Raw genomic sequence first — 144,179 nt, 5'->3', positions numbered from 1 at the left:
TGGACATTTTAGTACTTTCTACTGACTTATTTTTATTAACTGTCTTAAATTTACACAAAATAATCGAAATGCGTTTACACTGAAATCAATTAAATTTTCATAAAATACATTACTTAAGATTTCAATATAGGAGGAAACAAAAATGTTCGACGCGTTATCGGACTAAATTTGTACACAGGTTCTTTATTTTTATAAAAAAATTTAAGTTGCTCAAAAAGTTTAAATTAGCTCAACCTCAATTGTATATAACCTTCGGTTCGAAGGTTCTTAAAAATCATTATTTTTTTTTGAACACAGGATAAACAAATTCCGAACTGAAAGTTGGATTTGTTGTATTTAATTGGCAAGACCAAAGTATGGAGTTTATTAACACAGGATATTGAAAGAAAAATCCGTCAGGCATTTTATAAAGAATTTCCTCAATTATAAGCCATTGTATAGTTAACAAAACTAACAAGCTTTAGATTTTGACCATGAGAGGATCGCGAGATAATAAACATTTAGTAAAAATTTCCTAATATTTATTAGAATAATCACAAGCATTGAATATATATTTAATGTGTATATAACTTTAAGCTTATATTTTCTATCATAGAGAAACATAGAACGGAAACTAGAAAAAAACTCATACAAAAAAATTACTCAAATCACACATACGAGTGTTGGTTTTGTTTTCACATAGTTTTTTTTTACTAATACATTCTCACCACTTACGTTTGTGACAACTGAGTTAGACCTTTGACAGGAGAGTTTCCGCTCTATGTATATTCTCTATGTTTTCTATTAAAGTGAAAATATCTTTCAACTGTCAGTTCTCTCAATATATTTCATTTCGATATATCCTCATGCGATTACCTTAAATACACTAGTAACCCTCTTTCTGATATAAATTGGCATAGATTGACATTATAAAAATTGGATAATTACACGGTGCTACAGTGAAACAAAAATTGGAAAACGGCCTAGCGTGGGTTATAAGTCTTGCTGGGTACTAGGGTATTCGAATTATTCGATTTTTCACTTGTTCGAATAAAACGAATAATTCGAATAAGAGATTTTAACTTGTTCGAATAATTCGATCACACGTTTAAAATTAATCGAATTATTCGAATAATTTGAAGAAAGTAAAGAATGAAGTTTTGATGTCGGTTTTTTAATATTTTATTTTTAAAGAATAACAAAAAATAACGTTAAAGTTAACAATTCAAGTATTATTAATGTTAAAAAACATTCGTTTTCCGTTTTGGAGCTATGCTTTAAAAAGTTTGAGCTAGTTGGACATGATCCTGAATTCAAATACAATATATTAAGAACTTTTTCATGACGTTCATTAATTCGGGTTTTAAATTGAGTATCTAGTTCTTTAGTAAATTAATTATTCACTATTTCTAAATTATTTATAACAAATTGTATTTTACCCTCAAGCTCTATCAACCTTGCCGAATCATTTTGCTTAATCAAGTGGTCTTATGGAATTAAACAAAAAAGGGAATCTGTCCAAAGTTTGATATCATTGTCAGTGAACGTGGCTAATTTTAAATCAGGCATTGCATGATTGACGCATTTACAAATACGCAAAACGCTAATTACCATGTTAGACAAAGATATTTAACGATGTTCAAAATCATGTATAAGACGAACTCCATGCTTTTCTTGCAACAAAACGTTAGTTTGCAATATTTGTGTTTATCATTCGATTTATTAAATATTTTGCAACACTTACATACGCGGTTAATAACATCACTTATATAAATATATTTTAAGATCATGGCCTTCATCTATTTCAATGTAATCATTATAAATGTTATCCTCAATATCACTTTCGACGACCGTTTCAAAATTACATTCTCAATCTCATTCAACTCCACTTTAATCTCAGTTAAAATTTTGATTATTAATTGCAATTCTTCTAATATTTCGCCAGCTAAATAACAAATATTTTATTCCGTACCTTTTATTTTCATTGGTTCAAGTCCTAAGTTCAAAATTTTGAAAGATTTTTTTTTAGAATTTTAACTTCTTGCAGTAATATTTATATATTTATAGAAGGAGCTATCGGAACACTCATCTACAGTGATCGAAAGTCCCTTTGTCTTTAGTTATTTGTCGAATTTCAGAAACAATACAATTTTTGTGAGTCATTATTACTTATTTAAATTTGAAATTGTGAAAAATTTTAAGCATTTTATTCGTTTATTCGATTATTCTACATAAAATTGTTCGAATTATTGGTTATTCGAAAATGGCTATTTTTAAATTATTCGTAAGAAATTATTCGATTAATCGAACGATCATTAGTCGAATGAATACCCTACAAATTGTGTCAACAATTTTCAGAAAAACCCTAAAATTCAGAAATTATTCTGAAAAAAAAAACAATTTCAGTGATGTTAGTCAACATATCGACCTGAAAGCTTATACAAATTTATACCAATGTATAATGAAAATTTACAGCCTAACTACAAAAGCCTTACAGTCGATTTTAAGTCCATAAAGTTGACTATAATTTTAAATTTCGTACCATAAAACAAATTTCAAATATGGTTTAAAATATTTGGGGTATTCACATGGTCTACTATTTGGTCATATTGTCATAATGTCCTAATATATTATAATAGTTGTTGTTGTGTTTTAAACAAAAATAAGTATTATTTTATGTCAAAACAATATACATATTTCTAATGTCTTATTAGTTTAGAACTTTTTTGTTTGAACCACAGCAAGAGTTTGTTTAAACTATCATAATATATTAGGATATTATGACAATATGACCAAATAGTAGAGCGTATGAACATTTATAATTTTTTTATTATTTCAAGAAAAAAACTATTGGTTTTGAACTTTATGAACATTTTGTTTTTTTAATTTTCTTTTTCTTTATTTACAATCATTGAAAAATATTTTCAATTATTTGAATGTTTTAAAGATTTTTGCCAAAAAAAAAAAAAGTTCTATTTTAAAATAAAGTCGACTTTAACAAAAATTAACTTTAAAATTTCTTTCATAGTTAGTTTTTAACAAAACATGGTTTTAATTTTTCAAATCGCATGAAAATTGTAAAAGTTATTCAACTTTTCATTAACACCTTTTCTAAAATTTTCTCTTCCAGCGCATATGAATAAAACAAACAAAAAAAATATTTGTACAGATTTTAATTTACAAGGTAAATTTCTTGGAACTTTGTTCGAAAAAGTTTAATAACTTTTGCAAATATATGTAAATATATTTTAACTCTGTGCAAATTTTAAAGATTACGAAAAAAATAGAAAAAAAACGAACAATTTAAAAATTACCATTTTCGAATAACTAATAATTTGAACAATTTTATGTAGAATAATCGAATAAAACGAAAAAATGTTCATATATATTTAAATTTATTAAATTGCTTAAAATTGTTTATAATTTCAAATTTAAAGAAGTAATAATGACTCACAAAAATTGTATTGTTTCTGAAATTCGACAAATAACTAAAGCCAAAGGGACTTTCGAGCACTTTCGAGATGAGTGTTCCGATAGCTCCTTCTATAAATATATAAATATTACTGCAAGAAGTTACAATTCTAAAAACAAATCTTTCAAAATTTTTAACTTTGGACTTGAACCAATGAAAATAAAAGATACGGAATAAAATATTTGTTATTTAGCTGGCGAAATATTAGAAGAATCGCAATTAATAATCAAAATATTAACTTAGATTAAAGTGGAGTTGAATGTGATGGAGAATGTGTTTTTGAAACGGTCGTCGAAAGTGATATTGAGGATGACATTTATAATGATTATATTGAAATATATGTATATAAGTGATGTTATTAACCGCGTACGTAAGTGTTGCAAAATATTTAATAAATCGAATGATAAACACAAATATTGCAAACTAACGTTTTGTTGCAAGAGTTCGTTATACATAGTTGAACATCTTTGTCTAACATGGTAATAAACTTTTTGCCTATTTGTAAATGCGTCAATCATGCACTGCCTGACTTCAAATTAGCCACGTTCACTGACAATGATATCAAACTTTGTACGAATTCCCTTTATTGTGTAATTCCCCAAGACCAGTTTATTAAACAAAGATTCGGCAACGTTGATAGAGCTTGCGGGTATAATACAATTTGTTATAAATAATTTAGAAAAAGTGAATAATTCATTTAAAAAAGAATTAGTTACTCATTTTAAAACCCGAGTTAATGAACAACATAAAAAATCTACATCAAAACTTCATTCTTTACTTTTTTAAAAAATTTAAATAAAAAAGTTAAAATCTCTTATCTCTTATTGAATGTTTCGCACAAGAGAAAAATCAAATAATTGGATAACTAATATAAGTATATATACATTAACCAGTGTTTTTTGTTTTGTTAACCATTGCCAATAATATATGTATAGTTATGTTATTATTAATCTCCAAAATATTAAAAGTGTTAAAGTATCTACAGTTAATATTTGTTTGTTTGACGTGTCTCCACTTTCTATATAGAAAATCATGAAAAAGATTTACGCTAACAGTTGTCAACTTTATTCTGCGGTTTGGTTGTGCCTCTCGCTTAAATATGCAGTCAATAATTCCGCGATATTCGCATATGATTAACTGAACCAACATATTGAATAGACATCGTAACAAAATCTCTATCCAATATTACTGATAATTTTCAGTTTGCAAAGTTTAGTTCACAAACTGCTTAAAATTGAAAATGCAGTGATTTTTCTGAAAATGTTTGCATTTGAGATTTATAACACGTGTCCACAATTTTATTGTGAAAGCTGTAAAAATATTACGATGAGTTGATGTTATAGAGCACTAGCTGCAATATTATGAATGTTCCTGCAAAAAATTGGCATTTTTAAAACTTTCGGTTTTTTATCAATGTTTAACTCCTTGCAGTTGGGTGGTTAGTTTACTAACCACATTTTCTATAGTCTTTAAATATGCCATAGTTTTTATTGTTCATCGAATTCAGTATTACTTTGATATTTCGGTTGTTTGGTCAGAAAATTTAGTCAAAAATATTCGATTTCAAAAAAATTTATACGAAACAAAAATGTTTATCATAGTTATTTTTAATGTCAACCATTTTATTCATTATTACCTGAGTTATGATTGTGCATATATATTTTTTAATTACACGATTGCGCGTCAATTTTCTGACACAAAATGTGAAAAATTTTAATTATTTAAAAAAATAGCTTCATGACTTTACCGCTCTGCTCTTAGGTGAACTTAGGTTTAATCTAACGTCTTTTCTAAACATATTGATCAACATGTTGTCTAAGCAATAGTTTAAAACAAATTTATTTAAATTCGCTAATTTCTAAATTATTTTCAGGAGTAAGTAATTCATTGATGTAAAACCATTTTGAAATTTTAACCTTATAAAAACGAATTTCGAAATTCTGGCGAACTTTAGAATTTGTATGACCATGGAATGGATGTATATCAAATATTATCGAATTTGGAAGAGTCTCTAGACTTTTTTATTAATTTTACTACATTTATTTTCTTCATACCAAAGGTACCATCCTAATGTATACATTCATTGGTAAACTTCCTCAATAGAAAAGTTACTAATGATTTAATTATATAAACTGGAAATGATTTGTAAAGATGAAATAAACAATATTCTAATATACATATATACTTTTAAATTATAGGGTTTTTTTAAATTTATTAATTTGGATTAAATAATATAATTTAAATAGTTTGGTTTGTAATTTGTAATTAAAATTCATAGAAATTTCTTTATTAGATGGAATTTAAAACATATAAGAATATTCGTTTTTAATTGAATGATATTAATTAGAAAAGTTTAAAAAACTGTGTGCAGCAAATGACATTACATACATAATGAAAATATTAATTGCTATTTACTTAAACTATTTATTAACAAGTAAAAATTAAATGCATAGAAAATATTTTAATATATTTTCTACGCATTTAAGTACATTAGTGGTTGATATAAATTATTTTAGTTCAAACTGAAACCTTTAATATGAAACCTGGTTACTAGAATGCACAACAGACTTTTCCTTAAAATTACTACGTGATTCTTTACAGTTCTTAATCTATATATACAGACGGAAAACGTTGAACAATCGATTACATTATAACAAAAAAGAAGAAAGTCTCTTAATTAAAAAATTCGAATAGAAAAAGTAGATGTTTTAGTTAATTATACCCTGCACCATCATAGTGGGGAGGGTATTATGTGTTTGTGCAGATGTTTGTAACGCCCAAAAATATTAGTCTAACACCCACCTTAAAGTATACCGATCGACTTAGAATCAGTCCGTCCGTCCGTCCGTTTGGTCGGCTGGCTGGCTGGCTGTCCATGTAAACCTTGTGCGCAGAGTACAGGTCGCAATTTTGAAGATATTTCGATCAAATTTGGTACATATTAGTTATTGAAACTGGCTGAAATCGGTCCATTATTTCACCTAGCCCCCATACAAATGTCCTTCCGAAATTGGACTTTATCGGTCATAAATGTTTAATTTACATATGTATCTGCACAAATTCCGCTTCAAATAAGTTTTATATATATAAAATTCATGTCACCAAATTTTGTTACGATCAGTCCATAATTAGTCATAGCTCCCATATAGACCCGCTTCCGAAAATCACTTTAATGTGCATAAATCGCTTAAAAATGTTGGTATACTCACAAAATTCAACATAGTAAACTTTCATATAGACACAAATCACACGAACTAATTTCATGGTGATCGGTCCATAATTGGCCATAGCCCCCATATAAGGCCCACTTCCGAAAATCACTCAAAAATACAAATTATTGAAATTTTAAAAGAAAAATCTTTTTACTCTTTTACTTAGTGTAGGGTATTATATGGTAGGGCTTGACCGACCATACTTTCTTACTTGTTTTTTATTGTAAAAGTTTTATAAAATTACATTAAAATAGGATAAAAAGTCGTCAAAAATTAAATAAAATTCGAAAGCGTTTCAAAACAAAAGTTAAAAATTTATTAAAATCCCGCAATTTTAAGTCTAACACCTAATAAAAGTTTATAAATTTTCGTTTTGTATTATTTTTGACTACTTTTTGTAAGAATATCATAACACCCCTTGGCGTATGATTGATATTTTTAATACCTATATAATTCAATATTACTCATACTCATGCATTTATTTATAGACTAAATTCAACTAGAGTACAATTTTTTTTTTATCTTTACCAAACAAACAAATTCTATTTGCGATTTTATTATTTATTATTTTGTTTTATACACAAATTTTGTAGTTTAAAATACAAACATGTCCACAAATAAAAATGTTTATTTGGTTTAACTAATGGTATCACACAAATTGAAAAGAATCAATATAAAATTGATTTAATAACCACATTTAAGCCGTTGAAGGCTTAAATATTTATTTCGCAAAATGAAACCATACCAACAAAAGCACTGAAATTGCATAAACAATTTAAAGTTTTTAATGAATTTAGCAAAGCGTAATGTGCAAATAATAAAAAAGAAAACCAAAAATTTACTTTAAATTGAATTTAATATTTTACTATGAAATATGTATTTCCATGGTGTTTATCAGTGTTAAGCGTAAATTTATGATATAAAAGTATCTCAAGCTATTTTTATGTTTAAGTTAATATTCATATTAAAATATGACATAATGAATGTTGACTTTTGAAATAAGTTTGTAATCAACAGTAATATTCATGGAATGTTAAGATATTTAGCTAGAATGAAAAGTTTAATTTAATTTAAATTGAAAAACTTTAGTATATTTAACAGACTTCTGCTTTATGGATTTTTTTTTAAATTTATATTGAATCACTAGAAATTGCTACGGATATCTGTTTATATAGAACCATGAAATATATTGTAATTCTACTAAGAATATATTTTGGGGTATTCGAATGTTTAGGGGTTAAACAAGGCAAAACCCATAACTTTTTAACTAATGCTTAAGGCAGAATTAGTTTTTACGTTCTGTTACGTTCCGAATCAGATGTTTCGCTTTTGTACATGAAGAACATGTATAAGTAGTTAGTTTTTCTGCGCTGTTCCGTTCTGTTCCGGACGACCTGTTAAAAACAAAAATTGTCTACGTAATTGTAAGTGGCAGCGACTTTTCAAATAAAGAAAAAAATTATTTGTTATTGATTTTGTGAAATTTAATAGAAATTTGGAAAAAACGAGCCGTCTGGTCGAAAATAGCAAAGGAAATGGAAATGCCAGGTAAGTTAATGTGTTTTTAAAGATGAGTTATGTGTTAAAAGAAAATAAAAATTATATATTTTGTCACAGAACAACTAACTGCCATAAGTAAAATCCAGAACGGAACAGAACGCAACAGCAACGGAAAGTAAAGACTAATGAAGCCTTTATACAAACAGCATTTAAAAATTTATTCATCCATTTATAAAAAGAACAGACATATGTTTTCTACGTTTTTACAAAAGCTGAAGAAACAAAACCGCAACCACAATTTGATTATTTTCCTGATTTTTCTGAAATTGTTTGAATTATTTGATATTATTGTTCGACTTTAGGTTTCTAATTAGATGTGACATCGAAATAATATGGTAAATCTAATTATTAAATAAAAAACCTGAGTTGAAATTCAACTATGTTGAGTCATCCGGCGGACCCTTTCTCACGTTCCCGTACTAAAAACCTTTAAATCTCAATATAAACTAAACTATTGGTCGGATCGCCTTTAAGTTTTTTTAAACGAATCTAGATAAGTTCTTGGAACACTTGTGGAGGTCGGGTATAATTCCCATGGACCATCATGGTGCTAGTGAGTTGAGATCTAGTAAAAAATATATTGTTTAATTACTACGATAAGTCAGTTTTTAACATTTTAAATTTGGGTATTCTGAAATATGACGCTACCAACTACTGCTTAATTTTTTTTAACCGAATTCTAGAAAACTTATTCAAGCTAATCGTTTATTTTGTATTAACAAAGTTTTCTTATTTGTTCGATATATTATGTATTTTTGGTTTTCGATAGCAAATATCTTTTAAATTTTTTTAGCTATCATTTTAAGAAAAACTAATTCAATTACAGCCAAAATTTAAATAATAAATATTGAATAATAGAGTCAACTCAACATTTTTCAATATACAGTTATATCCGTCTGCAACTTTCATTGTAACGTATTAAAAAAGTTTTTTACTTCTAGTGTAAGGAGTCTGTAAAACATATATAAATTTTGATCAAAATAACGTGCTTTGATAAAGAGAAAATAAATTAGAATGGTAATCGATAGTACTGGAATTATAACAAGATTATAGCCATGAAGATTTTTAAACAAGAATCTGCACAGGCTGCATCTATTACAACAAGGAGAGACTATTCGTTATGATGAAACACTAAATTTAATAATATTAACATTAAATTAAATTTAATAATATTCGACTAATGAAAACTTTATTACCGTACTAGCTGTCCCGGAAAACTTTGTTCTGCCATAGCTCACACAATGTTTGAAGAATCCCGCTATAATAGTACTCCAGATATGCAATAATAAATTTTTACTTTGTATGGGAGGTGCCATGCCCAGCCCATTGTGCCTATATAAGTCAATTATGAATCTAAACCATTCAGGGACCCACTCAAACACACACAACAAATTTCATCGAAATCGGCCCAACCGTTAAGGAGGAGTTCAGTTACTAACACACGTACAGAAGAATTATATATATTCTGGGAAAAAACGTAATACACTCAACAATTTTCCTATGAACTGGACACAAATTGATACAAGTATTGTGAGAAAATTTGTTGTTTATTCACATACAGTGGTGGCCAGGTAATTAAGACAACAATTGTTTGCTAAATTCCATGTGATTGTCAATTATTTTTTGAAATATTTCCACAAAAATGTATGCATGAGGACTGTTTTAACACACAAGTGTGTTCTATTCAACTGTGTGAATTCATACATATTCAGCACGAACACATAAGATTTTTCTACAACTTGACCAAAATTTTTTTTTTTAAATAAACATATTTTCTCACATTTATATCATTATATTTTTATTATTATAAAATATTCGGACCAAATTTCATATTCTTATTTCCATTAGTTTCGGTCCTACCATGTTATTAACAGCGGATGTTCGCTGAAGTGGGTCAATGTATTTCCACATATCTTTGCCCATATATGTTGTACCGATTTTTCCAAACATTTTTGAGAATCTAGAAATATTAATAATAAATTTCAAACCCTTAGGTCCTTTTGTTTTGACTCTATCGCACTTGAAAATCAGTTGATGAAAAAAATTCAAGTATTTGTCTTAAATAGCTGGCCACCACTGTATGTATATAAATCGAATAATTTAAAATTTATGAAATTATATAGTAGATAGACATAATTATAGAATTTGTTGAACACAGTTTTAATAAGTATATTATCTTAAATTAAATTAAATAAGGAGTAACATATTTCACCCAATTACTTAAAAAAAATGTAGAACATTTTTAAAAATTATACTAAAATCGATGTGAAAATTAATAATTATAAAATTTTAAATTTCTTTTAACAAAATGATAAACAAATTTTCATTAATTTCGTTTAAATTGTCATAAATTTAACCCAGCTGTTAGGTTTGAACAATTTTTGTCAATTTTGTTTATGTTTTATTTAAATTTGCAATGGCTTATGGCATCAACTAATAATAAAATAATCAATTTGAATGTTTTTAGTTAGTTTTTAGCTATATGGGGTAGAATCGAACAAAAAAAAAATAAAACAAAAATTTAAAAAATATAAGCAATTTGGTCGAGGCAATATATTTTATTCTTTATATGAGAAATAGAAAAAACAATTATGGCTTAGTGTTATTTTCGCATCAAAATGAACACTATTCGATTCGATTTGCATACAAATCTATTGCATATAATGCATTTGCGTCATATTTGGACTTACATCAACTGCAAATTCCCCATTTTCTAGAGCTGAAATTCTTATATCACCTCTTGTAGATTGTACACTATTTGATGACGATTCTCTGCGAGTTGTTAAGTTTTCCCTAATTAATTAGCCAATTAAAAAACATAAGGTAGACATATTATATCAGCTTATAAGGAATTTTGTCTACTTTTCAAAAATATATATAACTTTTTACAACTAAAAAAATCATGGAATACTTTTTTGAAAAATATGACAAAAAAATTTTTTTGGAGTTTTTGCAAAGATACAAATATTTTAATTTGAAATAAAATTTTTATTATTGAATATTTTTTAACAAAATTTAACAGTAATTTGGATTTAAAATGAACAAATGAACACCAATTTTTAAATTTGTAATCAGGAATCCAGCAATTCCCAAAAAAGTGTTGAAAAATCCCAGAAGTCTTTATACTTTTATGCATCATTTAATCCGGATTGGTTCATTTGGAAACAAGGAGTGTCGATTGGAAGACATGATACTTAGTTTTTCGTTATCAGTTTCTTGGATGTACCAAACTGAGCTGCTTGAAGAGTAGCATCCCAAACCTATCATGAATGAGAATTCGCAAAGGTGACTTATTAAATTTCGTTGCTTTGGCTGGTATCATCTATACCAAATTTTAAATGCGATACAAGAAGAGAAGTAGTAAATTAAATTTCACATTCGATTAAATTCACTTAGTAACTTTTCCATAAATATAGCGAATATCTGTATAATATTTTACTATGTAAAAATGTAACATACGATGATTTCGCGCAAGAGTTAGGAGTTAGATTCCACCAGAATACTAGTGAAAATATTATTAGAATATGAGAAATGAAACCATGTATTTTAAGAGCTGAAAAGCATACATTTTTATATAAAAGATTATTTTTAATTTCAAACTAAATTTGGGTCCCTAATAATATAATTTTTGAACATATATTATATATTTTATTAGCAATAATATAAAATCTTTAGAAATGAAAGAAAACCCCATTAAACTACAAGTCACTAACAGATTATTAATTAAGTAACAATTTATTTCAATAAGCTTGTAGAATTTGTCAACGGCTCGTGTTCTCGCATTGAAAAACAACAAAGCAACCCCAAAACAGCAACAATAACCGAAAAAAGGCCCATTTCTTTAATGAACAAATACTTTAAATAACGTGAACGAACAGTGACAAAGCTAATGTAATATTTAAAATAATTTTTTCTTGTCATACTCAAAGCCAAAAACAAAAAAAAAACATAAAAAACAAAACGTAAAATAAGGAATTTACAAAATCTCAGCCATAGAAAAAAATGTGTTTGACAAAAACACCATGTTTAACATGGTTAAAAAAAAGAATCAGGGAACGTTAAGGAATACAGACATACAAAATGACTCACATTCACATCAAATGTAAAATAATGAGTGAGTGAATGAATGACTGACTGAACCAGTGAAAGTAAATGAGTTGGAGGGCTGGGGAATGAATGAATGAATGGCGCTAGAAAATAAAATGTAACAGAAAAATAAGACAGCTGGGAAAAAGAGTATGCAGGAACTGTGATTTTACCTTCGTCATTGTCATGATAATTAATTTAAAATGTACTACTCCAACCGCTTCTTTTATTGTTGTTGATGTTTTTTGTTGTTCTTTCATTTCAAATATTTTACAAAATATAACAACAACAACAAAAATCATAAGAGGGTTTAGGGTTTAAAAAAACAAAAAGAAACCCAACAAAAAGAAGTACCTACAGACATACAAACACACATGCGATTTATTTTAATAAACTAACTCTTAAGATACACTTTCAGAAGTGTGTCTGCAAGTTTTTAAGTTGTTATTATGTATGTGTTGAAAGCAGGGGCAGACTAAAAAGTATTTAAAAAAGAAAATAATAAAACAAGAATTTTGGTTCACAATTTCACCAAAGCGTCTAGTTTATGAGGTTTTCATCAATGACATCTTTATAGGAAATCAATTACTTTCTTGGGAGGCGCGATAAATCTAAGTCGCTGGGTCTACCAATTCATTGTAATTTAAGTTCTTGGAATTTGCTACGGATACTACTAACAAACATTTATTCTGGTATAGTTTCTTGGTGTTAAATGGTTTTTATAAAACGTCACCTCCATGAACGTGTTGACAGATTGCAGATTAAAATCCACACAGTTTTTACTGCTTATATGTACCTGATTGATGTGTTGTAATTAGAGTTTTTCATGGGAATTCCGAAAAATTGTGCGAGAATTCCCGGGAATTTTTTCCTTAGTTTTATATTATGTTTTTTGAACTTGATTTTCTGTAAAATAAGATTAAAGCTCCAAAAAAAATGCAAAAGATTCATACCAGAAAAAATTTTTACCCAAGTAGTCCAATAACAAGTTAATTATTCAAATTTTTCCAAAAACTCGTGAATGTTTACTGCTGTCACAGAATTCTATTCCAATCGATATTTTAGTATTTTGCTTTTTCAGAAAGATTGTTATGTTTTGAGGTGGATGAGTGAAAGAACTTAGTTTACTTCTAAGCCAAGATTAACAATTAGGATGTTTAATAGACGACTTAACAATGTTGGAATAAAACCAATAATATTGTTGGGTTTTCTTCCAGTTTTAATTAACCTCTTTACTTAAATTTTGATTTAATAAGCAAAACAATAGCAATTCAAAATTAAAAAAACAAAATATTTATTTTTTGCGAATTAACATTCTTAATTGGAATCCAACGAAGGTAGAACAAGATCTAATGGAAATTGAATCCATTCCGATACAAATGACAAGTGGTGACAAGTTTGTATACAACCAAAATTAGAAATCGAGTCAGTTTATCTCTTTATATTTAATTATTATTGGATTTTTTAATTTGTATCCAATTACACTTTGAAACCAAAATTTTTTTTTAGATTTTTAACGAAGTCTACATTCTTAAAATTGGATAATTTTGGATAATTTCAAGTAGAACCTCAGTTATGGACTAAAATGTGAGACAACCACTAAAAATGTGGATATCTTTCAATATCTTTTGCTATTTTTGAAAATAAATTTTGAACACATTGCATAATAAGAATCGGTCCATTATTTCTACCAGCCCCCATAAAAATTCATTTCCGGAAATTTGCTCTCTCGGACATAAGTGCTTATAGAACAGCAGTATCCATACAAAATATATCAAAAATAGGTTCCATGTAAAAAGAAATCACAACGCGATATTTTTTATGGATCGGCCAATATTTGACCTATAGCTCCCATATAAAGTCCACTTCGGAAAATCACATTAATACTCATAAATCTCTTATAAATATCGTTACCAGTTTAAAATTCGACATAATTAATCACGCCCTACAAGAAGATCTACCCATAATTGGTCATAACTACTTTTGAAAAACACGCTAACCTACATAAATATCGATTCGAAACAAAAATTTACACAGATCAGATGTATGTAGGCAAAAATCAAAATACAGGATTTTGTGAATATCGGCCATAGTGGATTCGCAAAATCGCAAAATTTCTTTCTCTTGTCCAACTTTAACAGTACCGGTATACTAATGATTCTAATTTTCCCTAGTTTCAATATATTTTCCGAAAAATTATTTTCATTTGAACATCGGATATTGAACCGAAAAATTGTCGTTGGCTAAAAGATTTCTCAAAAAACATATTTTTCATTTTCTAAAGATTTCCCTTTTTTATAATCCATCGTATGTTTAGTAATATATACAAACTTTTAGGACCATAAGAGGATCTCGACATAATGAATATCTCGTACTATGTTAGGCTGTAATCGAAAAACTTTAATATCCAGTAAACGAATTTATAGAAAAAAAATAAACTCAAAACTAAAGTGTGAACTTTGAACATTTAAAAAACTAAACTAAGGAGAATTTGTAACTTCTGGAGAATTTCGAATTTTGCGTGGTCATGCAAAATATGTATATAATGATACTGTTACGTTTTAACCTTTTTAAAACGTTGGTTTATTTCCTTTTAATAAACCGGATACTTTTGATTGCAAATAAAAGCCGTTTAGTAGTTTGAAAATTGTAACAACTCTTTATTTATTTGAAATGTACAACAACAGAATTAAATAGTCACTCAATGTTTTTTTATACACGTTTATAAATTAGCAGAAATACGGACACACTTTATAATGTACACGAATTCACTTAAAAAATACAGCAGACTTTAAGGCACTCAGTTGATTATTATTCGAAAAGCTTCTCTGATGAACTCACTAACGACTTCAACCTCTGCCACTATTTATAACACTGCCATCTGCACTCTAGATTGTTCTTTAACTGTCAAAGTTCGTATTTTCGAAGCCTAAAACATACGCCATCTCTGGTGATTTTTCTACAATGTTCTTTAACTGTCAAAGCTAGCAAACATTCAGCGTTGTCATACTTACGATCAATGATCAACTCAAAGCTTTTATTTGATGTTAATAATGTCCACAGATATGTTACAATAGCACTATGCAACTTTAAATTAGCTGTTAAAATCGTTATGTTTGAATCCAAGTACAATTTCGAAACAATACTAAATATCAACGTAATCGGAAGAGGCTACACACGGAGCGAAACTTAGTTGTGGTAAACATAATTTAAGATAAACATATTATGATTAGATTTATGATTGTAGTCAAAACATATTATGATAATTTTTAGTAGCATTAAATCAATAAGTGAATGAATGAAAATTTTTTGAGCAAAATCATCATAATGAAAAATGTAAAAATTTTCGCATTTGGAGTTCAGAAAACCCACGTGAGATTATGGAAAAACTAGTGCAACCATGTTTTGTAACTGTGTCTTCGAAAATCGGTATCGTGAAATGATAACAGAGGTGTTACTTCCTAAATTGGAAGATTGTGAAATTAATTACACATTTCTTGGTAGAATGAGAATTACCTCTTTACATCGTGTGATTTAACACCACTGTATTTCTTTTTAATGGGTTATTTGAAGTCAAAGGTGTATGCAAAAAAGCCCACAACCACATGTAAATTTATGTAGGAAATTCTGCCACATTAAATCAAAATGGTCATTGAAAATTTCGGAGAAATAATAGGCCAGCAATATGTATATTACAGTTCAATGAAAAATCTAAAACTGTGTTTTTTACATAATTAAAATTTTGCGTAAAATTGGGACACCTTTTACATGAGTGGTGTTGGGATTTTGAAATGGCTTAGAAGTTGGACCTATTGTTTGCGATATTTGCAATTTTATTGAAATAAAAAAAAGCGTGCTTCATTCAATTGTTGTCTCAAAAGAGAGTTGAAAAGAAAATAGGAAAAACTAATGTTTAGAAGATAGTATAGACGATTAAAAGTGTTTTAGATAAGAAGGAAAGAAAAGCAGAAGCTTCAATCAGTCGACTGTTTAATGGTCACCCAATGGTGCGACATACAATATCCCTTACTGATATTCTGTTATACAAGTATTTAACCCAGTTTGCTTCACTTTGTATATAGAAGTAAAATTTGGGATCCTTAATATATTTTGCATTCCAAATAATTGAATATAGAGAGAACCTTCAGCTCGATCTCCCCTTTTAGAGCTGTCTGTATAAAAGGAATGGCCCAATAAGCATGTTATTTTCTTTAGAATTTTATCGCAAATATATGGGATATTTAAAAAAAAATTCGACCCTGAGTAGGCCCGTCATATACAAAATACCAAAAAAATGTAGAAAAATTTAAAAAAATAAACCTAAATATCTCACGAACTAAAAGAGATAAACTACAGACATATCTATAACCTCAAGGAAAATCTATATTTAAAATTTCAGCTCATTCGGATCATAAATGGATTTTTGTCGATTTTTGAGAGACTTTGAGGGGCCTCCAACTGATCCCCATTCTTCCTACGGAGCTTAACAGCTATAAATCAACTCGAAATCAACGCAGCCGAGTAAATAATACAGCACAACATAGGATTGTGGACTTGATCAGTATGATCAGTATTTTAACAAAAAAGTAAAAACTAAAATTTTTAAAGTACAAAGTGAGTTCAGAATGCATTGATATGTTCACAAGAGTTGTTCAGCTTTACCATAGCTACAACTTTACTAAATATTGTTAGTGAAAAATTAGGAATCCCTGGAAGTTATTCTAAAATAGTAAAAAAAAATGTTTGTTCCTAATTTTTTCAATAAAAGGACTCGAAAAAGGTATTTTTGGCAAAAAATTTTACGAAATTAGTTTGGTAGGCTCTTAAAAAAGTAACCACTTAAAATCGGTACGGATTAAAACGAGAATAACTTTTAAATGAAACAACGTACGTTAACATTTTATACATGAAATTAAAGGTAATTTATTAAGCTTTTAAAAAAAATATAACTGTAGGTTTATGTGTCTTTATTGCGAATAAATTTTCAGTCTTTTCTTTTTATGCCTCCCATTAATTGCTGCACAACTTTTCTTCCGCCTTCTACCGTTATTCCAGCATATTTATTTCACTTTGTTCTCATCAACATCTGGTTATTTACTGTACCTGAACTCTTTTTCACGTTTAACAACTGCCCAATATATCTCGATTGGACGAAGATTTGGGCAATTTTTTTAATTGATGTGTTTTGCTATAACATCAATATTATTCTCATTATTCCACTTCATAGTTGTATTTGAGTAATGACAACTTGGCTAAAACTTTGTATCAGATGTGTGATGTCTTATAAATGACAGCAATCGCTTTTCTGAAAATTCTTAATGATATATATGCCGAAAATCAGATTTTGGCTATCTTTTAACACGACAAAATTTGATTTTCTAGATATTTGTGCACAATTTTATCTCTAGCTTATTTTTCCATTGTGTCTACACTTTTTAAAACTAAACATAATGACTTGTTTAGTTTTGTTGTTAAAAACATAAGTAAATATTTTTCAGAATCTTTGGGGGCCCATAAAAAAATTGGTCACCAAAATCGGTAAACTGAGTATAGGATTTTACTACCCTTCGGTGGTAGAATCGAACTTATACTGTCAAGAGCGTGCGTTTTTTGTATTGTTGCACTGTGTTAAATATAAAGCCAGCATTACGATTACAAATTTAGCAAGAATTGTTGACAATAAAGTGACTGGACAATGAATTTGGAACCTTGTACACAACAGTAATTTTACTTGTCTACTAAAAGTGGCAGTAATACAGCGAGCTGCAGTGAGCTCTCAAATGAGCTCTCTTGTTTTTATTTTCACATGTACGCAAGCACACACATTGTATAAAAACAGTCAGTCTCGCATGAGCATTGATAGAAGCAGGTTGTGTTACGCTTTAATGTTTGTTTATTTCATTATTTCAGCTATTTGTTTTTGTTTTTGCCAGAGAATAATTCTCAACTCATACAACTACAATATCTAAAAACTGTAGTGGTGTGAGTTTGCATTTCGCTGCAGTAATACCAAAACTGACTCAATCCAGTGATCCATTCTCAGCAAGAACACCCAAGGTCACTACAAAAGTCGCCGCCAAAATTTTTAATAACAATATAAATTCTATTTTTTATTTATCATAAAAAAAGGCCAATGAATTAAAGTTTAATGTTAGAAATTTTGTTAAAAATTTACTTGGCACCAATTGCTGTTCATGTTGATTTTTTTTTGCTAAATTTAACAGATAATTTGTATGGTTTTGCATTAGTTTTGATGCTGTGTCTGGGAATAACAAAATTGAAGTGTAAACTGTTCTAAATTGATAGTCTGGTCACGTTATTTTCAACCATTCTTGATAAATTTGCTTAAGTTGTATTCGTATTGCAGGCTTTCTTTCTAATAAAATGAAGATCTCTAAAACTTTATATGAAGGGGACCTGACACTTTAACATGATAGCCTCAGAACTAAACAAAACGAACTAGCTCTGTTTTGGATGTCTGATCAATTCTAGTTCGGGTACCCTTAAATTGTACTTTTTGATTTTAGGGTCTTTTAGCGTCTATAATGTTCTCCGTTAACTGATCAAAAACAACCAATCTATCCTAATGGTAAAATACAGTAAAAATAAAAATAATAAAGCAACTTATCAGTTTGAATACATATTAAACAATACTGATTAGTTAAAAATAAATTTAACACTATCACCTCATAGAATTTAAAAGTAATTCACAATACCCCGCCGTACATGTGAGTTTCAATAAACAAATGCAAAGATAGTCAGTGGTGGTTGAGTTGAAAATCAACTCAATTTAAATCAAGTCAACACTACTACTTTTCATAAAACAAAAACTGAGTGAAAAAACTTTTTGACTTTTCCATTTATGTATGTGAGTGAGTGTGCAATGTACATACAAGTCTGTTTGATTGTATATGTAGGTTTTGTTGACCTCACCCAATATAAAAACACCACTTGAATGAACTTTACAAAATTCAACATCATTCTTTTTTCACACCCATACTCTGGCTGACTTTTAGCTTTACTCTCCTTTACTGCACACTTGTCTTGTATGAATATGGAACTAGACACACACACATGCAGGAAAATATTCTCATATAAAAAGATTTTCAAAAATTGTTTTTTGTTTTCATTTTCATGATTCGTTTAGGTACTAGAAGTCAGTTGGAAAGCAAGTGTCAAATTCAGATTCCAATATATCCATTCATATATAGACTCAGTCGCCTGTAACCCACATGAGATATTGACAATGTGAAAATGTACGTGAATTTTGGCAAAAGTTAAAAAAAACACAGTTTTCGTATGTAACAATGGCACCAAATATTGTAATTCGCACATAGTACGTAAGTATGTCGGTATGTGAACTCTCTGTGTCATTCATGCTTTGACTCGTGTATTGTGTGACTGTCTACAGTTGAAAATTCTGGTCATAGAAATATTTATATTTTGTACCCACATCATACAACATAGTCAAAAAGTGTTTGTTGGAAAAACCTGGTGTTGCTTAATTTAATTTATTTTAAAGAAGAATGGGATATTATTTAAGAGAATGCCAAAATAAAATTTGGGCTTCCAACTGATTTGGTTTTAAATAATGTGCTGCTACTGAACATTAATGCCGGATGGGTGAAAAAATACACAAAAATAGTACTGTTTCAGAAAAATTCTAACTACGGCCAGGTGAGAACTATCGTAAATCAACAGTAAAAAAAAGGCTTCACTAAGCACTATATAGATTTGATGCATCATGGTCACAAAATGGTAAAATTTTTGAATTCTATGGATAGATTTTTTTTTCATAACGTCTCATTTTGCTTCCGTAAGACTGTGCCAAATCATATCATTCTTATTCTTTTTTTTTGTGGTACACTTTTAAGTATGTTATTGTCCACCAATATTGATGAAACATATAGATTTTAAAAGGTTCTTATCTCTTCTAATCGAGTTTAAATTTATCATTTAAATAAAAAAAGAAACTCAAAAAAAAATCGTGTTATATAATTCGAACACAAAATATCGTGAAACTTTAACTTTTTTTGAGCTTTGATTGATAGTCTCGGTTTTAACGCCAACAGTAATCAGCTAGCATAGCTGTGTTCCAATGACCTTTAAATCATTTTTAAAGCTTCTTTACATGGTGGAACCAGGATGTAAATATGAGCAGGGTGACAGGAGACACAGATTGGAAAAAATACAAATGAGAATGACAAAATAAATTTTCAATGACATTCTGAAACCCAACTTTTCATAAGCTTTAAACATGTCGTTAACTAGCTGTTCTACATTTTCGGCTCTGTTGTTTTCTAAAAACCTGCTTTCAGTGATAACTAGGGAACAAGTTTGTTATTAGTAAGCTTTTTATCAAAATGTGGGTCTTTCATCAATGTGAGTATTTATGGTAGCACAAATATTCCTTCTTTGAGTTTATCATCACTTAACTTGGAAAATACAGCTTAAATATAAATAGAATGAACAAAATTGTTCTTCAAAACAAGTTTTATGTGGAGTGATGGTAAAATGACTTATTTAGGATTTACCAATGGTATATGTTTCATATTCGATTTTCCGTAAACAAACGCTGACATTTCTGGACATGCCTTTGGTGCATTTAAGCAGTTGCCACGACCAATTAGTTCAGTATTCATATTGGATTTTCAATTAAATTTAAACCAATATGTCAACGTTATCGAATAGGAACGATTACTAAACAAAACAAAATAACAAAAAAAGTACAATACATCGAAAACAGTAACTGTTTCTTTTAACCCTAAAGCAGTGGTGCTCAAACACATACCATCAAAGCGTTGGTTGTGTTGGTAAAACAGCGGAGAATAAAAACAACAACAACACCACAACTGATTTCATTTTGTTCTCTGAGATGAAAACAAAGCAACAAACACATGATCATTATAAGACAACACACAAATAAGCTTATAGTGTATGTGTATCAAAGTAACGTCAGCAGAATTTGCTTGCCCTATCACGCGTGCTAGGGAATTGTGATATTGAGCGACACTGCCCTAAAGTGAGGCTAGTAAAATAATAATTGACATGAACCTAGAAAACTAGACGTGATGGATACCACATTTGTATGGGGGCTAGGTGAAATAATGGACCGATTTCAGCCAGTTTCAATAGGCTCGGTCCTTGAGCCGAAAAACTTATATGTACCAAATTTTATCGAAATATCTTCAAAATTGTGACCTGTAAGGTTTACATGGACAGCCAGTCAGACGGTCGGACGGACGGACGACGTTTAATCGAAGTGATTCCGAGTCGATCGGCATATTTTAAGGTAGGTGTTAGACTAATATTTTTGGTCTTCACAAACATCTGCACAAACGCATAATACAATCCCCACTATGGTGGTGTAGGGTATAATGATCTGCAGGAAAAATAGAACTACATAAATGCCAAAATTATATGTCTTCAAAAATTTACTAAATTAACTAAACTGGAAAAAAACTTAACTTTTAAATGACATTAGAAGTTCTCACTTTAATATACGAAATATTGTATGTAGTTATTACATTTAAGAACATTGACATTAAGTAGGAAGCTTTAACACTTAACGCAAAGCAACCTATTTTTTAAATCTCCCTCCATGTGTTCTTAAATTTCTCATAAAAAAATCTATTCATAATAAATTTAATAAATTTTGATTCTGATTTTGAATTTTAATGTTACACGAAATATATTTTCAATAAAATATGGATTGACTTTGTAGAACAATGAAAAATATTTGAAGGACGATGCAAATTTATGTAGTTAGATCATTAAATTAATTAAAATCGAAAATACTATTTATTTTATACATTTCAGTATATAATTAAACAATGAACAATTTTACCTAACGTATCAAAAATTGCTATACAATGCAATAAAATATTATTTTCATAATTCTTGTTATGTTAGTGTATTCATGATTGAATTTCCTGAATTTTATTTGTTAAATGTATGAGCAAATGCAGCATGTGTATTTATCCTCGTATTTTATTTCATTTCATATTTTGTTCCTTGCGGCACTTTTTATTTAGTCTGTTTATTAAAATATTGTATTCTATACATAAATACTGTGTTTTTTTTATTTCGTTCTGGTTCTTTTCGTATTTTTACTGGTTTATTAAGTTTTTGTTATTGAAATTAAAAATAAACTTTGTTGGCTCGTACTCTTTACAACTAAATGCGGTTACGATGATGCTTCATTCAAATCCATACAAATTGTAGCCAAAAAATATTTCAGTTTTATTAACAACGGCAACAATAACGATAATAATAACAAATAAAAGAAACGTCCATTAGCCTTTCAGCATTTTATGATGAATTCGTTGTGGAACTCATGTATAGAACAGCAGCCGCAACAAAGGGGCTTTTTACGTAAAAAGGTGTTAGCCAAAAAAAATATTTATTAAAACAAAAAAAAAAATAAAATAATTTATTTGTTCCCTTCATTTAGATTGTAAAGGGTCTTCCGAACATTGACTCTTGATAGGCTCTCATTTATTCAGTCTGTTTTGCAAAGACACCGTGGACGGATATAGCTTTCAAAATAGATGTTCGGGCAACATTCCGCGAGCTTCGACCACTTTATGGTGATGCCCATTTCTAGATGCAATGGTACGTAGTATTTGGGATGATACCAATCCATATGAGATCCTATAGCGTTCAATATATCACGGATTGGTGTGGATTTTTGAGTGGCGGCGTCATCGGTCCATATTTCTTTGAGTACAATATTGGCTAGGCCATAAGACGATGATCTCAAAATCTTTTTGTCCTGACTAGGATGATATAGACACAATGACATGAGGTTTCAACAGGACGGCGATGTGTGTATGGAAGTTCATGATACATTCAGTCATAGAAAAATAGACATTTCGGTGCGCGCCACCCAGCGAAGCTTCGGCGGATGATGTTATATTGATTACTCAATGTCATAGATATGCCTTGCGAACGAATAAAAAATTTTTATTCGTTAACACTTTATTTTGTATAGTTTCGATTGAGTTTGTTGTAGTGCATGGATTCATTCACGACTGATGTGTATACAAATTTCAAGATAACAAACACAATGTTACAAAAGTGTATGATACAAAACTGAATTATACACAAGTGAATGATACAAGAGGTTTATCAATTAACCATTATGTTTTGTCTGAGTTCAGATAGTACTGAAACACATATAATTTTTCTCGATCACTTCGTTGTAGCGAAATAAAACATGATATGGCCGAAACAAATGTAACTAAAAATACGATATTTGGTCTGAATATTTATACCCTACACCACCATAGTGGGGAGGGTATTATGCGTTTGTGCAGATGTTTGTAACGCCCAAAAATATTAGTCTACAACCCACCTTAAAGTATACCGATCGACTTAGAATCACTTTCTGAGTCGATTAAGCGATGTCCGTCCGTCCGTCCGTCCGTCTGGTTGGCTGGCTGGCTGTCCATGTAAACCTTGTGCGCAGAGTACAGGTCGCAATTTTGAAGATACTTCGATCAAATTTGGTACATGTTATTTTTTCGGCTCAATTGAAACTGGCTGAAATCGGTCCACTATTTCACCTAGCCCCCATACAAATGTCCTCCCGAAATTGGACTTTATCGGTCATAAATGTTTAATTTATCTATTTATCTACACAAATTTCGCTCCAAATAAGTTTTATATATACAAAATTCATGTCACCAAATTTTGTTATGATCGGTCCATAATTAGTCATAGCTCCCATATAGACCCGCTTCCGAAAATCACTCTATCGTGCATAAATCGCTTAAAAATGTTGGTATACACACAAAATTCAACATAGTTAAATTTAATATAGACATAAATCACACGACCTAATTTCATGGTGATCGGTCCATAATTGGTCATAGCCCCCATATAACCCTACTTCCGAAAATCACTCAAAAATATAAATAATTGAAATTTTAAAAGAAAATTTTTTTTTTGCGCTTTTACTTAGTGTAGGGTATTATATGGTCGGGCTTGACCGACCATACTTTCTTACTTGTTTCTAATAACACTGTGCATCAAATTTCGGGTCATTAAATCTCTCCCGAATGAGACCAACGGGAAGTGATAGTAGAACATCAGTAGACCAAAACCCCCAAAGGGTTTTAAAAAGTTAGCTCGTATTTTAAAGTTATGCGCCTTTAAAGTTCAGCTTTTTTGAGTAAAAATTGTTCATATATATTTAATTTTTAAAATTTAATTTGTATTTTTTTTGCATAGTTTATATAAAAATTAACTACATTATATAGTTCGAGGTCTTTTCTGCTCTGGTGGATGCTCTGTAGAACCAGAATTTGAAGTAGACAAATTTTGTAGTTCACTTCCTGTGTTTTCTTCTCCTTCATCATCGTAATGCAAGTTCTTGCTCCACCAACACATTTCCGCTAATACAGCATCGGGAGACTGTTTTCCTCGATATCTGCAAAATTTGTGTTAAAATGTATTGGGAAAACAAAAATATATGTATATTAAAAATTACCTCATTTCAAATGGCATTGCAATTTGGTGGTACTGTTCACCTTGTTCATCTGATTCGGTCGCTAGTTGCTGACCGAAGTAGTCTAGATGATGATGTAGGTAATGAATTTTGAGCGACATATTAACGCCTATTTTAGAAAAAGCATTCATCATTGCGTTAACAGATCTCTGATAGCTGTCAGACCTATTTTTACCCAACAACCCGCCAATAACCTCTTTGATTGATTGCCAAGCAATCAAGTTTTTATTTAAAATATTATCAAATTCCTGATTTCTGACTAGCTTCCGAATGTCTGGACCATTCACAACACCTAAAGGAAGAAAAGTTATAAAAAAATATATATTTTAATCAAGAAAAATATACTTATTTTAAATGTTTTACCTTCTTTTGATTTACTTTCAGTGAGTTGGGGGGAAATTTTTGCTAAAGTAGTGTAAACTTCATCCCTCTTAACCACAGTTTTCAGAAAACTTTTTACTATACCGAGTTTTATATGTAATGGTGGTAATAAAATTTTGTCTTGAGGTACCAGGGGATCTTCAATGACGTTGGCATTCGCATGTTTGCTTAATTCCCTACACTTGCATTCATGATTTGCATATTGATCACCCTTATATCTGGAGTCCCAGTCACATAGAAAGCACATGTATTTAATGTATCCAGATTGCAATCCCCGAAGAATTGCTACCACCTTCAAGTCACAGCATATTTTCCATTGATGTTTATTGTAGTCTACTTCTTGAAGAATAGTTTTTAATGAGTCATACGTCTCTTTCGTTTCTACACTATAGGCAATTGGTACCGATGGTTTTGAGTTTGTTTGATGGAGCAACACTGCTTTTAAACTGGTTTTGGAGCTATCAATAAAAAGTCTCCACTCAGCCGCATTGTAACCAATGTCCATTTGGCTCATAACCTAACCTAACCTTTGAGTATTGAGTACTCAAACAATATGGCAAATACTCGATACACGATACCAACTACTCAATACTTTTACAGCAATATTCAGCAATTCTCCAAAAATTGGTAATTGCGTATCTAAGTACCAAAAACTATAAAAATAAAAAAATAAATCTGCAAAAAGTGTTAAAATTAATGAATTTTAAGTATATTAGGACTAGAACATTCAACTAAAATTACTTTATATAAATATTGACTTACTTCAATAGATTATTCATAAAATATGTATGAAAAATTTTTACTCAAAAAAGCTGAACTTTAAAGGCGAATAACTTTAAAATACGAGCTAACTTTTAAAAACCCTTTGGGGGTTTTGGTATACTAATTATCTACTTTCATTTCCCGTTGGTCTCATTCGGGAAAGATTTTCTTGTTGCACAGTGTAATTTTTTGTACATTTGAAATAAAATATCTTCTGAGTAAACTAGCCTTTCTAACAATTGTTATATTATTTCAGTTGTTATACCATCATATTTAGGGGGAGGGTATTTAAAATTCGTCACGTCCGAATATAGTACTCTTACTTGTTTTAACAAAATATGAAAAAAATATTTTACTTGATCACGATCAACTTCGAGTGCAAATATTTTCCTACCAATTTTCAAAGAGTAGCTTCTGTTTGAAAGATAACACATATACACGATGAAGGTAACTTGGTCAGATGAGACAAAAATCAACCGTGTTGGGTCTGATGGGCGCCAATGGACATGGGTTGATTAAAGAATTGGAGTCCTAGAGCGAAATATTACAAGCACAATGAAATTTGGAGGTGGATCTTTGATGACGTGGGGCTGTTTTCGTCGAAACCAGTTGGGTGTACTACGCCAAATTACTGGCAGAATGTATGCCAGAGATTAAATTACAATCCCTGAAGACTCATACCTGCCAAGTTTGGATATATTTGGTTTCATGCAAGACAACGACCCGAAGCACACTGCCGGAATTACTAAAAAGTAGTTTGAAGAAAATGGGATTAAACTTTTAGATTGGCCACCCCACTCTCCGGATTTAAATCCGATTGCACACCTTTGGTCAATATTGAGAAGGAAAATATTGGCTACAAAAAGATCCCAGCGAAAACCATCAATGAACTTTGGGTGCGTTCTATCTAGGCGTGGGTAAATATTATCTCACAGGTGCTAATATATCTTGTAAATAGTATGCAAAAACGAATAAAACCTGTTAAAACTGCAAGAGGAGGGCACACGAAATATTAATAGCCAAAAACGTAAGGATTTTCATCAAGGGTCATAATTGTTCACAGCTAATATGTGAAACCTTTTTAAATTTAAAAAGTGAATGTAATACTTTTTGTTAGTTTTATCTTTTTTTTATTAAAGCATAATGTAAAGATTAAAATCAATTTAAAAAATTTCAATAAAAACAACGAAGAAGTTGTTTTGTGAACAATTATGTCCCTAAGTGTATCTTTTAAATTCTTCTGGTTTTGATTGTTTTCAGAGTATCGTTATTTCCCTACATTTCCTAATAAAAAAGGTACTAAACTACATACTGTAATTTACAAGCACATTTAGAGAGGTTCTACTGAACATCGATGAGCTATCGTGGATTTTAAATTTATTTAAAACAAAAATATAACACAATTCATTAATTGTTTCTCAAAAATTTCGTTTTGTTAAAATAAATTTAATATCTCCTTATCGACAAACAAAATGATGTTATGCTCATTTTTGAAATTCATTTGCAATTACAAATAGTTAAGAATGCAGAAATAAATATCTTCAAATGATTATAAAAATAAATACAAAATGATTTCATGACAACATTTTTTCTTTTCCTTTGGCCACAAAAAGGTTCTTTCTGATAAATTATAAAGTTTAAAAATGCATATTTCGAAAAAAACTAAAAAAAGACAAACTCAAATAGTATAAAAATGCATAACTAGCAAAATTACGAAAAAACATAAATAATGCTTAAACTTATGCTTATAAGTATTCTGATCTTCTTATTTTTTGCTCTGCACTTGAACATTTCTTTGGCGAAAGTTTGTGTACGTATGTAAGTACGTGTGTATTAGGGTGGCCCTTATTTTGCACTTTGTCGATTTCCTGGTGATTAATTATAATTATTAATAACAATTATTATATGTAACTGTGTTTAAATATATTTGTAATTCATACCTTGAAATTATGAAATAAAATGATTCCTAAATGTGGGATTATACTTTGGTTTTTAATTTTAAACTATTTTCAGTAGAAATATTGAAAATTAAGAAATATAAAACAAAATGTTTATATGTATTTAAAAAACAGTGAACAACATCATTAGATTCTGGCGATTCATTCAATTGATGTAAAAATATCTTTAGACTTCTTTAAACGTATTTTTTTGTATAAAGTATCAATATTTAGTTGATTTTTATTTATTATATTTCATTTAGCTTTAGTTTGATTTAGAATTTGGTTTGCTGAAACGTTTCATACTCCATTTGATTTTTCTGAATTCGAATCTGAATTGTATCTTATTCGTCTAAAATTAAGTGGAACAGGAATGTAGACAATTTGCAACAATATGCATTAAAGGGTTAAAGTATAACAATAATTGCATCAGATGATGTAGCGGGCTGCCTTTCACAGGCTAGGCAAGGAAATCTTTTAATATAAATTGACAAAAACTCATTTGAAAATATTGATATTTTCCTGACGATTGAACTTCAAATGACTGTTGATTAATTTAATTAAAAAAAAAAACAAGTAAGAGAGCTATATTCGGCTGTGCCGAATCTTATATATCCTTCACCAAATTATACCTAAAAATATTTTTTTTTTAAATATTTTTATTTAAACAAAATCAAAATTTTTTTTTTCCAAATTGTTTTTTAATTTTTTTTAAAAAAAGTTTTTTCAAATTTTTTTTAAATTTTTTTGGAAAATGAATTTATGACAAATAAAAAATGTTTAATGAAAAAAAATTCGGGTTAAAAAATATTTTTTTCCGATTTTGAGCCATTGTATGTCCAACTTACTATGATCTTATATACGTCGTTGCAAAGGTCTTTGAAATATCTATCATTAGATATCCATATTGTCTATATTAATGACTTAGTAATCCAGATATAGGTCAAAAATCGAGGTTGTCCTAGTTTTTTCCTTATATCTTAGCCATTTGTGGACCGATTTTCTCGATTTTAAATAGCGACCGAGCCGGAAGAATTACGGAGATATTGATTTCAACACACAGACGGACAGACGGACATGGCTATATCGATTCCGCATCTATAACGATGCAGAATATATATACTTTATGGGGTCGCAAATGAAAAATGTGGAAATTACAAATGGAATGACAAACTTATATATACCCTTGCCACTCATGGCGAAGGGTATAAAAACTCATTCTGAATCATGTGTGCCTAATTTTTAATGTTTAGGTTATTATTACAAAATATTCAAAAAGTACAATTGCAATAAATAAATAGTACCATAAATTATCCTATTTCGTGTTTCTAGGTCCATCGTTATAAAATATTCAAAATGTACTATTAGTTGGAAAAAAGTACCTGTAGTCCCTTTTTTAGATTCTAACTCAGTCATGATAATGTGTGTCCAATTTCCAGCTTATAGGTCATTATTATAGAAATTTCAAAAATACCATTTGAAGAACGAAAAAGTTGTTTACCTCAATATAATTAAGCCCTCTAAGGCGAGAGATTTATTTTTTATTTAGAAACATATCAGCCTACTATTAAGTATAAAAAGTACCATTAGAAGAAAAATTAAAACTTTTCCTTACTTGGACACATGAACCTACATGGGATCAACTGATTTAACAATATAGTTCCTATATTATCAACTTAATATTTAATAAATTATCACAAAACCGAAAAAAACCGAAACCGATCGGTTTTCAATTTTTTAAAACCGAAATAGAAATAGATAATTCATTAAACTTCTAGAAGATAACACTGGGTATATTATAGAAGCTATTAAAAAAGTGGCCACTTAAAATCGGTGCGGATTAAACGTGAATAACTTTTAAATGAAACAATGTACGTTAACATTTTATACATGAAATTAAAGGTAATTTATTGAAAATTAAGAAATATAAAACAAAATGTTTATATGTATTTAAAAAACAGTGAACAACATCATTAGATTCTGGCGATTCATTCAATTGATGTAAAAATATCTTTAGACTTCTTTAAACGTATTTTTTTGTATAAAGTATCAATATTTAGTTGATTTTTATTTATTATATTTCATTTAGCTTTAGTTTGATTTAGAATTTGGTTTGCTGAAACGTTTCATACTCCATTTGATTTTTCTGAATTCGAATCTGAATTGTATCTTATTCGTCTAAAATTAAGTGGAACAGGAATGTAGACAATTTGCAACAATATGCATTAAAGGGTTAAAGTATAACAATAATTGCATCAGATGATGTAGCGGGCTGCCTTTCACAGGCTAGGCAAGGAAATCTTTTAATATAAATTGACAAAAACTCATTTGAAAATATTGATATTTTCCTGACGATTGAACTTCAAATGACTGTTGATTAATTTAATTAAAAAAAAAAACAAGTAAGAGAGCTATATTCGGCTGTGCCGAATCTTATATATCCTTCACCAAATTATACCTAAAAATATTTTTTTTTTAAATATTTTTATTTAAACAAAATCAAAATTTTTTTTTTCCAAATTGTTTTTTAATTTTTTTTAAAAAAAGATTTTTCAAATTTTTTTAAAATTTTTTTGGAAAATGAATTTATGACAAATAAAAAATGTTTAATGAAAAAAAATTCGGGTTAAAAAATATTTTTTTCCGATTTTGAGCCATTGTATGTCCAACTTACTATGATCTTATATACGTCGTTGCAAAGGTCTTTGAAATATCTATCATTAGATATCCATATTGTCTATATTAATGACTTAGTAATCCAGATATAGGTCAAAAATCGAGGTTGTCCTAGTTTTTTCCTTATATCTTAGCCATTTGTGGACCGATTTTCTCGATTTTAAATAGCGACCGAGCCGGAAGAATTACGGAGATATTGATTTCAACACACAGACGGACAGACGGACATGGCTATATCGATTCCGCATCTATAACGTTGCAGAATATATATACTTTATGGGGTCGCAAATGAAAAATGTGGAAATTACAAATGGAATGACAAACTTATATATACCCTTGCCACTCATGGCGAAGGGTATAAAAACTCATTCTGAATCATGTGTGCCTAATTTTTAATGTTTAGGTTATTATTACAAAATATTCAAAAAGTACAATTGCAATAAATAAATAGTACCATAAATTATCCTATTTCGTGTTTCTAGGTCCATCGTTATAAAATATTCAAAATGTACTATTAGTTGGAAAAAAGTACCTGTAGTCCCTTTTTTAGATTCTAACTCAGTCATGATAATGTGTGTCCAATTTCCAGCTTATAGGTCATTATTATAGAAATTTCAAAAATACCATTTGAAGAACGAAAAAGTTGTTTACCTCAATATCATTAAGCCCTCTAAGGCGAGAGATTTATTTTTTATTTAGAAACATATCAGCCTACTATTAAGTATAAAAAGTACCATTAGAAGAAAAATTAAAACTTTTCCTTACTTGGACACATGAACCTACATGGGATCAACTGATTTAACAATATAGTTCCTATATTATCAACTTAATATTTAATAAATTATCACAAAACCGAAAAAAACCGAAACCGATCGGTTTTCAATTTTTTAAAACCGAAATAGAAATAGATAATTCATTAAACTTCTAGAAGATAACACTGGGTATATTATAGAAGCTATTAAAAAAGTGGCCACTTAAAATCGGTGCGGATTAAACGTGAATAACTTTTAAATGAAACAATGTACGTTAACATTTTATACATGAAATTAAAGGTAATTTATTAAGCTTTAAAAAAATATAACTGTAGGTTTATGTGTCTTTATTGCGAATAAATTTTCTGGTTTTTCTTTTTATGCCTCCTATTAATTGCTACACAACTTTTCTTCCCACTTCTACCGTTATTCCAGAATATTTATTCCACAGATTTGGACTCAGATTTGGGCAATTTGTTTAATTGATGTGTTTTGGTTTAACATCAATATTATTCTTATTATACAACTTCATAGTTGTATTTGAGTAATGACAACTTGTCACTGAGTAATGACAACTTGGATAAAACTTTGTATCAGATGTGTGATGTCTTATAAATGACAGCAATCGCTTTTCCAAACTCTCTTTTTATATATAATTCTAAAAATTCTTTAAAAACATGTCTGAAAAGCTTGACTCTTTAAACTGCAGCTTCGGATTGCCTGCCAAATTAATATTTTTGTTCAATTTTACGTATTCATATTTAAAGGCCACATAACCTCGAGCTGCCGAGATGTAAAATTTTTTACCTGATATCTCGAAAATCAGATTTTGGCTATCTTGTAACACGAAAAGGTAGGATTTCCTAGATATTTGTGCACAATTTTATCTCTAGCTTATTTTTCCATTGTGTCTACACTTTTCAAAACTAAACATGATGACTTGCAATTCATTGTAGAATAATGGTAGATTTGTTGTTAAAAACATAAGTGAATCTTTTTCTATTTTTAAAATAGGAGGCGTTGTTATGATTACTACAGTGCCACTTACCGATCTTAAGTGGCCACCTCTTTAAGTTGCCAAATTTTGTGACGATCGGTCAACAATGTTTCATAGCTCCCATATAAGCAACATTCGGGAAAATGACATTAATATACATAAATCTCTGAAATATGTCAGTATCCAAACAAAATTCAATACAAATATGTTTCGTATATTCGCAATGCATCCCACCAAATTTTGTGACGATTGGTCTATAATTACTCATAGCTCTCATATAAGGCCCACTACCTAAAATGTTGGTATTCAAATAAGATTAAAAAAAATAAGTTTCATATCAAAACAAAACTCTTTATAAACATATACTCGGTGTAGGGTATCATAAGGTCCATTACTTTTATACTATACTACAATTTTATTTGTTTATTAAAAAGTATTCTCGTTGCTTTTCACAGCGGTTTTTGTTATATTTTTTTCGAATGAAATATTAAAATAAAATATAAAAAATCAAATAACTAATGGAAATTCAAAATATTATTTAAAATTAGAGGTTGACATTTTGGCATGTGGTATTCAATATTTAGATCTTTAACCCACTATTTTTTTGAAAAAAAATTATTGGAAATCTAAAAGGATATTTAAGGATAAAAATTTTAAATGACATTTTTGACATATCTTGATACATACAGGATAAAATAAAAATAATATGAAATATTTTACTACTCTTGCTGATCATTTGACACAAAATTTGGCATAGTGGGATGATCAGAAGTATTTTAAAATATTTTTTAAAAATATACTCCTCTGAAAATTTTAAGTCCTTTTAAAAGGAAACAGGATCACGAAATGAAAAACTGAAAACGCAGTTTTTCTCCATTTAATTTATTGTTTCAGACGTATATCATCCGGTTCGTGTCTAATATTGAGTGTCGTATGGTGTAATATCAGATCCCAAATAACATACATATATTTTGTAAATCCAAAAATTAAACTTCAAATAAAATGTGAAACTTCTAAACGTTATCCGATTTTGTTCAAATTTTCAGCATTTGATTTTTATATGGCTAAAAACAATTTTAGTCTTTGGGAGCATTGAAATTCAAAAAATTGTAGAATAAGTACCTCCCTAGTCTGAATGTATAAGTGTATGTCTGAATACTGGTGGTTGTGTTGGTAGTGCTGGTGGTATGTAATTCAAATTGGGCTTAAAGTACTTTCATACAGGGGATATACCATGTAATCTTCAGCAATCCACAACAAACTGTAAGAGTGCACGAATGAAATGTGAGAAAAAAATATACCATGAAAATGATTCATGGTTAAATCTTCCTTGTTTTCCTCTTCATTCACTTCTACATCTTCTTCCTCATGTTCTTTTGATACTTTTTCCTTGTACTTCCTTATTTGTGTTCGTATCCTTATTACACCCTTATTGTAAATGTGTATGAAAGTAGTTGGCTGGCAAAAGGGAACTGCATACAAAACCACAGAAATGCATACAGACACGAATAAAAAGAATATTTTATATATGAAAAGTTTTATTTTCGTATCAAGATAAACTTTTGAATTTTAGAATTTCTTCTTTTTTATGAAGGTATTTAAAATTTTATAATTTTGTTAAATAATAAAACAAATTTTAAACATTAATGTTACATATAGTCGTATGTGTGTTTAGGTTTTTACAGGATTTATTAAATAGGGCAGAAATTGAAAAACATCAAATTAAAAGTTTTATTTTAATTAAAGCATTTAGTAAACTGCAATTTAATTTAAAATTTGTTCCGTTTGATTTTTCTACAATATTCATTTACAGATTGATAAAATACGATTATGTAAATGTTCTTGATTTAAAAAATTAAAACGTCCAAATTAAAAAACCTCATATAAGTGATGGAACAAAAACTGATAAAGATTGATTAACTGAATAGACTATAAAAGTCGACTGTATTCGGTTTGGGATTCCCCGCTTTGGGATTTTCGAACAAAAATTATTGGAATAATCTGTTTCATAATATTTTCAAAAAATAATACAAATATTGTAGATGAAGGCCTGAGAATAATTCAACAATCGGAAGTTAAATACCTCAGAATACATCTCAACCGTCGCACAGAGGGTTGAAATGTACCAAAAGTGGCGATTAATTCAGAAGCTGAACTTTATCTGTCAAAGTCATGTTTGGTATTGGGTTAAAGTGCATTAAAAAATAAATCACCAACTGCTAAAAGTACAGTTGTGAGTAACTTACTTTATTGGCAGAGAGCGGTCAAAGTCAAATAATTTTTACAAATTTTGCGAGCTGTGGTTAAAATTGAAAATTGTAATATTTCGAGAGCTTATATTTTTTGTTAAGTCTATTAAAAGTAGAAATATTTAAATAGAACCATCAACTTCAGTTATTTGAGAACATAAATAAATATTTTTTGTTTAGATAAATGTTTTGCAAATATTTTTTATGTTTTTTTTTTAAGTGCTCCATTATTGGGATTTTTCGATATATAGATGGAGTTTAAAAAAGTTCAGGGCGAGATAGGGTAAATTTAATTAAATGCTCTTAAAATATGACACTTCTGCTTATATATCCCAAAAAAATAGTGCGGGTTTAATGAGGTTTTTTACTTATTTAAGTTATAGTGAAAGAACTACTGTTGCTAAAAAAAAACATGCTGAAACAAAACAGGATAAAAAGAATTTTCCTTCCATTTTTTTTAAAGTTGTGTTTTTATGTATTTATGATTATTCATTACTAAAAAATGATAATATTCTCTTTTGTGATTTTTTTTTAAAAAATTTGTAAATTTATAAAATTTTGTGAAAAACAAAAACTAGATTTTAAATTAAATTTCTACTAACATAAATACATATAGTAAATTTATTATTTGAATTTTTTAATCGCACGTTAAGTATGCTTTAATCTCCAATTTCATTCATTAATTTATCGCTTTCCATTCCATAAATTGTGAGCTAAGGTCTCTTTTATCCGAAAAACAATAATGCGCTTAACGGGTTAAAAAATTTTTTTTTTCTAAAATGATGTGTTTTTATGTATTTATGATTATTCATTACTAAAAAATTATAAAATTCTCTTTTGTGACTTTTTTTAAAAAAATTTGTACATTTATAAAATTTTGTGAAAAACAAAAATTAGATTTTAAATTAAATTTATACTAATATAAATACATATAGTAAATTTATTATTTGAATTTTTTAATAGCACGTTAAGTATGCTTTAATTTCCTATTTTACTCATTAATTTATCGCTTTCCATTCCAAAGTCACAGCATAAATTGTTAGCTAAAGTCTTTTTTCCAAAAAACAATAATGCGCTTAACGGGTTAAAAAAAAAAATTTTAAACTTTTTTTTTCTTAAATGATGTGTTTTTATAGATTTATTTATTTGTTACTAAAAAATTATAATACTCTCTTTTGCGACTTTCATGATAAAATTTGTACATTTATAAAATTTTGTGAAAAACAAAAATTTTAAATTAAATTTAAAATAAATACATACAATAAATTTATTATTTGAACTTTTTAATAGCACGTTAAGTATGATTTAATTTCCAATTTTATTCATTAATTTATCGCTTTCCATTCCAAAGTTACACGATAAATTGTGAACTAAGGTCCTTTTTTCCATAAAACAATAATGCGCTTAACGGTTTAAAAAAAAATTAAGTTTTTTTTCTAAAATGCTGTGTTTTTATATGCTTATAAAAAAATATAATATTTTAAAACTAAGGCTTCTATAAATTAATCGCCGCTTTAGGTACCATTGAACCCACTGTGCGTCGCCTTACATTAAAAAGCAAAGTTGACTCAAATAAAATTGAAATCAATTCAAATTAACTGGCTCATTGCCAGAAACTGTTTAGATTATAAACTTCTACTTTATAACTCAATCATAAAACCGCCTCAGCGTCAAATGTTTAAAAAATCCTAAGATGCCACAACAAGTTTTTAAGAATGATCTCAGTTGCCCCCTGATATATTAAAAAACGCAAATATACACAAGGATCTAAACTGCCTTTGTAAAAGCTTAGATCAAGAAACGTGTAGAAAAATATTTAAAAAATCTTGAAATCCACTGGCCTTCAACATAATAAAGAAGTGACCACTTAAAATCGGTACGCACTGTAGTAATCATAACAACGCCACCTGTTATCAAAATGGAAAAAGATTTACACACATTTTAAACAACAAATCTATCGTTATTCTACAATGAATTGCAAGTCATTATGTTTAGTTTTAAGAAGTGTAGACACAATGGAAAAAGAAGCTAGAGAAAAAATTGTGCACAAATATCTAGAAAATCCGACTTTGTCGGGTTATAAAATAGCCAAAAACTGATTTTCGGCAGATATCAGATAAAACTTTTACATCTCGGCAGCTCGAGGTTGTGTGGCCTTTAAATATGAATACGTAAAATTGAACAAAAATATTAATTTTGCAGGCAATCCGCGGCTGCGGTTTGATGAAAATTCTTTAAAAACAAGACATGTTTTTAAAGAATTTTCAGAATTATATATAAAAAGAGAGTTTGGAAAAGCGATTACTATCATTTATAAGACATCACACATCTGATACAAAGTTTTAGCCAAGTTGTCATTACTCAGTGATAATTGTCATAATTCAAATACAACTATGAAGTGGGTATAATGAGAATAATATTGATGTTATACCAAAACACATAAATTAAACAAATTGCCCAAATCTTCATCCAAATCTTCGAGCAATTGTTAAACGTAAATTGAACAAGTAAGAGCTAGCAATATTCGGCTGTGCCGAATCTTATATACCCTTCACCAAATTATACTTTAAAATAAAAATTTTAAATATTTTTAGGTAAACAAAATTCAAATTTTTTTCCCAGTTGTTTTTTTGAAATTGTTTTTCAAATTTTTTTTTAAATTTTAAATATATATCATTAGATATCCATATTGTCTATATTAATGATTAAGTAATCCAGATATGTTTCAAAAAGAGGTCAAAAATTGAGGTTGTCCTGGTTTTTTCCTTATATCTCAGCCATTTGTGGATCGATTTTCTCGATTTCAAATAGCAGCCGAGCCGGTAGAATTTCAGAGATATTGATGTATGAATCGTGTATGTAAGTTATTTCGGGGCTTCGGAAAGTTGATTTTAACAAAGAGACGAGCAGACGGACAGAATGTGGGGTCGCAAATGCAAAATGTAGAAATTACAAACGGAATGACAAACTTATATATACCCTTGCCACTCATGGTGAAGGGTATAAAAAGAGTGCAGGTACAGTAAATAACCAGATTTTGATGAGAACAAAGTGGAATAAATATGCTGGAATAACGGTAGAAGTGGGAAGAAAAGTTGTGCAGCTATTAATGGGAAGCATAAGAAGAAAAGCAATAAAGACGCGTAAACCTACAGTTATATTTTTCTTAAATCGTAATAAATTACCTTTAATTTCATGTATAAAATGTTAACATACGTTGTTTCATTTAAATGCTTGCTTTAATGCATACCGATTTTGAGTGTCCACTTCTTTATATAACAGTGGCCACATTCGATTAAGAAGGAGGGACACAGGAGGGATGGATGGAAACGCTGTCAAAAACATGGAAAGTCTCTGCGACAGTCCCAATATGGCCACAATAAAATCCATTTACATTTGTGTTATTAGTTGAGGCTCATAATTGGTATCAAATGCATCTTCATAGGTAATACCTCTTGCTCTAGTTATTCCTGTAAATTCTGTCCTATGATCTGGAGTTGGCGGCCTTGGTGATACATAATTTTCAGGTGCTAGCACTGGTAGTGTGGCTGTTATAGTTGCTTTATAAATTTTGTTCTTCTCAGCATGTCAATTTAGACGACATGTGTAATTTTCGCATGCTTGTCATACAATTTAGTAGATATATCATTGTTAGGATATCATTGTTTATACGACCTTTAAGCTCTTTTGAGCGATTTTCGGAAATGGGCCATATAAGGGAGCTGTGATGTAATGTGAAAAATTCGTAAAGAAATTAGGTGGAAAAACTGGTGATTTCAACTCAGATTTATTTGAATCTACTGATCTGTCTGATTCAATATTACAAATTGGTCTTTCATGTGTTAATTATAACTTAAGTACCTACTCATTTTACGAACACCACCATAGTGGGGAGGGTATAATGCGTTTGTGCAGATGTTTGTAACGCCCAAAAATATTTGTCTAACACCCACCTCAAAGTCTACCGATCCACTTAGAATAACTTTCTGAGACGATTAAACGATGTCCGTCCGTCCGTCTGGTCGGCTGGCTGGCTGTCCATGTAAACAATGTGCGCAGAGTACAGGTCGCAATTTTGAAGATACTGCGATGAAATTTGGTACATATTATTTTTTCGGCCCATGGACCAAGCCTATTGAAAGTGGCTGAAATCGGTCCATTATTTCACCTAGCCCCCATACAAATGTCCTCCCGAAATTAAACTTTATCGGTCATAAATGTTTAATTTATATATGTATCTCAACAAATTCCGCTCCAAATAAGTTTTGTATACACAAAATTCATGTACCAAATTTTGTTACGATCGCTCCATAATTAGTCATAGCTCCCATATAGACCCGCTTCCGAAAATCACTTTAACGTGCATAAATCGCTTAAAAATGTTGGTATACATACAAAATTCAACATAGTTAACTTTAATAGAGACACGACCGACCTAATTTCGTGGTGATCGGTCCATGATTGGTCATAGCCCCCATATAAGGCACTCTTCCGAAAATCACCCAAAAATATAAATTATTGAAATTTTAAAAGAAAAATGTTTTTGCTCTTTTACTTAGTGCAGGGTATTATATGGTCGGGCTTGACCGACCATACTTCCTTACTTGTTTAATGATGTGTCCAAAGTGCTGTTATATGATCAACTGTTGGCATCATGTTTTTCTAGACATGATTTAATTTTTATAACTTATGACTTTCATTTGAAACATAACGTCGAAACTTTTTCATATCGTGATCTTAAAAATATCAATTTTCAATTTTTGGCTGAAATTTTTCATAATATTGACTGGGATTACATTTTCTTACATGCCTTCTGTTAATGACCAGCTGTGCTTTTTGAAACTAATTCTCCCCATAAAAACAAGAATAACAAGGAAAGCTACTAGACCTTGGTTTACTATGTCTACTACACTTTTAATTGAAAAAAGATATAGAGCTTACTCACGTTGGAAACGATTTAAGACACCTGAGCTCAAAGAAGAATTTTGTAGAGATAAAATGCAAGTAAATCCTCAAATTAGAAAGGCTAAATCTGAATATTATGCCAATCGTTTTGGTAACACAATTGATGGTAAAAGTAAATGGAAAACCATACGTGAAATTGGTATTGGGAAGATCAAAAATAATAACATTATTATTAAATATAATGCAGATGAACTTAATGATGTTTTTACAAGAATTGCAAGAAATTCCTACTCTTGGACAGCACAACTATAATTTTGATAGTAACCTGAACCGTAGTGACATTTTTGAATTTTGCTGTGTAAATGAAACTGAGGTTTCACTAAATATCACTTCTATTAAGTCTAATGCTATTGGCTATGATAACATCAGCCCAAAATTTCTTAAAATTTTACTTCCTCAGCTTCTGCCTTATATCATCCATATTTTTAATGCCATCCTCACGACTAGTGTCTTTCCAACTAACTGGAGACATGCGAAAATAATACCCGTTCCTAAGTCTAGCTCTGAGTTCAGGCCGATAGCTATTCTACCATTTCTATCCAAAGTTCTTGAGAAAATATTACATAAACAGATAAGTGACCATTTAGCTCAATATAATCTGCTCACAAACAGGCAATCCGGATTTCGCCAGAAACACAGTTGAATCACAGCCTTAATAGATGTTACTGAATATATATCTACGCTATGAAGCTATGACTAATTATGTTCCGATCGTCATAAAATTAGGCAGCATGAAACTTATGTGTGTTAAATTTTATTTGAATAACAATATTTTTAAGAGAGTAATGTAAGTGATTTCTCAAGTGGTCCTTATATAGTAGCTATGGCACATATTTTACCGAAAGTGATACTGAGTCGATCGGTATACTTAAAGGTGGGTGTAAATAGGATTTTTTAATGCGAACAAGAGCAATATTTATTATATTTTTAAATATATCCAAAAACTAATCATATTTATATTTTTTTTCAGTTTTAATTCTTGCAAATATCTATACCTACATACACTCGTACATTGTGATAAAAATATGAATTAATTTTTTTCTTTATATCTTTTAGCGAACACCAACCGCAATAACATTTTTGTTTTTGTAACACATTTCATAAAATAAATCAGCGGAAATAAAAATGAAAAGTGTCAGTGGAGAGCGAAAAAAACCCAACACAAATATTATGAAATAAAATTTCAACTACAGCAGTATAAATATGATTGTATATTAAAACATTTATCATAGATACGAATATACATGAATTTGCAACGTTCCAAGGTTTGTGCAGCTTATGCTTCTGTAATACCTTAAGACAATTTCCTTTTTTGTAAGCCAAACATCTTTAACGGCCAAGGAGAGAAAAGTGCAAAGAAAATAAATAATTTTAACGGGTTTCCTGTAAAAAATAACTCATACTAACACAACTAAATATATTTTACGCATTTCCGGTTGGTTTTCACTCTACCACTACCTCTCTTTCTCTACCGCTAGGATTTAAACACACCAACACGTACATATAAAATACTCACACAATCTTGGCAAATAGTAATGAAAAAAATAAATTCTGTTTTACTATTTATAACAAAAATTTCAAAAAGAAACTAAAACGCTCAGTTCTCCTCAGAAAATATGTATGTGCATTTGTTAGGTTTTTTTGTGTTCGCGTGTTTATGTGTGATTATGATGTATTTTTAAAAAATCGCATTAAAATACGTTAAAAATAAAAAAAATAACGAACGCATAAAAACCAACCAATCATAGCTAAAAATTTATTTTAACAAAAATATTTAAAACCCGCAAAAATTAAAGAAAAATAACGAAAAACATCAAACGAAAAATCACAGTTGTTATGGATTTTTATCTTGACTACTAAGGATTATTGCAGCTGCAGAATACAGCAACAACAACTAAAGCTGGCAGCCAATAATTTGCACCAATATCTGAAAACAAACAAAAAAGTAAAAATACTGAAAAGTTCTCAACATCCACAACAACTGCAACAACATCAACAAATACAATCAAACATCATAGATCCATACTCACATCCAAAACATGAATGTCATGCATCACATACTCGTATTGCTGATAACTCTTTTAACAATTGGTAAGTAGATATTTGTTTTATGCACTTTTTATGAACGAGTTTTTATACCCACCACCAATAAGAGGGTGGTATATTGAGCTACTCACAATATTTGTAACTTATCGAAATACTGGTCGTAGAATCAAAAACTATATCTATCTAAGTATATATGGGGGATTTCATGTCAAGTGAACCAACTTTTGAAATCGATTTTGAAAAAAAAGTCAAAAAGTTTTTGATTTCAGATTGAAGAAATAGCTATCTAAAATATTTGGATACATATTTTGCTTGGCCAAAATGTCAAAATTTTAAACCATCTAACTCTGAGAGTTTATCACCGATCTTGTTGAAAAATGTATGAATTACTATCCAATAGAACTAACCTTGGTGCAAATTTCTTCCCGATCGGCAGACATCAATTTCAAAAGTCGCTTCACTTGATATGAAATCCCCCATATATAAAACAAAACAAATTTGTGTACCTACCTATGTCTGTTATAGACTCTAAAACAATCCAGCCGTTAAGCATCAAGCTGGATTCATTGGTAATGAAATTTGGTGAAAATGGTTTTAGACACATTAAAACATTACATTAGGTCCATTCGGTCAATTTTCGAATTCCAGAAACCCAATTTAATCTGAATTTATGCCAAAAATAAGTGTATTGTACATTTTGATGGTTGTACTTTTGAGGCGATAAAATGATCGAAAAGCCAGTTTTGGTACTTTTTTGTATCCTATATCTCAGAAATTAAATTTAAATGGAATTGTTGTCCCTCTAAAAATATTTTAAATGGATTTTGACAGTTTTTTTTTAAATTTCCCTTTCACCCTTTTTTTGTTAGATTTTTTAAAAAAATATTTTTAATAAAAAAAGAAATGTTTTTAATGAAAAAAAAAGAAGAATTAATAAAGAAAGATGTTTTTTTTCTACAAAAAATGTACGCATAGTGCGGTACTTTTTGTAACATAATAGTTAGTCGATTAATTTTCCTTGCTAAGTCGAATGTGGACTTTTTTAAAGGGTCGAATTGGGAATCCGACATATTAATTTCAGTTTTCGGTTTCAAATCAGACAAGTATATTTCAACTTTAGTAAAAAGGGAGTCATTAATAATGGAAATACGTGTTAAATAGTTCTTTGTTAAATCGCTATCAATATGCGATTTGACATTTCGGCTGGTTTTTTTGCAAGTATGTACAGGCAAAACATTTTAAATTCCTGTGATTTCTGATTTTGTTAAACATTTTATGAAGATCGGCCCATAACACTATACAACACCAAAAAAAATTACGAGGTCCGACCAATAAATTTTGATAGAGGAGACAAAAAAAAAGACACTTGTAGCGGCGTTTTGAAAGTTTACATCTGAATTTCATTTGAGGGGGGGTTAAAGTTTCCCAACTCTGGCACATTCTTATTGTTAATCGTCATAAGAAACCATGTGATCCTTATAAAATGTGTTCCGTAAAGTTATGTAAAATGTTACGGAGAATATTTTTGTAGAATATGTTAGCCCTCTAAATTCTTAAAGCATGGGTCTTTTTTGTCCTTCTTTTACAAATGAGCAAAAAACACCATTACAGCAGGGATTATCCGTAAAATTTTACTATACGTCCCTTAATACACCAAAACGGAAAATTCAACCAGAAAGTCAGAAATAAGACATAACAAAAGAGAGCCGAGGGTTAATTTCGCATTTATTAAGAATTTTATTTTAAAGAACATTTTAGGTATAAAATGTATTCAGCAAATTTATGCAAAATATTACAGAGAATATTTTTGTACAATATGTTAACTCTCTAACTCCTCAAGGCATGGGTCTTTTTTGTCCTTCTTTTAAAGAAGAGCAACAAACTCCATTAAAACAGGGATTTAAGGGGTTAAAATGTTCCGTAAAAATATTGCCCGTGAAATTTTACTATAAGTCCCTAAATACATCAAAACGGAAAATTCAACCAGAAAGTCAGAAATAAGACACAACAAAAGAAAGCTTAGGGTTAATTTCGCATTTTGCTAATTCCAAATTATGTATCCAAAAGTAGGTAGAATTGTTTTGGATCAAAAAATATGAAAAACTTTGAAAAACCAAATCAGCAGAACTAGGTAAATCTGTTCATAAAAAATGCACTACTACTAGGTGCCTATATTATAATGATGGTGGGTATTTAAGGTTCGGCACAGCCTCACATAACACTCTTATTTGACAAACATGAAACAGAAATCATTTAAAAATTATTTCTTTTTTTATTTTTATAAAAATGTAATCCATATACATATTGATTTTTTTCTTCTTCGAAAATCCATTTAAATATTAAAGAAAAAAATATTATAAACCGAATCAAAATGTGCTAATATACGAATAAACTTTTAAAGTCGTAAATAAAGTGCGAGGGTCAAACCAAATGTTTGAAGAATAAAATGGATAAAATTTTGTTACTGCCTTTCAAGCAAAAAATGTCCTAAAATAATACTACTCTGTATGCTATGTTTATTTTGCTAGAGCGATAGATCGTCCCTAAGAGTCGGTTAAGCAAAGCAGCCGAGTCGTGAAATATTAGGACATAATGACATGATATGAGACCATCTGAAATGACTAAATGTATAAATTATAAGAATTCATTATGATATTCTTAATTAAAACATAAACAAATTTAGGCTAACTAAAAAAGACATTTAAAAAACGTATAAATATTAGAGTTCGTTTGTGACCAGGTCACTTCATTTGATTTGCGGGTATAATTTTTCTGAAGGTTTTTGCTAAATAAAAATAATGGCGTCCTTTTTTTGAAAATTTTTGTATCAAAAATTAATACAATTGATGTTTTTTGAATCCTTAAACCCAAAAACCCACAACAGGGGGCGCAAGTCTCATAATAAAATAAAAAAAATAATTTTAGATTTTTTAAATATGCTCGATGAAAAGCTATTTTAAGCTTATCAAAACGTTACCAATATTTCCTTTCTATCACAACCCGTTAACAAGTTATGTGGCTTTAAAAATGTTTTGTTAAGGCAAACTAATTAAAAGATTTCTAAACTTTTTTTTAAGTTATTATTTTCTTGTTAAATAAATAACTATACCGTAACTACAACTTTGATAAATATGAAAAATTAGTAAAAAAAAATTTTCTTCTTATATTTTTTCAAAAAAAGTGCACGAAAAATCAATTTTTTGGGAAAAAATTTTAATAAAAATCGTTTGACGGGCTATTAGATATATTATTGCCATATAAAGTTAAGTGGTATCTGATTGAGGCCCACTGATTTTCAGAATCTTTGGGGCCCATAAAAAAATTGGTCACCAAAATGGGCAAACTGAGCATAGGGTTTTACTATCCTTTGGTAGTAGAGTCGAACGTATACTGTCATGATTGTGTGTTTTTCCAAAAGTCTTCATTTGTTGCATAGTGTAATCTGATGAATTTATGTTATGTTGGTAGGTTAATAGTCTTTAAAAATGGTTATGAATGTCACTGTACCGTTTATACCTGCTTTGTTATTATTTTTCACAGGTACTATATTTTAGTAAAATTTTAATTTTACTAAACTATTATATATATATACATATAATATATACTTGTTGACCTGCCTGTAGAACACAATTTTCAATTGAACGAAATTACACCCAACATTTTTTCTATTTTTATTTGGCAGCAGGCCAGTCCATGTAAATTCATATAGGTATCTACACAAATTTAGCTCCAAATAAGTTTTATATGTACGGAATTCATGTCACCTAATTTTATGACAATCGGTCCATAATTAGTCATAGCTTCCATATAAGTCCCGCTTCAGAAAATCACTTTATCGAGCATAAATCTTTTAAAAATGTTGGTATACACATAAAATTCAATATAAATTAACTTTCATAACTAGAAATCACAGGACCTGTTTACATCGTGAGTAGCACAAAGGGTTCATTCAGTTTTGAGGGGAACCACCTTAGTATAATGAGAAATCACTTGCCTACGGAATTTAACCTAACCTAAATTAAAGCTAATAGATAACAGTTGTTTTCAATATAATGGTAAAGACTTCAAGGCCAAATAAAGTTTCCTAACTCTCGTAGGATACTCCAGAAGTAAACAAGAAAAATATAAGAGAGTTATGCATTTCTTTCAAATTATTTTACAAAGTCGAATAATAGACCTGTCATGTTGAAAACGTATTATATAGTATTTATATCACAATAAATATATTTCGTTTATTAATACAAACATACATACATATTTATTTATGTAAGCATTATTGAATAAATATATACATGTTATTTACATATGTATGTACATAAAAACACTTTAATACAAATATGTCTATAAATTTAAATATGTGTATCAATAACAAATTTGTCATAAAATCTTTAAATAAAATCTCGTTTTAGAGCTGGTTTAGTCTACGTCATAACACTAAAATTGTGTAGTAAATTTTGATTGAAAATATGAAAGAATATTGTCTACTTAAAATGGAAATGCCTGTCATAAACAGTACTTGATAACAGAGATTTTTTAAGTGATTGTTTAGGTTTACATAAATGTTGTACTAAACATTTGAGTTTTCCGTTCTTTTAATGTAAAATAGTTGAGAAACGATAGTGTATGTATTTGTTTTTATACCCTACACCACCATAGTGGGGAGGGTATTATGCGTTTGTGCAGATGTGTGTACCGCCCAAAAATATAGGTCTACCACCCATCTTAAAGTATACCGATCGACTTAGAATCATTTTCTGAGTCGATTAAACGATGTCCGTCCGTCTGGCTGGCTGGTTGGCTGGCTGTCCATGTAAACCTTGTGCGCAGAGTAAAGTCGCAATTTTGAAGATATTTCGATAAAATTTGGTGCATATAATTTTTTCGGCACAAGGACGAAGCCTATTGAAACTGGCTGAAATCGGTCCATTATTTCACCTAGCCTCCATACAAATGTCCTCTCGAAATTGGACTTTATCGGTCATAAATGTTTAATTTATATATGTATCTACACAAATTTGCTCCAAATAAGTTTTATATATACAAAATTCATGTCACCAAATTTTGTTACGATCGGTCCATAATTAGTCATAGCTCCCATATAGACCCGCTTCCGAAAATCACTTTAACGTGCTTACATCACTTAAAAATGTTGGTATATACACAAAATTCAACATCAATAACTTTCATATAGACATATAGACACTAACTAATTTCATGATGATCGGTCCATAATTGATCATAGCTCCCATATAAGGCCCACTTCCGAAAATCACTCACGAATATAAATTATTGATATTTTAAAAGAAAAATATTTTTACTCATTTACTTGGTGTAGGGTATTATATGGTCGGGCTTGACCGACCATACTTTCTTACTTGTTTTTTATACAAATTAATTTCAAACAAATATAATTTTAACAAATTATTGTGTGAAAAATTTTATTATAATAATTTAGACCATAAATACATTTTTAGGGGTATAGAAATTCAATATAAAAATGAATCGAGGGTGGATTTGACGCCTAATGGTATGTTATGCTAAAATAAAAGGTTTGCGTTAGTTCGTCAAAATTTAATTTAATAAACCCTTTTAAAAAAGCTCAGAAACCGAAACTATATTATTTTTCGACCCAATTTTTTTTTTTGTAGCTGAATGCAAACAAAATTTTAAAACAATAGATTTGAAATGTGTATTATGGCGGCATAATATTCCAATGAAATGAAAATTTCCCACTACAAAAAAAACATATTTATGTAATTTATTGTAATTTTTGGTTTTGTTTTCGTTCTAAGCTGGTATGTGTTAGTATTTATTATTTATGATTTCTATACAAACTCACATAAATGTGTATGCATTATGGTACAAATTGTTTATATTAGTCCGGTTCCGGTTCATCACATAAAAGGATTACAGCCGCCTGTTTCTGTTATATAGCTTAATATCAAAAATATTACAAATTGAATTTGAACATCCCTAATGCATTTGCATAAGTGTAAAGGATTTCTGTTAAACAATAAAACTATTGTTATTTTAGATTTTTTTTATTTTGCTCATTGTTTTTCCTGCATGAACTTATGTTTAGTTTAGTGATTTGAGGTTTTTTTGTATACATTTTGCATATTTTCAAAAACATAAATTTATACTTTGTTTTATAACTATGACAACCAAAGTAGTTTTTTGAAATTTCCAAAAATATATCACCAATTCCAGGAAACTGACCAAGGGTATTTCAATGCATTTGAATTAAACGCAACCATTTTAGATATAAATAATATTTATCAAAATTGAGTAGTTAATGATCTTCTTCCGAATGATTGAATTTTATAAACACTTTCCTCATGCTATGTACAAATTGTCAGATATTTCAGAGTTATAATAACAAATTGAAGCAAAAAATATATTTTTTAAGTGAAAATACCAATTCTTTTGATTTGAAGAAATCATTAAAAATCGAAAAATGTAACAAAAACAAAACACATGCAAATATTCCACTCATGTACACGCTTACATATGGTTTTGCGATAAACTAATAAATCTGAACAATTTCTGCCGTTTTTGATTTTTCATGATTTTTTTTTTAAAAAATTAGCTATTTTCGTGTAAAAAATATCTTTTTTTGCTTCAGTTATAACTCCGAAACTACCGAGTCGATTGAAACGGAATATATATGTGAAAATTTGTACATAGCATGGGGAAAATGTTTTCAAAATTCAATCAATCGAAAGAAGATCATTAACTACTCAATTTTATGTATAACTATCAAACAAAAAACTAAAATTTTGTGAAAATGAGCTAATTCACTTAATTGTAAATAAATTCAAAAAGAATACATCGATTTTTATGATCGACATCTCATTTTGTTGAAATTATATGTGGCTTTGCAATAAAGCAATAAATCTGAACAATTTCAGCCGTTTTCAATTGTTCGTGATTTTTTTAAAACAAAAAATTAGCTATTTCACGTAAAAAACATATTTTTTGCTTAAATTTGTTATTATGCTTAAATTTGTTTATAACTCCGAAATTTCTGAGCTGATTGTAAAAAAATATGTAAACGGATTAGTGTTTTGTCGGTTAACCGAAAACTGGCCTTTTTTAAAAAACCGGCTATTCGGTTTACCGACATCGAAAAAACCGGTTAACCTTCATATATATGTAGAAATCATAAAATGTACAATAAAGCATATACAGCTTTAAAATTTATAGTTTTTAGTAGTCTGGAATTGTTAATATTAAATAACTATAAATATACAAAAGTGCTTAGTCCATTTTATTTTGTAAAAATTTCAAAATTATTATCTCAGTCAAATAGAATTGAGTATGAATATGTTACTAAATATATAATACTTGTTTTAATTAAAGGTTTATTCATTAAATTTCAACCAAAAAATGTAAATAAATTTTTTAATTTATTTGATAATTTTGAAATTTATTATCACCTCGACTTTCTGATATGAAACAAAAAATTTTACGTCCCAAAAAAGGATCTATAAGATGCAAATGCACTTTTTCTTAGCTGTTATTATATGTCTATATAAATCATACCAAATATTTAAGTAATAAAACTATTATCAAATTTCAAAAATGTTTCAAATCATGGTTTTTAGAAAGTTTTTGTCTCTCCTGTAATTTTAAGAAAAAATATACTAATGAAGTCAAATCTATTGAAAGAAGGTATGTTCATCGAATTCAATTTAACGTTTGGTAAAATCATTACTAAGTTTTTAATGAATCATTAGTAAGATTTAGCCTAAACTTATAGAATTATGCGGAATTTAATTTTAATTTAGTTTCATTATTTTAATTTATTGTGAAAAAGTTTTTAAGTAAACTCATCGTTCTCTACTATTTAGATTCATTGTAATTCTTAAAAATAGAGGTTTGTATTGTAAATCAGCAGTTTAGGTTTCAAATCAGACCAATAATGTGTATACAATGAATATTAAAAATGCACAAAAACATGAGATTTATTAATTTTATTCTCAAATTTTAAAAACCGGTTAACCGAGTGATAAAAACCGGTTAACCGAAAATCAACATCTAACCGGTTCGCAAAAAACAGAGATTTCGAAGAAAACCCGTTTTTTAGGTTAAAGGTTCTGTAAAACTAAATTGTTCTAAGTTTAATATATACTTGTGATGTGCCTACAATCAGTAGAACTCACATATCTACTTTTGCTGATGACACAGCTACTCTAGCCATTCATGAAAACCCCAAAGAAGCATCTGTACTTTTACAAGACCATATACTCGATATAGAAAGGTGGTTAAAACAATGGAGAATAAAAGTAAACGAGCAAAAATTTATACATCTTACATTCACATTGCGTAGAGAATCGTGCCCTCCAATCCTAATAAATAATCATATAATACCTCAACAAACTGAAGTTAAATATCTAGGTCTATATCTAGACCGACGTCTTACCTGGAAAAAGCATATAGATACGAAATTGACTCAAATGAAGTTACAATTACTACAAATTTACTGGCTAATTGGTAAAAACTCGAGATTGAGTTTAGATTGCAAACTTTTGCTGTACAGCTCAATAATAAAACCCATATGGTGCTATGGAATTCAATTATGGGGCACGGCCTCAGCTTCTAATATTGAAAAAATTCAAAGATTCCAAAATAAAATATTACGAATGATAACAGCAGCGCCTTGGTATGTGAGAAATATTAACATTCATAAGGACTTAGGTGTCTCCCTGGTGAAAAATGAAATAAAAAAACAAGCGGAGTCATATTTGAAAAAGTTAGAAGTTCACCCAAACCCACTTCCATGAACATTAATGAGAAGTAATGGCTACATCCGACTAAGAAGAAGGAATCCAACAGACCTGCGCTGATGATAGGATCTATAAATTAAACATAATTTTTCGTCCAACTGTGGTGGGACGTAAATCAAAAATAATATTTAGATTTAAGATTTGAACAAATTATTGATAGTTTACATTATTTTGTGTTTAATTTAATAATATCGGACTAACCGTTTTTGAGTAATCATTAATTATGTGGAGAAAAGTCTAAAAAAAATCACAATTTTAATTAAAAAAAATTAAAAAAAAAACTTCTACATAGAATTTAAAATTTAGAGCCACAATATATCATAATTGTATAGTGGTTTAAAAAGTCTATAAAATTCTTTCGATTTTATTGTCCTATGTTATTTACACAGGTCGATTTTTGAAAAAATAATTGTATACCACTCGGGAATTAATGTTTGCAATAAGAAATAGGCAGCGTGACCCTTTTGGTAAAGGTCAACTTTTAGGCTTTTTCATAGTAAAACTGTAAGCGAGTGAGCAGTCATGTGAAAGCTGCTTCTATGGCGCATCGGAAAATATATACATAAGTCATGAAAAAATTTAATATGCAACATTTGGTTTTTCGATCACGGAGAACATCGAAAAAAATATGTAGCATCAAAATCCCAAGAAATCCAAAAAAGGGCCACATAGTGGACATTCATACTTGTCCATAACTAAGACGCTAAATATTCAGTATTCAAATTCAGATTTAAGTTGATATAGTAATGCAGTTTATTTGGAATCAAAATATTTCACAGGGAATGTATTTGCTATCAATAGTTTTTCGACAGATTCGACTATATATTTTCAAAAGTTGTGGAAAATGTATACCCCTAAAATACATATATGTATATGCATATACACTATGAAAGACCTAACCCAGTTTTCTAAAACCTAAGAGTTGAAAATGTAGTAGTAGAAAAATATATGTGAAAAAAAAACAATCCTATGTGTGATTATTTTGAGTAATTTTTGTTTGAGTTTTTTTCTAGTTTCCGTCCTATGTGTTTTTGTATATGGTATGAATACAAATATATGTAAATACATTAGGGTGGCCCAATAAAAAAAGTTGTTTATGTTCCCTACTAAAATTAAAGTTTAATTTATTATAAATTTGTACAAAATTGTTGTCCAGGCTTCAATAATTATAGACGTAGATCAAGAAAAGAACATTGATAGCATGTGAAAGGTTTTTCAAAATTAAATCTAGTTCGAATTTTATTTTATGTCATATTATATAATAAACACAATTTTTCATGTATCGCATGAAATAAACAAAAACATACAAAATGTTAATCACAAGGAAGAAAGCGTGATAAATAAATGACATCTATGGTATGAAAAGTTGTTAAAGTGAAATCTATGTTTTGTAACCTTAGAAATTGTAATGTTTTTTACCATTTTTTTAAATTCATATTGTAATCATATAGAACATATATCGAGGAGAAAATAGGTTTCGAAAAACTCAAATCAAATTCGAACAAAATTAAATTTCGAAAAACGGAGAAACTGTTACGTAGAATTTATGTGAGATTAAAAATAAAAGACTTTTCAAAAGCTATCAATATTTCATATGTTTGCTTTGAGAGGAATTTAATAAAAATCATTAAAAAGGAAATTTTTACAACAACCATTTGAAGAAATGGTCTGCTCAAACAAACTGAACTTTCAATTTAGTTGGGAACATTGACACCTTATATTTCCTTCATAAAAGAGGAACCCTAATATACATCTGTAAAGTTTTAAATATATTAGTACATATATAGATAACATTTGATTGATAGTTCTATTCTAGTAGAAAATTTATATTTTATATTCTTCATTTCCATATGCGTAATGCAAACTTATTTCAAATCCCTTACATATATACAAATATAAATATACAAAAGTGTATCTACATGCATCATACACATATCTTTCTATGTGTAAATATATTTAAAATATTTACAATTTATTGACTTTTGCAAAACATTTTATAAGAATTTGTAATTATGTTTCCTGAACAAATTAAGTTCTAATAAATTTTCAACTCGGGTGTAAAGAAATATTTTACACATTCAATCAATAACATGTAGATTATTTTCTATTGAGGTAATTAAATAATAGGAAATAAAATTTTTGTCAATTTGTAGCTTTAATATCACAACTGTTTACACTATACAACAAAATCTAATTTTTTCCAAAATTACAAGGTCAGACCAATAAATTGTGATATAGGAGACAAAAAACAAAGACACGTGTATCGGCGTTTTGAAAGTTTAGATCTGAATTTCATTTGAAGGGGGGTTAAAGTTTCTCAACTCTGGCACATTCTTATTGTTAATCGGCATAAGAAAACACGTGATCCTTACATTTTAGATATAAAATGTGTTCAGCAAATTTATGTAAAATGTTACGAGAACGTGTTTGTAGAATATGTTAACCATCTAAATCCTCAAGGCATGGGACGTTTTTGTCCTTCTTTTAAAAAAGAGCAAAAAGCACTATTAAAACAGGGATTTAAAGTGTTAAAATATTCCGAAAAAATATTATACGTAATATTTTACTATAAGCATCTGAATACACCAAAACAGTTGTTTTGGTGTGGAACTGCCTAGAGCGAAAAAAATTTAATTAATGAATACTTCCTATCCAAATTTGCTATCGAATTTGAATTATTTCTTTTTCATGCTAAATTTTTCGGATACTTTAAAATAAAATTCTTAATAAATGCGAAATTATCCCTAGGCTCTCTTTTGTTATGTTCTTATTTCTGACTTTCTGGTTTAATTTTTTGGTTTGGTGAATTTAATGACTTATAGTAAAATATCACGGATAATATTTTTGCGGAACATTAATTCCCTGTTTTAATGGTGTTTTTTACTCTTTTTCAAAAGAAGGACAAAAAAGACCCATGCCTTAAGGATTTAGAGGGTTAAGATATTCTACAAAAATGTTTTCCGTAACATTTTACATAAATTTTCTGAACGCATTTTAGGTATAAAATATGGATCACATGGTAAGGATCACATGGTTTCTTATGCCGATTAACAATAAGAATGTGCCAGAGTTGAGAAATTTTAACCAACCCTCAAATGAAATTCAGATGTAAACTTTCACAACGCCGATACACGTGTCTCTTTTTTTGTCTCCTCTATCAAAATTTATTGGTCTGACCTTGTAATTATACCCTACACCACCATAGTGGGGAGGGTATTATGCGTTTGTGCAGATGTTTGTAACGCCCAAAAATATTAGTCTAACACTCACCTTAAAGTATACCGATAGCCTTAGAATCATTTTCTGAGTCGACTAAACGATGTCCGTCCGTAAGTCTGGTTAGCTGGCTGGCTGTTCAATATTTCACCTAGCCCAAATGTACTTCCGAATTTGGACTTTATCGGTCATAAATGTTTAATTTATAAATGTATCTCCACAAATTGCGCTCCAAATAAGTTTTATATATATACAAAATTCATGTCACCAAATTTTGTTACGATCGGTCCATAATTAGTCATAGCTCCCATATAGACCCGCTTCCGAAAATCACTTTAACGTGCATAAATCACTTAAAAATGTTGGTATACTCACAAAATTCAACATAGTAAACTTTCATATAGACATATGGACTAATTTCATGGTGATCGGTCCATAATTGGTCATTGCCCCCATATAAGGCCCACTTCCGAAAATCACTCAAAAATATACATTATTGAAACTTTAAAAGAAAAATGTTTTTGCTCTTTTACTTAGTATAGGGTATTATATGGTAGGGCTTGACCGACCATAATTTCTTACTTGTTTTTTTTTTGGTGTTGTACAGTGGTATTTAAAACTATATAAACATTTCTACATCGCCAATGCCCCTAGGGCACCTAGGTCATATCAAGTATTAAAAATTATGCCATATTTGTGTTCTCGAAGTGATTTGATAGATTTATATATGTATGGAATCTACCAAACTTATCAACACCTCGTTTATAGCCATGGGAAATTTTATTAAAATCGGGCTATCCCTTTAGAAGTTACAGATTTATTTCCCAGTTCCCCCACTTTGCGCCATCTATTGTAAATCCCGCATTTCATAACTTCACATAGTAAAATTTTAGTTTTTTTTCTTATTCAAATCATCTTGAAAAAATATGGAATTGCCCATATGCCAAGAATAACTATTCAGCCAGAAAAAATAAACTCTACAACGTATACGTAATATTCATTGGGTATATTCATAAAATTACTTATACGACTTTTGTAATGGTGGAATAAAAAAAGTGAAAATAGGTTATTTCTAAACATATACTCCAATTTTATTATTTTCCATTAACCGATTAATTTTACTAGTGGAAAAGAAAAGCTAGACACATTTTATATCAAATTGTAGGAAATTGTTTTTTAAATTCAAAATAATTCATAATTTACAAATATGGAATATAACTATTTTTTCCAAAAAAAAAAAATGCAAACATGATTTCTTTTTACCATTTTATCAGTTGTTGGCATTTAAGGGTAACATAACGAATACATTATTTCTCCGTGGTGTTAGCACAATAGCCATAAAAGGTACCAAAACACAAATATTTACTATTTTTTTAACCCCTCTGTTTGAAATGCGCAAATGTACGTTGATAATGCAATTTTTTATCTATATGAATTATATATTAGTAACTGATAAAAACCTATTTCGGAAGGAAATTTGTATGGGGAGTTTCAGCCAGTTACAATGCGCTTCCTACTTAAGCCGAACAAATTTATATATCAAATTTTATTGAAATATTTTTAAAACTGCGATTTGTAATTTGATATAATTTTTTTCTTAGCTTTTTCACGAGGCAACAAAAGTAAATAGAAAAACAGTGTCCTGTTATTTATTTATTTTGTTATTAGTGAGTATAAAATCTATCATGTGAAGCTGAAAACAATACAAACGCACAATTATTTGATATTATTAAAGTAAATGTAGACACACAAATAATCATTTATTTAAACTTAAATATGACCTGAAACACCTTAACTTCCAATAAAGTTCAATGATAAATGTGATTATGGTTTTTTTCATACATATATTTGTATATATTTCAAATCATTTCCCATAATGGTCTTCCTTTTTCTCTTTAGTTGCTCGTATCTTCTAAAGTATTTTACACATATAATATGTGTATAAAAGACTTTAAATACATATTATATATTTAAGGGTGGTCCACAAAAAAGTTTTTCTTGTCGGAAATGATGTTTGAACTTTATATCGATAATTTTTGCACTAAATCATTACTTGCGATGTAAAATGGATCCATTACGATAACCCCAAGCGTAAGAGATCGTACGTGAAGTCCTGACAACCAGCCGAATTCATGAAACCGTAATATTCCATTATGACAACGCACAGTGGTATGAGAAAAAAAAAGAGAGTAATAAATCTGTAACTTCTAAACCCTTAGTCCGATTTAAATGAAATTTCACAAGCGCAAAGAGAAACCGTAGTCGAATACCATTTTTGAATTTGGACTTCATGAGCCACCAGGGTCCCCAAAGTAGGACAACTCGGGTATGTTCAATTTTAAAAATTATCCTATTTCTTCGTTTGTATTTCGATTTCAATAAAATTACACATATAGAATCTACATAAAATCTCGTCAATTATCAATTATCTCTTATAGCTTAGGAGATATTCGCATTTGAAAATTAAATTTTCAACATTTTAACCAACTCTACTCCAATTTTTTGATAATCGCGGTTCCAAATATTTCCCGATTTTCGCCATTTTTATTTCATAGGATTAACAACAGATGTATATATCAAATAAAGCAAGAAGTGTTTAAAACTCATGATTGAGTTTAAAGTTACATGTATTTGAATTTAAAAAAATTAAAAATTGGCGATTTTTCGCTATTTTTTTGGGAAAAAAGTACTTTTATTCTTTTTAAGTTATCTAAAAAATCTCTAAGAGGATGTATAATGGATTTGTAATTTTTATAAAGAAAATTTTACATTAAATATTTTAAATGAAAAAAGAATTATAATTTTTGATACCGTGGGGACCAGGTCCATTCAAAAAATGCCTATTTTTTATGTAAAATTCAACTTTAGGGCAAAAATTCTAAAATCGCATAGTCGATGTCAAAATATAGTAATCTATTTTAGATGGCCCAATATGTTCGTAATTATTTTGTAAAGGGTTCCATAAATTTTTTAATTGTCAAAAGTTATATACATTATTGAAAAGACGACAAAATCCTCTATCCACTGATATAAAACATGTCTACCTTATGTTTTTTACGTGGCAAATTAATTAGGAAAAACTTAACAACTCGCAGATAATTTGCCTTATTCAAATCGGACTGAGGGTTTAGAAGTTACAGATTTATTTCCATCTTTTTTTTTTCTCATACCACTGTGCAACGCTCGGCCACATGTTGCAATACCTTTTGAAAAGTATTTAGAATGAAGTGGTTTGAAAGTTTCACCTTACCCGCTTTGTTTGACCGGGCGGGCCACGTCCGACTACTATTTATTTCGATTGATTCAGAATTCTCTCTCTAGGATAAACTTTACATCGGAACATAGTATCCGATATGGGCTTGATTCGTCATTGGCATCGGAATATATATGTTGCCAGAAAGATGAGAAAAGGTGATAGTTAATAATGGCGAATAATTTGAAGAAATGTATATTGTACAAATGTTTCAGAACAAAAGCAACAAATTATTATATTTAAGTCATATACCTAATAAAAAAACGGACTGCTAACATTTTATTTGAATCAAATGAGTTTTTCATTCATTTTCAATGTTTTTTTATAATTTATGTAAAAAGGAGCGACTGTCCTTTAGTTTTAATTCACAAAAAGCAAACTACAAAACATTAGAAACTATCAGTAATTTTAACCGACAAATTTTAAACCACCAATTCGTTTACAATTATCTTGTTTTTACAATTATTTTAAATTCACAAAAATTAACTTTCAAAACAGTTATAAATACTGTTTTTAGTTTTAACTGCAAAAATTCAAACAGCTGTTTTTGACATTTCTTGTTTCTTATTTTTTATTTATTTTAACAATTAAGAATACAATTAGTTAGAACATAATTTACTTTGGAAACAAATCATTCTGCCATTCTCAAGCAATATAAATATTATTTCATAATTTGCCCTCACATAATGAGTTTTTCAGTTTTTCGAAATTCCATCTAGTTCGAATTTTATTTAAATTTTTCGAAAACTTTTTTAGATTGAATATCAAAAAACGAAAAAAAAACATTTCAGAGACTTTTTATATGTAACATCCTTATATATGGGGCATTTCATGTCAAGTGAATCACTTTTGAAATCGATGTCTTCCGATGGGGATGAAATTTGCACCTATTGGATAGTTTGACCTATTGGATAGTAATTCAGACACAATTTTTCAACAAGATCGGTGACAAACGGGCACTTGATACCTTATTTTCCCTCCATATAAACCAGGCATCCCTAAAGTTTTTATGAACATTGAAACATAACATATAAATTTATGAAAACGATAAAAAGAAAAACTAAAGTTTAATTTAAAATATATTGAATTTGTATATCCCTGCAAATGGTGATATCCTAATATGTACATAAGTAGTTATCAGAGTGTATCTGTTAAATGCGTGTATAAAATATTTTCAAGTGTATGTATAAGTTTGTAAGTATATTTTTTGTATTTATGTGTGAATGTGTTATTAGTTGGTATCTTTGAAAACATGAAAACGATATTCTCACGTTGTAACATATTTCATAATAAAGTTATAGCTAAACTACGTGATTTTTAAGAAAACTACCAAGAAAATGTGCGACAAAATTTGTGCACCATATGGTGGCACACAAACACATCTGTGTTCTTCATGGTACACGTACTTTTCAAAACTAGTTCAAAATGATGCGTAAATACTTAAGAAATATGTATAAATGTTATTTGCATTAACCCTAATAGGTTACTTTATGAAAAATTAAATGCTAAATTCTGAAGAATTTGAATGATGAAGTTGTACGTTTTTCTACGTTTTTAAAACATAATTTAAAATCAGTATATACTTATAACCAAATAAAAATACGTTTTGTTATATCGTTTGCTGATAGAGAAGTATTGACTGTTATGTGAACAATATTAGAATTCCATAGAAAATCTTGTCTTCTACTTAGTTTTTAAAAAAACGGTTTGTCGGTTAACCCAAAATTGGCCTTTTTTAGAAACCCGGTTTTTGGCTAACCGACTTGGAGAAAGACCAGTTTAACAATACTTTTTTATATGTAGAAAATCTTGTCAAAAGGTCAAAGGCAATCCCGCAATTCCTAAAAATTGTAGCAGAAATGGTACTTTTACAATTTTGGATATAGGGTTCACATTTCCTTTGGGGCTGGGAAAATACTTTGGGGTTAAATAGGGAACACATCAGAATTTCCAAAACTGCTTTCGGTTTTTGTATCCCAGCTTTGGGATTTTAGAACATGTGGCCCAAAGTTGAAATTTTAGATCAAATTCCAAAGGACGTAGGGGCAACATATTCGAAAAACAGGACATTTTTTGCTACCAAAATTATATCCATAGAGAAACCATACAGAAAAACATAAAATTGTTATATGATATTAAAGAATTTTTTTTTTTAATAAAAAAAAACAACAAAAATCTACTATTTTTTTAATTCTGAAATTGAAAATCGTTTATTTTTGGATCTATAATCGATATTACTCTGTAATCGTTTGTATATATGACAGCAAATTTACTTGTCTAAATAACCAAATTCGAGCCCGTTCTGTCCAAAAGTACGACCTATATTTTTTAAAAAAGCGGACCAAAGTATGGCAAAATTAAAATTTTTATGGTTTCAATTATTTCATAATTGAATCAAGTATTCATTTGCTCAAAAACAAAATTCTCTGATATTTTCTATTGAATTTTGAGTTTTGAACAAAGTATAACAAGTAGTCCAACTCTCTATTTTTTAAAATTACTCTCTCACATATACGGGTACTGTGTAAATTCAACACCCTTGTGAGAGAATTATACACATCAAAAGTCTCGAGATTTTAACTATAAATTGTCGAATAAATATAGTTTGATACACGTAAATTCACTAACACACACTATTTTATAATTTTTTTCAACACATTTAGCACTTTTTCTTTTCCGAATCACGTCCATTTCGCACAAACTAAAAAATATTTTTTTTATTAATTTTGACGTTTTATTTTGTTTGTGGTAGGTTTAAAATATAGAACAGAGTTTCAATTTTTGGTATTGAAAATAGAACAAAATTTAAATAAATTAAAATTTAAACATTTTTATAGAACTCTGTGTGTCTGGTGAAAATTAAAAAGGAACCAACACATGTACATTTTTGTTACTAACACATATTTAGACTTAGGTACTTTTTCACTAACACATGTATAGAGTTAGGTATTGCTGTCAAAGAGTTGGACTACTTGTTATACTTTGGTTTTGAATTTGATAATTTTGATAATTGAATATATAATATTCGTTATTGGTTGAACTTTAAATCAGGGTTTACAATTGCTACTATATTAGCCGTCAATTGCAGTAAATATACATTTTTATCAATCTGCATACTAAAAATATAGTTACTATTATAATTTTGTATAACTCTGCTAATATAAATTGCTGTTACTATTCATATATTACTATACAAATTGCAATGTTAGTTTGCAATTTCTAGTAGCAGATACAAACAGTTGTCAACTCGTTATTGTAGCACAACAACCAAAATATATGTTCGTGCTATAGCAGCATACACACTTTTTTGCCGAACTAATATTGCGCGTCAGCATTTGTTTTTGTTTTGTTGTGCTAGCAATTTTCTCTGGCAGCAATTTACATTTCTTTGGTTGGTCTGCTATGGTTGCATTGATATTTCTTGTTTTTTGGCTATTTGGATGCTGCTAGTTATTTTATTGTCAAGTATGTAATACGAAATAACGATTATTCATTAGTGTAAATATTTTTGAATCTAACTGAGATATTGACTTGCATTTTTTTTGTAAGACCAAAAATTAAAATATCTAAACAAGAAAAAAATGTTCGGAATAAATGTGGATCAAATTGTTCCTAATATGTATTTGCAATCCTATTAAAATTTTGATAAAAATTTTAGTTTTAGAAACTCAATAAATATGTAATATGTAATAAAATCTTTATTTATTAGCAAAACTCAATGAAATTTTCAACGTTTTTTAAATTTGTCATTCCAAATTACAAAGTGTAAAAAACCTTTTCAAAAGGTCAAAAGGAATCCCACAATTCCTAAAAATGTATGCGAAAATCCCGAAAATGGTATTTTTTACAATTTTAACCATAGGGTCTACATTTCCTCCGGGGCTGGGAAAATACTTTGGGGATAAATAGGAAACACATCAAGGTTTCTAAAGCTGCTTTCCGTTTTTTGATCCCAACTTTGGGATTTTAGAACATGTGGCCCAAAGTTGAAATTTTGATAAAAAAAAATAGGTCAAATTCCGAAGGACGAAAGGGCAACATGTTCAAAAAATAGGACATGTTTTTTATACCAAAATGTTCTCTGTAAAGCTACCTTACAGAAAAACATAAAATTGTTATATGTTCTTAAAGAATTTTTTTTTTTAATAAAAAAGAGTTCAGTCACCTTTTCATCCAAAAAACAGCAAATATCTACTATTTTTTGAATTCTTAAATTGAAAATCGTTTATTTTTGGATCTATAATCGATATTACTCTGAAATATTTTGTATATTACTGATAATTTAGTTGTCTAACTAACAAAAAAAATCGAGCCTGTTCGGTACAAAAGTACGACATATATTTTTAAAAAAGCGGACCAAGGTATGGCAAAATTTTAAAATTTCAATTTTGAAATGCTTATAACTCGAAAAGTATAAGAGATAAATAGCACACGCAAGCATATTTTTTCAAGACATAGGCGAGCGCTTTCTAAACATATAAAACTCTTTGAAATCGAGTGGGAAACAAAAAAAATGGCACGTGTTTAAAAATTTTGCATGTCGAAGGTACCTTATTTTGAGCCCCCATAGCGCCGCCCCTGGGGCATTTGTTGGGCCCATTTTAATAATTTAAACTCGAATACTCATTGGCTACGCCCGCGTCAAATTTTATCCTGATCAGATCAGCAGTTTAGAAATGCCAGATTTATTTCAAAAAAATTTTGATTCTGCCCAACTGTACATTGGGTGTGTTTACTGATATGTTGTTATGCACTTATCAAGAACAGCAACTGATAGCATCAATTGCAGAAATGTCAATTGTGCTATAGCACAACCACAGAAGTGTGTATTTTTGCTAGAAAAGTTTGACAGCACAACAAAATAAAACGAATGGAGTGCAATATTAGCACGACAAAAAAACTGTGTGTGCTACTAAAGCACGAACATATATTTTGGTGGATGTGCAATTAATTGTGTTTGCTACTAAAAATTGCAGACTAGCATTGCAATTTTAATAGTAATACGAACGAACAGTATGAATATTTATATTAGTTGATTGTGATGAAATGAGATAATTTCATATTTATTGCATAGTCAAATGTAAGCAATATGTTGCTAGAGCTGAATATCGAAACCCTGCTTTAAATACAAAAATTATTGAATAGATAATTTTCGTAATTGAAAACACATTTTTGTTATTTTTGGTGTTTTAATTACGAAAATTATCAATTCAATCATTTTTGTATTTAAAGTTCAACCAATAACGAAAATGTATATTCAATTATAACAAGTAAGAAAGTATATAATACCCAACTCTAAGTAAAAAGCAAAAACATTTTTCTTTTAAAATTTCAATAATCTGTATTTTTGAGTGATTTTCGGAAGTGGGCCTTATATGGGAGCTATGACCAATTATGGACCGATCACCATAAAATTAGTTAGTGTATATATGTCTATATAAAAGTTATTTATGTTGAATTTTGTGTGTATACCAACAGTTTTAAGCGATTTATGCACGTTAAAGTGATTTTCGGAAGCGGGTCTATATGGGAGCTATGACTAATTATGGACCGATCGTAACAAGATTTCGTGACATGAATTTTTTATACATAAAACTTATTTGGAGCCAAATTTGTGGAGATACATGTATAAATTAAACATTTATATCCGATAAAGTCCAATTTCGGAAGGACATTTGCATGGGGGCTAGGTGAAATAATGGACCGACCAGCCAGACGGACAGACGGACGGACGGACATCATTTAATCGACTCAGAAAGTGATTCTAAGTATATCGGTATACTTTAAGGTGGGTGTTAGAATAATATTTTTGGGCGTTACAAACATCTGCACAAACGCATTATACCCTCCCCACTATGGTGGTGTAGGGTACAAAAATTATTAAATTCAAAAATAACAAGTAATAAAATAAAAGTATGGTCGGTCAAACCCGACCATATAATACCCTACACTAAGTAAAAAGCAAAAACATTTTTCTTTTAAAATTTCAATAATCTATATTTTTGAGTGGGCCTTATATGGGAGCTATGACCAATTATGGACCGATCACCATAAAATTCGGTCGTATGATTTATGTCTATATTAAAGTTAACTATGTTAAATTTTGTGTGTATACCAACAGTTTTAAGCGATTTATGTAAGTTAAAGTGATTTTCGGAAGCTGGTCTATATGGCAGCTATGACTAATTATACACCGATCGTAACAAAATTTGGTGACATGAATTTTTTATACATAAAACTTATTTGGAGCCAAATTTGTGGAGATACATATATAAATTAAACATTTATGACCGATAAAGTCCAATTTCGGAAGGACATTTGTAGGGGGGCTATGTGAAATAATGGACCTATTTCAGCCAGTTTCAATAGGCTTGGTCCTTGGGCCGAGAAAGTAATATGTACCAAATTTGATCGAAATATCTTCAAAATTGCGACCTGTACTCTGCGCACAAGGTTTACAAGGACAGCCAGCCAGCCGGCCAACCAGACGGACGGACGGACATCGTTTAATCGACTCAGAAAGTGATTCTAAGTCGATCGGTATACTTTAAGGTGGGTGTTAGACTAATATTTTTGGGCGTTACAAACATCTGCACAAACGCATAATACCCTCCCCACTATGGTGGTGTAGGTTATAAAAATTCAATAGAAATGATCAGAAAATTTTATTTTTGAGCACATGAATACTTGATTCAGTTGTGAAATAATTGAAACCATTTCAATATGTGATAAATGTTTGAATTGAAATATAGGTTTTTCTATGTAGTAATTCTTAAAAAAAATATCGAAAGAGGTCTATAAGCATTTTAGTTCATATCAGACTAAATGTTTAATATAATGTGTATACAATAAATATAATAATTCATCAAATCATATGACTTATTGATTGAGTTCCAAATTTTAAAAACCAGTTAACCGAGTGATGTTACCGGTTAACAGAAAATCAACATTTTAAATCACCGGTTCGCAAAAAACCGATATTTCGATGGAAACCGGTTCTATTGTTAACCGGCTTATAAACACTAGTTCTAGTAAATACCGGGCAAAGCAATCTGGAGAAAATAAATTTGTTTATACAAGGATTGTTCAAAATGTAGTTTTTCAGTAAAATTAATGCATAAATACTTGTACAATCTAAACTTTGCTATTTCAATGTAAACATTGTAGTAAAAAAGTTTTTTTTTTTATATTTACAATGGATTGTATATACTTACACTTACATTAAATTAGTATTTATTTAGAAATGTTAAGGATAAGTAAATAGTTTATGTTTATTCTTTAACTACATTTGGCCAAAACTAACATACGAAAATAAAGAAAACTTAAAAAATAACGAAAACGTTTTTTTCTTTCTTTCTTGTGCATTCTCAACCACATCCGTTTAGTTATTGCAAATATATGGCCTTAAAGCATCTCTGGAATGAAATGGTAAAAAAGTTTGGTATGTTTAAAGTTAACAAACACACACACATGCATTTACACACTAGCAGACATATGTACATATTCATCTTCATACAAATAAACAAACCGAATACAGTATGTTGTGGTTAAGAATTTACAAGCCATATACAGCTTACTATACTCCTAAAAGTATGCTGCATATATGTATGAACATACACAACATACATGCATAAAACATTTCAATGTCCTGTCTGTCTGTCTGCCTCATGCTTTATATAAGTGTATGCGTGTTCGTGATGGCTCAGTATGTAAGTGTTAGCTTGTGTGCATATTTGTATCATAGAAAAAATTAAAAAAAAAATAATATTTATTTAATATTTTAACTTTGAAATAAAACTAAAAGTCTTACATAAATTCAACATTTATATCAGATTTTCTCTCTTTGATACAAAATGTTTAAAGCAGCCAAAAACGATTGCACACATCTAAATAATAATATGGAAATTCTCTGTGAAGCAATGCCTCCTATTCCTGAAAATAAAGAGAAAAAAAACTAAAACAGCAGCTTAGCTGAACAAAACCCAACTGCACAATAGAACACTGAATATTTTCTACTTCTCAATCATCATCAAAGTCACATTAAATGAATACAAAAGAATACCGAATCAATGTTCGTGTATTCCATGGATTTGCAAGGATTCAAGAACAGACTTTCAAAAGAGTAGAATTTGTCGGTAATTTCAAAAGTATTTGGAATTCTGTAGTATTTTCAAAAATGTATTAACTGTTTAAGAATCAAAAATTCATAGAATTTTTTTTTTGCAAAAATAAGGAAAAACTAATTTCAGTAGATGTTTTTTTAAAATTTAAATATTTAAAATGCAATATTTAAAGCAGCAATGTGGTTAAAGAACATTTGTTCTAAAGTAGATATTTACTTGGGAAGGCTCTGGTCCTCACAATAGTAAACATATTTTTTATACGTTTTATTATTTAGGCCTAATAATAAGTATTCAAATCTTATAACTAACACTAAATCCAATTACTCTCTAACAGAGCATCAATTTGTCAATTTAAGTTTCGTGATTCGACTTAAAACATGCATTAAGTTCATCGGCTGGCGTTGACCTTGGAATCACTGGCAATGTTTGCGAAAATAACCTGCTAACATAATCATTTCACCACCAAATTGCCTTTGATTGTTTTGTAAATTTTGCAAGGTTTTGCATCCCAAACGATCAGGTTGCTTTGCTGCAAAACTTTGGCATCGCACTGATCTTGGAAATGTTGCATGTTGAATTTTCATTGATTTGCATATTCAATGGCAACTTCAGAGCTGATGAGCAGTTCTACCGCAAAGTATCTGGAAGTAAGTGCAATATCATTCTGCGAGCATATAGTTTGTCAATGCGATTAACAAAGTTTTCCAGTTCCACCAGGAGAGTTCAAAAAAAAATCCCTCCAGTTCAATATTTCACTACTTTCATAAGATTGTCGATTCAACAGTGGAACGTTTGTTCGAACTGATTTCCTCAAGGCATCGTAATCATATTGGTTTTCTCGTCGCAACTCTTGATTAAATTGGGAGTTGTCCTGCCTAACTCAGACAATACATCATCAAGCACAATTAATATCAAGCTCGTTGTGAATTTCCTCGTATCTGGTGCTAAAACAACAGCATCTCCGAGGTTGTATTCCCAATAAGTGTCAGTATCTAACAATCGCAAGCGTTGACACTTGTCACACAATTAACCATTTATTCGCAAATCTTGAATTGATGTTGGGACGTTGTCCTGTCCAAATTAAACAAATTTTTGTGTTCGATTTGTGATAAAATTATGCCAAAACTTCTAACAAGGTCCCTAGAAACCTTATTCGTGACCATATACATTTAAACTTGTACTTAAAATTACCTGACCATTTAATAAAATTGGGCGTACCTGTTTTTTTTTTTTAATTTTGGAACGCATACTCTCTATTTTTTTTATACATGGTAGATTTCACGTCAATTGAACCAACTTTTAAAATCGATGTCTACCGATCGGGATGACCAACGTTAGACCTATTGGATAGTAATTCAGACAAAATATTTCAACAAAATCGGTCAAGAACTATCGGAGTTAGAGGGGATCAAAATTTGACATTTTGGCCAAACATGTGATTTTTCTCATCCATGTTTCTCCTATTGTTCTTAGCAAAATGTGTCCCAAATAGTTTAGATAGCTATTTGTTCAATCATTCGAAAAAAAATATTTAAAAAAAAAAAAAAAATATTAATATTTTTTTTCCAAAATCAAATACTTTTTGATTTTTTTTCAATATGGGCCCTTTTTTCTTAATATAAAGCTTAGATATTTTCCATGAGGACCTATTTGGTCGCTTAGTGGGATGCGAGTTCGATATCTATAAAAAAATGTTTAACTCAAAATATGCAATTTTTGACTTTATTTTGCAAAATCTAACTTTTTTTAAAATTTGCCCTTTTTTTAAAGGCTATTCAGAAGACTATAGTCCAGGTAATTTTAAATATAGTCTGAAAGTTTTATTAAAATATGTAAATTTTTTCAATATTTGTAATTTCTAATGGAATGATAGCGAAATGCTATATATTTTTGGGCCGATTTTAATGAAACTTAAGAAATATATAACATGATGTCTAGTATTTATAATAACAGCACAAAAATTAAAATTAACCCTTAATAGCACTTGGGGTTAAAAAGACACTCAACTTTTAAAATCACGAAAAACACATTCGATATGAATGGTGCTAACTTTAATGTTTTTCAGAGTTAAATAAACTCAATCATTCAAGTTATTTTTTAAATATAATAAATCAAAAATAATTCAGTACCCTAAATGGTTAAAATCAATTTTATTATTAAAAAATCCTCAATAAAATATTAATTACGTTATTAAAGCAAAAATTCGGTATAAATACAATATTTTGCCGTTTGAAAAATTTGTGGTCAAAATTGAACGATATTGTGAACGTTTTTCAAAATGGCTTAGTAATACTATTTTCTAATACACAACACAATATATAAAAGTTTGTTTCCTATAAAAATTAAATTTTCATCAGCACTATTGAAATTTACTATTTTTAATGGTTTTAGAAGTTTGGGGTAATTTCAACCCCAAGTGCTACTATGGGTTAATTTAAATTTTTCTGCTGTTTTTGTAAATACTAGGCTTTGTGTTATATTTTTCTTAAGTTTGATCAAAATCGGCCCAAAAATATATAACACTTCGCTATATTTCCATGAGAAATTCCAAATATTGAAAATTGACCTTTGACCTTCAAGATTTAAGGGTTAACGTTTTCCGATTTTAGTTAAACTTTCAGACTATACTTAAAATTACATGGACTATAATATTCTGAATAGTTTTTACTTAAAACTCATAACGGTAAGGAAATTCGGCTCATTTGAAATATGGAAATATGGCCAAAAAATTAGTTTTTCTCGAAAATCGCAAAATTTAAATCGCAGGTACGGATAAAGTATACTAGGTATTGTCATACTTTTTTCATATTTTTATTTCCTATTATGTTCTCAATAAATCCCAATGTGCTGATCAAAAAATTCTGAAATTTGTTTTTTTGGTTATTTTTATAGGTTTACGGTATTCTACTAATACAAAAACTCATATACAAGTAAATATGGATATATTCTAAGTAAAAATAAGCTCTTATTTTAATATTTCTCAAAATATGAAAATTTTGTTCCTACATTTCTTGTTCTAGTGGCCTGCGACGTGTTAATGGCCTGGCGATTTTTTAATAACTTTAAAATTTTTTAACCAATTTTTGTATTTTATATCTTATTAGAGTGACAATTACGTACACATTTCGATTCTGTTAAATTAATTTGCAAAAGTAATTATTTCATTGCAAAATTTTTACAAAAACTGAAAAAATTTAATTTTTTTCCCCTTCTAAATGCACCTCAAAACTAAATCGCAAAGCGGCACAGGTTGCAATCATGATAGAAAGACAAAATTTCATATTTAACTATAGTATTATATATTTTATTTTTTATTATTTTTATTTATTTAATTGTAATATAAGTATGTAGCCATTTGGCCAATAACAAATTATATTACAAGTATTCTTATTATCTATGAGAACATCCATACATCCTAACGACTCCTACAAATGTATGTTCAATTAAAAAAATAAGATAAGATTTTAATAATCCTAATTATCAGTATAAAGTCAAATATCATTAAATTTAAAAAAACCAATAAGTTTACGTTTAAAAGTTACTACTGCCATTGTAAAAGAGTAAATGTAAAAAAAATTCGAAAAAAAATTGTTTGGAAACTCTATTGCGCACACTTAAAAAAAATTTGCCAAATCGGTGCAGCTGTTTTCCAGTTTTATATAAATCGACAATAGTGGGCGTAAACGTAGGCGAGGTCAATTTTTCTTTCGGTAAAAACTTTAACTATATTACAACGAAGACTCAAAAAATAATAAGACACAGTTTTTCTTTCTTTGATTTTTATTAATATAGATTACGCCAAATACTTTTACACTATCGATGGTATATACTTATTACCCTTAAAACTACCAAAATATCCGGTGTTCAATTAATTTTTAAAAAATTCTTAAACATTTATTTATTTTACCACGATAGGGGTAACAAAGTCGTCCGGGTTATGTTAGTAATACACATAAAACAATTCACGTATTACTATCAATTTTATTACGATAAACGTAAGTAACATTTTTTTCATGCACACTCCTTATAGCCAATATACATATACAGATCCGTACATATGTATATGCAAAGACAGAGCCATATACATTTTCTGCATCCTTTTATCTCTGGCATACATGTGTGTAAATTCATCGTGTCTTTATTTTGTGGCCAAGTCAGCATTAATGCCATCTTATGCAAAAATTTTTGTATACGTAAGTATATGCAAGATATTTCTGTGTTTAAACGGAACTATTTTTTAACATTTTGTTGTTGCTTCGCTTTATTTTAGATCTTGGCAAGTTTCAATGCGATAAGTAGCCATAGTCTACCCGCAAGTATGAGTATCGTAATATAAATCATATATACAAAAAAAAAAAACATATCTCCATTATGAACAAAGAATTGAAATATAAGCAATTGTTGCTGGAATTTGCAAATTTTATATACTTACTTTCATGCTAGGATTTCGTCAAAAGAAAACCAAAAGGTAGCCAAATGCAAATGTTATAATTGTTATAAGGCTACAGTAACATTTACAAAAATGTGTATTAGAAAATTATAAAGTTTTTTAGTAATGCTAAATATAATATTTAATGAATTAAAATCTGATATATATTTACAGTTTAGTTTACAAACCACAATTTTTGATTGTAGAAGTCTTATTGCTTGAAACTTTATTTAATTTATTGACTATGACAAAAACCACTTCCATTTCAGTAGACCATATAAGTATAAATATATACATAAATAGTTATAGAGCAATAAAATAGTATTATTTTTTTTTTATTAGAAATTCCTTTCACCAAAAGACACATGTGTTCAAGCATAAATGGAATTATAATGCCAGCCAGTATACAATACCACCAAGTGTGAATGTCTGACAATTAATTTATTATAGATTTATAGCAGGGAAATGTTGAAGTCTGAACAATTTACAGACAGACTTATTATTATGACTTTAAATCATAATTCAGCAATTACTGTAATTCAAAATTACTGTTACATTACATTTTTATTTATATCCAGTTTAATTTGTTATTTCGTGTGAGAAATATTGAGAAATATTCTACTGAGACCTAAGAAAGTGTATATATTATTGATCCATATACTTGTTTACTGTAACCATATATATGGTTGATACAATCATGTAAATCGTAAATTAACCATATTATTGTTACCACAATCATGTAACATTTTGGTATTTATGGAAAATGAATATAGATTGCAATATTTTTTGAAAATGTTTGGTGTGTTAGTTGGGGGTTATCAGAAAAGAGGGGCGGGGTTTATTATAAATTTTTTTAAAATGCTTATTTAAGCAACAGAATGTTTTATGATGCTAGCTCCCTTGGTAATAATTCGTGCAGCAATTTTGGCTTTTGGACACATAGTGCATTGAAATTAAATATATTATTTTTGTCGTTTCATACTACACAGAGAAAACAGATTCGTAGTGGCAACCGAATTTGATGCCAATCGAATGATTCCATTGCACACATAGAATTTTTCGATTTTAACAACAGTTAATATGGTAGAATTTCGGTTGAAGCAACCACACTTTTGTTATCCCTTCTAAAATTCAGTTGTTACTACGAATATGTTTTCTTTGTGTAGTGCTGTACGTTTTGTTAAACATCAATTTTTTTAGAACCCATTTACTTAGTAAAAAAATTAAAAAAATTTTACTAACTTGATTGTTTCTAGATTTCATAAAATACCAAAAAACCAATTTATCAAAAAATGCGAAAAAGTATCTTTTGTTATGCAATATTAAGATTGGCCCATAATTAATAACACTCTGCTACAAAATAACACTTTTTGTCAGAAATTGAAAAGCGATCTAATGGAGGTTGTAGGTCTAGGTGAGGACCTACTAAAAGACTTACCTTCAAAGACTTTGAAACACCCCAAAATTTTTATTTATTTTGAAAAAAAAACTTTTTTAGGGTAGGTCGTATTACTTCAGTACCTCTAACTCACACAACTTTAAACAATTATGAATAGGTTAAGCTTTCACAAAATGTATGCATAAAATCTATATTCCTAGAACTTTTTCAAGTTTTTATTAATAGTTTTGCTTTATTTTTATTTATTTTTTTTTCGTAATTTTTCAAATTCAATAATAGTAATTTTAAATTTTTTCTAGAAACCCTATTTTTTAAATTATAAAGAAAATTTTGTGTAGACAAAAACGAGATATTAGTTCTTAAAATCGGTTTATACTTGCAAAAGTTATTAAACTTTTTCGAAAAAAGTTCGACAAAATTTACATTGAAAATTAAAAATTGTGCAAATATTTTTTTGTTTAGTTATACCCTACATCACCATAGTGGGGAGGGTACAATGCGTTTGTGCTGATGTTTGTAACGCCCAAAAATATTAGTCTAACACCCACCTTAAAGTATACCGAACGACTAAGAATCACTTTCTGAGTCGATTAAACGATGTCCGTCCGTCCGTCCGTCTGGTCGGCTGGCTGTCCATGTAAACCTTGTGCGCAGAGTACATGTCGCAATTTTGAAGATATTTCGATCAAATTTGGTACATATTATTTTTTCGGCCCAAGGACCAAGCCTATTGAAACTGGCTGAAATCGGTCCATTATTTCACCTAGCCCCCATACAAATGTCCTCCCGAAATTGGACTTTATCGGTCATAAATGTTTAATTTATATATGTATCTCCACAAATTTGGCTTCAAATAAGTTTTATGTACAAAAAATTCATGTCACCAAATTTTGTTACGATCGGTCCATAATTAGTCATAGCTCCCATATAGACCCGCTTCCGAAAATCACTTTAACGTGCATAAATCGCTTAAAAATGTTGGTATACTCACAAAATTCAACATAGTAAACTTTCATGTAGACATAAATCACAAGGCCTAATTTCATGGTGATCGGTCCATAATTAGACATAGCCCCCATATAAGGTCCACTTCCGAAAATTACTCAAAAATATAAACTATTGAAATTTTAAAAGAAAAATGTTTTTGCTCTTTTACTTAGTGTAGGGTATTATATGGTCGGGCTTGACCGACCATACTTTCTAACTTGTTTTTTATTTTCTTTTTTATTCATATGGGCTGGGGGAGAAAATTCCAAAAAATGTGTTATTGAAAGGCTGAATAAATTTTACAATTTTCATCCAATTTGAATAATTAAAACCATGTTTGGTTAAGACCTAAATTTCCTTTATAAGTTGGTATACATTTTTATAAGCTTCCATATCAAAATAAGCAATGAAAAGCGAATAAAATCAAAAATGTTGATAAATTTAATTTTTCTTTTCGATATACTTAACAAAAACAATACTTATAGCTTACAAATGTATCAAGAAATGCACGTCATTTTAAAGAGTAGTCAGTTTTCTATCCAAGCTCTTTAAAAACTTTAAAGTCGGACAAAAACTCATTGAGTTGCAGATCCATAAGTTAAAGAACATAACTTTTTTCAGAATAACTTCTGAATTTGAGGGTGTTTATGAAATTTTTTGACACAATTTTTAATGTACTCAGCAAGTCCTATAACCCACGCTAGGTTGTATTCCAAGTTTTTTTCCATCGTAACACCGTGTAATAGGTGCCATATGGGCAATTCCATATCATCATACGTGACATTTGCACTCCTATAGAGTGGAATAGATTTTGCAAAAATAAGAGTATCTGAAAAATAATTTGGTATTTTTGTTCCATTCAAAATAATAAAACGTTTTTTCGAAAAATTGTTGTCCAAAATATCGAGCGAAATAAGGATATATCGTACGTGACATAAAACGGAAGTCATTTTGACGTACATGTAAAAAATATGCGAATCGAGAAAATTTATAAAAATTTTTTAGTATGAAAAAGTGCAATATTTCTGAAGGACGGAGATTTAAAGTGGCATATTTTTGAATCTAATTGAGATATTGACTTTTTTTTTATTTCATATTTTATTTATTGTATGTGAAAATAATGTGAACTATCAATAATTCGTTCAAATCTTAAATCTAAATATTATTTTTTATTTACATCCCACCACAGTTGGACGAAAAATTATGTTTAATTTATGGATCCTATCATCAGCGCAGGTCTGTTGGATGTAGCCATTACTTCTCATTAATGTTCGTGCAAGTGGGTTTGGGTGAACTTCTAACTTTTTCAAATATGACTTGTTTTTTTATTTCATTTTTCACCAGGGAGACACCTAGGTCCTTATGAATGTTAATATTTCTCACATACCAAGGCGCTGCTGTTATCATTCGTAATATTTTATTTTGGAATCTTTGAATTTTTTCAATATTAGAAGCTGAGGCCGTGCCGCATAATTGAATTCCATAGCACCATATGGGTTTTATTATTGAGGTGTACAGCAAAAGTTTGCAATCTAAACTCAATCTCGAGTTTTTACCAATTAGCCAGTAAATTTGTAGTAATTTTAACTTCATTTGAGTCAATTTCGTATCTATATGCATTTTCCAGGTAAGACGTCGGTCTAGATGCAGACCTAGATATTTAACTTCAGTTTGTTGAGGTATTATATGATTATTTATTAGGATTGGAGGGCACGAATCTCTACGCAATGTGAATGTAAGATGTATACATTTTTGCTCGTTTACTTTTATTCTCCATTGTTTTAACCACCTTTCTATGTCGAGTATATGGTCTTGTAAAAGTACAGATGCTTCTTGGGGGTTTTCATGAATGGCTAGTATAGCTGTGTCATCAGCAAAAGTAGATATGTGGGTTCGACTGTTTGTAGGCATATCACAAGTATATAGCAAATATAGGAAGGGACCCAGTATACTTCCTTGGGGTACGCCTGCTTCAATAGGCTGTGGTGAACTTATGAAGTCTCCCTCTTTAAGAACGAACTTTCGATGTTTATTTTTATCGATAATCCTTCATGCCATACTTTGTCGAAGGCTTGCAAAACGTCGATGAAGAGTGCAGAAAAATATTTTTTTTCTTCAAATGTCTTGGATATAATTTCTACTAACCTGTGAGTTTGTTCTATGGTGTTATGTTTTTCTCGAAATCCGAATTGATGAGTTGGAATATAATCAAAATGATTCACTATCGGTTTTAACTTGTGCATCAACAGTTTTTCGAATAGCTTTGATATATTTGACAATAGGCTAATGGGTCTATATGGTTCTACTTTACTGTGATCTTTTCCCTGCTTAGGTATCATTGTAACTAAAGAAACCTTCCATTCTGGTGAATAATATTCAAGGCGTAGTATAGCATTAAAAATAAATAGGATTATTCTTAATGCAATTTGGGGTAGCTCGAGGAGCATCTTGTTACTGATTTTATCAATACCTAAATATTGACTTATAATTTTTTTTCTAACACCAAAAATTAACTTATCTAAACAAAAAAATATAGGTGGGAAAAATGTGGATCAAATTGTTCCTAATATTTGCAATCCTATTAAAATTTTAGTTTTAGAAACTCAATAAATATGTAATAAAATCTTTATTAACGAAACTCAATGAAATTGTCAAATTTGTTTAAGTTTGTCATTCTAAATAACAAGGTGTAAAAAAACTTGTCAAAGATCAAAGGGAATCCGGCAATTCCTAAAAATTTAAGTGAAAATCCCAAAAATGGTATTTATTACAATTTTGCCTATAGGGTCCACATTTCCTCAGGGGCTGGTAAAATACTTTGGCGATAAATAGGAAACACGCCAGGGTTTCAAAAACTTCTTTCCGTTTTCTGATCGCAGCTTTGGGATTTTAGACCATGTGGCCCAAAGTAGAAATTTTGATAAAAAATAGGTCAAATTCCGAAGGACGTAGGGGCGACATATTTGAAAAGTGGGACATGTTTTTTATACCAAAATGTTCTCCGTTAAGATATCTTACAGAAAAATATAAAATTGTTATATTTTCTTAAAGAAATTTTTTTTATAATAAAAAAGGGTTAAGTCTCCTTTTCACTCAAAAAACAGCAAAAATCTACTATTTTTTTAATATTTAAATTGAAAATCGTTTATTTTTGGATCCATAAGAGATATTGACCTCAAATCTTTTGTATATAATTTATAATTGTTGTCTAACGAACCAAAAAAATTCGAGTCCATTCGGTCCATAATCACGGCCTATACTTTTAAAATAGCGGGCCAAGGTATGGCCAAATTTTAAAATTTCAATTTTAAAATGTCTATAACTCGAAAATTAGAAGAGATAAATAGCACATGCAAGCATGTGTTTTCAAGACCTAGCCGAGCGCTTTCCAAAACTATAAAAATCTTTGAAATAGGATGGGAAACAAAAAAATGGCACGTGTTTAAATATTTTACATGTCGAAGGTACCCTACTTTGAGCCCCCATAACGCCGCCCCTGGAGCCTTTGTAAGATTAATTTTAATAACTTAAACTGGAATACTCCTTGGCTAAGGTCAAGTCAAATTTTATCCCGATCGGACCAGCCGTTTAGAAATGCCAGATTTATTTCCAAAAAATTTCGATTCTGCCCCACTGTGCACACCTACAAAATCTGACTGCATACAAACCTACGATTGAAGCTTATATTTGACTTATAAAGACCTATAATTGAAGCTAAGGTATTACTTTATAAAGACCTACGATCAATGTAAAACCCTAAAATTGAATATAAAATCTGGTTGTATAAAGTCCTACGATTAAAACTAAAATCTGAGTGTAAAAACCTTACGTTTGAAGGTATAATTTGAGTCTATTATGGTTAAAACTAAAAAGACCTATGATGGAAGCTAAAATCATTAAATAATTGAAACACAACTTGAAAGTTGCTCGCAAATTTAACTTCATTAAATATCCATACAATTTAACAATCATATTTTTCTGTTAAATTTCTGCTAAATCTTCAAACAAGTCCTCATCGTTTCATCCCCTTTGCATTCGATATGCAACACAAATAATTTGCATATGCATGCTGTCCAACGTTTTATGATTTTCATATTTAACTTAAGGAAAAATAGAAAATTCATAAAAATATATAAAAAACAGGAGAGTAAATATGCAGTAAAATCTTTTAAATTTTATGGTTTTATATTGTCGTGCTTTGAAAGCAAATACTGATATTGTTAATATTTACAGAAAAAAAAATATAGAAAATAATGTTATTTTAAGTTTCTATGCATAAAATATGCAATAAATTTTTATAGTTTTACAAGAAAAATATGATGATCGAAAATTTTAAACTCTTATGGGAAAATAAAGCAGATGGATTTTTAAAAGACATTTCAGTTGATGGGATGATACAAATTTATATTTATATGTAAAAGCTATTTAATTCCAACAACTTAATAATAATAATATTAAGTTGTTCTTATAAAAAATACTAAATTTGTTTTTATACAATTTTTCAAACATCTTTTCGTATACTCGATTGATCAATTGATTGAAAATTATTTGAATTATTATTTGCAATTAAAAAAGGATCCTATACGATTACACGATGCGTAAAATATCGTATGTGAAGCCCGGCCAACCAGCCGAATTGACACCATAGCCCAATATCCATGGCGCTAAAGTAATTCTATGTATTTAATTTGAGCAAAAGGATCCTATCTATTACGAGCTGCTGAAATCTGACCATATCATCATAGGGATCATGAATTGAACGCAATAGATACGTTTGAAGCTAGCATTGGTCAAACAAAACAGAATATGCGGCCAGACATGAAACCGTGATATTCCATTACGAAAAAGATCGGCGACATATTGCAATACATGTTAAAAAGTATTCAGAATGAAGTGGTTGGGAAGTTTTGCCTCAAACGCTTTATAGTCCAAATCTTGTCCCGTCCGATTACTATATGTATCGATCGATGCAGAACGCTCTATCTAGGTTGCGCTTCACTTTGGAACAGAGTATCTTATTTTGGCTTAATTCATTCTTGGCCTCTAAAGATGAGCAGTTATTATGGCTCGAAATCCATATGTTACCAGAAAGATGGGCAATAATTTGAATACATTTATATTATTTTGGTTTTTCAAAATAAGAACTAAAAAATTTTAAAAATTTCCGCATTTTTAAGTCATACATCCAATATAAATAACTAAATTTGATTATTGTTATGCGAAAACTTTTGTACAAAATATTTTCTAAACGAAAAAGGAAAAAAACATTTAAAGTTTCATCATACTTTTTTTCTATTGTTCGAGAATCGCATACAACTTTCAACATATTTTACAATAATTGAAATAAATAAATTACAACAATGTGTATTAATACGCTTTGTTGATTTCGAAAATATGTTTGTTGTCTACAATATTGTCAGCAAAATAAACACAAAAAAAAAACTGAGAAATAAAATCAACTAAAAATCATTGGTATGAAATAAATACGTTCCAATATTTAACTTGCAGATAAAGTTTTTCTGTAAATTCTTAATTCTTACATTTTTATTTATTTGTTAAATGTTTTTAAAGTTTTGTTTTCAATAATGTGTCATAGAAGGGAAATTTGAAAAATGTATTGTACACAAAGCATCAAATTTAATGCTTCATTTAATTCTACAGTTAAATATATTCAAAAATTATAAAAGAAATGTTGGCGCCTTAAAATTTAAGCACAATTTAATTAGAAAGTTTTTTCATTTGACCTATAATTAATAATTTGTTTTGCAACTATTTTTGCTTTCAACGGAAAATTTATAAATTTAAAACAATGCAGATATATACATAAATGGCTGTGCTGATTTCTGTAAAATAACTTTATAACAACCAACAGTTTATTGGCTTATTTAGTTTTGTAGTTAACAAAAGAAATCCTTAAACATAATTTCAGTTTATTAAACTGAACTAAACTAACTCTGTATGAAAGTTAAAGAAATTATCATTTATTATGCAGAGGAAAAGAACAGATGATAAAAGCTACAGCTGGCAAAGTCAACTTCGAAATACACTTTAAGAGGAAAATGAAATTTACCAATAATAAATCACTTAAAAAATTAAATTTATTTTTTAAGTTTTAAAGTTTTGATTATTTTTTTGGAAAAAATTAATTGGGGTATTCACACGGTCTACTATTTGGTCATATTGTCATAATGTCCTAATATATTATGATAGTTTAATCAAATTTTTGTTGTGTTTCAAACAAAAAAGTTCTAAACTAATAAGACTATTTGAACTATGTTTATTGTTTTGTCATAAAATAATACTTTATATTGTTTAAAACACAACAACAAATATTATAATATATTATTACATTATGACAATACGACTAATAGGATACCGTGTGAATACCCCAAATAAAATTAGTTTTTTACAATATTTTTTCAAATAATGACAATAAAAAAAATTTGCTTGGATTTTGTTCGTTAACTGTTTTATATTTTTAAATCTATATTTAATTGTTCTCTTATTTTACTCTCACAGCAGATCTCAACGATTCGTCACTTGTCTTTACAACAAGTATTTAGTATTAGATTAAACTTCTTATAGCAGATAGTTTGACATTTTCAAAGTATCACAATTATGGGGTGTGAACAACCTTTTCTACTGAGAATTCAAGATCCGTGATTACTGGAATATTATAGTTTATACTAAAAAAATGACTTATATATGAATTATGATATTTAAATCTAATAGTAAATCTAAATGAACGGTTTGTTCTTTATTATTGTATTGTTATTGGCTAATGTTGTAATGTCGGTGTTCGAACTGGAAATCGGAAAATAATCAATCTGAATTTGATCACTGAAAATATATAATGTATGTATTTTTAATTATAATCACCACTAGTTCTGCCAATAGAATTCTGGAGTGATAATCACCAATAGTTCTGTATGTAGAAACTGAGGAGGATTTGAATTTTCCGCGTAAACAAATGCTAAACACCCTGGTTAAATTAATAAATAAGTCTTACATGTACAATATCATCACTAGCATCATCCCAAACATTCTTGCAATTTTTTTAGGATTATATGTAAATCTTTGTGTAATTGTTCAGTTTAAATATCGCTAATGTTTGTATGTGAGAAATAAAGATTTCCTTCAATAATCTTCTAAAATTGTGTCTGATTTTCTCGTATAAAATTTTGGATAATAAAAGTCAATCTATCTCTATACAATGGTTTATCCTGGCAATAACGATTAGTGAAATATATTTAACACATTAATTGTTTTCGACACTCATTATAACTAAGTATTTACAATTCTTAAGATTTTTGGAGTTTTTAAATTATTGATTTTATAGATCACTCCAGAATTCTATTGGCATTATTCATCATATTTGTCTCCAAATTCTGAAGATACCTTATAACATAGCAAAAATACTCTGTACTGATTTTACTAATTGCTAGTATCCCGCTCGTAATATATTATAGCTTTGTTACTTATTTACGTCAATCAATGCTCTTAACTCCAACGTTATTAGATCGAAATTACTTCTCGACTGTACTCATTCACTGGCCCAATATGGTTTCAAGGCCATTAAAGCATTCGGGAAAACTATATCTTTGATCAGTGCGCAACTAACTTAAAAGAGACATTCGCACAACGCTGAGAGAGAGAGAACTCAGGTGGTCTACTCTCACCACTTGTAAAATATCCAGAATTCTCTGCCTCTGAAAAGGACCAACACTCTTAAAAAACTTAAATTCAAAATTTAGATAAATTAATTTTCTAATTTAAATCTATCCTTGTCTTTAAAAATAATATAAAAGAATTATAAGTTTCTTAATAAACTTCTTTTCTATGAACAAAAATTCAACCTTTTTTTAATTTTCAAATTCACTTGTTTTTAGACTCGTAAAAGAAATTACTTTGGAAATTTGTTCTTATGATTTTAATATTTTTTTGTTGACATATAGGAAAAAACTATGGACAGAATGTTCGTCCAATATCATGAAAAAACAGGGTAAATTTTCAGATGCGTATAACTCAATAACCATAAGAGATAAATAGCACACGCTACTATGATTTTTTGATGTAATTGAGAGCTAATTTGAGTCTACAGTACTACTCTTATAAGCGCCAATGTGAAATTTTATGTCAATACGATCAGCCAGTTAGATGGCAAATATTTTTCTAAAATATTTGAAAATTATTGAGAATTACATCTAGTTCAAAAACAGGGTATTACACAAATCTGTACAAAGTTTGATATCATTTTCAGTGGACGTGGCTAATTTGAAGTAAGACAGAGCACGATTGACGTATTTATAAATACTCAAAAAGTTTATTACGATATTAAGCAAAGATGTCCAATGATGTTTAACATCATGTCTAAGACGAAATCCATGCTTTTCTTACAACAAAACGTAAGTTTGCAATATTTTGTTTTTATCATTAGATTTATTAAATATTTTGCAACACTTACGTACGCGGTTAATAACATCACTTATGTATAAATATTTTAAGATCATGGCCTTTATCTATTTCAATGTAATCATTATAAATGTCATCCTCAATATCACATTCCACGACCGTTTTAAAACCACATCTCTCAACACTAGTTTTTCTATGTTAATATTTGATTATTAATTGCGATTGTGATAATATTTCGCCAGCATATGTTGATAGCACGTCCATCCCGTCATGTTTAGACCGTAAAATTTCGAAATCAGTTACTAAATATTTTATTCCGTACCTTTTATTTTCATTGGTTGAAGACCTACATTAAACATTTTGAAAGTCTAGTTTTTAGAATTGTAAGTTCTTGCAGTAGGTTCCATGGGCTGCTGCTCCTCAAGCAGCTCACTTGGGTCCATTCAAATCTGATCCCGTCCATTCAAATCTGATCCCTCAGTAATATTTATATATTTATGGAAGGAGCTATCGGATCACTCATCTACATTGATCGAAAGACTCCCTTTATCTTTAGTTATTTGTCGAATTTTAGAAAAAATACAATTTTTGTAAGACATTATTACTTATTTAAATTTGAAATTAAGAAACATTTTAAACAGTTTAATAAATTTAAATATTCGTTTCATTCGATTATTCTACATAAAATTGTTCGAATTATACGTTATTCGAAAATTTTAATTTTTAAATTGTTCGAATAATTATTCGTAAGAAATTATTCGATTAATCGAACGATCATTACTCGAATAAATAACCTAGTGGTTAGTCAAGCCTTTTTTGGTGTTGTGTTATTTGTTGGAACTTTGCGTATACGTAATATGCAATATTGTGCAATATCTGTAGTAAGTACACGCCTTATTACTATGTAAAAAATGTAGCATATTTTTAGGATTATAGTTAAATTTATTTTCGCTTTTTGATTGTTTGCATTAATTTTTTTCTCTAACTAAAAATTACACGGAAATCCTTATTTTTACAAATTAAAAGAAATGGAAATATTTGTCTATAAATAAACCTACTTTTTATTGAATATCCTAATATATTGTACCTGCAATATTATGCACAATACTACACGAATTAGTAATATATCAAATTTCCTATAAATTCTCATATTATAGGAAATTCTCATATTATTCGACAGAAAATTCCCATAACATAAAATCTCATTGTATAATAATCCATCAGTTTAAATAAACATTTTATCAGTTTAAATAACATTTTTATTTTATCCATCAACTTATTATAATATCTCCCTCAACCAACTTGCAATTACGCCGTTGCATTACTAAATAACTGATCAAATAATTACTTACAACTTCCTAACAGAACCAAAACATACATAAACTTCATCAAACTTCTGCAAAATGTCTACTTCACTCCTACAACTTTATGCCAAATCCAACTTAGACCCTCCATACTCGCAGACTATATTTTCCATTGGAAGTAAACAGGCAGGCAGGCCATTACAATCACTCCAACATTCAAAACAACGCATCAAGAGCTGTTTAACATCTCATAGCCTTAGAGAAGGAAATTTTGTGGAAGGAAGAAAGGAAAGAAAAGTTTACCATAAAACTTTAATTGTTAATGTTGATGAAATTAAACTGCGTTTTCGTTCTTAATTTAAATGCTGTTTTTTTCGCATAAATGAGGATGCGAGAAAAACAGAAACTCATTTCAAGTTTTTAAACCACAGAAAAACATGATTTTTTTTATTTTTTTTTTGTAAAGACGCCAACGATAAGTAAGATGGGAATTATACGATGGAAGTGGTCTTTATTTATTTGTTTATTTTATCTTGATTTTAAATCGCATTAACGAACTTCAATTTCTGTTTTTGATTACTTTTTTGTGTTTGAATGGATGATATTGCCAGACTTTGTGTTGTTAACAATTATAAAGAAAACGATGAGGTTTTATTTATACTGTTCCTCTATCTCACTCTTTTTTTGTGTATAGTATTAAAGACACAGTGACGTGGAAAATTTGGTAACTGAGAAAATGTAAAGAAATTTTTAACATTAAAAGAACTTAATAAAATCTTCTAAATCATAAATCGATTTTTTTAACAAAAAACAAACACAAACTACAAAGCGTTTTTCTTGTCTACAGATACACCCAGAGTCTTTGACTGGAATCAAACCCGCAACCCTCAGATTAATACTCCAACTATAGACTAGTCTACCAGGGCGTCTATATAATTTTTTATACGTTTTATTTGTTGAATGTGCCTTTAGAATTTAGGCATTACAATAAGTAATAAATTATTATAACTAATTCTATAAACTATTTGCTCTCATGATGGACAAATGGGCCTCAAATCAGCTGAGTGGTGGGTTGTATCTACAAAGACCTGTTCGAGATTAAGTTATTTGTAAGTAATCGTGGAAACGGGTTCTGATGGGGTTGTAATTTGTAGATGTATCTGTCATTTTTTTCATATCTTCCGTCAATGCATAATACATAAGCCTCTATGAATAATCGTTATAATTTTGGATTAGGCTCTCTGTATAAGCTTTATACTAGTCTTATTTTCAACTTAATTTTAAAAGAGTCTTATACATGATAACGTGCAGTCAAGACTTAATTTTGAATGGTCGTTGAATAGCCAGTGCATATTGCTTTAGTCTTACATGGACCATCTTTGCTTCTATATTGCAAGGCCAAACAAGACGTCTATCCAAGTGAAAGAAAAGAAACCAAAAACATGAAGTCAATACAATTAACAATATCGTTCATACACTGTAGACATGGATATGGCTGATAAAATATTTTCTATAATATGTAAAACTCACAAGGGATTGCTCAGAAGATAATTCGTATAATATTTCTGTGGTAATTGAATTTCCATTAAGTTTTTATATAGAATCAGAAATTTTTCAAAGATCAATGGAGTTTTTCAAGGAGATATGAATTCTAAACAATTTTCTCTATTAACTGGAGTCTTGCATATATTTTTGGGATTAATAAATCGATAATCCTAATATGTTTGCATGGTTTTGTGATCACAATGTGCCTTAAAACAATATAATAGCGTAAAAAATAATTCTTCAAACTTTTCCTTAGTCACCGAAAATGTATCTATTGGTTATGCTCATGAGCTATAATTAGGGTACGAGTGCCTTAGCATCAGTAGGTTTTGATAACTTGAATATCTCTTACTTTCTCTTATATCTTTTATTTTTCAAATATACGATATTTTTTACAATGCGATGTGATAACGTCATGTTGAAAACATGAAAAACACGATAGGGCCCAAACGAAAGGAGCTAGCTAGCTATACAAATATTCTCTGTTAATAAGGTTTGTTTGGTATTGAAAATATCGGTCCACAGTTTCATCTAGCTCCCATACAAATGGCCCCCATAATACTGCTTGAGCAGTCATAAATGAGGTGCCTCAGAACAAAAGGTACTTTTTCGCATTTTTGGATGAATAATTTTTTTTTTTGGTATTTTTATAATATCTGGTAATATCTGTAATAAAAATCAGAGAGTAATTTTCCATTTTTTTTGAAATGCATAACCTTATTGTTGTAAACAAACCGTACTTGTTTACTTTTTTTTTTATCAAAAGGTACTTTTGCCTATATAAACATGGTTTTATATCAAACATCGTTAACATTTACGGTGACTTAAGGCAGTTAGGTACATCTATTGATAAATAAGAAATTTGTTAAAATTTTCAGGTTCATGCTGTTTTTTAAGGGGCGAAATAAATAAAACACAATTTGACAAACATTTTACATGAGCAAAAAAGTACATTTTGTTCAGCGTCTCTTCAAATATGTTGATTACGCAGCAATCCAGATAAAATTTTGAACAAATTCGTCATAAGTGCTCTGAAATTATATAGTCAAATATGGCGAAAATAGGGCAACATTTACCCCTATTTATATTTATCCATTTATAATTTTCTTATAATAACTAATATCATAATGAAATTGAACATAGACAAGTTTTATATAAACCTAACTCTTTCTACTAACTTTTGCGAGCATCGGTCCCTACTCCCCATATAAACCCTATATCAGGAAAATATGTTATTTTCACATACTGATGGTGGGTATACAAGATTCGGCATAGCCGAATATAATGCTCTTACTTAAATATGAATTTAAGAAGATCATACTTAGCGCGTGGGTTATTTTTTAAATTTTATTCAATTCCGCTGTACCGAATCTTATTTTTGTTTTTTAAATTTAATTTCTTTTTTATATTTTTTCAAAATTTTTTTGAAAAAAAATTTAAATTGACAAACAAAATTGTTGGTGAAAAAAATTCGGGTTAAAAAATATTATTCTGGGGTTTGACCCATTGTAGTTCCAACTTACTATTTGACATTAGATATCCATATTGTCTTTATTAATGATATAGTAATCCAGATATAGATAAAAATCGAGGTTGTCCCGGTTTTTTCTTCTCAGACATTTGTTGACCGATTTTCTCTTAGTTATTTGGGGGCTAGGAAAAATAATGGACGATTCTAACCAAATTCAATAGGTGTTTTCCTTGGGGTAATGAAAGAGCTTGTACCAAACCTTTGTCGAATTATCATTAATATTGCGACCTGATCACTATCGCCTCAGATAGTGATCCCGAGCAGATCGGTTTACTTTAAGGTTGGGGCAATATTTTTGCACGTTACAAACATCAGAAATATATCCACCCCACTATGGTGGTGTAGGATATAAAAAAATAAATTTCATGTGCGTACAAACGAGTGTTGTATGTAAATATTGTTGACTTTCTTTAGTTTCCGATATTTAAGATACTATTTTAAAAAACTTTCTGCCATATCATCATAATATTAATAGGCAAGTCGAATTCTTTACCTCCCCTTTTACTCTCACATTATACATTTAATATATGCAAGAAATATACCATTTTAAAGGGATTTATAGGAGTTATAACCGTTTAAAGATGTTACTAACACATATGCAAAAACGTGTACATGTGAACCTTAAGCAAAAAAGTAAACAAAGCATTGCGTGTTTGTTCAATTTGTTGTTGTAAATAAATAGGAGAAACAATTAAACAGTATTGATTTCGCTCTGTTTTAAGTGAGAGTTGTTATAGAAAACAAAGAAGAAGAATTTAATAATTTAAATTCGCTTTAATAAATATATTTTGAAGGTGTTTCTTTTTATTTTCTAACTCCCATATGCATAAACAATTTTTAAATTTATCAAAGGTTTATAAAACAAAATTGGTGTTATAAACCTTTGACAAATTTAAAAAACTGTTTATACATATGGGGGTAAATATATAATTGTAGATAAGTAAATAGTTATGTTATACTTGTGACGATTTTCAACGGTTTTTTATCACTGAATGAAGTTTAATGAAAAATGGGACGGGTCGGAAAAAATGATGAGTCGCCTCCCATACAAAGTAAATAGTTATTTCTAAATATTTTGTGAAATATAATTGCAAGATTCTTCAAACATAGTCTAAATGGCTCTTTTATAAATTTTCATAGTTCGCTGAAATTGTTCGGGATTGGAATAGTGGGCGTGGCACACTCTATACAAAGTATACCGGCATACTATGTTTTTGAACTACATCAGCTTGAAATGGTCGATAAATTTTTAGATCTGGGAATTTTACTGGATTCCAAGCTAAATTTTATTTCACATATAACAATGACAGCAAATAAAGTCAGAGGTGTACTAGGATTTATGAAACGTTGGGCTAGGGAGTTCAATGACCCTTATGCCACTAAATCTCTATACACATCCCTGGTAAGACCTATCCTGGAATACGGATCCGTAATATGGGACCCTATATATAAAAAGCATTCTGACGCTATTGAATCTGTACAAAAACAGTTCCTACTCTTTTGTCTTCGTGGATTAAATTTCAACCCAATAAATCTACCTTCATATTCTGCAAGATTGCCTTTAATTAAACTTCCAACCCTGAAGAGCTGAAGATCAATGTTAAACATTTCATTTATTTGCAACATAATCAATGGTAGTGTAAGTTCCGGTTTTTTAATCCAAAATATCTCATTTAATGTGCCTCAACGACCATCACGTCATTTTGTTCCATTATCAGTGAAATTTATTAGAGCGAACTTTGCCAATGCTGATCCAATAAGGAGAATGTGTATGGAATTTAATAAATTTTACATGTTAATTGATTTTTCATTAAGTAACAATATAATTGAAAACAACATTATTGCTTATTTGAATTCATAATTTTTATAAGTTTTTTTAATTACATTTATACAAATAATTGTTAATTGCCTGTAAGGATAATTTTCCATAGGCTAATAAATAATAAATAAAAAAATAAATAAATTTCGAATATCTGTAGAACTATAATTGTAAAAGTGTTTAAACTTTTAGCGGATTAATTTGTTTTTACTGTGCGGAGTTTAGCTGAATATAGGCGGAATTAGATTAGAGGGCATATCACCCAAAATGGGAGAGGTCGGAAAAGGATGTGAGTCACCTCCCATACAAAGTAATAATTGCAAGGTTCTTCAAACTTTGTCCGCATAGCTCTCTTACCATTTTACACAGATTGGCTGAAAATTGTCGGGATTGCATTAGTGGTTATGGCTCAGAGTAAATAATTAATTTTGAATATCTGGAGAACTATAATTCTAAAAGAATTTAAACTCTGTATCAATCAATTTATTACCATTCTAAGGAGGTTAGCTAAAAACGGATTTATTCCTGATCCCTGTTCGAAGTTTAGCTAAGCATGATTGGCTTAGTAGGAATGACCCCTTCCTTATAAAGGAAAGTTAAAGTAAAGCTTGATATTTACATAAAAGGTTTAAAAATGGGTGGCATCAGTGGAGTGGTATCTCCCATACAAAATTAGTTAGTGAACTGTAATTGAGAGATTCTCAAATTTTGTATGTGTTATTTTCGTATTTCCATTCATATTTCTTTAATTTTACTAGGGTAGGGGCAGCGAAGGGCACCGGGTTATGCTAGTGAAACATTAAACAATAAAATGTGCATACGAATAACCACATTCTACTAAACAAATGAATGCATTTCTAGGTGATGCATTAAAAGAACAAAACTGTTTCTTTGAATTATTCAGCAACATTGTAACCGATTATGCAATTGTACTTAGAATAATCTCCAGACAGTAAACTCTTAAGATTTGTCTAGTAATAATTCCACTGTGCCATACGCCTCTGATGAATTGTATTTTACTTATGTGCGGTTGGCTGGTACTTATGGATTTAAACACTAAATAGATGCTGCAGTTCATGTTTGCTTTTTTGTATATTTATTTATTTATTTGCTAAATGAAGACAAGTTTTTGTTTCTATGTATTATAATTATTTGTGCTTTTTCTCTGTTGTAATTATTTGCCATGAATTGGAATTTGTCAAGTGGCAGTGAGTTAATTAGTTTGTAATTGTTATTTATGGCGGTTTTACGATGTTAATGTCAAGTTTAATTTTAATGTAAATTTTTGTTTTAATTTGTTTTTTTGTCATTATTATTATTTTAATTCCCCAAAATAATTTATATAACTCTTGTTGCTGCCTTTGAATTCGAACAATGTCCAGCCACCCTTCGTTTGTTGGGTTGTAATCCGAACTGTAAAATTAAAAAAAAATATATAGACATTTCTTGGTCATGAAGCAAATTAAAAATGGTTTGTAGAATTTACTTCTATTTGAGTTGAGTTAAGTTGATTTTCATAATTGATGATTAATCTTTTGTGTAATGATTTTCTGTAAATGTATGCATGTTTTAGTTCAAATATAAATGACTATGAAAGGAATGTCTAAAGGGAATTTTTAATCATCATTTAAAAAAAAAAATAAAATCATAATTTGTTGGAAAATTAAAATTAAGAGTAAAGAGAAGAGTAGGAATTGTGCTGTGTATATCATTTATCACGGTCATATATTTTTCGCATAATTTATCATCATCATCAGCGTTGACGTCATCATTTGCCCATCTGGTTTAACTAATTCCATAATAAATTGTTGCTGGCCAAAAGATTCACAATCACAATTTTCATATTTCTATTCGAAAAGTTACAAAAAAACAATAACAAATAACATTATCTACTACTGCCCATAAAATGAGTAGGAGGCGATTTGTAATCCTATACACAAATAATAACAACAATAATAATAAAAATTTATTTCTTACATCAAACACACAATATAATTTTATTTTATTTCAATTTATTGTATTTAATGCCAGACTTTGATTTTGTGGCCAAACGATACAGAATCTCTTCTTTTTCTTATTTTTTTACGAGTTTGTTTTATAAAATGACCCATTGATATTGATATTCTTAATTTGAGATTTGTTTGTTTATTTTGTATTAGATGCGAATATTGTGTACAATGTAAGAATGTGTGTCTGAATCTCGATAACAATAACTGAACAATGAAATGAAAACTTTTCAATATTTTTTTTTTTTATATCGTTTATGCGATTATTTTTATCATTGTCTAATAATCATCACAGTATTTACAATAAAACAAAATATGTGAGTGTTTGTGTTGTTTATTTAAGCTGACTCACCACAGTGTGGCAAAATTATTAACACTTGTTGCCACAAATATAAAAATTGTTTTAAAGTAATCATTATACAAAATGATTTTGTGAAGGACTACACAAAAAAGTTTCTCTTAAAAAAAGTATTTGAATTGAAACTATTTCAATTTTAGAATTGAATCTGAAGAAAAGTAAAAAGCCAGTGGTGAAATTATGCTTATTTTTTACTTCATTATTTATGTCCCTTTTTCTGATCCCTACATTACACACTGTCACATTTGAAAGTACAAATCTAGCTAACAAAAATCAAATTTTAAAGGTAAATATTTAAAGATGGACATTCAACTAGCTTATGACGAAACTGACGATTTAACCTAGAAAGTGGGCGGGGCTAAATGTCTACCACGCCCATATATTATGTGACTTTAAAAATTAAAATCCATCTAAAACATTTAGTAATTAACGTCAAAATAAAAAAAGGATTTTAAATAGCACTCATAAAAACAACCCATTTGAGGAGTTTTATTTTTTCCGTCATGAAAAAAAAGTAATTTGAGGAGTTTTATTTTTTCCGTCAGAAAATAAAATTCATTTTATGTAAATTGACACCTAAAGCTTGACGCTGGTCAGACCATTACAATTTGTAAAACCCCTTGCGTTGCAATTTAATAAATTGTCATTAAAATAAAATCAAGTGGAATTTCAATATGTTGTCGTTTGATTCCTAAATTGTTGTTGTTTTTTTTAAACTAATAAATTACTATAAACTTTATATCAAATAGACTCAATAATGAAAGATACTGAAAAAAAGTAAAAAATAAACGAAAAGAGTTTTAGTTTTTGACGGCAAAAATAAAACTCCTCAATTAACTTTTATTTTATGACAGAAAATATAAAAATCCTCAAATGAGTTTTTTTTCTGAATGGAAAAAACAACTCTTTAAATGAGTTTTTTTTATGACGGCTATTTAAAACTCTTTTTTTAAGTTTTTCATCCGAACTTTTATTTGGACGTTTAATAATAACTGTCAACTATGGAGTTGAGAATATTTTTTTAATATCACCATTGATTATGAAAGAGCACGTCACACAGAGGGATATACCTTATTTTTCGACCTCTCAATTTCAAAAATCAAATGATGCAGTTTTGTAGAGAAATGTTTAAAGATGAAATGCTCACTTATAGTTTTAAGATAATTTGTATTTTATTTTTCAAAAATTTAAGTAAATTTCATGCAAGGGTGTTAAGCAAAAGTCTTTATATATACAATTCTTCTGTACGTGTGTTAGCAACTAAACTTCTCCTTAACGGCTGGGCCGGTTTCGATGAAATTTGTTGTGTGTATTTGAGAGGGTGCCTGGATGGCTTAGATTCACAATTGATCTATATAGGAACAATGGGCATGGCACCTCCCATACAAAGCAAAAGTTTATTATTGCATAACTTTGTGTGAGCTATGGCAGAACAACGTTTTTCGGGACAGCTAGTTTACTTATATTTTCATGCAACTAAGTGGTTTATATATGGGGCATTTCATGTCAAGTGAACCAACTTTTGAAATCGATGTCTACCGATCGGGATGAAATTGGCACAAAGGTTAGTTCTATTCGATAGCAACTCAGACACAATTTTTCAACAAGATCGATATAGAACTCTTTGAGTTAGAGGGCACAATTTTGGCCAAGCAGGTGTTTTTTTTATCCATGTATCTTATTACCTATTGTTCTTAGCAAAATGTGACCCAAATAGTTTAGAAAGCTCTTTCCTCAATCTTTCGAAAAAAAATATAAAATTTTTTAAGATTTTTTTTCCGAAATCAAAAACTTTTTTCTTTTTTTTTAAATGGGCTTTTTTTTCATAAAATAAAGCTAAGATATTTTCTTTGAAGACCTATTTGGTCGCCTAGTGGGATTCGAGTGGGATATCTATCAAAATAAATATTTTGTAAATCAAAACATAAAATGTTTGACTTTTTTTGCAAAATCAAAAACTTTGTTTATTTTTTTTTTCAAAATGGAAAGCTTGGGTCTTTTTTGCGTCAGAAAGAGATTCTAGCAGATTAGTATAATCTAAGGTGGGTGTTTTTTCCCTTGTTAAATGCAAAATGGCTGTACAGCGGATACTGTATGCATCTTCACAAAGCAGGTGGACCAATGAGTCTTCCTGTGTTACAACGAGGTCTACATGGCCCGTATATGATGCCAGCATGACGAATCTACTTATGGAATTTCGTCGTGAGCAAATATGGCTAATTGTTTCCTTCATTACAAGACACTGTATAATTGGGACACATGCTAGAAGATTGGGCCTACGGTACAATGACTACTGTAGGAACTGCCATAATGAAGAAGAGGAGGAAATGGTGTCCCACCTATTCTGCCAGTGCCCGGCTCTGATAAACCTGAGGGAACACATCCTCGGAATACCATTCCTATTATACTTAGATGAGCTAATTTATTGTTTAAGATATTGAAATAACAAAAATGCAAATAAAACAGTAATTTTCGTGAAAATCAAAGATATAGTGTTTGGAATATAGGCCCTCGATATGTACTCGTTTTGAAAAGTTTGTTGGAAAACATAAGTCCTTTTATAGGCGCAAGTATGATATTTAATTACATACAAAAATTTTTGTATGCTGGTGACAGTGTTAAAAAAAATATTATTATCGTTAGTTATAATACTGATGATAACGAAGCTAAAAGGGAGCATGTTGCTGTTTCCCTTTTTTATAATTATTATTATTATATCTTAAATGTGGTCATAAGTTTATATATGGTGTATTTTAAATAGATGCGGAGAACATTAATTTGAACATTTAATATGATTTCGGACATGTGTTCGCTGTGGCTAATGCGTCCATGCCGTACAATGGAGGCACAATTCTCACACACCCTTCAATTGAAAATATTGTTCAGTGATGAAGCACACTTGTGAAAATTGGACCTTTACGCCAAGTTTACGCCAAATACGCACTAGCCTTAGCGGCCACATGCCCGAAAGCATATTTAAACATTAATGCCATAAAATTATCTTATTTATAACTTCAATTTAATGGATACTAAAAAATTTTTTCTCTATGCTTTTTATTTATAATTCTCCGCCTCTATAAAGAACACCCTTTACATATGTATGTATATAACCATAAGTGCAGCAAGCACTTAGTTAGTTCGTTGATAAATATATTCAAAGGCAATGGAAATGTTAACGGATGCAAGCAGCGTGATAATTGTCAAGTCATATAAATTGCACAGTACAGAATAAAGGAATAAAAAAAAATGTAATAGACAAAAGAGCACAGTACATAAATAAATAAATGTTATGCACAAAAGTAAAGAATTATTTTATATATTTACTCGTACATATTTTATGCATTTACACATGAGATGATTTAGAAAAGAAAGCAGCTGATAAAGTTTTATTACAATATATTTAAAAAGATATGTACAATGTTTGAAATATGAAAACATTTTATTTATTGTTTTTTTTAATTATGGCTCTAAGTAAATCTAGTTCATTTATTTTATTAAATAATTATAAATAAAATTACGACTTAATATAAACCATTTTTTAAATATATAATTCTGTTATAACAATGAAAATAAATAACTTATCTAGCTATTTAGAAAAAAAAATTCATAGTCTAAAAATTATCCACAGATAAAGTAGTTTAGTGGTTAACAGCAAAGAGTTTGGCATTTATGGAAACTATTAACCCTCTAACCGGCCAATTTTATTTCGATGTAAAACAATATACCAGGTTATTTTTTTAAAAAAAAGATATGCTTTGGAATAAAAACAAACAAAAGACAAGTGCACGTTTTTGTTTATCACAACAAGTAAATTGTTTGTCTCTTTACACATATTTACCGTTATAACGGGGAAAATAACCAAATAAAGCAGCATTACATACATTTAACATACCCGCCTAAAGGCAGCCTTGCCGGTTAGAGGGTTAAGCACCCACAGTTCAGAATTATAATATCATTGGGTTATATTACTTGAACAACATAAAAATACTCACATGCTAAGTTATACGAGGTCTTACTATGGCTTAGATTTTATATAGACAACTACGGATACAATGTATTGAAATAAACTAATAGGGTCTCAATCGGCTACAATATAATCAGCATCGGCTTACTACCGAAATAAATAAAAAAAAAATCATTTTTGAATGATAATTTTTATTCAAAAATATTTCCCCAGATTGATCGTTTGAGTTTCCAAAAAACGGACGAATTCAAACACGCATAGTTCATCGGCTGGCGTTGACCGTGGAATCACTGTCATTGTTTTCTGAAAATCACCTGCCAACAGAATCATCACACCACCAAACCGGCAAAAACTTTGGACATTGCAATGTTCTTGGAAATGTTGGCTGTTCGATTTTCATTGAGTTTCATACTCAATGACAACTTGAGTCCTGGATGAGCAGTTCGACAGCTTTCCAACAACGTAACTGCTACTCCTGATGAAGCAAATGCAAGTGCTAAAGTGTCATTGCCAAAATCAACGGGATCAAAAAAGCTTTTCCAGTTCCACCGGTGAACTTGATTAAATGCGTCGTACATCGGAGAATAGATAGCTTGTTCGATATCACCAAGAATATTTCCTCAATTTATATCAAAGCCTCGTTGTAAATTTTCAATCTCAGTTACAAATTTGGATTTGATGTTATAATCCGCATCTGATTAAAAAATATCGTAGCACATGGCACAAATCTGTATGTTGAGATAATTATCGAAAGCAAGAGTGTAATTCTGTAACAATCGCTAGATTTCACACGCTTTTCTATACATGTCACACAATCCATCATTTATAGTTCGCAAATCTTGGAATGATGTTGGGCCACAAACGTTGACTAATAGCAAACGCAAATAGAAACACTCATCGCTTCTTGGATGGACTGTGTAAATGCGACCTAATTATAGCGTCCAAAAAACCGGCAAATTTAAAAAACCGGTTTCCGGTTTAACCGAAAAAGTGTATTTTTGAAAAAACCGGTTTCGATTATTGTCTTTTAAAAAAACCGGTTAAGCGGTTTCGGTTTTTGTCTTCAAAAAAACCGGTTAACCGGTTTATATTAAATGTTTATTTAATGAAAATTTAGCATTTTTGAATTTTTTATGCATATATTTTATATCTTTTACGAAATGTTGTCAAATGCTACAATTTTTTATAAAATAAATCAATATTTTTAAAAAAGGTATCAAAGTTTTTCATAAATATGTTTGAATGAGCTTTAGAAAATATATTTCATTAAAACCGGTTAACCGTCTTACAAAAACCGTTATGTCACAAAATCGAAAAGTTAAAAAAACCGAAACCGTTGGAGTTTACAAAGATGAAAAAACCGGTTGATCGGTTTCGATTTTGGATACTCTAGACCTAATGCATCGTAAAAAATAAATGAGGGAAACCTGTAACTGGATTTCCTAGTTTCCGCCGTTGAAATTTCTTTGATGATTGAATTTCATGAACGACAAATGAAACAAGTAAGAGTACTATATTCGGCTGTGCCGAATCTTCAAAACCCTCCACCTAAATATGATGGTATAACAACTGAAATAATATCACAATTAGAAGTTAGAAAGACTAGTTTACGCAGACGATATTTTATTTCAAATGTACAAAAAATTATATCTAATTTAGCAATTTATAACTGAAATTCCTATTAGAATGTATGAAATTTAACAATTTATATACTTAATAATAAGTTAATACGTTTGGATCAACATTTTTCCCTTTTAACCTCAAGTGAAGAAACAGAGTATAAAAAAGGGTATACAAATATATTTAGACAAATTTCAAAATATTTGGTTGTGGGACTTATGTGTAAATATTTTTACGTGATTTTTATGTATTTATATGAGAGCTGTGGCCAATTATGGACCAATATTCACAAAATTCAGGATTATGATTTTTGAATACAAATTACTGATCTGTGTACTATTTTGGTTTAATATATGGATGCTATGACCTATTATGATCCTAAGTATTTAAGGGCTATTTTTGTAGAATTTCATATAAACAACGATATTAACAAGAGTGGACCTTATATGGGAGCTATGCCGAATTATGGACCAATATTTAAAAAATCTTGTAGTACGATTCTTGGATACAAATTACTGATCGATGTAAAATTTTGGTTGAGTATAGATTTTTATGGATATTTATGCAGGGTAATGTGTTTTCCTGAAGTAGTTCTAATATGGAGGTTATGACCAATTATGGGCCTATCATCATAAAATTTGGTACATCGATTTTTGTATATATTGAATAAATTTGTTTTGAATTTCAACCTGATAACTATATTTGTAAGAAATTGATGAGGATTTTAGTGATTTTCGGGAGTGGACCTTATATGGGACCTATGGTTAAATATGGACCGATATTCACAAAATCCAGAATGTTTTCGATATGTTTTTAATACTTTTTAAGGTTAATATATTTTTTCGGAAATGGGCCTTATAAGGGAGCTATGACCAATTATCGGCCAATCTGCCAATCTGCATAAAATTTGGTACAGTGATATCTATAGATATGAGTAGCATGATAAATGTATTTATAAGAGATTTATGAGTACTTAACTGATTTTTGGAAGTGGACCTTATATGGGAGCTATGGTCAAATATGGACCGATATTCACAGAATCCAGTAGTATGATTTCTAAATATAAACTACGGACGTATGTGAAATTTTGTTTTGATATTGATATTTTTTAGATATTTATGTAGGTTATTGTGTTTTTCGGAAGTGGTCCTTATATGGGAGCTATAACCAATTATAGGCCGATCTTCATAGAATTAGGTACAGCGATTTTGGTATATATGGGGATTATTCATGTCGAACTTCAACTTGATAGCGATATTTATAAGACATTTATGCTTATTTAAGAGATTTTCGGAAGTGTACTTTATATGGGGGCTATGGCCAAATATGGGTCGATCCACATAAAATGTTGTAATATAATTTCTCTTACCACGAAACATATCTTTGCTGAATTTCATGTGGATAATCCAATTCTGTAGGCATTTATAGACCATAGAACCATATTTCGGGAAGAAATTTTGTATGGGGCCTAGGAGAAATCATGGACCGATTCTTATAATTTTCACCAGAGTTACTCCTTTTATCATAAAAGTAACGAGTGCAAAATTTTATGATATTAGCTGCAATATATTTACAAAAAATTTCCAAAAATATGTGAAAATTATCAATTTTTTTTGAGGTTGTCCCACATTTTCATTCATGACTTTGGTTCCACTGTACGGATTTCGCTGATTTTCAATACCAAACTGCTCAGGGCAATAATAAACATTTTTCTTGCAACTCTGCTAAGTTTGTTTGCGTATTTTGGACGTGAGCGTGTTTTACACAGACGGACAGACAGACGGACATGGCTCAATCGACTTAGAATTTCATAAGGATCAGATGAATATTTCTCAATGTTACACACGGAATGACAAACTTATATATACCCTCATTCACCACTTATGGTGGTGGAGGGTATAAAAAATCACTTAAATTACTTCGTTACTGCTAAAATAGCGCCCATTTGAAATTGAGTGACTTCATCGTTGGAATTCTCTGCACTTACTCAGCCATGTCACCGCCTTTGGTAACACATTTGCAGATGTATTTGATAAGTGGGCATATTAGTGAGCGTGGACAATTTTTTTCTTCTGTAAACTACTTTTGTGGACTATTGTGAATTATTACATTACCAAAATCGGTCGAGCCGTTTTTAGATATATCTATCAATATATATCAAAAAAAGTGGAAGTGGTCAATTTTTCTTTCTGTAAATAAGTTTTGTGGACTATTGCGAACATTAAATTACCTAAATCGGTCGAGGCGTTTTTAGATATATCGGAAAAAAGTGGGCGTGGTCAATTTTTCTTTCAGTAAAAACATAAATTGGATTACTATGAATATTTAAAAAAATTTGCCAAATCTGTGCAGACGTTTTTGAATTATAGATAAATCGAATAAAGTGAGCATGGTCAATTTTTATTTTCGTAAAAACCTAAGTTTTACTATGACTATGACATTTTACCACAAAAAATGTCCAAATCGTTCCAGCCGTTCTCAACTGATGCAATTACCAACGAACGACATTTGACTTTTATTTATATACATTAGGGTGGTTTTTGTGAAAGGGCAAAATTTTTAAGTGCTCACATCTAGAATTGTTCATTTTAGTGTAGAAATTCGATTCGAAGTTTTAGCTCAATCGGACTTTGCCTTCCCGTGCCGAAAGAGTCCTGAAGTTTTAAAAAAGGCTGTCGCTAACAGCATCTACCTGACTGATACCTGTGATATTCTTTAAAGCGGAGATTCTCAGAAGTTGTTCATCGGCTCCTTTGCTTACCAATATTGCAACAAAAAACTGTAAATTAATATTTCTCTGCAAGTACCTACACAAGCGACAAGACAAAAACAAAATTGGGATTACCAGATTTTTACTTTCTGCTATAATACATGATTACTAATGAAAAATTAATTAGTAGATGGCAGATGTTGCAAAATGGCGTAAAGTTCAAGAGATGCCAGAACAGTTGAGAAAATAAGTGAGGTCAAAATGAGAAAAAGTAGTAGTCATTTTAAAACTTCGAAGAACTTTCGGCACGGTAAGGCAAAGTCCGATTGAACTAAAACTTTAACAATCGTATTTTTACACTAAAATGAACAATTCTAGACATGAGCATCTATAAAATTCGGAAATAGATTTTATAAAACCACCCTAATATACATAGATAGATTTTCATGAAATACATATAATTTGAAAGACAACAAACGAACTCAAAATCGTGTTTTAAACAGTTCGTGATATGACTTTGATTGATATTAAAAGAACTGTTCGCGATATGACTTTGATTGATATTAAAAGAAAATATTCTTTGAACTTTATGGAAAGTTTTGGAAAAATAATTTTCAAAATTCAGGTTTTCTAGAAAATTTTGTTCGGCTTTAGTTTTTGAATAACTACACAGAGAAAACAGATTCGTAGTAGCAACCGAATTTGTTGCCAATCGAATGATTCGGTGGCAAACATAGAATTTTTCGGTTCTATCAACAGAATGTCAGTTGATAAAGAAGAATTTCGGTTAAAGCAACCTAACATTTGTTACCCCTTTTAAAATTTGGTAGCCACAACTGCTAAATTCGGTCACTAAGGTAGAATCATTCGATTGGCAACAAATTCGGTTGCTATCACGAATCTGTATTCTCTGTGTAAGTATTCGTTCCATAAATACAAGAAATATTTTGATGTAATTCACTCTTATCCCGATTTTCTAGAGTCGATTCAATGAACCTGCATTTTAAGGACTTCCGGCAAGTGAGATAGAGTCAAAAAACCGATTCCGGTTTGACACTGCTGTAGCAATATTTACCATGCAAGAGGGCCACCCATTCAAATAAACTTGTTAAGAATTATAGCACTTTCTATCGAGTTTTGAACGGATCATCATTAAGCTACTATCAGATTCCAAACAACGGTGTCATTTAATCTAAGAAAGACATAAATTCTTACACCAAATATGATAATATAAAAATTATCTGGACAATATGGGACCAGAAAATCGGAGGAATTGTCCAATATAGTTTCGATATTAGCTGAGTAATTCTTTACCCCATCTTAAATACTTTTAAAAAACTATTGCAACATTTGGAATTTACATTCATTCAATCATTGTACAAAGACGATTTTAATGCAAGTTAGATTAAGATTAGATTTTGAAATACATTACAGATGTAACTAATTTATTTCTCAGCCATAGTGTGGTATAAACTTCCCACAAAAATTGTTCTTGCTACTTACTTAAAACATAGCAACATTTTAATATGATATCCACAAAATATTCTTTCCTCTCTAACTTCATTTATATAACCTACTTTACAAATACCATTATAATGAATTGCTTGAGTTAGGGTCATCTCTGGATAGCTGCATCAAAGTAAGAAATACTTACCTATTTACTTAAAACAACTACAAAAAGAGGCATTTCTAACAAACTAAACAAATAACAAACTCCGCATACTTGTATCTGGGAAAATATTTCTTTATAAACGTAAAGAATAGTTATTTTATTCTTTTTGGGCCATTATACAAACAATTCATTTCAATTGTGCTGCGCTAGACTAAGGAAAACTTCAAAGTACAAAAGGAATTTCCATTAAAGTGTAAAATTTATGTAAATTTGTTTAAAGTCGTTCAAGCGTTTAAATAAGATTTTCTTTATATGTATTTGAAAATGCTATTGCTGCTACTGTTGTTGTATAAAGTGGATCTGAATCACTCTAAAATTTGAATAAAATGAAAAATGTCATTTATTCCAGAATTTTAAGTCTATGATACTTAGACATATCGTTGTTATTGTTGTTATTATAACTACTATTGTATTGTTATTCGTAACTTATTGTTTGCTACAACTTAACTTTCTCACTATTATTTGTATTTACAACAGGCATTGCTGGCAAAGGAAAAAATAATATGAAAAAATAAACTTAAAATACACTCACAGAATTCTATTATCCTTTATAATATTTACTGCCTTCTGTCAACCGGATATTAGTGTTTGTATTTATGTTAAACAAATCTTCCATTATTTAAAACATTATCGTTTTATCCTCCTTGTCACTACTTGCCTCTTCCCTATTTTAGAATCTCCTCTGGTATATGTAATTTAAATTTTATTTGGTTTACAGAAAGGAGAAACGAACTGTTTTATTACATGTCATATAAGGGTCGCCAACAGTAGTGTTGAGGCCCGGAGACACTTTTATATTGAAGTGGTTGGAGAGTGAAGAAATCGTATTTGTAGCCACTTGACTTTAATGTAAAACCTAAATGTATAAAAACAATGATGCTCCACATCTTTTTGTACAAAACACACATAGAATTTCCCTTATTTTGAAATTTTTAAAGATTTTCGGTGCACCCTAGGTCTTAGATTACTCTCCGTTATTTAAAATCTAAGTGCTGAAAATTTTAGCAAAATCGGATAATGTTTAGTGGTTGCACTTTTTATTTAAAGTTTCGAATTTTGGGTAAAAGTAGCAATATTTTCTAAATAAAAAAAAAATGGTGAAATAACAAACCCATAAATATGCAAATCAAATATATAATATACATCGATAACTCATTATAATTATTTTACAGCCATCAAATTTCCCAAATTTATTCCATATAAAAAATATTTAGTTCATCAAAGTGTTAATTTTTTGTAGAAACTGAAATTGATTGGGTATTAAATTTTTTAAAAATCACATAACATTACATTATTTCTAATCTAAAACCCCAGGTTTTTAAAAAATTGTAAAACCGATCAGTTTTGATTTTTTGTATAATTTTCTTAGCAAAAACATTTTCCTTTTTAAATTTCAATAATTTATATTTTCAGTGATTTTCGGAAGTGGGCCATATATGGGAGCTATGACCAATTATGGACCGATCACTATGAAATTGGGTCGTGTGATTTATGTCTATATGAAAGTTAACTATGTGGAATTTTGTGTGTATACCAACATTTTTAAGCGATTTATGCACGTTAAAGTGATTTTCGGAAGCGGGTCTATATGGGAGCTATTACTAATTATGGACCGATCGTATCAAAATTCGGTGACATGAATTTTGTATATATAAAACTTATTTGGAGTCCAATTTCGGAAAGACATTTGTATGGGGGATAGGTGAAATAATTGACCGATTTCAGCCAGTTTCAAAAGGCTTAGTCCTTGGGTCGAAAAAGTAATACCTACCAAATTTGAACGAAATTGCGACCTGTACTCTGCGCACAAGGTTTACATGGAAAGCCAGCCATCTAGACGGACATCGTTTAATCGACTCAGAAAATGATCGGTATATTTTTAGACTAATATTTTTGGGCGTTACAAACATCTGCACAAACGCATTATGCTCTCCTCACTATGGTGGTGTAGGGTATACAAATAAATGTGGATGAAATTGTTCCTAATATTTGCAATCCTATTAAAATTTTGATACAAATTTTAGTTTTTGAAACTCAATAAATATGTAATAAAATCTATATTTATTAACAACACTAAATGAAATTTTCAAAGTTTTTAGAAATTTTTCATTCTAAATAACAAAGTATAAAACAAGTAAGAAAGTATGGTCGGTCAAGCCCGACCATATTATTATACCCTACACTAAGTAAAAGAGCAAAAACATTTTTTTTTTTTTTTAAATTTCAATCATTTATATTATTGAGTGATTTTCGAAAGTAGGCCTTATATGGGTGCTATGACCAATTATGGACCGTATGCATGATTTTACTTTTATTTTTTTATAAAGTATCAAATATATAGTTTATTTTTATTTATTATATTTCCTTTAGCTTTAGCTTGATTTAGAATTTCTATAGCTGAAACTTTTCGTACTCCATTTGATTTTTCTGAATTAGAATCTGAATTAGCATCAAGCCTATATTCGTCTAAAATTAAGTGGAACTGGAATGTAGACAATTGGCAACAATATGCATTAAAGGTTTAAGCGATTTATGCACGTTAAAATGATTTTCTGAAGCGGGTCTATATGGGAGCTATGACTAATTGTGGACCGATATGAACAAAATTTGGTGACATGAATTTTGTATATATAAAACTTATTTGGACCGGAATTTGTGGAGATACATATATAAGTTAAACATTTATGACCGATAAAATTATTTGTTTTACAATTTTGCCCATAGGCTTCACATTTCCTTCGGGGCTGGGAAAAATCTTTAGGCATAAATAATCAAATTCCGATCGTCGTAGAGGCCTCATATTAAAAAAATTGGACATGTTTTTATACCCTCCACCACCATAAGTGGTGAATAAGGGTATATATAAGTTTGTCATGCCGTGTGTTACATTGAGAAATATTCATCTGAGACCCAACAAAGTATATATTTTCTTGGTCCTTATGAAATTCTAAGTCGTTTGAGCCATGCCCGTCTGTGTGTCTGTGTAAAACACGCTCACGTCCAAAATACGCAAACAAAATTGGTAGACGTGCAAAAAATATGTTTACTGTTGTGCTAAGCAGTTTGGTATTGAAAATCAGCAAAATCGGTTCAGTAGAACCAGAGCTATTAGCCAAAATGTGAGACAACCTAAAAAAATTTACAATTTTCACATACTTTTGGTTATTTGTGTAAATATATTGCTGATAATACCATACAACTTTACACCCGTCATTTTTATAATAAAAGGACTAACTCTGGTGAAAATTACAAGAATCGTTTCATGATTTCTCCTAGCCCCCATATAAATTTCTTCCCGATATATGGTTCCATTGTCTACAAATGCCTTCAGAATTGCAGTATCCATACAAAATTCAGCAAAAATAAGTTTCGTGCTAAAAGAAATCACAACACTAAATTTGTTGTGGATCGGCCCATATTTGACCATAAGTCACTTCCAAAAATCACTTAAATTAGCATAAATATCTTATAAATATCGATATTAAGTTGAAATTCGTCATAAATAATCCCCATATATACCAAAATCGCTATCCCTAATTATATGATGATCGGCCTATAATTGGTTATAGCTCCCATATATATTAACCTAAAAAATATGTATGCAGGTGGAGGGTATTTAAGATTCGGCAAAGCAAAATTTTAAAACTTTAATTTGCATATGCCTATAACTCGGAAATTATAAGAGATAAATAGCACTCGCAAGCATGTTTTTTTAAGACCTAGACGAGCGCCTTCTCAAAATATTAAAATCTTTGAATCAAAAAATTGCAATTATTTAAAAATTTTACATGTCGAAGGTACCCTGCTATGAGCCACCATAGCGCCGCCCCCGGAGCATTTGTAGGTCCCATTTTAATAATATAAAATTGAATGCTTCTTATATCCAGATCGGAGCAGCCGTTTAAAAATGCCTTCGAAGTTAAAAATTTTAATTTTTTTGAAGGTTTTGGTCCATAACTCTTGTTCTACTTCACCGATTTTGCTCATTTCAATATAATTTGAGAGAAACGAAAATAGAAAAAAAATAAGACTTACATAACTGTATTGTAATAAATTGATATTTAAAAATAGGGGTTAAAAATGTCCCGTTATTAGCTGTAAATTACATTTCGATAGCTTGGTGATCATCACAAAAGATCATTTGTTTAAATATGTATATTTGCACATTTTATTTCCTAATCTTTAAATAATTCCCGAAATTAACAGAAAAAAATAAACACAATTGTCAATAACTCAGTATAAATAAAATAAAAACTTAATCCACAACACCATAATTTGATTTTAATCGATAAAAAGACATAGCAAAAAATTTCTGAAATTGCAGATATAAATTTCCTAAAACGGAAATTGAAATGTCACTGCATTTAACACTAAACCACAAAACAGCATTTAATTTTATTTTATTTCCATTTTATTTTTTTATTTCTATCTAAATATATTTATTTGATACTAGTAGAAGTATGAGTGGCCAGTATTGGCAAGAAAAAAATAAATACAATCATAAATAAATGACAACAGAATATAGACGTATATTTCGAGCAACAATTGGAAAAAGCAAAAGCTAAAAACCACAGTAATTCCGTTAGCAAATATATACATGAATATTAGGGTGGCTCCTTTAAATTTAAAGTTTAATTTAGTACCAATATTTCACATGTTTCCTTTGCAAGAAATATGAACAAATCATAAAAGTCTTAAGAAAGGACGTTTTATTATTCACTACTGATGCCAGGACAAACATTTTGAGAAATGGTTTTGGGCCACCCTAATTTATAAGCTTTCTTAAACGCACTTGAAGATGTAAGGTATATTCCTTGAAAGCTGGAAGAGCTATTACATTATTTAGTGCAGAAATATACTTATTGTTTGCTCTTGTGGACACGTTTTTCAAAAACTAAACTTGGATCCGTAATTGCTGATGCCGAAAAAATTATTACCACGAGATGCATTATTATCAAAGCAATGCCCACCAAGTAATTATTTGATGTAGTGGTAAAACCACTCGATACCATGGTATGTATTAGGGTGATCGATTCTTCGACATTTTTTAGAAACCGGTTTTCGGTTTCTTCGAAAAATTGCAATTTAATATAAACCGGTTTCGGTTTTTGTTTAATAACCGGTTAACCGTTTTTTTGAAAAAATATTAAAACGCCTAGAAATAAGAACAAAAAAAAGTTTTATTTATTAAAATAGTAGTGATTAAATCAAATTTGAACCATTTTAAAATTAATATTTGATTTTTTCTAAAAGTGAGTGGTTAATATTTTTGATATTTTATGAATTTTATTTTATTTCAAATGTCAACAACTATGTTAGGTTTTTAGAAAACAAATTGATAAAAAAACAAGTAAGAAAGTATGGTCGGTCAAGCCCGACCATATAATAATCTACACTAAGTAAAAGAGCAAAAACATTTTTTTTTTTTAAATTTCAATAATTTATATTTTTGAGTGATTTTCGGAAGTGGGCCTTATATGGGGGCTATGACCAATTATGGACCGATCACCATTAAATTAGGTAGTGTGATTTGTGTCTATATAAAAGTTTACTATGTTGAATTTTGTGAGTATACCAACATTTTTAAGTGATTTATGCAAGTTAAAGTGATTTTCGGAAGCGGGTCTATATGGGAGCTATGACTAATTATGGACCGATCGTAACAAAATTTGGTGACATGAATTTTGTATATATAAAACTTATTTAGAGCGCAATTTGTGGACCGATAAAGTCCAATTTCGGAAGGACATTTGTATGGGGGCTAGGTGAAATAATGGACCGATTTCAGCCAGTTTCAATAGGCTTGGTCCTATTGAATCGACCTTGCAGAGTAAAGGTCGCAATTTTGAAGATATTTCGATCAAATTTGGTACATGTTATTTTTTTGGCCCAAGGACCAAGCCTATTGAAATTGGCTGAAATAGGTCCATTATTTCACCTAGCCCGCATACAAATGTCCTTCCGAAATTGTACTTTATCGGTCATAAATGTTTAATTTATATATGTATCTCCACAAATTCCGCTCCCAATAAGTTTTATATATACAAAATTCATGTCACCAAATTTTGTTACGATCGGTCCATAATTAGTCATAGCTCCCATATAGACCCGCTTCCGAAAATCACTTTAACGTGCATAAATCGCTTAAAAATGTTGGTATACTCACAAAATTCAACATAGTTAAATTTAATATAGACATAAATCACACGACCTAATTTCATGGTGATCGGTCCATAATTGGCCATAGCTCCCATATAAGGCCCACTTCCGAAAATCTCTCATGAATATAAATTATTGATATTTTAAAAGAAAAATATTTTTACTCATTTACTTGGTGTAGGGTATTATATGGTCGGGCTTGACCGACCATAGTTTCTTACTTGTTTTTTTCTGTTTTCGTACACATATGCATTTCAAGAGAAATTATTTTTCTCTTTTACTACTTTTCACTTGAAAACCATGGCAGGACTAAAAATGTACAATTATTATAAATTATTTTCTCAATTATAATTTCCTTAAAATGTCAAATACATATAAACTACAGAAAACTTAGAAAATAATTAAAGCAAACGTCAACAATCAAATAATTTTCCTATATATTTTCAGTGTAAACAATAGGTCTGTTCATTTACTTTCCCAGTAAATACTTGCAACGAGAGAATAAAATCAAAATCTACAAAATTACTCTCTTAAATTCTCAATAATAGTAAAAAGTAAATGAACGCTTTTCCAGTAACAATAGTTTTATACACACAATTTTCTTATTTTATTCCTTTTAAAATCTATAAATACTCACATTTTCTTCAATTTTATTGATACCACAATAATAAAATTGTAAATAAATAAACAATAACACAAAACATATGAAATATATGCTGCTAACTATTACGAGTTCAAAATAGAACTTGTAATCAGTGTTGCCACAACCTCAAAATTTTTGTAACCAAGTTTGTTTAAAAAAATAACCAAAATGCTAAAAAAGTAACCAAAAAAAATTTATTGGAAACGTCATGTTTTTATGCATCAAGATAAATTTTATGTCAAGATTTCCCTATTTACAATATTATGAAAATTAGTTCTTAATCACAAAATATTCAGAAAAATCTACCAGAATAATTTGTAATTAAATATATTTTTTTATTTTTCTATTTTACACAATTATTTTTACTGAATGTATCTTTTAATTGAATCTTTTAATTTTTTAAAAATGTACTTCATGAAAAATCTGACTTGAGCATCTTGTGTTTGTTGATGACTGAGGTAATGTCGGGTTAAGGAGAAGAAAATTTTACATGATATTTGGTTGTTGGGCGTGAGATTTGCGCAACTAAATTGCCTAGTGTGAAAGGCGTCATAGCTGTTCAAATATTACACTTTTTCTGTGGTTTTGCTGAACATTTTTCATTTTAAAAATATCTGCATGCAGCCTGTGACATATGCTATTGGTAATTTTCAAGAATGATAAAATAAAGATTACGCCATCACGCGCACATAATTAAAACTTTCTGCGCATGTAGAACTCACGCAAACTGTGTTCCTATTGGTTAATAGTCAAGTAATTGTAATTCTAAGTTTGCCAACTCTGACATAATACATAAAATGTTTCGCCAGAAATTGTAGTTTTCACATATGAAACAGATTTGGCAACCCTTAAAATGGAATATCTACGTCATCTAATGGGAAATCGTGCGCAAGACGTAATCTTTAGTTTATCATTCTAAACAAATAGCTAAGGTTGAAGCTAGGTAACTAAATATTATATTTAAACTTTCTTGTTCACATATTTTTAATTTTATTCAATTTAAAGAATCGATCAGGGGAACAAAATTGACAAATTATTTTGGTGCAGCGAAAAATATAATTGAAAACACATATGTGGGACATTTATTTTTAAAACTTTCTTTATTTTTTTGGGCAGCTCTTGTTTTTAAAATATCGCGGTTTTAATTTGTTTGGTTATTCTATATGTATTTATTGGTTAAATATTGCATAAATTGAATAAAATGTATAAATAAATCTGATACAAAACAAGTAAGAAAGTATGGTCGGGCTTGACCAATTGTGTAGATACATATATAAATTAAACATTTATGACCGATAAAGTCCAATTTCGAGAGGACATTTGTATGAGGGCTAGGTGAAATAATGAACAATAATAATAAATAATGCACAAACGCATTATACCCTCCCCACTATGGTGGTGTAGGGCATAAAAATAGTAGTGTAATACTCTACCTTTGATAAACATTTTAAGATATTTTCACCAAAAATGCTGCGTATCATGTAAATACAAAAATCAAATGTATATTGCTGTAGTTAGATTTAAATGTGTATTAAGAAATAAGATCTAATTACCTAAAAAATTAATTTACAAAAAAAATATTTTTTTGGGATGTAAAATTTGGGTGTATTATCTAAATATTTCATTACATTTTTAAATAATTTTTCACTTTAATTGAAAACTATGTTCACTATAATGTGCAGTATTAAATTTTTATTTAGAATTTTCGAAATACAACATTTTATTGAGGATAAAGCTAAAATAGTCAAATTTCAACATTCTTGAAATATCAGACAAATATTCCAAAACATCTACCAGAATTACTATACTCAAAAGAAAAATGTTTATGTAGACCAGTATCATGGTAAAAAAATTTCATATTCTAAGTTGTAGTACCCAAAACTTAGAGGAGAAAGACCAAAAAATCGGATAAGTAATGTGAAACGGCGATATTTCGAAAACGCGAGCAGACTGGAAAAACAAGTTTAACATAGTACTGAGGGTTCATCAACTCTTACAAAACGAAATTTAAATTTTCGGCACCAAAATTTCAGTTCCGCTGTGTAATTAAACCAATATTGGGAACTCATTAACATTCCTAAATCACAATAATCGTAAATATCTTTTAAAAAATGTTTCTTTCTCAAATCTTTTGATATAATTTCAAAGAGCTTGAATTGCCAATCACGATAGATATAATTTGTTTATGAAAACTCTCAAGTAAAATTATACATCTACTACAAGTATTAACACATATTTAGTCTTAGACTAAATATACGATCTCGTTAGGATCGTATATTGAAAAATCTGTCTATAACAAAATGTTTTGAAAAAAGTACCAAAATGAAAAATAAATACACATCTACACATCAGGAATAAAAATAACCAATTTTGGTTATAAATAACCAAAACGGCAACACTGCTTGTAAAAGTTTGCAACGAGAGAACACTCTCTAAAATTTATACGCTCATAATTTGTTCTCTACTTGCTAGTTTTTTGAGTTAATGAACTCTTTTCCAGTAACAATTGTTACTAATTAGTAACAACTTTTAGTTATTGAACATAGCTAATATTACAATTTTTCATATTAAATTTAATTTAAAATTAATGTTTATTTTATGAATTTTTCACGATGTCGAATGAAAAATGATTCGAACAAATTTGTATGAAAACGATTCAAAAGAATTTTAAAAACTGATTATTTTTCATACAAATTTTTTCGACTCATTTTTCATTCGATATCTTGGAACAGGCAGTTAGTGTTTGTAAATGTTCTATTGGACAAAACTATGTGAAATTTGTGAAATGTCCAGCAGATAAAATAAAAGATTTTAGTGGAGCATCTAAAGAAACAATCTAATTGATATATATATAAATGAAATGGTCCATGTATGTAATAGCATCACTTGAGAACGGCTGAAGCGATTTGGCTGATTTATTTTTATTCGTTGCGAAATTTTCAGGAGATGGTTTGTAAAGAAAAAAAATTCAAAAATTCCGGGTATAACTCGGAAATTTTTGTTTTTTTTAAGTCCAGTCAACTGTAATAAAATAGCTCCCTAAAGTATGCAGTACAAATTTAGATATTTTATTTGCAAATAAATAAGAACAGGCAGGTGTATGTGGGTTGGTGAAACTTGAATAACTAACATTAGTAAATGCTACCGGGCGAAGCCGGTCGGGTCAACTAGTATTTTATATTGCTTCGTTTAGTTTTCGAAATAATGACAAAAACAATATTTGCTTGTATAGTAGAGAAACATGGAGCGGAAACTAGAAAAAAACTCAAAAAAAAATCACACATAAGAGAATTGTTTCTGTAATTAAAAATAGCAGATTTTCAAAATAATAAAAAACTTATTAAACATTTCACCAAAACTACCAGCTCTAAATCTAAACATACATCCTACAACAATCTTCAATGGAATCATACAATACATATGTATGTATTGTAAACTTGAACTTGTCTGCCATGATGTCTTAATTAACATGCAGTCAGCCAGCCACCCAGTAAGCATACTTTTTAAAGAACCTGCTGCACAACACAAACAACTTTCACTCCACAATACATCCATGTCTAACCAAACGAGTGTGCAATCAAAGCAAATAAAACCATTTTTTTTCTCCTTTAGCGTAATAAGTGCTGTCCATAAACAATGTGTACGTACACATTCACTCCGTTCACATCATACGTCATGTGGTGGCAGTAGAATATTAAAGGCTCCAAATACAAACAAATAAATTCAAGGGGCAACAAAAAACAAAAAAAAGACACACACAACAGAAAACAAAACACAAGAATAAATGCTGGAATTACGAGTGTATGCAGTCAAGGGAAAACCATGTACAACGGAAACCGGATACGATAAAACGGCAGGAGATTGTAATGAACTTTCCACAGCGTTGGACACACGGCAATAAACCCTAAGCATTTTATTAATTTTTTTCTTCTTTTGTTTCATGTTAGATAAACAATCATAAGCAATGCTGGAACAGCAGCAATAGCAATCGTACCACAAATAAGAAAAGACAAAGCCAATGTTTATTGTTGTTGCTGTTATTTTAATAACAATAACGCCAGCAATAAGTGTCATTGTTGTGAATTATTTACAATTGTTGGTTTTTAGTTGTTGTCTTTAGTAAACAAGATTGTGGAGATTATGAAAATTATAAGAGCCGTAATAACAAACGTAACAAGTAAGAGTATTTTATTCGAATATACAGAATCTTATCTGGTTCTCTCGATTTGGTTAGTTTTGTATTTTCTATTAATGGAAACTATCAGTGGTAAAGATTCATGCATTCAAAATATGTATACTGGTAAGTCCAAATAATGTTTCGGGTACAAAAGTTCTAGGACTTTTAATAGACGTCGGACATTTTGCCCGTTTGCAATACCAAACGTTTCAGGTCAACAAAAAATATTTTTGAGAAAATTGGCATAGCGAGATCGTCTTAAAATGAATGAAAAAATCAATATGCCCACCATATTTATGGTGGGCATATGTAAGAGTTTTGTATAATTATGGATCGATTGAGACAAATTTGGGATTAATTTTTGATCAATATCGATATTTATGCCCGATAATGCATTTTTCTGATATGTGCGCATGGAAGCTATGTCATAAAATGTTGTGCGTTGATATCTATCAGAAATTTTTAAGTTTAATTTTGTTAAAGTCGACTTTATTTTAAAATAGAACTTTTGTTTTTTTCGTAGCATAAGAAATATTTTAAAAAAACTTTCGAAATTTTCCAAACTCATACATTCAAATGAATGAAAATATTTTTCAATGAATGTAAATAAAAACAAGTAAGAAAGTATGGTCGGTCAAGCCCGACCATATAATACCCTACACTAAGTAAAAGAGCAAAAACATTATTCTTTTAAAATTTCAATAATTTATATTTTTGAGTGATTTTCGGAAGTGGGCCATATATGAGGGCTATGACCAATTATGGACCGATCACCATGAAATTAGGTCGTGTGATTTATGTCTATATGAAAGTTAACTATGTTGAATTTTGTGTGTATACCAACATTTTTAAGCGATTTATGCATGTTAAAGTGATTTTCGGAAGCGGGTCTATATGGGAGCTATGACTAAATATGTCCCGATCGTAATAAAATTTGGTGACATGAAGTTTGTATATATAAAACATATTTGGAGCGGAATTTGTGGGGATACATATATAAATTAAACATTTATGAGCGATAAAGTCCAATTTCGGAAGGACATTTGTATGTATGTGAAATAATGGACCGATTTCAGCCAGTTTCAACAGGCTTGGTCCTTGGGCCGAAAAAATAATATGTACCAAATTCGATCGAAATATCTTTAAAATTGCGACCTGTACTCTGCGCACAAGGTTTACATGGACAGCCAGCCAGCCAACCAGACGGACGGACGGGCGGACGGAAATCAGAATCAGAAAGTGATTCTAAGTCGATCGGTATAATTTAGGTTTTAGACTAATATTTTTGGGCGTTATAAACATCTGCACAAACGCATAATACCCTCCCCACTATGGTGGTTAGGGTATAAAAAGAAATTTAAAAAAAATTAAAAAAAATCAAAATGTACATAAAAGTTCAAAACAAAAAGCTTATTTTAAAATAATAAAACTAAATTTTAAATTTGTTTTATGGTATGAAATTTAAAATAATAGTCAACTTTAAGGAATTAAAATTGACTTTAATTCTTTTGTGATTAGGCTGTATACGGATCGTCCAAAAACTTTCGTTTTGAGATTTATTTTTACATAGAACTTATATCTCACATTTTGGTCCATAACTCAGGTTCACCTTGACCAATGTTGCCCATTTTCAACACCGAATATATCTGATCGAAGGAAGGATTAAGGGGGAAAATTGCACCCCCCTCAATCCTTCCTTCGAGTCCAACAACAGCCGGACAGATATACGGACATAGCTAGATCATCTTAGAATCTATTTACTTGGTTCAAAGGCCAATATTTCGATATATTACATGCGGAATAACAAACACAATATAACTCCCAAGTTTTTGTTTGTGGGTATAAAAATATAAACACACTGCACAGTGGGGCAGAATGAAAATTTTTTGGAAGTAAATCTGGCATTTCTAAATGGCTGGTCCGATCGGCAAGTAAAGTTTTTAAACACGTGCCATTTTTTATCCGATTTCAAAGATTTTTATATTTTTGGAAAGCACTTGGAAAGCTGGTGCTATTTATCTCTTAGAATTTTCAAGTTATAAGCATTTCAAAATTTAAATTTTATAATTTTGCATTACCGCTTTTATAAAAACCGAATACACTTGAATTTTTTTGTTAGTTAGACAAGACATTATTTTTTTGGGCGAAAAGGTGACATAACTCTTTTTTTATTAAAAAAAAAACATTATTTAAAAACATATACAGCCCAATTCTAAATAATCCCAGGGAATAAAGTTCCCTGGGAATTAATATTTCCCAAGAATAAAATCCTCCTATTCTAAACAGTTTGGGAAGGGAGAGAGAATTCGAATTTTCGAAATCAGTTGTTTTTCGTCAACTGTTTTGTTTTGTGTAAAACTTTGAAAATAATTTTTAGGAACAACAAACGCAAAAAGATTATTGAAATAAAAAATTATAAAAAACGGAAAAAGAAAAAATGTTCAGTAGCGTTTGTGATTAATGTTGCTGAAATAGAAAACACTGAAATACAGCAGATAAATATGAAGAAGCAAAGCATAGAAAGAGAAAGCTTCGGGATGCCGGCAACCCACTTGATTTGTCACAGACTTTGTAAGACTTTGGGACACATGTCCGCTTAATAGCTCCTTCTAATAACAAACACTTATCCTACAACAGAAAGGGTTACTACAGTTTGAATGTGATGCTGGTAAGTTTATGTTCTGTTTAATGACGAATAACTGATTTTTAAACAATAATTGTTTTTTACAAGTTGCGGATTCTGTATGTTGATGCCTCCCAACCATGTGCGTGCCACGACTCTTATATTTGAAATCTAAGCGAGTTGCGAGCTTATCTTGAGCAAGAATACCTTATAATCGGCTGCAATTATTGGCTTCTTGGTAAATTTTTTAGTTGCATCAGACTGCATTCATAAATTTTTAATGCAGACATTCTCTGGAACCGTGGATTCTGACCACTCATAGACGTCCTCAGGATGGGTCCGTGGAGATAAAATTCAATGAAGCTCACTCCAAATGCCGCAATGTGATTGAAAATTTAGATACTCTTAGCGTTCAAGATAGCGATGTGTTACCCTTAGCTTCACCGCAATATTTGGCCGAAAATACATTTGAATTCATTTATTTATTTCAAAAACATATTTTATTTAGTATGATTCAAAACAAATAATTTAGGTTTGTTTTATTTGATGCTGTTTGATCTTACAAAACACTTGTAAGAGTAAACACGTCAAACAAATTTTGTTCTAAAAAAAGTGATTACGCTTTTTTGAGCAAATATTTGCCATGTGTGACCCTACCTTTAGAGTTGATTTTTTTTGCTCGAAAAAATTTACCACTGATTTGACTAAAAATGTTTTAATTATCTTTACGTTCAAAAATATTGGGCAAAATGTAATACAATAATTGACTATGACCACAAGGAATTTATTTATAGCAGAGGGGGAGAATTGGATTCCGTTATAAGAGAAATCATACCAGTCAAGATCACACAACATAGCGTTGCATTTTTTTGCTCGCAACTGTATGTATGTAGAAAAAATTACAAAACTAAAACAAAAATAACTATTATATCAAGTACAATTACATAGTTATCGAAAGAATTTCCATCTGCTTTCGGTTTGTGTTTTTCGACCTATAAGTAATGATAAATTACGATTGTTAACACATTTTTTTAAACAAATGTTTAATACTTACACTTTGAATTTTTTGGGGAGATTTTTCCCAAATTTTTTCACCACATTCTCCCATTTTTTGACTTTTGTAATACCTACTGTTTTTCCCGGGGAAGATATTCCCATTTCGAAGTTCATTTAGAATAAGGGAAAAGAGAAAAATTTCACGGGGAGATTTTGTTTAGAATAAGGGAATAGGGAAAAGGGAATAAACTCTCAGGGAATTGTTATTTATAGTTGGGGTGATAATAATTTGATGTTTTTCTATAAAGTATCTTTACGGCGATCATTTTGGTATCTTTACGAAGAACATGTCCTATTTTTCGAATATGTCGTAATTTGACCTATTTTATATCAAAATTTCAACTTTAGGACACATCCATAAGATGGGATCAGAAAACGAATAGCAGCTTTGGAAACACTGATGCGTTCCCTATTTATCCCCAAAGTTTTTTCCCAGCCCTGAAGGAAATGTGTATCCTATGGGCAAAATTGTAAAAAAATACCATTTTCTGGATTTTCGCTCCAATTTTTAGGAATTATGGGATTCCCTTTGACCTCTTGACAAGTTTTTTTACATCTTGTTATTTAGAATGGCATATTTAAAAAACTTTGAAAATTTCATTGAGTTTTATGAATGAATATAGCCAGTGCTCTCCAAAAATATAAAAATCTTTGAAATCGGATGGGAAACAAAAAAATGGCACGTGTTTAAAAAATGTTAACATGTCGAAGATATCCCCATATCGCCGTCCCTGGAGTATTTGAAGGGCCCAGTTTAATAACTTAAACTCGAATACTCCATGGCTGCGCCCACGTGGATCCCGATTGGATTAGTCGTTTAGAATAGCCAGATTTATTTCCAAAAAATTTTGATTCAGCCCCACTGTGGAACCCTGCATAGCCCCATTCTGAACTGTATATGCTTTTAGTCGTGGAATGGCTCATATTTAAAGAAAATTTTTCGAAAATTCAATTTTTGAGATATTCTTTTTTCTAAGAAAACCTTGAAAATCTACGATTCATTATCGTTAATATATTTATTTATTTATTTATTAATTTATAAAGATCGTGATTTTTTGAACTTTAAAGAAAGTGAAGGCGAAATGAATTCTTTAACTACAATTGCTCTATATTACATATTTAAATTAAAAAGAAACTATATTAAATAGCTGATTTAATTTACAAAATTCTTTAAACATTTTTTTCTTTTAGGGAAAACTGAATTAAATTTTTAAAAAGCAAGAAAACGAACCTTTCATTGCAATTGAATAAATCTATTGTAAAAATAAACGTCTTTAAGAAAATGTACAAGAATACATACAAATTTAGTTAGATACAAAGAAATCTTTATTTGAAGCATAATGTCCGTATCTAACATTTACATCATCGTCACCGTCACCATCATGCGCATCGTCATCGTAAGCGTCTTTATCATTATTATTATACTCGTAACGTTGTAGTGGCATTTGTGTCGTCTTGGTTGTGGCCATCAAACATTGTCTTCATTTTCATCACCAGCGGCATCTTCTTTACTTGTGTAACAATTTTAACGTCTCGTCCGTCTACTATTAATGTCAAAGTAAAAGATTTTCTATATGTGTGTTTGAGTGTGTTTCTTGAGATTTCTTTTGTTTTTGTTATTGTTTGTGTTTGTGTTTGCGTTTGTTTATTATATTTTGATGAAACGCCTTAGGGGACGTTTGTTGTTTGGCAGATCCCCTTCTTCCTCTAGATTTCCCATGTGTTCAGTGTATGTTTTGGGTTTGTGTTATTTTTGGCGGAATAAAGTTAATGTGTCCAAGAAAAAGAAACATTTATTTAGGCGGAATTTGAGACAGAAGTTGCTTGCCTTTTGATGGCAACACAAATACACACATTCTTACTAATACTTCAAGAAAATATTCAATATTCTGTCCTTATTGAATATTCCCTTTAGGCCTGGTCACTTTGGAAATGAAGAAAAAGGAAGCCTAATAAAATATGTACGCAAGATGACTTTAAAAGACAGATTTTTTTTTAAAAAAAGTAATAAAAACAGGAGCAAAATCCTTGAATATTAAAGTACAGGAAGTGAAATATACAAATAGCCACTTTCTGCTTGAATAAATTACTTTGAAACAAGTAAATTTCTAAAATCTGTGGAGAATCAGCAAGTATATCCGGCATCATAGTTACTAATTCGGGTACAACAGAAGCCGCAAGCGAAAAGAGATTTGGTAGATTTAATTTTTTATACAAAAAACGAAAGCTTTCTATAAGTTCACATATAGTTAATTTCATACACAACTATAGGTAAAAATGGCACTGTTGGATTCTAGAGCATTCAACCGAATTGACCACCATTTTTCCCAAAACAACCTTCCGTGGAATTGAATTTTCTTTAATATTATTGGGTTTTCTTCAAATTTTAATTAACATCTCTACTTAATTTTTGATTTAATAAGCAAAACATTGCCAATTCAAAATTAAAAAAAATAAAATATTTATTTTTTGCGAACAAAATCTAATGGAAATTGAAGCCATTCCGATACAAATGACAAATCGTGACAGTTTTGTATATAACCGAAATTAGATATCCAGCCATTTTATCTCTTTATATTAAATTTTTATTGCATTTTTTATTTGTATCCAATTACATTTTAAAACCAAAGACATCTTTTGGCTTTTTAATGAAGTTTGCATTTTTCAAATTGAATAATTTGTTCTAGGCGGGAATTCTCGGGATCTCGATAAATTTAAAAATGAATACCGATTTCCCGGGAAAAGAAAAACTCTACATTTAATCCAACTACAAGTCTTTTACAAACTTCTATATTGCACCAAAGACGAAGCCTATTGAATTTGGTTGGATAGAAATGCACTATATAGAAAATAGTTATGCTCTTATAAATACCTTATTTATATAGGTATCCAAATCAAATTCAGTACAAATAAATTCTATATAAGTCGAACTCGCATTACCAAATTTTGTGATGATCGGTCCATAATTCGTCAGCTCCCAATAAGACCCACTTTCGAAGCTAATTTTAACGAGTATAGTATATATACCCAGCAAAAACTTACATTGAAAAGTAATGAGTTAAAAAGCTAATATACCTACTATTCACTACTTACACAATAGCTTTTTAACTCATTATTTTAACACGGTGATGTCATTAGAGGCAAGTACTTACCACCCTGGCTTACAAATAGGCAGTTAAATAAGTTGTTTTGTTGTAGAGTTATTTATAGAATTTTGTATTTGCAAACAAAAAATAAAAACAAGTAAGAGTACTGTATTCGGCCGTTCCGAATCTTAAATACCCTCCACCTAAATATGATGGTATAACAACTGAAATAATATACTCAACAATTGTTAGAAAGTTTACGTTTAAGTTTAGTTATTTCAAATGTACAAAAAATGTTATCTAATTCAGCAATTTATAATTAAAATTCCTATTAGAACAATTCATATCTTAAATAATTAGTTAATACGTTTGGATCAACATTTTTCCTTTTTAACCTCAAGTGAAGAAACGGAGTATACAAATATATTTAGACAATTTTCAAGATATTGGGTTGTGGGACTTATGTATATGGGAGCTAAGACCTATCATGATTCGATTGTCATAAAATATTTAAACGTGATTTTTATGTATTTATATTGGAGCTGTGGCCAATTACAATTCACAAAATTCAGTAGTATTACAAATTACTGATCTGTGTACTGTTTTGGTTCAATATATGGAAGCTATGACCAGAGTATTTGAGGGCTATTTTTGTATAATTTCATATAAACAACGCTATTAACAAGAGTGTACTTTATTATGCCGAATTATGGACCAATATTTAAAAAATCTTGTAGTACGATTCTTGGATAGAAATTACTGTAAAGTTTTGGTTCAGTACAGATTATTTTGGATATTTGAGCAGGTTAATGTGTTTTCCGGAAGTGGTTCTTATATGGAGGCTATGAACAATTATGGGCCTCTCATCGTAACATTTGGTACATCGCCTTTTGTATATATTGAACAAATTTGTTTCGAATTTCAACCTGATAACTAATTTGTAAGAAATTTGTGAGGATTTTCGAGAGTGAACCTTATATGGGAGCTATGGTTAAATATGGACCGATATTCACAAAATCCAATAGTATGACTGCTGGATAAAAATCACTGATCTGTACGTAATTTCATTTTGATATCCATTTGTTTTAAATATTTATTAAGTTCAATATCTTTTTTTGGAAATGGGCCTTATAGCGGAGCTATGACCAATTATAGGCCAATCTGCGTAATATTTGGTACAGCATGATAGAGGTATTTATAAGAGATTTTTGAGTACTTAACTGATTTTCGGAAGTGGACCTTATATGGGAACTATGGTCAAATATGGACCGATATTCACAAAATCCTGTAGTATGATTTCTATATTTAAATTACGGATCTGTGTAAAATTTTGTTTTGATATTGATATTTTTTAGATATTTGTGTTTTTCGGAAGAGGTCCTTATATGGGAGCTATAACCAATTATGGGCCGATTTTCATAGAATTAGGTATAGCGATTTTGATATATGTGAGGACTATCTGTGATGAATTCAAACTTAATAGCGATATTTATAAGACATTTATGCTTATTTAAGTGATTTTAGGAAGTGAATTTTATATGGGGGCTATGGTCAAATATAGGCCGATTCACAAAAAAATTGGTGTGGTTATTTTCTTAAGCACGACACTTATTTGTCCTGAATTTTGTGTGCTTAGTTATTTTATTGTGCATCAAATAATGGTTTTCACTCAGTAGTACTATATTATTTTCTGTTTTTCTAAAAATAAACATGCAATAAAATAAATGATCAAATTAAGAAAAAGTAACTGATTATTTATTTTGTTTGTTTACTTTGTTTTTTAGATTTTAGCTCATAAACAAGTACTTATGTATCTGATTATATTCCAGCAATTACTAAACTTCTTATATGTAATACAGGTATGTAGTAGTGATTGAAAAGTAAGCTGTTCAGTAATTGCAAGTCATTAACAAGTTTTTGCTGGGTAGTATTTTTAAAAATTTTGGTATTCAAATAAAATGCAACACAAATAGGTTTCACATATACAGAAGACATGACACGTAATTTTACGGAGATTGGTCCATAATTAGTCATAGCTACCATATACATTTTAAAAGAAAACTGTTTATAATTATCTTCCCGGTGTAGGGTATCACATGGTCGCACTTGACCTACCGCAAATATATCCATATTTACTTGTATATGAGTTTTTGTCTTCGTAGAATAGCGCTATCATATTCGCAGGTATGACCAAAACAATATAAAAATTTTAATGACAGTTTCAAAACTCCATTTTCAAATTTTTAAAAAAAGTTGTTAAAAAAACTTCAGAAATATTTTTGTGCCGATTTTGATGAAACTTAAGAAAAATATAACATGAAATCTAGTATTTATAACAACAGCACAAAAATGGAAATTAACCCTTAATGACACTTAAGGTTAAAATGACCTCATACTTTTAAAATCATAAAAATCTTTGTCAATTTCAATAGTGCTTATCAAAATTTGATTTTTATAGGAAGCAAACTTAAAAATATTGTATTGTGTATTAGAAATATTGAAAAATTTGACCTTTGACCTTCACGATTTAAGTTTTAACGTTTTTCAATTTTAGTAAAACTTTCAGAGTATATTTAGAATAATCTAGACTATAATGTTCTGAATATGTTTTACTTAAAATTCATAACAGTAAGGAAATTGAGCTCATTCGCCAAAAAATGGTCAAAAAATTATTTTTTCTCGAAAATCGCAAAATTTATATCGCAGGTACGGAAAAACTATAGGAGGCATTGTTATACTTTTTCACATTTGTATTCCCTATTATGTTGTCAATAAACCCCCATGTGATGATCAAAAAATTCTGAAATTCGTTTAACAAAATTTTTAAAAATTTGAACATGGAGTTTTGAAACTGCCGTTAAAAAAATTTTATTTTTTTGGTCATACCTGCGAATAGGTTTACGGTATCCTACGAAGACAAAACACATATATAAGTAAATTTAGATATATTTTAAGTAAAAATGTGCTTTTATTTAAAAAAAATCCGATTTACCAAAAAATATGCAGAATGATTTGTTTACCAATATTCAGTAAACTGGGGGGTGAGACTAACAAAAATCATTTATTCTTATTTAGTTATTTAACATTGTAATGTGTCTTCCATCGATTTCAACGATGATGTACTCTTACATGCATATGTACGATGGTGTACCAATAAGTCTGTGACTTTTTGAATGAATCGCAGGTTTTTGTATAAAAAAATCATTTGAATTTACAACATGGTCTCCTTTCAACTATATAAAATTTGTAGAACGTTTCTTAAATTTTTTTTTATACTTTCCAAAAAATTTGATTTGTCGAGGTCATCAAAATAGGTATTTGTTTGTGAGATGATTTCATCGTTGGACTCTAATCTAACTCTCTTTTCCGCCGATCGATTTTTTCAGTTTTGGAAATCAGTAATAGTTAGTCGGGGCTAAATACAGATAATAGGGCGGATGAGCTAGCAATTTGTAGCATAATTCATGGAGTTTTGTCATGGAAACTGCACATGATTCCACCATTGCCTTTGTGGTCGATTGTGAGCACACTGAACTATTTGAGATTCCTATGGCTTCCACAATCTCCGATCTGCCAATATAGAGACCTCAACTGGGCGTCCAGAATGTTCAGCATCTTCCGTGATTGTACGGACACAACGAAATTTAGTAAACCACTTTTTTTACCATTTAAATGGATGGTGCAGAGTTCCCGTAGTACAAGTATTTATCAAGCATAGCCTTGGTTGGAGTGATGTTTTTTTGTTTCGCAAAAAATTCTCCTCAAGTCAAACAGTAGTATGTGAAACCGATATGTATACTAGATAGAATGCGATCATAAAGATATGAATGTTTATGATGGAATTCATGTTTAGACTGATGTTGTGTTAATCATAGAGGTGATAAAATGGCTGAGAAATGATATACATTAGCCTCGTTTGTATTTTTCAAAATACAAAAAAAACAACTTCGTTTTATATGGGAAATTCTAAGAAGAAACCCATCAAAAAACATTGCTTGATCGCAGACATCATTGAAAACAAATAAATTGAAATTTGTTGAACGTTTCACATATTGATAGAGGATGTTAATGCCAAAAGTCGTCACATCGACTTTTATATTAACAACTGAGATGAGCAAGATTTTCTCCTTATCTACTATCATATCATAAAGCTGAATTATGCGAGAAAACGTCAAAAAGTCACTGTCAGTTTGGCCGAAAATGTCTGCCATGTTGTTTCCGCCCAAATATGTTACCCTTTTTGACCATTCTTTTGAAGTCATCGAAAAAAGGTATATCAAATTTAGTCCAATAAAATATTCCTTATCCAAAATCCTAATTTCTTGTTTTTCATTTGTTTCATTTGTTTCATTTTCATATTCCATACATTTTCTACTGGGGTTTTGCGATTCGACTGAGCAAACAAGATAAAACAATTGGGTTTTATTTTGTTTGATCGATTGGCTCAGAGATTGATTGATTCGATATTCCCACTAGATTCCAACTCTAATTATTCAACTTAACATTTGGTCCTTCGAACCGGATTGGAAGTTAGCTACAACAAACTCTCTCTGAGAATTTTTCATTGGATTACTTAAGCCCACATATATACATTGATCTACATACATACTCTTCAAAAGGTACGTTTTTGTTTTTTGCTTTAGTCTCAAAAGTGCATTAACATAGACATCAGAAGAACTGTTTCTTTATCATTTTATTTTTGATATTGCTACACGAGGTAGCCGCCATAAAACTTAATGAAAATTGATTTACTGAATAAGACAAAACAACGAAACCCAACGAAAATCAACGAAATCTACGAAATAGAAACAAAAAAAAATAATAAAAAATACAAAAACAAAGTCTAAGCTATTTCTGTGGGGAAAATAAGAACAATTATTTTTGGCCTGGATAAAAACCCTTTTCACTACAGTCAACTCTACGTAAGTCAACAAATTATTCCATTAAGAAAGTACAATATTACCCATTTTTTAAACCGAAAGTGAAAAGTGTGAAATTATTTAACAAATGCATGTATCATAGTTGCTGGATATTGTAATCACCTTTGTTTCCCCTCATTATATATTCTCCCTTTGTTCGATCCTTTACCTTCTTTTCAGGTCTCCAATAGTATGTATGTAAAAAATTCCATTCTCCTTTAATAGCTATCTTTTTAAGTTCTCTTAAATGCGAACATTTTATTCAACACTCTTGAGCATTTTCATACTCTTGTAATTTTGTTCCATTTCTACAGTTTCAACACTCTTGTGATATAAACTTAATGTTAAAGTCTCTTACACTTTCAACATTATATTTCTCTTACAACTTTAACATTATCACTCAAGAGTTTCGGCAACTATTCCATTAAACTTTTTCTTTGAATATCTCTCTTAATATATTGGTGTGATCTTTCACTCATTCATGCTATTCCAGTTGTGATTGATTCAGTGTTGCCGAGGAACAGTACTATAAACCTTACCTAGTAACATAACAAATTCCTAAGAATAATAGGAAAGAAACCCCATAAAATATTTTAATTTTTTATTACATTTAATAAGCTAATAAATAATAGTAAATATCAATACGATTTTCTTGTACTTCAAAAAATAGATATTCAAAGAAATTTGTTACCTTCCAATTATTTTCTATTATTTATTATTAATACATTTGTTCGCTTTCCTATTGATTAATTAGGAACGTTATTTTTTCTGAAATTTTGTTTGGGTATAAAGTTCATTCAGTTTAAAACGTTACCATGCTTTTCACTTTTCCCATTTCGTTCAAGTTAAAGCATATCGACAACACTGTTTTAATTTGTGTGGTATTATTTCTCTCATTTCCAATTGTTCGTTTATTTATTTGGAAATATTGAGCGACAAACCAATTGTATATGGAAAATACAATAGGTCTGTTCGATTGAGTCTTACTTTCTTTAAATTATGTTAATAAATTGAATTTAAAAATTTCTCTTGAATCGTTTTTCAAAATATAATTTTAGTTCAAATATAAATTAAAGTTACTATATGATAATTCCAAACTAATAGCACCACTTAAGGGTATATAATTGCTAAAAAAGATTTCGTTACACAAATTTGTGTGAAAAGAACAATAATAGAATTAATTTCTGCTAGACTTTTATTTTCCATTTCACTTATCATTACTAGTCGGGTTGGTTATTAGCACAATTTCAACAAGTTATTTAATTTTTTTTCTAACGATTACAATATTTAAATAACTCAAGTGTACGAACCGACCTATTATTTCAATAGTCTACTGGAATATTACTTTAGTTTCCAATAAAGTAAAAGGTTAATGACCCTTAACTTAATGTGTTTCCCATAACAGCTGATACGTACTACAGTATTTTGAATAGATTCAATGTTTCGTTTTTTCAGAAGTTTCAATATATGCATTGTTCTAAAATTAAACTAACTTACATTTGATATTGGTGTTACCAAACTCGTAATTCCAGTTTAATTATTGCTTTTACAACATATTTTTTTTAATTATCTTAGCTGTATTGAACAAAAACTGTTTTTCTTAAGATCATTAAAATTGTTTGTTCGAGTTCTTGTCGAATTTTACTATCTTACTTAAGTTTAGTAAAATTTTGGGGGTTTCTTGTGTATTAATAACATTTGTCAAAGTTTACGACTATTTACGATATTCAATAATTTCTAGATCAATTTATTAGATATGTAGACAGTATTGTCGAGTTCGAAGCAGATTTGAACAACAACGAGTATCCACTGACTTCGCATCATGCTCTCGAAGTACATCGTTACGAGCTTAAGTCAAACTGGAGTCGAGTAAAGGTAGCTTACGACAAATTCTTACTTGAAGCCGAAAAAGAACACGATAATACTGATGATCCCTTAGATTTAGAATCATTCAAAACGAAGTATAAGAGGACTTATACAACATACTGCAACTGTTTGACGAAATTGTCCGAAATGTCAGATGCACTTCATGACCGATCCACACACCGTCCCGAGTTGGTTCTACCTCTGGATAATATTCCTGTACGTCCAAGTACGTCTCGCGAACTTGAGACCCATGATGCCTATCCTTCCGAAACACATGGGCTTCATTTACCTCCCATCGAAATCGAAACATTCAACGGTGATTATGCTTCTTGGCCCACCTTCCGTGACCTGTTCACGGCGATAGTTTCTAATTCCAGGGCAAGTAATGTTGAGAAATTGTTTTTCTTAACCCAGAAGACAAAAGGTGAGGCGAAAGAAATTGTACAACAAAGTCCTCTAACTAATCAAGGTTTCGATTTGGCGTGGAATAATCTGTGTTTGCGATTCGAAAACCGAAGGGTCCTGGTGAACGGACAATTAAAAGTTTTGTTTAATCTTCAATCAATTAATTCAGAATCAGGCAAGGCTCTCAAGCAGTTGCAAAGGAATATTAGTTCGTGTATATCTATATTAAAACTCTATAACATTGACGTCACAAGCTGGGATCCAATTTTTGTTTTCATTTGCACAAATAGGCTCCCAGAAAATACTCTAACGCTGTGGGAGCAAGAGTTAGATAATAAAACAGATCTTCCGAAATGGTCAGATTTAGACGGGTTCCTTACTAGGAGATATAGAACTCTGGAGTCCGTTTCTGAGATTCGAGGTTTCCAGAATACCAAACCCAACGATTCAAAATCCAAGAATCAGTCTAATTTGAATTTGAACAAAAGAGTACATAGCTTTCAAGCTAACGTTTCGACCCCAAAATGTCAATTATGTCCAAAAGAGTCTCATGCAATCCGCAAATGCCCTAAATTTTTAGCTATGGATCAACAAAAGAGACTAAGTGAGATAAAAAAGGAAGAACTATGTCTAAACTGCTTTTCCAAAACTCACAGTGTCAGGAATTGCACAAGTAAGCACACTTGTTTCAAATGCCAAAAGAAGCATAATACCCTTCTTCATAAAAATGTTGATAGCACTCAATCGTCTCCTAATTCTGAAAATCTAGCTAGTAGTTCATCTCTCAATCCCAATACAGTTTCATATACTCCTACAATTCGTAGTAACGTACAGTCCACTAATAGTTCAACTCCCGCACAAGTTCAATCCTGCTTCGCTTCTAATTCTAAGTGTATTTTATTAGGAACAGCTTGGGTAAATATTTGCCACTTGGGTACAAAATATCAGGTACGTGCTCTGATTGATTCAGGGTCCGAAGGGACCTTTATTTCCGAACGTGTCTTTAATACTCTTGGACTTCCTTCTCAGCCCACTACTGCGCAAATTTTCGGATTAAACAACTCTATTTCTGCTAAAGTTCTACGTCAGAGTTCCTTTGTATTAGGTTCGCAGTTGAATGACCAAATTGCAATTTCAGTTTCGGCCCTGGTAGTCCCTCATCTGTCAAATAATCTTCCATCCCAAAGCTTTTCCAATTCGCAATTTGCAAACCTCCCTAAAATTCCGTTGGCAGATCCTAAGTTCTACTCCAGTTCAAAGATCGACATGTTGATCGGAGGAGATATTTTCCCACTAATTGTTCGCTCGGGGACTATGCATAATGTGTGTCAGTCCCTGTTAGCCCAAGAAACCATATTCGGATGGATTCTAACGGGCCCTGTTTCTCGCCAATCCAGCCCAACTTTTACAGTCAATTCGCATTTCTGTGAAATTTCCTTGGATAAGGAAATTTCACGTTTTTGGGAGGTGGAGAATCTTTCGAAAAAGAACTTTATGTCTCCATCTGATAAAACTTGTGAGGAATTGTATCTTCGAACTACGAAGAGAAATGCCAACGGAAGATACGTAGTTTCACTTCCATTTAAAGAATATTTTCCTAAATCACTGAATATAGGTCACTCGAGATCCAGTGCCATGGCACAGTTCTTTCGTAACGAGGCAAGACTAGTTCGAAATCCAGATTTTAAACTTCAATATGACAATGTAGTCCAAGAATACGAGGAGCTTGGACACATGTTCAAAGTCGATTCATCGAATCTTTCAGACAATCCTAATGTTTATTACCTTCCTCACCATGCGGTTATCAAACCCGATAGTGTCACAACGAAAGTTCGCGTAGTGTTCAATGCCTCTGCTCCTTCATCGAATGGGCAAAGTTTGAATTCTTTGCTCCACGTAGGACCTGTTCTACAAAATGACCTAACTATTCTTATCCTAAGATGGCGTTTTTTCCAATTCGTATTCAATGCCGACATTCAAAAGATGTATAGGCAGATTTTAGTGAACCAAGAACATACGCCATACCAAAGAATCTTGTTCCGAAGTAATCCAAATCAGCCTATTTGCGATTATGAATTAAAAACTGTCACATTTGGGGTTAATTGCGCGCCGTATCTTGCTATTCGAACCCTACTTCAGTTGGCTGATGATGTCCAATCCACTTATCCGATTGCTAGTTCTATATTGCGGAATTCAATGTACGTAGATGATGTTCTTGCTGGAACTCACACAAAAGAAGAGTCCAATTCTAAAGACATTATAGCAGACATTCCACTAGATCATCTCCTTCATGAGGATTTCTTAAAATTCGAAGATAATAGCTCCACAAAAACCTTAGGCATCCGATGGAACGCGTGTTCGGATGAGTTCTACTTTGTGGCAGATACATTTCCGGAGCTTTCGAACTTCACGAAGAGGGAAATTCTATCTCAAATCGCCAAATTGTTTGACCCTGCTGGGTGGTTAGCACCCTGTATTGTTCTTGCTAAAATGTTGATGCAGAAGATCTGGATGGAGGGTACTGGCTGGGACGAAGTCATTACTCCTGACACACTTCAGCAATGGAAAACATTTCAATCGAACTATACTATTATTAATACAATTCGTATTCCTCGATGGATTAACTATTGTCCTAAAGCCGAAATCCAATTCCATGGATTCTGCGATGCTTCTGAAAAAGCATATGCAGCGGCACTTTATGTTCGAATAGCAAATGATAATTTCGTTTCAACCCACCTTATTTCATCCAAAACCAAAGTTGCTCCTATTAAAACACTTTCTATTCCGCGATTAGAACTTTGTGGTGCAGTTCTCTTAGCAGAGATGGTGGAAAACTTGGTACCGACTCTAGTTGCAGAAAATTATTCCGTTTTTTGCTGGACAGATTCAACCATCGTCCTATCTTGGTTAGCCAAACCACCGTGTAATTGGTTAACATTTGTGGCAAACAGAGTATCAAAAATTACTCAAGTCATCGAATACTCCAAATGGAACCACGTCAATTCAGAAACGAATCCAGCAGATATTGCCAGCCGTGGTGTTTATCCAGAGAATCTGGTAAATAATGAACTATGGTGGTTCGGACCACACTGGCTCAGGAGTGAAAGAAGTCAATGGCCAAGATTAGATTTGTCCAAAATTACGGAAACTATCCAAGAAGTTAAGCCCGTAAAGGTACATTTTTCCTATTTCTCGAACTTTGACGATTTGTTGGAACGGTTTTCTTCTTATAACAGGGCCATGCGAGTATTGGCTTATGTTTACCGGTTTTATTATAGAACACATAGACGTTACCGTTCTAGTTTCGTTAAAGATTCAACAGTTCTTTCAAGCTCTGAAATCATTTTTATCCGAGACAAACTCATTTCCGTTTGTCAAAAAGCATGGTATCCTAACGAGTATAAAGCACTCTCTGCCAACCAAATTCTTCCAAAATCCAGCAGTATTCTGAATTTGAATCCCTTTTTGGATCCAGAAGGAATAATTCGCTCCTGTGGACGTCTAGAATCTTCCCCCGGACTAACCTACAATGAAAAACATCCAATAATCATACCATATAACGCACAATTTTCAAAGCTTTTGGTCAAATTTGTTCATGACGTAAGTTTGCACGGAGGAAACCAACTAGTACTGCGTCTGCTGAGGACACAATATTGGATTCCTAAGGCAAAGAATTTAATAAAATTCACGATTAATAAATGCAAGACATGTATTGTATACAAGAAGAGGTGTCAGCAGCAAATAATGGCGGCTCTGCCGTCCGAAAGAGCTGAAATCACTCGTCCCTTCACACATACGGGCCTTGACTTCGCGGGGCCCTTTGATGTCAAAAGCTATTCGGGTCGAGCATGTCGTATTTCGAAGGGATATGTATGTGTCTTTGTATGTTTTTCAACCAAAGCCATCCATTTAGAAGCCACTTCAGAATTATCCACGCAGGCATTTCTAGCGGCCTTTAGCCGTTTTGTTGCACGTCGAGGTTGTCCGCTTCATCTACATTCAGACAATGGTAAAAACTTCGTTGGGGCTTCTAAGGTGTTGGCAAAAGAGTTTATTCAAACTTCCCAGCAGCGTATATTGGCCAACTACGCTCATCAAAATATTTCGTGGCATTTCATTCCAGCAGGACCTCCACACATGGGCGGATTGTGGGAAGCAGGTGTGAAAAGCTTCAAAACGCATTTCCGAAAAATCACTGGTTGTTATAAATATACATTCGAAGAATTGTCCACGCTTCTTTCTAAAATTGAATCGTGCCTGAATTCCCGTCCAATTTCACCGATTTCAACAGATCCATCTGATACATGCGCCTTAACCCCAGGACATTTTCTTATTGGAACTCCGATTCTAGCTCCAGTCGATCCCCAGGTCACTGATATCGCAATTTCCATAACAAATAGGTGGCAAAGACTGAAACTAATCCATCAAAACTTTTGCAGCAGATGGAAAAATGAATACTTGAAGGAAATGAACAAACGAACAAAATGGCAGCGACCTGAACTCAATATAGAAAAAGGCGTAATGGTAGTTATTAAAGATGAGAATCTCCCTTCGAATTCTTGGCGCCTTGGCCGAGTTGTGAAAACTTATTCTGGTTCAGATCATCGAGTCAGAGTAGCTGATGTCTTGACTCAACGCGGGTTAATAACTAGGCCGATTGTCAAGCTCGTAATACTCCCCACAGAATCTTAGATTTCGTTTCAGAACCTTTTACTTACATGCTAATTTTCTCTTCCAGCTCATCATGCCTAAAATTGCTTCAAGATCCAAATCATCTTCGAGACATCTTCCTGTTGAGTATAATGCATATCCTTGCCGACTGTGCAAGCGTCCACACCCTCTCCGAACCTGCCGAAAGTTTTTATCAATGAACATTTCCGATCGGATCAGTGCAGTCAATAAACACAAATATTGTGTAAACTGTTTGGCACACGATCATTCTCACGGTTCGTGTTTCACAAAACATGGATGCAAGCACTGTCGCAAATTCCATCATACCTTGCTTCATGTCAACCCTCGGTTGGTAAATGACCTTTTACCGTCACGTCGTGAGTCACATCCTGACTCACGTCGCTCGCGGTCACCCAATCCAGGTCCTTCTACTTCATCCAGAAAACGTCCTTCTTCGGCACCTAAGACCAAAAGAGAATCCTCTCCGCAATCAAACACAAAGTCGACTTCATTAACCAAAATTATACGGCAGAACATGTTAATACTTCTTCCCACTGTTTTAGTGAAAATAGAATCCAAAACGTCGCATGCCCGTTGCTTACTGGACTCTGGATCTACAGTTAGTCGTGTGTCGAAAGGATTTGTCGAAAAATTGGATCTAACCACTCACACCTTACATGAGGAAACCATATGTCCGATGGTTTTAAAATCTCGGTATGATCCTTCTTCAAAAATAGAAGGGACATTTAGGGTTGACAATCGCATTTCGCTTCGAACACCCTCGCAGTCCCTTCCAGAATCCTACAAAAAGAACTTCAAGGATCTGTTCTTAGCCGATTCAAAATTCTATGAATCAGGTCCAATTGATATCATAATCGGTGTAGATATATATCCGCGAGTGATATGTCAAGGAGTTTTTTCGAAAACTGGATTTCCTACTGCTCAAAGCACTATTTTCGGGTGGATAATTTATGGTCCATGCACCCTTTAATAATTAGAAAATGCACTTTTTAGGCAAGATACTGCAAAATACAAAACGTATCCTTAAATAATTTTTTCTAACATTTATTATAATTTTTACAACTATTGTATTATTGTAAATGAATTCAATTTATGTTGTTAACAATGAATTAAATATTAATAACGAATTAAATTTCCATATTTCTAATTACTATTTTATTATATTTCAGAAATAACGTCGCAGACATGGCCAAGCTGATTATTCAAATCGCATTGCATATATGCTGCAAGGTGGGCGGCAATGTTAATGCCAAAAGTCGTCACATCGACTTTTATATTAACAACTGAGATGAGCAAGATTTTCTCCTTATCTACTATCATATCATAAAGCTGAATTATGCGAGAAAACGTCAAAAAGTCACTGTCAGTTTGGCCGAAAATGTCTGCCATGTTGTTTCCGCCCAAATATGTTACCCTTTTTGACCATTCTTTTGAAGTCATCGAAAAAAGGTATATCAAATTTAGTCCAATAAAATATTCCTTATCCAAAATCCTAATTTCTTGTTTTTCATTTGTTTCATTTTCATATTCCATACATTTTCTACTGGGGTTTTGCGATTCGACTGAGCAAACAAGATAAAACAATTGGGTTTTATTTTGTTTGATCGATTGGCTCAGAGATTGATTGATTCGATATTCCCACTAGATTCCAACTCTAATTATTCAACTTAACAGAGGACAACTGTCAAATGGTGAACTAGACTCCCATGAGAACAATTCTCAGAAGACTTGTTGGTGTACTCGCTGGACATAATGTAGTTTGTAGAGCATGCGATGAGGATTCTTGGTTTTATGTCCTGCCTTTTTTTCGTATTAGAGAGTCATAGTTTCCAAAGGAAACAATACCTGAATTATAAAAAAATAGTGACTTGAATTGGAAATACAAACAAAAATTTGTTGAAAACTTGTGTTATGTATGTTAAAAGGAAGTTAATTTGCAAACAAATTCCTACTAATAATCAACTTGCTTACATAAGTTAAAACAAAAATATGAATTTGTTTGCACATCATTAAACATTATAAAAACATGAATAGCAATACAAGTATTAATTTCAAATTATTAAACTGTTTAAAAAATTTATTTAAAAACATCAAACTTTTTCACAAAACTTTAGATTTCACACGAATGAATATTTACTTAAAAACATACATACATACATTTGTATAAAATTTCTACTTACTCGTATCTTTATGTGCGGCAAGTTTTTTATTCGTTTTAAATAAATAGATGTGTGTGAGCATTTGTTATAACTTCCCTGAAAAGCCATAATTTATGCAAATATTTTCAAACAAATCGATCTTTATGGTTGTAAAAAGTTGTGGCAACATCTCAAGAAAAATAATAAAATAAAAAAACATAAAATGCGGCCAGCAAGTAAAAACTCTTAAAGAAAATTTCTCACTTAAGTAAAAGTTTTCTATCGTTTTTTTTATTTCTGTTAGGTTTTTTCCAGCTGTATGTGTGTTAACATTTCATTGTTTTTCAACAAATTTCATGTTCTTGTTTTTTTGTTCAATACCCGTATATGGCAGAAAACTTGAGAAAATTTAATATTTACTTTATTAGTTTGCTGAAGTGCAAGTTGTTTTTAATGATGCCAATTGCCAGGAATGCTTTTTGTTGTTGTTATATTTTTTTTTGTGTTTTTATTTTCATTTTACTAGAACAACGACGTCAAAAAGAAAACCCTTAAACTTTAAAGTGGAGAAAATGAGAAAAGTTTAAAAAATGTTTCCTTTTTGCTGCTTTATGTAAAGATAAATATAAAACACATACATTTGTACATACAAAGACGCATATTAGAGGTTATTATAATAAAACACACATCCAAAACTAATTAATGCTTGACGTAACCATCTGTCAAGAAATTTTACTATTCAATATAAGATTTTTACAACCGGTAAGAATAATCTGATCGAAGAAATTACACTACTATAAGACATACATATTCCCAACAAGTACTTATTGTCGTGATGCAATTACTCAATTATATACTTTCCAATGACTACTACATACCGTAAGCGTTACTTAGAAATAGTCTGTAATGACTTTTTTTATTATGTGTCATGTAATTGCTTATTTTCTAGTTATTTGTATGATCACATTTCATAATGCAAGTAGAATTTTCTAATGCAGTTTTGACCAATTTCAACGATTTTAATTTTTACTTGTTTTTCAGATATTAAAATGTGAACAGCTCAATTTTGAATAAAAAATTCCAACACTCGTTTTAGTAAATAAATAAAAAATTTAAATGAAAATTTATTTATTTCTGTAGAAACGACTGTTGTCTAAAAAATAAATAAAAGTAGTAAACCTTGATGTCCCAGAATAATTTGTAATGCGCGTTTAACTAAACATTTCACATTTTAATATGTAATACAAAAAGTAAAAATCAAAAGGATAGCAATTGGCCGTCAGAAAATTGCATCAAAAATTCACTTTATTGAGATAGTATTTTGAAGTTTTGAAAGAAGAGTTCCAGAATCAACTAAATCGTTTCACAGATTCACAAGATATGAAAACATAAACGTACATGTTTTTTCGAATTTTGTGTAAGTAATATATCAAAAAATAGCACTGTCCAACAAAGTGAGACTTTTTGATTGGAACAGAATAGCGATCCTATAATTCTGAAAGGGCATGTTGAGTAGATAATTTTAGTGGAATAAACTTATTGTCCAAAATTTTTAATTTTTTGATCGAACTAAAAAAAATGTTGTAAGTTAATGTCTGAGAGAATTCTTATTGTCAGAGTTATATTGTGGAATTTTATGGAGATCATTTTTGTGGAAGATCTTAACCTTCTATCTCCTCTCTTTTTTCGAGAAAATCAAAAAAAGTTCTTTCAAAAAGGATATTGAAGGATTAAAATATTGGGAAAAAACTTAAAATATACGGCCATTTTTTTATAGTTGAATATGAAACTATAGTTAAATATGAAATTTAGTCTTTCTATCATGATTGCAACCCGGGGAAAGAATTACATTTTTTTCAGGTTTTGAAAAATGTTGCTATTAAGTAATTACTTTTGCAATTTAATTTAAAATAATCGAAATGTGTACATAATTGTCGATATAAAAGACAAAAATTGGTTAAAAAATGTTAAAGTTATTAAAAATACGCCAGGCCATTAATGTGTCTCAGGACACTAGAGCAAGAAATATAGGAACAAAATTAACATATTTTGGGAAATAAAAGCTCATTTTTACTTAAAATATATCCATATTTACTTGAATATTAATTTTTGTCATAATAGTAAACTGTTAAAATATTCGCAGGTATGACCAAAAAAAATTAATTTTTTTAACGGCAGTTGTTTCAAAACTCCATTTTCAAAATTGGAAATTAACCATTAAGAGCACTTGGGTTCAAAATGACTGTGTTTTTCGTGATTTTAAAAGTACAAAGAAAATATTTTCGTTGATATCCTTTAAAGGGTATAAACTAGCATACTTCTTTCAGACTTATCGTTATCTTTTCAGTAAGTAAAAATAATGTTATCTAACTAGGGTTAATGTTTATATTTAGGTGCTTTAATATATGGGGCATTTCATGTCAAGTGAACCAACTTTTGAAATCGATGTCTTCCGATCGGGATGAAATTTGCACCAAGGTTAGCTCTATTGGATAGTAACTCAGACACAATTTTTCAACAACATCGGTCGAGAACTCTCTGAGTTATAGGGGGTAAAATTTTGACAATTTGGTCAAACAGGGGTTTTTTCTTATCCATGTAACTTATTACCTATTGTTCTTAGCAAAATGTGTCCCAAATAGTATAGATAGCTATTTCTTCGATCTTTCGAAAAAAAATATTTAAAAAAAAAAATAAAAAATTTTTAATATTTTTTTTCCGAAATCAAAAACTTTTTTGACTTTTTTTTCTTAAAATAAAGTTTAGATATTTTCCTTGAACACCTACTTGGTCGCTTAGTGGGATGCGAGTGGGATATCTATCAAAATAAATATTTTGTAACTCAAAACATAAAATTTTTGACTTTTTTTGCAAAATCAAAAACTTTGTTGACTTTTTTTTTTCAAAATGGACCCTTTTTTAATCTTTTTTTTTAGGTCAAACAAAAGCTTAGATATTATCCTTGAAGACCCTTTTGGTCGCTTAGTGGGATGCGAGTGGGATATCTATCAAAATAAATATTTTTTAACTCAAGACTTACAATTTTTGACTTTTTTTTTTGCAAATACGATTTTTTTTCCAAATGGGCCCTTTTTTTAAAAGTTGGTTCACTTGACATGAAATGCCCCATATATATATTTTCAGTACAAGTTGGTTATGTTATTCATAACTGATGTGAATGTAGCAGAATATCATTATGTATACACACACTTTCATTCAAATAAGTAGTCGTATGTATTTAAGTTTCTCGGCAAAGGTTCTGCTGTTCTATTACTATTCTTTTAGAGGTGTGTGTATGTTTGTTTTAATTTATACTCTTATGTATATTAGGCCTGTCCCTAAAAAATAGATGGGTCTTATTTTGTTCTTTGGTAGCTAAAACTAACTTATGTTGATATTTAAACTCTAACATAAAAGAACAAGAAAGTACTTTTATATACCCTTCTCCGAAATTTCGGTTTTTTGCGAACCTGTTAATTTAAAGAATTGATTTTCGGTTAACCGGTTTATATCACATGATGAATTTTTATATTCATTTTACTGCATTAAACTGCTGACATATACTATACGAAATACGAAATTTTTAAAAATTTTTAAAACTCAAAAACTTTTTCAGGATCAATAAAATATAATGAAACTGTTTAAAATTAAAATGAAATTTCACATAATTCTAGAAGTTTAGGCTAAATCTTACTAATACTGCATTCAAAACTTAGTGATGATTTTACCAAACGCTAAATTGAATTTGACACACATACGTTTTTTCAATAAATTTAACTTCATTGGTGCATTTTGGTCTTAAAATTTTACATTATTAATCATTTCGTTAGCTTAGTGTACAAACGTGCTAAGTTACTTTTCAGAAATATTACAGGAGATACAAAAAACTTCTTAAAATCCTAGATTTTAATTACTTTTGAAAACTGCAGTTTTATCAATTATTTGATATAATTTATAATGACAAATAATCTCAGTTAAGAAGAAGTGTGTTTACATATTATATGTCCTTTTGGGGACTTAAAACATTTTCTGTTTCATATCAGAAAGTCGAGGTGATAATAAATGTTAAAATTATCAAATATTTATTAAAAAAATTAATTAAAACTAGTATTATATCATTTTGATTGAGATAAAAATGGACTTAGCTCTTTTGCATATTTATAGTCATTAAATATTAACCATTCCTGACTACTAAAAACAACAAATTTTATAGCTATATAAACTTTATTGGATATTTCATGTATTCTACACAGAGAAATGTATTGTTTAAACATTTAAGAAAATTTCTTTCAATTTCGGTTTACCGGTTAAGTCGGTTTTTTTGAAGTCGGTTAACCGAAAAACCGGTTTTCTCAAAAAGGCAAATTTACCAAATTATACTCTAAAATATAAATTTTAAATATTTTTAAGTATATAAATTTTAAAAAGCAATTTAGTTTTTTTTTAAAATGTTTTTCTAATTTTTTTAAAAAAAAAATTTCAAAATTTCATTTTTAATTTAAAAAATATTTTTTTTTAAATTCATTTACCGAAAAAAATTTTGAAAAAAAAATTTTGAAAAAAAAATTTTTCCCGATTTTTACCCATTGTATGTCCGACTTTCTACTTTATATACATAGGTCTATAAAGTTCTATCGTTCGATATCCATATTATCCATATTAATGACATGGTAATCCAGATATAGATCACAAAGTCGTAGAAATTCGAGATTTTCCTGGCTTTTTCTTAATATCTCATCCATTTTTCCGATTTTCTCGATTTTAAATAGCCTGGAAAATGTTTAATGACTTTAATATTGTTACGTTTTAATCTTTTCAAAACGTTGGTTTATTTCCTTTAAATAAACCGGATACTTTTGATTGCAAATAAAAGCCGTTTAGTAGTTTGAAAATTGTAACAACTCTTTATTTCTTTAAAATGTACAACAACAGAATTAAATAGTCACTCAATGTTTTTATTATACAAGTTTATAAATTCTCAGAAATACAGACACTTTATAATGTATACGAATTCACTTGAAAAATACAGCACACTTTAAGGCACTCAGTTGATGTTTATTCAATTAGCGTCTCTGATAATCTAAACTCACGACTGCAACCTCTGCCACTATTTATAACACTGCCATCTGCACTCTAGATTGTTCTTCCTACAATGTTCTTTAACTGAATATTCGAATTCGAATACAGCGTTGCCAACTTACGATCAAATCAAGTGAAAGCTTTTATTTAATAATGCCCACAGATATGTTACAGTTTGCTATTACAGCACTGTTATTTGAAAGCATTATGCTACTTTTAAATCAGCCCTTAAAATCGTTATATTTGAATTCAAGTACAATTTCGTAACAATATATTTTAACCAATTTCTATTTTTATGTCTCACAACTAGGGTTTGGGGTCCGGGAATTTCCAGGATTTCCCGTAAAATTATTGTCGGGAATTCCCGGGAAAAAATTTAAATTTCCCGGGAATTTAAACGGAAAATTTAAAATTAATTAAAAATAAGTTAATATATTTAAATATGACATCTCTGCTTGATGAATGGCTTGTTCCAAATATTAGTGGAGGTTTTAAACACCATTAAGGATACAGTAGAAGCATTAAGCCTAAATGAAACCATTTTTCTGATAGGTGATGCTATAATGAACACACTTTATGAACAGCAGTTATCTAAAAATTCTACGATTTCTCAAAAAACGGTTCATTCAATTAAATTAAACCTAAAAACTTCAACATTATAAGATAAATTATAATATAAAAACACAATGTTAAAAATTTATGGACAGCAAATGTATGAACGTCTATTTGACCACAATATTCCCTCATCTGTTCAAAGCGTTGATGATGCAAAATTTTAAAAATCAATTAGAATACTCAATCAATATTGAAAAGGAAAGCCCTAAACATTTAAAATCAAATGCTGAAAGTTTTAAGCGGGAATTAGATTTATTTGAAGCAAGTAACAATCGGAGAATACATTTTGATTGTCTTTATAATGCTTTAATAACGATAAAGCCAACACATGTTTAAAGCGAAAGAGTTTTCTTGTCGAATGACTTATTGAATGCATTAGTAATTTTGACAAATCAATTTTTTAAAAAAATAGTTCTATGACGGACATATAACATTATTTTTATGATATAATATCGGTATTCAAAATGTAGAGTACTTTCTATAGCAAAGTAGCAAAAGAGTTTAGCAGAAAACAAAATACATTAGAACAACTTTTTTACTGCTTTACTCTTTTTAAACTATATGAGGTAATTTTGAATTTCATATTTTTGTTTTGAAATGAATTTAATTTTATTTTAAAATATATATATTTTATATAAAAAAATATAACAGAAAAATCAAAAGAAAGAATCTAAAAAGTGCATAAAAAAACCTATTAACATATTAAACGACATCGAATTATAAAGATACGTTCACAATTTATAATATTTTGTGACACTTAATTGCTCTTTTACTATACTATATCATGAATACCGCTAATATTTAATTTTATAGTAACAAGTGATCTCCAAATATTTTAATAAACTTATTTCGGTTTTATGTGGGTACAATTAAATTGTAATGTATTGTTTTTCTTTTTTTTTTAATAAAATTACACAATTTTATAAAATAATTTTTTTTTACTTATTTTTCTAGTTAAACAAACAAATGAAATTTTTCATTCCCGTTTCCCGGGAAATTAAATTATCCGGGAAACCCCAAACCCTACTCACAACTACAAATACGTACACATTTCGATTATTTGATATTAAATTGCAAAAATAATTATTTAATGGCAACAGTTTTACAAAAACTGAAAAAAATCGCATTTTTCCCCTTGAAAATTTTCTCACGAACTTAACCCTCGTGCTGCACGCCAATTTTTAACCGATCGAGCTCAAACTTTTGTGTAATTTTTTTTATCCTAACCTCACACAAAACTGCCTTTCGTTTATGAAACAGATGAGTTTTAAATTTTTCCATACATTGAAGGTCCACATTATTGTATATGTGATAAAGATATTAGGTGGGTCGATTTAGCAATCGATATTGTGCCATCGATTTTTCGATAGCTTTTGGCATGAGGAAAAAATTTCACTACGACATATCAAAAAAATCATTTTCAAAGCGCCCAAATTTCAGAAAAAGTAAAAAAATTTACATTTTCTCAAACTTTGCTTTTAAGGATTTTTTAGTAGGTAATAAAATAAAAACGACTGATTTAATTTTCGTAAATTTGTATACTTTTTCTGAAATTTGAGCGCCTCGAAAAGGATTTTTTTAAATATCTCTTAGTGGAAATTTTTTGCATATATCTACAAATTTGTATCCTTACAAATCCGCCCACCCTATATTTAAGTATCCATGTATGTATGTTTGTACATATTATTTTACAGGTACTTGTGAAATGAAGAGTTGAGTGTAAATTAATACTTTAGCGTTCCACATAGAGTGGATTTTGTGTTTCAACTGCTTCTACCTGTATACATTTTAGTTTTCCATTGCAACTTTTTTGCATCTTCTTTTCTCTCATAAAACGCTTACCTTGAAAGAACAATTTTTAGAATTATATACATTTGCTGTTGTTATTTTTAGTGTTGTTGTGTTATTTTTTTTTTTCATTCTTTTTTTATTTTAACTAGTTTAGTTGTTTTATGCAGTAGTGAGCTGATGATATTGTTGCTGCTTCTGTTGTTGTTGTTGCTGTTGTTATTCTTGTTGGGGTTATTAGAGTATGAAAAATAGATTACGCTGATAGAAAGTAAAAGTATACAGGAGAAAAAAAGTGCTGCATAGAGAAAACAAAAAGTAAAAAAAATATATTAAAAACACAACTAAAGTGATTAACATTTAATGCTTATGGCGTATAACTAACTAAGCTAACTCACTAACAAACTAATATGTTACGGAACAAATTTAAACTAATATTGAAAAAAAAAGTGAAATTGGAACATGTTCCAAGAGAAAAATTACCAAGTGGCTTATAATAGTATTAAGAAAGCATAAATGTTATGTAAACCAAATTGTGTGTATGTTTTTAAGGTTGTCATTATTTCAGTATTACTATTAACTTAAATATATTAGAAATTAGGTTAGTTAAAGCTAAAATTTGTATCTATTTTCAATGATTCCACCAATTTAAATTGCTGTGTTAGACGGAATTATGCCAGAATATTTGCAACATAATGCAACCGCAGCTATGTCATGCGTGCAGAGAAAAAACATGGTGGTGCTAATCATAATTTAAGAGCACCTTATTATGATATGCTTTATGATTGTAGTCCAAACATATTATGATCATTATTAGTATCATGAAATATCGTATCATAATATTAATAGGCAAGTCGACTTCTTTAGACCCCTTTTAATCTCACATTATATATTCAATTTGGGCAAGAAATATATCATTTTAAAGGGATTTATTCACAGAATGCAAAAACGTGTACATGTGAACCTTAAGCTAAAAGGTAAACAAAGCAATGCGTGTTTGTCCAATGTGTTGTTGTAAATAAATAAGAGAAACAATTAAACAGTATTGATTTCGCTCTGTTTTAAGTGAGAGTTGTTATAGAAAACAACAATTTTGAAAATTTGTTTTATAAACCTTTGACAAATTTAAAAAACTGTTTATGCATATGGGTGTAAATATGTAATTGTAGATAAGTAAATAGTTATTTTATAATATGTGCAGAACTATAATTGTGACGATTTTCAACGGTTTATCACTGCATGAAGTTTAATGAAAAATGGGACGGATCGGAAAAAACGGAAACTACAAAGTAAATAGTTATTTCTAAATATTTTGTGAACTATAATTGCAAGATTCTTCAAACTTAGTCTAAATGGCTCTTTTATAAATTTGCGTAGTTTCGCTATTCCAATTATTCGGGATTGGAATAGTGGGCGTGGCACACCCTATACAAAGTATATAATTAATTTCGAATATCTGTAGAACTATAATTGTAAAAGTGTTTAAACTTTTAGCGAATTAATTTCTTATTACTTTGCGGAGTTTAGCTGAATATAGACGGAATTAGATTAGAAGACATAGCACTCAAAATGGGAGAGGTCGGAAAAGGCTGTGAGTCACCTCCCATAGAAAGTAATAATTGCAAGGTTCTTCAAACTTACAATTTTACACACATTACATTACATTACATTACATTACACACATTTTACTCTATTACCATTTTACACAGATTGGCTGAAAATAGTCGGAATTGCATTAGTGGTTGTGGCACAAAGTAAATAATTAATTTTGAATATCTGGAGAATTATAATTCTAAAAGAATTTAAACTCGGTATTAATCAATTTGTTACCATTATACGGAGGTTAGCTAAAAACGAATTTATTCCTGTTCCCTGTTCCCTGTTCGAAGTTTAGATAAGCATGATCGGCGTAGTAGGAATGACCCCTCCCTTATAAAGGAAAGTTAAAGTAAAGCTCGATATTTACATAAAAGGTTTAAAAATAGGTGGGATTAGAGCACTGGAGTGGTATGTCCCATACAAAATTAGTTAGTTATTTTCGAATATCAAGTGAACTGTAATTGAGAGATTCTCAAAATTTGTATGTGTTATTTTCGTATTTCCATGCATATTTTTTTAATTTTCCTAGGGTAGGGGTAGCGAAGTGCACCGGGTTATGCTAGTTATTATCAAATATACATAGTCGAAATATCATTGTCAAACATGATCATAGTATGATCTGAATTAATCATATTATGATATCAGAAACCAAATTTATCAAATTATGACACAATGACATTTTTAAAATAAGTAAGAAAGTAAGGTTGATCAAGGGAGCTATGGCCAATTATGGACCGATCACCATGAAATTAAATAGTGTGATTTATGTCTATATGAAAGTTATTTATGTTGAATTTTATGTGTATACCAACATTTTTAGGAGATTTATGCACGTTAAAGTGATTTTCGGAAGGGGGCTTATATGGGAGCTATACTAATTATGGACCGATCATAATAAAATTTAGTGACATGAATTCTGCATATATAAAACTTATTTGGAGCAAAATTTGTATAGATATCTATATAAATTAAACATTTATGACCGATAAAGTCCAATTTCGGGAGGCCATTTGTATGGGGGATAGGTGAAATAATGGACCGATTTCAGCCAGTTCCAATAGGCTTCGTCCTTAGGCCGAAAAAATAATATGTACTAAATTTTATCGAAATATCTTCAAAAGTGCAACCTGTACTCTGCGCACAAGCTTTACATGGACAGCCAGCCAGCCGACCAGACGGACGGACATCGTTTAATCGACTCTGAAAGTGATTCTTAGTCGATCGGTATACTTTAAGGTGGGTTTTAGACTAATATTTTTGGGCGTTACAAACATCTGCACAAACGCATTATACCCTCCCCACTATGGTGGTGTAGGGTTTAAACACCCACATTTTATATGAGAACCACTGCATATTTCTGGTGTATCATAGAGTGATATTTAAATTGGAAAAGTATTAACATACAGTATTGTTGTCTGTAACTATCCTAATTAATATTACTTATTGAAAACTCATTTATTACATTTTGTTGTTATTGTCGATTTCTTTATATGAAATTTATCTACCACAATAATCTTTACTTAAGAACCAAAAGTAAATATTTCATATTCTTTTAAATGTAAATTAAAAATAAAATGAATTGAAACATGCAGAGTGTTAAACCGCAGGTGTAAAATTCATTACCTCTCATTTTATTGCAAGTTTATAAGTAAAGAAGAATTAAAACAAATAACAAAAAATTAAATAATGACAAAGCATCCTGTCAAATAAGTTGAAGTCATCATCTTCTAACACTTCTTCACCAAACATCTGTTGGCAAAGAGAAAGGGAAAATCGTGTAAGTAAATTAGTTCTTGAGCAAAAGTTGCAAAATGAAATTACCAATATGAAAAATATACGAGAGCTTTATTAGAAGTTATTTTATTTGAGTTATTAGGGAAACGCTTTTAAGTAATTCTAAGTGTTCGTTTTGAAAACAAATGAAGATATGTTTTATGTAATACAATGCAAAGAGTCTCAATTAAAAAATATTTTATACCAGTGGAAGAGTGGTCGCTCTAAAAATACCTAAAAACCTTTAAAGGAGTTTAAGAAAATTAATCAGAATAAAAATATATTCAGATATGATAAAGCTGATTTATTTTAATTTGCAAGTACTTTCTTGTCTGCACTCATAGACTGCCATCCTTATCCCTCCAACATACAGTAACAATATGTAACAACACAAAATAATCTTAATTACAATATCAACATGACTGTGTGTGTATTAAGGTGGCCCTTATTTTGAAATTCTTTGATCTTCGATGCTTCCAAGAGCATATGTTTGTAGTCCAAACATATTATGGTCACTATTAGTATCATAAAATATCATATAAAGGTAAAATATAGTTGTAATATTACATCATACTATTTTATCAAGTAATCATATAATGATCCAAATTAATCGTATTATGATCCACTGAAATCACATTAGCATCCAAGGTAATCTTAGCTTAGACAAACACAAAACATAAACACTAATGCAAAAATATTCTACAAATGGTGAGAACAATATATTATTATTTTTCTTATTAATGCAGGATTTTATCAAATTGTTATAGCGTAGACAGACGACAGCGTTAATTTGCTTAAAATTAAAATTAACTTGTGAATTATCCCCATCCTATTGCGCATTAACTTTGATGTAAATGCCCAAAATCAACTGAATTTATACCTAATTTAGCTATTTCAATATGGCAATACCGTTGACAATCAATCAACTGTTGGCAAATTGTTTATTATTGTGGATAAAAAAAAGTTGGAAATTAATCTGTAACTTCTAAACGATCAGCCCGGTTTGAATGAAATTTCACACGAGCGATGAGGAAGTGTTGACGTTTTGATTTTGGACCACATGGGCGTACTGGGGGTGCGGCCAGTGTTCTGCAAAATTAGGACACCTCCGTTATACTAAATTTTTAAAACGATCTTTTTTCTTCGTTAGTGTCCCGATTTCAAATAAATTACATATATAGAATCTCCTCATAGAGCACTACAAAAAACCTTGTCGTAGCTATCAATTACCTCTAACAGCTTAGGAGAAATTCGCATTTGAAAATTAAATTTTCAAAATTTTTCCCCACCCTACTACAGTTTTTTTATAACAGCTGATCCAAGTAATTGCCGATTTTCCTTTATTGGACCAACAACACATGTATGTGTATTTTTGGGGAAAAAAGGACTTTTTATCTTTTTATGTTATCGTAAACAATTTCTAAGACGATGTATACGGAATTTATACTTTTTGAAAAGCTAACTTTTCATCAAATATTCGAAATGAAAAAAAAAATTTAATATTGTTGATACGGAGGGGACCAGGTCCATTCAAAAAACTACTATTTATACCCTGCGCCACCATAATGGGGAGGGTATTATGCGTTTGTGCAGATGTTTGTAACGCCCAAAAATATTAGTCTAACACCCACCTTAAAGTATACCGATCGACTTAGAATCACTTTCTGAGTCGATTAAACGATGTCCGTCTGTCCGTCCGTCTGGTCGGCTGGCTTGCTGGCTGTCCATGTAAACCTTGTGCGCAGAGTACAGGTCGCAATTTTGAAGATATTTCTATCAAATTTGGTACATACTATTTTTTCGGCCCAAGGACTAAGCCTATTGAAACTGGCTGAAATCGGTCCAATATTTCAACTAGCCCCCATACAAATGTCGTTCAGAAAATGGACTTTATCGGTCATAAATGTTTAATTTATAAATGTATCTCCACAAATTGCGCTCCAAATAAGTTTTATATATACAAAATTCATGTCACCAAATTTTGTTACGATCGGTCCATAATTAGTCATAGCTCCCATATAGACCCGCTTCCGAAAATCACTTTAACGTGCATAAATCGCTTTAAAATGTTGGTATACTCACAAAATTCAACATAGTAAACTCTCATATAGACACAAATCACACGACCTAATTTCATGGTGATCGGTCCATAATTGGTCATAGCCCCCATATAAGGCCCACTTCCGAAAATCACTCAAAAGTTCAAATTATTGAAATTTTAAAAGAAAAATGTTTTTACATTTTTACTTAGTGTAGGGTATTAGATGATCGGGCTTGACCGACCATACTTTCTTACTTGTTTTTATGTAAAATTTAAGTTTAAAGCAAAGATTCTCAAATCACATAGTCGATATCAAACAAGTAAGACCATATAATACCCTACACCAAGTAAATGAGTAAAAATATTTTTCTTTTAAAATATCAATAATTTAGATTTTTGAGTGATCTCCCCACTATGGTGGTGTAGGGTATAAATATAGTAACCCACTTTAGATGGCCAAATAAGTTCTTAATTATTTCGTAGAAGGTTCCGATAACCCTGCCCTGGTATGGATAAAAGATCCCATTTTTGGGATTTTTCAACACTTTTTTTGGAATTGCCGGATTCCTGATTACAAAAAACAAAAATTAGTTTTTATTTTTGCTTTTCCAATTCAATAATCTATATAACTGTACAATTTCATTAGAAAATATTCATAAATAAAAATATAATTTAAAGAAGTATTTTTAAAAAACATTTTTTGTCATATTTTTCAAAAAATTATTCCATGAATTTTTTAATTGTCAAATTTTATATGTATTTTGGAAAAAAAGACAAAATCCCCTATCCATTGATATA

At 29.9% G+C, this 144,179-nt stretch overlaps 2 protein-coding genes across 2 annotated transcripts; both read left to right on the top strand.

Annotated features, from left to right (window-relative positions):
* The first annotated feature begins 39,473 nt into the window (after window positions 1-39,473).
* Window positions 39,474-128,348, top strand: LOC135951499 (uncharacterized). Its single transcript, XM_065501160.1, has 3 exons — window positions 39,474-39,678; window positions 123,127-123,747; window positions 124,891-128,348. Exons 1-3 carry the CDS (start codon window positions 39,474-39,476, stop codon window positions 128,346-128,348), a joined length of 4,284 nt encoding a protein of 1,427 aa, XP_065357232.1.
* LOC135951477 (uncharacterized) lies at window positions 128,177-129,318 on the top strand. The gene has a single exon (XM_065501136.1). The coding sequence runs from the start codon at window positions 128,401-128,403 to the stop codon at window positions 129,316-129,318; it is 918 nt and encodes a 305-aa protein (XP_065357208.1). The 5' UTR covers window positions 128,177-128,400.
* Window positions 129,319-144,179: the final 14,861 nt, after the last annotated feature.

Source organism: Calliphora vicina, chromosome 1 (assembly GCF_958450345.1).
Source record: "Calliphora vicina chromosome 1, idCalVici1.1, whole genome shotgun sequence".
In the NCBI taxonomy this organism is placed as follows: domain Eukaryota; kingdom Metazoa; phylum Arthropoda; class Insecta; order Diptera; family Calliphoridae; genus Calliphora; species Calliphora vicina.
Note: the sequence above shows the minus strand (reverse complement) of the source record. Positions and strands in the feature narration are given on the sequence as shown.

Bases quoted from the DNA above. Each gene is read 5' to 3' on its own strand.
- LOC135951499 (XM_065501160.1), top strand. From the start codon at position 39,474: ATGTCTACTACACTTTTAATTGAAAAAAGATATAGAGCTTACTCACGT. The intron at 39,679-123,126 runs GTATTGGGAAGA...AATAATTTCTAG, and splicing joins GAAAACCATACGTGAAATTG to ATCAATTTATTAGATATGTA. The intron at 123,748-124,890 runs GTTTGCGATTCG...TTCCGTTGGCAG, and splicing joins TTTGGCGTGGAATAATCTGT to ATCCTAAGTTCTACTCCAGT.
- LOC135951477 (XM_065501136.1), top strand. From the start codon at position 128,401: ATGCCTAAAATTGCTTCAAGATCCAAATCATCTTCGAGACATCTTCCT.